This window comes from Leptosomus discolor, chromosome 1 (assembly GCF_034619465.1).
Source record: "Leptosomus discolor isolate bLepDis1 chromosome 1, bLepDis1.hap2, whole genome shotgun sequence".
Taxonomy (NCBI): domain Eukaryota; kingdom Metazoa; phylum Chordata; class Aves; order Leptosomiformes; family Leptosomidae; genus Leptosomus; species Leptosomus discolor.
This window is the reverse complement of record NC_141391.1, coordinates 19,950,759-20,087,434: the sequence shown is the minus strand read 5'-3', so window position 1 is coordinate 20,087,434 and position 136,676 is coordinate 19,950,759. Positions and strand designations below refer to the sequence as shown.

The 136,676-nt window shown below is 41.1% G+C and overlaps 3 protein-coding genes across 4 annotated transcripts in view; 2 read left to right on the top strand and 1 right to left on the bottom strand.

The window, feature by feature from the left end:
- The first annotated feature begins 28,048 nt into the window (after window positions 1–28,048).
- Window positions 28,049–103,236, top strand: XPO4 (exportin 4). Its single transcript, XM_086481814.1, has 23 exons — window positions 28,049–28,126; window positions 52,185–52,290; window positions 55,976–56,117; window positions 56,371–56,509; window positions 67,674–67,790; window positions 68,578–68,731; window positions 77,497–77,609; window positions 79,996–80,153; window positions 80,420–80,594; window positions 85,503–85,679; window positions 87,776–87,918; window positions 88,033–88,178; window positions 89,467–89,644; window positions 91,362–91,521; window positions 93,210–93,379; window positions 94,325–94,499; window positions 95,569–95,862; window positions 96,751–96,931; window positions 98,439–98,557; window positions 99,513–99,643; window positions 100,422–100,539; window positions 101,804–101,896; window positions 103,039–103,236. Exons 1-23 carry the CDS (start codon window positions 28,049–28,051, stop codon window positions 103,234–103,236), a joined length of 3,465 nt encoding a protein of 1,154 aa, XP_086337940.1.
- Window positions 103,237–122,305: 19,069 nt separating this feature from the next.
- EEF1AKMT1 (EEF1A lysine methyltransferase 1) lies at window positions 122,306–126,006 on the top strand. 2 transcript variants are annotated; one of them, XM_086481813.1, is made up of 4 exons: window positions 122,306–122,458; window positions 123,349–123,431; window positions 124,075–124,373; window positions 125,669–126,006. In XM_086481813.1, exons 1-4 carry the CDS (start codon window positions 122,309–122,311, stop codon window positions 125,794–125,796), a joined length of 660 nt encoding a protein of 219 aa, XP_086337939.1. In that variant the 5' UTR covers window positions 122,306–122,308; the 3' UTR covers window positions 125,797–126,006. The 2 variants fall into 2 exon arrangements, with proteins under 2 accessions (XP_086337939.1, XP_009959206.2); XM_009960904.2 differs by having other exon boundaries at window positions 122,309–122,458; window positions 124,093–124,373.
- A 7,376-nt stretch (window positions 126,007–133,382) lies between these two features.
- The window catches only part of IL17D (interleukin 17D), a 9,871-nt gene continuing 6,577 nt past the window's right edge, over window positions 133,383–136,676 (bottom strand). The window contains exon 3 of the mRNA XM_086481812.1: window positions 133,383–133,698. Coding sequence (XP_086337938.1) covers window positions 133,383–133,698 — 316 coding nt within the window. The remainder of the gene's footprint in view (window positions 133,699–136,676) is intronic.

Below are 136,676 nucleotides of genomic sequence, written 5' to 3'. Positions count from 1 at the left end.
GTCTCTAGAAGGCTCGTGTCCTTTGCAGACATTTCAGGGGTAAACAGAACCTTGGAGTAAATTTTATGAAATTTGGACAAGTAAACGAAGTGCCATATATTGGGACTGGCTCAAAGTATTCTTAGTTCTGCTGAACTTCCTGAAAAAACATCTCATACCTTCTGTAAAGAAGTTATATCAATTCAATGTTTGTATAAAAAAAAAATAGTCTCTTCCTTTAAAAAGACAAACAATAAAAAAACCTGATGCATTTATTCCTGACTAAAAGTAAGGAGTCTGTTAATTCTGAAATAGTGTTCTTGGTTAAGGCCATAGGTGATATTTGAGGTGTCACCTTAACTTCACAAACAAGGTTGGACCTGCTGCTGAATTTGGCAAGACAGGAATTTCATTCCTGGGTTTCAGCAAAGACAGGTGCACAGTAACACCACTTACTGTGTGTACAAAAGTATAAATAATTGCCTCAAAAATGTAAGTAATTGCTTTTTTCCAGAATGGAAACTTGATAATGTGAGGGTGCCAGTGGCACGGGAACCGAATGTGCCTCTGCAGCCTTTCATACCTGCGCTCCTCAGCGTGGCCAGATTTGCCAAGAAGCAGCAACAATTCTTGATAAGCAAATTATTCTTACTTGGATGCAAAAGAACTGGCAGTAGAAGTTACCACCAGGAACCTAGCTTGAATAACATGAAAGCTAAATGAGGGAGAGAAGCATTTGACTTTTAAATGGAAATGGAAGACCAAGGTTAACTATGCAGGAAGCAGGAGATAGCCTGGAACTTGATGGAAAATCAGTCTCGTAAGAAAATTCTGTTCTTTTCCCTGTAATTTTGGAGGTATGAAATAACTGCCTTAAAAGCTCTCCTAGAGAAACTGTAATGAGTTTAGAACATATAATTTGGTTCTATCCCAAAATGCAGAAACGCTGGCAGAAAATGGCAACTGTTACTAAAATTGTTATTGGAATTAAAAATATTAAATCTTTCCCACAGGAAATAATCTCAGGAATAGATAATGTAGAAATAGCAACCATTAAAACACACCAAAAAAAAGTGTAAAAATGTTTTTCCTGGCAAAGAAATCTGCTGCAGCAAGAACATGGAAGTTGTGCCTTCCTCTGTTTTCTGATCTGAGCAGTGAATGAGCAGTGAGCGGCCCTTGGTAAAAACGGAGTCCTGGGCTTGTTCTTCTCGAAATAAACTGAGGATCTGATCTGTAAAGCTTGGTCACCTTCTGCAAATGCAACAGTAGCTCTAAGCCCTGCAGAAGAAACTGGAGCCTGGTGACACGGACAATTGAAATGTAAATAAAGTGACCGAGGCCCTGACTTGTCTGCCCTGGTGGTTTGGAAGGTGCCTCTACTGCAGTCCCGTGAGATGAACAATACCTCTGCCAGCATCTGTTAGTTTTCAGATATGTGAAGAAAATGGGGCTCCATGAAGCAGGCCTTGTGTGATCTTTAAGTATTTCTTAAACTTCAGTGAGGCTCAAAATGTAGCAGGGTGTAAGGCACACCTCAGCTCCTACTTTTGGTCCTGGGATCCCCATGACCCAGCAAAGCCCCAGGCACTTGGGCCCCTTGGGTGTTGTAAGAAAAGGGGGAATTGGACGCATGAGGGGTACGTGTGGGCGAGGGGAAAGAGCTGATTGTGTTAGATCATGAGTGGGAGCCAGCAAAAAAGACTTTAAAGGTGGTCCAGCCTTGCTGCATGCTGCAGTTACCCCATGGGGGTACACGTGTTGAGAACATTTATGTCGGCTCCTCCTCTTTGTCTTTCTGACACTTTTTGGGAGCCCAGAGCACTCAATGCTCTCTTCAGAGAGTCCTGCTGGGCAGGAGGGAGCCTGAACACATGGTCACGTAGTGAGCCAGACCTGCAGCTTTGGGTCACGCTGTCCAGGGAAGAAAGAGGCTGCACTGCTGCCCAGCCCCCACACCGCCTCCATCCCTGGGCAGCTTTAAAGGAGAGCAGAGCAGAGCAATAGCTCGCTATAATGCTGCTGGTTTGTCCAGCCGTGCGCTGCACAGGAGCTCACCATGTGCCACAAGGTGCTTGCCACAGACGGTGTGTTTTTCCCCTAACCTCCTGACCGTGCATCTGAAGGCTGCATCCACTATCCCATAAATATGCTTGTTGTAAGTAATAGCTTTTCTTTTTTTTTCCCTACTTTTATGCTGTTGGGTAGCTACGGGTGGGTTTTTTTCTTTTCTTTTTTTCAGTGCAACAGCTGACTGCACAGCTCTGTTCCTTTCCAAAGGGAACACTGATAACTTTCTATGGCCAGAGGGGAAATTGGGCTAGAAAGGAGAAGGATCTGTGGGTCACTCAGTACCGTGGCAAGTCTGATGGGATGTCTTAGTAATACAAAGCCTGAAAATGAAATCACCACTCCTGAGGGCAGGATCTCAGCCTCTGGTTGGGGTAGCCTCATGGTCTGACGGGTTATTGTGCCTTTTTGACAATTGCTTTTCATAGCATTGGTCATTCTTGGCCTTAATAGCAACAGTAAGCCTGGCTCAATAACTGCCTGTGGCTTTCGTTGGTTTAATGACAACCTCAGAGTAGTTAATTTCACTAAAAAGATACCTGAACAATACAACCATCAAATGGGAAAGAAAGGAACACACATTTACTTTTTATTTTTCTAACTTTGCTACTGGGACCTTCTCACAAGTGCAAACGCCATTAGCACATTCTTACGAAAGGCTCAGTTGTCTAATACCTTGCAGGTACGTTCACCAGGTATTTTATGGTTTTAGCTCAACACTGGGGGACTAAGAGATTTTTTGGTTTGGTTTGGTTTTCTAGACATGAAATCTAACAGATAAGAAAGGTCAAAATTCAGGACTGATTTACAGGACAACAGCTTTAAAAGCATCTGCATAAAGTGTGGTTTAACCTGATCTTACGATGAAACTCCAACAGGAGTTTTTTTAAAAGGAGGAACTCGGTTGGAAACTGGGGAGATCACAGATACTGAAACCAAACAGGGAGTGACAGAAACAGCAGTGGGTACCAAGGCTGGCTTTACAGCTGCATTTGCTTTGGATGGGGCCAGGGGTGAATAAACAATAGGGCCATAGAAATGCTGGTTGGCCGGGACCTCTGGAGATCCGCAGTCTGATCTCCCACTCACCACAGGCCCACGGCCAGCACTGGGTCTGGCCAGGCAGCACTTTGTCCAGCAAAAGCCTCCGGGGATGGCACGTCCTCCCCCAAGCACGAGGGGGCTGAGGCTGAGCGGAGCAGGAGATGTCTGTCGCCAGCCAGTTCTGCTGCTCTCCAAGGCCTTCAGAGAAGCCTGGCAGGGGGGACTGTGTGGTTGTTGTTCTTCTTGGCATTGTGGCACTGCACAAAAGCCTCATATCATCATCGAGCATTGTACCATAGCTGTACGAATGTGTGGAGAGCCAGTGTCCAGCCAAAAGACCTTGAAAGAAAGTATGGCTAAAGAGCTACACAAAGGATTACGAAGCTGTTGAGATGTTGGTGCATGTATCATCTCAGCTGTCCCCAGCCTTTGCCTACCCCTGAACAGAGCTGTGCACAGCCAGAACACAAGTCTCACCTACAAGAGATCCTTTTCAGAAAATGTGCACCCCCAAAGCCATAGGTAAATGGGGTGACGGCCAGAGACCAGACACCATTTCACAGACAGAAGTGCCAGACAAATGGCAGAGCACTGGTAGGGCGGACGACGATCTGCTGTAAGCCTTGCGGGACACTCGTGGCATGTCATCAGGGGGAGTAATGCCTGTTCCGTATTCAACTTCTCAACGTATGCCTTGCCCGGCTGTGCAGCAGGACTGTAACACTGACACAAGTCAGCGCTCTGCCCCCCAAATGCTTAATAGAATCACCGTAGAATCATTCAGGTTGGAAAAGACCTTTGAGATCACCAAGTCCAACCATCAGCCCTACTCTACCAAGTACACCCTTAAACCATATCTCCAAACACCACATCTAAACGACCTTTAAACACTTTAAGGGATGGTGACTCAACCACCCCCTGGGCAGCCTATTCCAATGTCTGACAATCCTTCCAGTGAAAAAAATTTTTCCTAAGGTCTGGCCTAAACCTACTCTGGTGCAGCTTGAATCCGTTCCCTCTTGTTCTATCATTAATACCGGAGGAATTATCTAAATAGATGTATCTCCCAGAAGAAAGTCGTCTTTCCGTTCCCAGGGATCGGGTGGGGACAGGCCGTTTCCCTCAGGGAACTCTATTTGTGTCACTGAAGACCAAGTCACTGGGCAGAAAGAGGCGAATTCAAATCCATAGTGTTTTGTTTTTTTTTTTTCCCAAAGAAAACTCTTCTCATAGGAAAACATTGGTTTGACAAAATGGAAATATTTGGGGGGAACTTTCTGGTGCATTTACAATCATATTTCCAAAAAATTATGAAAATATTTTGTTTCCAAAAAAAATCAAAGCAAAAAATGTAATAAAAAGGCCAAGGGCTTCTATTGGATATAAAACATTATATTTAAAATTATAAGAATAAAAATGAACTGCTGTGACTAGGTAATTTTGATGTTTCCAAAACAGATTTTGGAAATATAATTTCTTGGAAATTTCCAACTGTGCTTCCAATTTGGACCTAAAGGACTTTTTTTTTAATGTTCTATTTCCCACATAAGAGGACCTGCCAATTTAAACTAGCTCTAAAAATAACAAAAGAGGTCAAACAAATCCAAGTAATACCTGGAATTAAAATGAACATAATTGACAACCTCATCTTGCATCTGATGTCATCAGTCTTCTTGCCCTCTTTTTAAATTTAATCCATATCCCAGCCAGGGCTGGGAATGGGGCTCATGGCAGAAACGGTACCGAGGCTGTGATACGCTGGGCCGGTGTCTGCACCAGCCTCGGTGGAGGGTGTCCCATGCTGGGGCGACAGTCCACTGCAGCGCAGTGGCAGCACCCTGCCTGACAGGGGGGTTAAGCCAAGCCTCTGGGCTTGCACCATAGCAGCCCACACCCGTGGTGGAGCCGATCGCTGGGAAGCATCACTTTGCAAAGGGCCAACATGAGACAAGCAAGAGCTCATTTACCCAGGCTCGTAGCTGAGGGATTTACATCGCTGTGCACACAGTTTGCTTTAGTTTATTGAAATGCTGTGGTTTGCTGGTTTGTAAGTATTTTTCTTTTATTATGATTCAGCTCAGGGTGATGGTGGTCACTGGAATCAGTGTCCTGAGCGGCTGCAGCAATGGAGGAACATTTTGTTATTGTTGTTTTCAGAATGAACTGTAGCCCAGATCTGCTTTGCAGCTTTCCCAATGGAAGGTAAAAGGCAACATAGGTGACAAGGCACAGTGATGTGAAAGCATTTCAGGGTTGTTTTAGGCATACTGACCTAAGGCCATGAGCAGACTGGAAGGAGTGAGCGTGTTGCAAGGGCATGACTTCTGTGCGGGCTATACCTGTTCTGACAGAAATGACCAGGGACCGATCACCGTGCCTGAAGCCAAGTGATACCAATGGGCTTGTGTCCACACTGACTGGGACTAGTGTCCCATCCCCCAGGGATGTTTTTCTGTCCCCACTATCTGGGACAGCCTAACACAGGGCCAGTGAGTAGCTGAGCAGAGCAGACGGTCACAGCCCAGGAGTTCTCGCTGTTACAGGAGGACACATTACGGAGGACACGCAGCCATCCACGGGTGATAGCCAAGCCCCTGTCTCCACTGTCACAGATGAGCGTGACACATGATGCCCGCAGGCAGCAGCGTTCTGGGGCTCCTCCATCCTTCCTACACCAACGGACGGTCACTATTTGACAGAGCGGCCTCCTGATGTTACTTGTCTAAAACAAAGCCCACTTAGTCATGGCAATCAAGAGCAATCCCTGCCACATGTAGCTCCCTAGCCAAAGCCAATTCCATATTACTAACAGTCTTGCACTTGGCCCTGGTAATTAATACAGTCACGACCTTGAAGCCTAATTACTCAAAGTGACAGGAAAATGAAGAACCTCAAGCAGGTTGGAGGCAACATTCTAGAGGCAGTCTGCTGAGCAGCTGTGACTGCAGCCCCTCTGTGCCTACAGTGCTTTACTCTTGTGTTTGGTCTCTACTAAATTTGGCCTACTTCAAAATCTCCTACACAGGGTCATAACTTTGTGGCAAGCTGCAAAATTATAATTGCTTGCTGTGGAGATCGCTGGGAGCAATTTTTAACAGCTGGTTCGGGAATCAGCTGATTTAATAAGTGGTTTTGCCAAAGCAGAGTAAACTGCTTCCAGCACATTCCTGCTTTGGTTCCTGCTCCACCTCAGCTGTAAGACACCTTGAGGTGACCTTACACTGCCCTAAGCAGCCTGGCCTGAATTCAGCATGGGAGGATGGACTAGAGACCTGCGGGGCCCCTTCCAACCCGGAAGAGTCTGCGGCTCTGGACCAAGGATGGCCAGGACCTGCTGGAGGCTCCCCTGGCCAAAGTGTGGAAGTATCAGCAGCAGAAAAAATAATCAGTAAATAAGATGGAAAACAGTTTATCAGGAAGGAAAAATCCTCTTTTCTAGCAGCTGAGAACCAGCAGGGAAAATGAAGCACAGCTGCACCCAGCGAGAAGAAGAAAATCTTGATGATTAGTGAGCATTGGAGTAACTTTGTGGTTCTGTGCTAAGGAAGAGCCGTGGTGTGGCACAGACAGGCCAGCCCCAGCGACAGCAGCTGGAGTTCAAGGGACAGGGAGGAAACTTTCCAAAACAGCTCGCAGATCTGTTTTTTTCCCCCTCTTTTCTAACACAATAAAATTCACTTTGCAGCTAAATGATTGAGTTAAATTAAATGGTTAACATCCTCACTCGTACAAAAAAACTTCCTCATCCCTTTATTATGAATATATGTTACTTTGCATTTCCTGAGTGTCAACACACATAATCAGGCTTGACTTACTTTTGCGAAATATCAATAAAATAACAGCTTCTACTGTCAGGCTTTGGCACAGTTCCCAGTTATTGAGCTACTTGAAACAACATTTGTCATTGCTAAAAACCATTTTTTTAACATGAAACAAGCCATAGAAGTTTAACTGCTGCCCTCTTTTGGGTAGGATAATTACTGCTCACACTGAATTATCTCAGCACTGGGACCACAGTGATGGAAATGATTTTGTACGCAGCATAATATTCTTTAATACCCCAAATTCCGCACGCTGTTTGTACCTTTCTTTACAATTAACAGTGGCTTGCTTATGAAGGAGTTCTGCAGTCAGTGATGGTTTCTGTGTCTCCTCATTCTTCTTCTAGAGTCCCTGTGGGCACTGAACAACTCCATGCTGCAGGGCACTGTGGATCACAAACTCATATTGTCAGCATGAGTTTTAATTGCCTACAGAATGCCAGGGAGAATAACGTGGGTTTATCCAGTCTCCGTAGCCTGATTTTCAGATGGCTTTCTCTTGCACTGGGAAGCCCAGGGTTAATATGTACTTATAGTAACATGAACATATTGTGCTTCTATTAAGATTCTTTCCCCTAGTGTCTGTACTTATTTTTAAAGCGAATAACAGTAGTTAAGTGATCACAAGGGGTATACCAGAATCTGTCGGAGCAGATACTGGTAAATGTCCCAAGACAAAAGCAATAGAAATGTAGAGGCAGAGAAGGATGTTTGAAGCCCAGTGAAAAGACATTAAAGAACACCTGTGCCTTTGCAAATCAGCTTCTAGTTTATTTTTAAATCCTGGGATATGTGTCAAAGGTGAAACATTTCCCTCTGAGTTCCTGAAGAGGGCATCTATAGCCGATCAGCCCCTGTGAGAAGAAGCAAGAGGCGGCCAGTATGGAATCAGTGGAGACTTTGGGGGAAAACGCCTGTCCCTGGGTGGCATGCTTCCCTTCCTCTTTCACAGGTTCAGAAAACGTGGTGTTGTGTGATCCCTTCAGTCTGCCTTTGACTCTGGCTTCACTTTTAACACTGAGGTTAAGCAGAGGAGGTGTAAAGGCTTGTCACTAGCATTATTTTCCCTTCCCCATCACAGCTCTCCCTAACAGGCTCTTGAGCAGTGGGTTAAAAAATGACTCTCACATGTCATATCTTTGAAAGGAGCTGAAACCCAGTTACTAAAAAGTGCATCTGATTTCTTAGTTGCCTCTTGCCTCATTTAGACAGCTCTGGCCACTCTCAGGTTGCTGTACAGCTGCCACAAAAGCCCCCCCCCTAAGTCCAAATCACATGAGGTCCCTGAATTCATGGGACAAAGGCGCTCAAACATCAAACCTTGACCCACTCCTTACAAGGTGCTGAGGGCCCTTCTTCAAGCTGATACCAGGTTGGCATAAAATGGGATTCTCAACCTAGACAAGGGAGTGCTTACCTGACTATCAGCATCCGTTTTGTTAGATGTGTTCTGTGTATCTCTAAGGCAGAGGGTGGCTAACTGTATCTTGCTCATTATGTTGCTGGAGTGGGGTGCAGGGTGAAGTTTCTGCTTCAGAGCAAGATTTTTCAGTTTCTTTCTTCTATATCTGAAGACAGATGCTACTGTGTAACATATACAAATTTATATAGGTTTCTTGCAAGAGATTTTTTGGTAATTGCATGTGGTTATCTTTTAAAAGAGAGTCTTATTAACTAGAAATAGAGTTGGTCCCTCTTAATATCACTATTTATACAAAATAAAACATCTTTAACATGTGAAATCAAGAGGGCTCCATGACACGACAGCCAGTGGTCTGGTGAGATGGACTGTCACAAGACAGGTAAGAGAAATTTCTGGTTCCAGGAGAGGCAGAGGTCCAACATGAGTCCCTCTCCCACCTCCAGCCAGTGGCCTACTGACTGTGCACTAAGTGAAAGCAGCTTCCTATTTTTTTCACAGGTGAGAAAGCTGGGCTTTGAATGACTACTGCCCACGAACAGATGCAGATCTCTGGCCGAAGGTACCAAATGGGTGACACAAGTGTTGGGTTTTTTCTCTGTAACAGACTTGGGTGTCCCAGGTGGCTCCATCAACAAAGGTTTGTATTTATTATAAGCCTCCAATAAAATATCCAGCTTGCCCTAAGAATTATTTATGGGACCTGGCTGTGTAATTTAAGGCAATAGAGAATAAGTGACACCACAAGTTCAGGCACTGATGTCCCTTTTGTTGATCTGCACTCAGCGATCTTTAAGGCTGAGGTCTGGGTGTCCTCAGCAACCACTGATGCTAATGAGAGCTAAGAGTACCTCATGATCTCACTAGATTAAGCACTAACCTCAATAACTGCTGATCTAAACGCTCCCACTCCAAGGAGAGGAAAAATGCTCTGGAAATTTAATTTAATGTCTCAGGATGGGCGTCCTGCATGGGCCTCATCCCCGCCACTGGACCGTCTCCTCACAGAATGCCTCAGCCACTGCCTTTGAGGGACTTGCTGATACAGTGCTAAAATCCTATGCTAAATCTGACCGCTTTAGGCATCATCCAGTTGTCACATAACTACAACAAAGTTAAGTATGTGAAGAATTTATGTTCATGCTGTTTATCACCTCACGAACTGGGCAGAGAGGGCTCGGCAGTTAGTCATTGTTGAGCCTAAGAGTAATCACGTCCCACAGGCTTGATACATTGGAAAACTACTTTGTAGCATAAACCATAATGATAATAATTCCCGGACCCTGTAACAGACACAAGCCAACCATGAGGCGGTAAGGCGCACGCAAGCTGCGGTTGGTAGGGGCCATCTTGTGGTAAGACGCTTGTATAGTCATTTTAAAATGGTCCATAAGGAGATGCTGTTAGGTTAAAAAGAATAATTTGAGCCTCCCCCGACCTTTCTGTGTTCCTGGTAGTATTTCAGGAACCCAGAAATGAAGATGACTGTGTGATTGCTGTCTCCAGTAAAGGCAGACTGGGCAAGGGCCTGCAGACATGGCCGAGTAACAGTCAGGCCCCAGCGACAGGCCGAGCTGGACTGCAAAGAAAAATGGATTTTATCTTTTTCAGTTAAACGTCAGAAACTTCTCAGTTTTAAATTTAATTGCCTGGCAGTTTTAAAAATGGTGTCCAAGAATATTTTTAAAAATAAATACCATAGTTCTGACAACTCCACAGAAATGCTAAAACAAAACCAGAATGTATATGTGAAATGCAGGCTGCCGCAGTGAGGGTCATCATCTTCATGCTGGAGCAGGGTATCGCAGGCTCTTCATATCAAGGAAGTGAAAATATTGGTGTCAGACCTGAACAACCTTTGAAACTGCAATGGAGATTCTCCACTGCTGCGTATTTTGGCCAAAGCACGATGACACGTGCAGCTTGGCTTCCTTTGAAGCTGAACCAAGGTAACTCTCACCTCAATAGGTGCTTAGAACAAAGTGATGCTGTTTTGTAAACAGCAGCAAACTGGTTGTCTTATGGAATTTTCCAAATATTAAAAAACATAAACAAAAAACTTCTCTTTTGCCTTTTGCTAATAAAGGCTTGAAGTTGAATTATATTGTGTATCACACTAATATATGGTTCTCACTGTTGCCTAGGCTGGATCATTACATACAGCTTAATTAATATTGATGTCTAACAAGTGGCATTTACATATCTGATTTTTAATACTCGGTTTTCAGAAAAGTATTCATTCACAGAGTTGACTACAAGGTAACCCTCTGCTTCAAATATCTGGCCACAGCAAAATATTTAAAGATTAGTTCCAGTACAAAAAAAGAAGGAAAAAGACATCCGGAAAGCGCATCTTACCTTCATGCCAGGAAACCGGATCAATCACTGCATTACTCTGGGGACTACTATTGCTTGATGAGTCAGCCCTACCCTGCTCTTTCCCAGTTTGGACCCCAGTTTAGGGATGATTGTCCCCAGTCAACTCCCTTCCCATCTGTGGTCATTTAACAGTTAGGGCAGACTGATATTGGGGAACGGCTCCCTTGCAGCAGGTGAGGAGTGTGCACAGGAGCATTGCTCAGCTCAGAGAGGAGGAGACAATTTCCCTTTTGCCTTTAGTTGTGCTAGAATGGCTGTTCTGACTCCCTCCACCATTGCAAACATATAGCACCCTGGGAGTAAGTGCAACAATGCCTTACACGGAAAGAAAACAGGAGGAAAGGAAGGATGGGATTCAAACACAGGCAGCTGGTGTTCTCTTAGGCGGCTTCAGGTAGTCCATGGACAAGTTCACTAGCAGTGTCTGGATATGGTCCTGAGTAAAACAGATCATGGAGGCTGAACTGTGATGTGGTTTCTGGAAGAGATTTCTCTAGTTGAGGATGTGGTTGATCAGCTGGGAAGCTTGCATGGCTGCTACCAGCACGGGAGGGAGCATTTTGTGAAAACTGCTTCATGAATAGGGAAAAGGTGGATCCCACCTCTCCCTGAACAGTTATAGCATTTCATGAGAAGCTGCCTCCAGCAATGACAGCTGTTGAAGGGATCCTTCCAGTCCTTGTGCTCCATTCTGCCTCTCCCTATTGCTCTTGCCGTTTCACAGCATTATAAGCGCAGCTGCCATCTCTCTGAACACCCTCTGTGAGAGCGGTGGCCAGTCCCATTTCATGAGCACTATCTTCACCAAAACATTTGGAATAGAGAAACTAGATGCACTCCCTCTAAATAAGGGTGGGTTTAGTTGCAGCAGCAGCTGAAAAAAATGAAATTGCTTATTCTCAAACAAAAGTTAATGCAGCTGCTGTTGTTATTGCAAGATTTCGACAATACTGAGAAAAGATGACTGATACACATAGCTATGTTGGAGTTGATACATTGGCCTCCAGTGCATTTCCTACCAATTTGGTAATAACCACTTCCTGGCTAATAAACACAGCCCCAGAATTTATTTACCTTAATCACCTTGGCCTTCCGCTTCAGAGTTCATCCTGCCCAAAACAATGCTATTGCATTTCTTTTTTTTTTTTTTTTGACACATCCTAATGTCAGAGCTACAGCTAGCAAGGGAACAGGATGGAGGACATTCCACTGCTGGATCACAGAGAAGGGAGCTACTGCTTGTGGCATTGCCTGTTGCCTGAACTGTTGAAATGTTCATGTGTTGGATCCTACAGACCTGCTATTGCCTGTCGTGATGTGTTTCTTCCCATTTTTCAGCATATTAGCACTGATGATACGCCTTTTACTAAGATTACTCTGTATGAGTTAGCCCTAAATGCAGCTGCTGACAGTGTGTTATACCTATGATAGCAAATAAAATAAGTTCTGTATTAACATCTTTGAAGAATGGAGAGGGTCGAAACAGTGGCAATAGAACAAAGCAAACAAACACGGCCATAATCTGACTCCTGTCACACTTATTGTCCCAACATCCTGACAGAAAACCTCCTCCAGCATTTTTTTCAACGTGTTAAGTCCTTTGAATACCCAACAGAAACAAACCAAACCTAACTCAGCGTAATACCTTCGTGTTACACATGTGGCATTTCTCCCTCCTGTATCCATACCAAAACCCATGTTTGGATGATACCATTTTCTCTCTTTAAGACAAGGTAAAGGACAAATTTTAGTCAGTATTTCTGCACAGAAAATGGTGCTTCCAAGCTTCAAAAACATCTGACCCCCTGCATTTTTCTGTGACACCCTGAAAACTTGACCCCTCTAGCCTCTTGAACAACTGGAGTCTGAGGGAAACCATCCTTTGAGTAAATCATCAATAATACTATCTTTGAGGCTGAAAGGAAACTGTTTACCTCAATAGTTCTAGTCATTTAGGCGGACTGTTTACTCTGATGCTTGCTTTCAAATGACACATTATCTAGAATTACTGAAAAATGTGCTGGCAGATGCTACAGCTAAGAACAATGTGAAGCAATCAGTCATTTGCACAGGGAAAAAATCTGCTTATGAAGATGAGAAATACAACAGATAATCTCTATTTTCTTAAATTAATATCCTAATTGGGAATATTTTCCTGATGGCAAATTATCAATAAATTATCCATTTGCTTTTTAAATTAAAATTTTAAAACAAACTGTCAGAGTGTTTACAAATGATGTGCAGAGATTCATTGTAAATTAGGATTTCTGCTTTCATTTCTCCAAAGCAGGACCCTTACCTACGATTTTTGATTGTACAGAACAATTACCCTCAATATTTAAATTTTTCATCGGTTGTTTGCTTACCATGTTGGGGGTTTTTTATTATTAAGGGTCAAGCTGCCTTTAAACTTGGTAATGTTTCATATATTAAATATAAACATGGTAATTTTTCATATATTAGATAATAAAGCATGCTTCTAAGTGTAATGCCCCCCAAATCCCCAATCCAACCCCTGAGGAGTCAATGCTGTCAATTCCATGGTATTTGGGGAACAAATTTTCAAAATGTGTAATGCACAAAACTTATCTCCGTTATAAGATTGTTACCGTTCTTTCCTCAAACAGTAACATTTTGGGCGGCAGGCTAGGCTACTTAATTAGGCTGCTGGGATGCCAAAGCCGTGATTTGACATTCAGCATCTGCACCTTATGAATACCTGCTTGGTGCTTGCTCTCTTTCCTTGTGGCATTGGCTTTTCAGCCCCATGTCACCCTCTTCCCAGGACCCTCTTTGTGTGACCAGGACTCTGAAGATTGGGGAATGAATTTTGCTGAAAAATAAACCAACAGAAATGCTTGATTTTGTTGTTGTTGTTCAGAAATTTTCCCCCAGCATGGGTCACTGCGCAGCCTCACAAATGCTTGTGCCAGAACAGTGCAGGATGCAGCAGAGAAGCAATGACAGGATCAAACCGTTGCTTGTTGGCTTTGTGTAGGTGAGGATTACACAGCTAATGGCAAATCCCCTGAAGCTGGGCTTGGCAGTGCTGCTGCTCCCCACCGCTCCTACGATGCCCCCTCGGTTGTGCTGGCATAATTGTGCAACTGGGCAGCAAATGTAGCACAGAGAGCTTAGGCCAAAAAATAACCCACCAAAACAGCGGCTGCTAATTTTGGTTGGGTTGATTTTCTGAACCACTTCAGTGCAAGGTGACACGGAGAGTTGTGCTGGCATGGAGAAAGGAACTGGGGGACGCTGGGAGGATGGGTCAGGACAGGCAGGGTGGGGGCGGCCTGAAGTCTCCCTCTTGCTGAAAAACATCAGTGTAACTGTAATGAGACTAGCTCTGTCACTGCAGGAAAATTCATGAGTACAGTCTGGCCTGTCATGAGTCATCATTCTCATGTCTTTCTTTTGGAACAGATCACACGTTGATGTCAGGTCATCAGCTTTCACCTCTGATCCTACCCTGTGCACAGGCTTCCGGAGGAATTATGCCTGGAATAGGTCCTGAGGTTTTGCGCATATGAGACCAGCGGCTCACCAAGAAAAAAGATCGTTTCACAAATCAAACATTAAGATTTTCTTTATTCACAAAAAGTTTGCAAGCAAACAGCAATTTTAACAGACCTAGTTTGGGAAGCTGTGTTTGCAGCAATTTTTGGCTGTTTACTACAAATGTTCCTTTGAGAAGTCAATGCTCAAGGCTGCTTATCTAAGAGATATGATGACTTATACCATAGTGTAATATTTCAATTTCTGAGTGGCTGACTAAATTATTGCTGGGCCATCTTGTCTAGCCCGTGCTTTTGCCAAGAAACGTTGGATCAGACAATCCTTGAGGTCCCTTCCAACCTGGTAGTCTATGATTCTATGATTCTAGTATGTATTTGCTTTTCTGGTTGATACAAATGTAATCACAAAATAAAACTTCTCTGTGATTAAATAAATCAAAGCCTTTATCTGAAGAAACAAATGTAACTTACTTCATCTGAATTTATCTGAATAATCGTGTGAATGTAACTTCACTGACAACATTATACACAGACAACTAATAAAATCATTGTTGAAATACTTTTTAATATGCATTCCTTTAATACTCTGCTAATTGGGAAAGTGGACAGGGAAGTCACAACATCATAAAGCTGTGATGGCCTCGAGGAGGTAAAGCACATTCTAACGGTGCCTTGGCTTGTAAAATCTTCATAGCCATACTGCTCAAAGCACTTGCCTTTAACCCCAGCCATTATGTGGATGTACCTCCTAAATCTGCTGTACTGCTAAAGGTTAAGGGGTTGGCCATGACTGTACCTCCTTTGTAAAATAACTCCAGGTTGGAACTTGAAAAGCATCGACCAATAAAACTTTTATATGTGTCTGACAAATTTCTTGAAATAATGCTTAAAGAGAGAATGCAAAAATGCCTAGAACGTACTAAGATGCGATGCTAACGTTTAACTAGCATGCTTTCTCTACAAGACAATCATGTTCCAGCAATCTCGTAGCGTTACTTAAAAATTGTGATAAAATGACGGAAAAGTGAGAAACAATTTATATTTATTTAGTCTTTCAGGAGACTGTTTAAGAAATTAAGTGGCCCTCAAATGAGAATTCAAATAATATGATAAGAAGGACCTGGTTAAAAATACAAAAACCTGAAAGAGATTTATGCTGTAACTGATAAAAATTAAGAACAGGTGCTTCAAGGTTGTGTATTAATTCCATTATTGTTTAACATATTACCATCTGGAAGGGGAAATATTAGATAAAAAGTCTGCAGATTGTACAATTAAATTAATTATTTTAAAAAACCAGGTGCAGGCCATGGTACTTAAGAGTGATTTAATAAGAACATATGAATGGACAACAGATATCAAATGAAAATTCAATAGTGACAAATACAATATAATAAACACTGGAGACAAAAATGTAAACTATCCATACACCTTCAAAGGGTCTAAATTTGATCAGCTCGAGAAGAGCACCTCTGCATGAACACAGGCAGCTTATTGAATACCTCAGGTAAACAGGCCGCTTAGCCATGACAGCACGTAAAATGTTACAATGGTCAGGGAATATATAATAATATTAAACAAATTTGCAGAATGACTTCATGTGGCGCCTTTCATCCAGTTCCACATCCTCTCTCAAATTTTTCATTTTTGATGGAGGTGAAAAGAGCAAAATGAGAGGGGGCACTTCTGAGGGAGTCTACATGCTGCACTAATAACAGGAAATGTATTTGCACATGGAGTTTGATATTGCACATTTCTAAGCCAGTTTCTGAGGACAAAAATTTAAGAAACACAAAAGGATTGACTATGTGCAAGGATAGAAAAAGTTCACAAGTGCTGTTGTATATTTCTACACCCAAAAGATAATACTAAACTGTCTCCTGTCTTTGGAAAGGATAGCTTATTCCAGGTCTATCTTCAGCCGTTAAAGATGGGGATGGCACACACTGAGGACACGTGAGTCCAAATCTGCCAATCGTTCATCTACTTCCACCTTCCTCTTCGGCATTTCATTCTCATCACCTACAGATATAAGGTACAGTATTAGATCTATATAAGGTGTAATCCAGAATGGGAATGCTTATGTACCTACGCATTTATTTTGAAGAACTAAAAAAACTACAGAGTCAAATCATTATTCTATTCCAGATTAAATTTTCTGGTGTCCAAAAAAATGTTCTTCCGTTGTCCCATAGAAAATTATTAGTTACACTAGAGATGCTTAAGATTGTTACAACGGAAACTATAGGAGGGAAAAGTAGAATGGATTGTATTGGAAAGAAAATGGGAGGAGAGGATCTTGACTGAAAGCTTCTAGCATCATAAAGAGCAACCCATTAATAACTTTCCTCCCATTTTCTTGTCAGCGGCATCTTACAGTAGCCATGAAGCAGGTCTAGTGTCTCAGAAGTGGAGTAAGCCTACCTTAGCTGGACCAATCAAAAGGCTGGACAGCACCTGCAATATAAATGGTAAGCAAGCAGTAGCAATCACCCAGGACTGTTTGGCAACTTCCAGAGGGAAACCTCTGACTGGAATAAGGTGAGATATCTATGGAAAGAACTGTGATCTTGCAATAGCTCCCTGGAAAACCAGAGAGAAGGTGGCAGACTTCCACCAGCCTCCCAGAACTAGAACACTAAGTCCGGGGGACCAAAGAAAAACTTAACCTAGGAAAAACAGCTTGAAAAATCCAGCCCCTAGTTCCACCATGCTGACATACCAGAGGTAGAGCGGCAGTAAAAGGACTTGCTGAACCATTTCTTCAGCTAAAGCCACAGAGTTGGCCACCGAAGTACCCACTTGCTACCCTGCCAGACCTTAAATCAGAGAAGCAAAGCAAGATCAGGGCTCTCAGCTGCTGGTGGAGGGGCTGGCTAGGCGGGGGTGTGTCTCAGAGAGCTCCCACTAGGAAGGGCTGGGTAAAGAAATGCAAGTTGGGTACATAAATGGGATGGGGGTATAACTTTGGAAAGAGTGGTTAATCTCAAAATTTTTATACAGCTGCTTGAGACTTCCAAGGCCCTCCTACAAGATGGAGAATAATGGAATTCCTGTTACAAATTTATTAGAAGGATTAGGAACTTCTCTATAGTTGTTTATATGAATTGCCCTACGCAGAGCTGATTCTAGCACTAAGACAATCTGCAGTGAAGTCCCTCAGGGGCTGCTGCTGAAAAATAGAGATGGTTTTTCTGCCACATGGACCACATTGCAAAGGGGCACATCGAAGGGTGGAAAGCCTATAAATAGACCCAATTTTAATACTTTTACAAATAGCTTGAGAAGAAAAAGTAGAGCATGTTAATGAACTCTGCAAATAGTATTCAGGCATATTCTGTAAAAGATTATTAAAAGTCCTGTAAAAGGAAAAACTAAATTACTTTGATGCACAGAATAATAGAAATGGCATGAAGTTTTTTACTCTAAGACTTCTGGGATTAACACTCTAAAATTCCTGCTGTAACGTATGTATGTGTATCAGGTGATTTGGGGACAACTAAGCCACTAAAAGGATGCAGATGTGAAACCAGTGGAGGCAATTTTACAACCTTGGTCTATGCCTTTCCAACAGAGCTGCAGAAAAAGCAATTCCCTTGTAAAACATAGTCTGGAGTATCACCATTCTGGTGGCCATTTTTTGAGATAAATCAATTTATGTTAGAACAGGAGAAGCACTATTTATGGGAAGAAACTTATTTATGGGAAGAAACTTATTTATGGGAAGAAACTTATTTATGGGAAGAAAACTCTTCTAATTCTATACGAACTCACGCAATGAACAATAAGGGCAACACAACTTTCTAAATACACTTAGAATCATAGAATCATCATAGAATGGTTTGGGTTGGAAGGGACCTCCAAGATCATCTAGTTCCAAGACGCCTGCCATGGCAGTGACACCTCCCACTAGACCAGGTTGCTCAAGGCTCCGTCCAGCCTGGCCTCGAACACTGCCAGGGAGGGAGTATCCACAGCTTCCTTAGGCAACCTGCTCCAGTGTCTCATCACCCTCAGGTGAAAAACTCCTTCCTTATATCTAGTTTAAACCTGTCCTCTCCCAGCTTTCAACCATTACCCCCTCATCCTATCACTAGACTTCCTGATAAAAAGTCCCTCCCCAGCCTTCTTGTAGGCCCCTTCAGGTACTGGAAGGCCACTGTAAGGTCTCCCCGGAGCCTTCTCTTCTCCAGGCTGAACAAGCCCAACTCTCTCAGCCTGTCCTCGTAGGAAAGGTGTTCCAACCCTCTGACCATCTTGGTAGCCCTCCTCTGGACTCACTCCAACAGCTCCACGTCTTTCTTGTGTTGGGGGCTCCAGAGCTGGACCCAGTCCTCCAGGTGGGGTCTCACAAGGGCAGAGTAGAGGGGCAGAATCACCTCCCCTGACCTTTTGATGCATCCCAGGATATGGTTGGCTTTTTGGGCTGCAAGCGCACGCTGTTGGCTCATGTTCCTCTCATCATCCATCAATAAACATGAGGAAGGAAGAAAATCTAACTGGGATAAAGAACAATATCTATTCCTGTGCCAGCAAGATAGCAGCAAGTAGAGTGAAAGTAATAAGCTGGAAGTCATAAGGATTTACAACTCTCAAAAGTCAACAGCTGTTCAGTAAGAGATGTGAGGACAAGAAGCTTAACTCACCTTAGACACTACTAGCTTATGCATGGCTGCACATGACTGCAATGTGAGAGGCTTAAACTTAGAACTGTAAGGCACTTCTGATTTATTATCTCACAGATCATATACAATATTTTTTTCCTGGTTGACTTAATTAGGCTGTCATAGATCTGGTCATACCAACTATCCAGATGGACTACTTTAATCACTTGTAAGGCTAGCAAATGTTTGGATTATCTGGTACAGCTGGAGCTGCTAAAGGATCTTTCTAATGTCTCAACACACCAGGAAAATTACAACGTTTTTCAATAAAACAGTCAAATCCACCTCAGACTAACATAAGAGAGTTCATTTCTAACAGTGCAGCGTTGCCGTGTGGTACAGGAGCCAGTAGCGAGGTGCAAAACAGAGGCAAGACTTCCATTGGTTCAAAACCACAGTGAGTGGTTATCCACTCTGGAAACGTGGCAGGTAAGAGTGATGCCCACAGTTCATACTAACTTGGAATCTCCTTCTGAGGCACACTGTTATGTTCCATCCATACAACTCAAGGAAAGGGAGAAAGAAGTCCTTAGAAAATCCTAGTTCATTCTGGGACTGCCAAAGCCAAAAAATCTCCTCATCCTTAGGATCAGTTCGGGTAAGCACTGTACTCCGCCATTTGGTTTCCAGGGAGCTTGTCCAAGCTATAGACCCAAGCTGAAGCAGCAGATCGGTTCTGTGTGATGACCACTCTGTTTGTGTACCCCCAGCTATTAGAGGATCTGGTGTGGCAGTCGCTTTCTACTGCTTGCCTCTTCTGTATATGGAACAGAAGTACAGAGAAACTAAACGAGTCCTGTTGCATATTCCTGCTGTGACTTCAGAAATTAACCACCTTTAGACAGCCTATGTCCAACTAACTACTGGACCTTTCCCTATTGTAATTGATTTCTTTACATAGCACACACCTATGGCAATTGTACAGAGGACAGGTCAGCTGAGTTATTAGCTTGCCTTCCCCCGACTGCCTTCAAAATAGGAAATGGATAGATGATGAACCAACTTGCGAGTTGGTCACAGAAAAGTGCAGGGGTCGTACTTCATGGTATTTCTGCAGCCAGGAGGAAAACTTTCTGGCAAAAGTTCTCAGCTTGTGTCAGAGCTGCTTAAGGGAAAAACTCCAAAGTAGTATAGCAGCGTTCCCAAATACTGCAAGTAAAACAAGTCCACGCATGCATGCGTGTGTGTTTTAAGTTGCAAAGGCTTCCTTGGCACCTTCTTCTGTGAGCTAGCACAGATGTTTCACCTGTCAGCTCCTCCAACCCCCACCCTTTTGTACCTACATAACACACAGAGCGAGTCAGACATCCAGATTAGGCCCATGAATTCCCTTAGTGCTAAGATGGTAAGTCTTACCTAAGAGTCTTGCTGAGGACTTCTACTTAGGTGCTCACTTTTTATGCTGGACCAATGAGAACTTGGCTGTGACTTGTAAGCCACCTCCTAAGCAAATGGCCTTGGCAATAAACTACTAGGAGTAGGAAGCCCTTTGCAGGCATCTTTAGAGAAGGGTCAGAACAGAATGATTTCAGAGGATAGACTAAAGCATCAGTACTGTAGCCTACACTAATCAAAAGAATGACTTAATCTTGAGAGGATGACACTTACATGAAACAAGTAAGTGTCTAGGGACAGTAGCCTAAAATACACCGATGCCACAATGATCCCTTTTGGGTTGGCAGGTTTGCCTTCACAACAGTCTTGAGATGAAAGAGGTAGTAAGCTGGCAATCTGAGTTGGCATTCTGTGTGCTTGGATGTAGATATCTGCTGCATGAAGATTTTTAAGTGTTTGTTACAGACAAGATGAAACAGGCTAGTTTAAGCTATCATCCTACCATTTAGTATACCAGTAAAGTATTCCCAAATAACCCAGAAGACCACGGTAGAGGAAGCACAGAGGCTGTGTGAAGGAAAGCATACATGTTTTCCAAATACTTAGTTTAAGTTATTGCTGATAAACTTCCAAGTGTGAATCATAAACAACACATTCTGGTCAACCAGTCATAAATCCTAAAGATAACTCTGAAGATCAAAATAGCTAAACTTAGCGACTGTTATGTTCAGCTCCCCCTTTCTTGTACACTGAAGTGCTAACTGACACAGTGGTAGCTAGACAAGCAGAGCCAGGAAGAAATGGAACATAAGCAGATACAAAAACAAACACAGCAGGTTTCCTGTAAAGCAATTCACTCGTTTTAAACAATGCTTAAACACTTACTGTTATAGCTTCAAATACAGGAATACGTGTCACAAGATGCCACAAGTCTAGATCTAGTAACTGTCTGCCTAGCCTACATTTTTTTTCTTCTACTGACATTTTGCCTCTCAGTCTCAATCATATCTACCCCAATGTAACGGCCTGCTTGTGAAAAGCCAGGTTGAGAGGTGCATGCCTCAATTCTTAGGCAGAATATTGGTTTAATAAATACTGAGTGTGACTCAGTCATCTCGTGTCTGACATCCTCCTGAATTCCCCTTCTGCAGGCTGCTGTTGTGGCAACTTGACTGCCGCTCTGGGTGTGCTGTGGCTGCTTCTGGCCACGTTCACTGCCCTGATATTGTCACAGGTACTGCACACACACAACTGCACAGCACCCCAATTCTCCATAACTGCATTCTTATCTCCTATATCTCTGTCTGTGTATCGGTGGTTGCTATGGTTTGTACCTTCCTTCCAGTAAGAACCAGTCTTACAATGTGGAGGTGGATCACTGAAATACCTAATATTTTACCTCTTCCCAGTTAACCTCACGACACATTCTGTTCCTAGTCAAACTCCATTCTTAACAAAACCGAGCACTTGAAATGGATTGAATGACTAATCTAGCTTTGCAACATTGCATACTGCTGCTTTTTAAGAACTAAACTGAAGAGCCAATGTCTACTTCAGAGTGTGAACAACCTGAAGTAACTCTTCTTCAGATACCAAATAAGTTTATTTTTAGTTATTCCAATGAAGCTCTCGCTGTCTTTACTTGCAGTTGTAGATCTTCAGTGCTGCTGAAAATCAAGTCAAGACCCATAAAATAAGACACACAGCAAAAATACGAAGCCTGGCTTAAGCCCCTCACCAGAGCAATGCAAGAATGGGCAGGCAAAGACAGGTACTTTCCCAGAACTCCCAGAATCTGCTTAATCATTTTCATTCACGTTGCACTTCCTCAATAAGAAAGGTAAGGTTCATACTACAGACAAGCTGCTTCTCTCACAGACCTCTGATTTAGAGCTGGATCTTAATTTATTAATGAAAAATACTTTGGGGAATAACAGGAAGACTACCATTCCCTGTGTCCTCAAGGAAAGCAGGAGTAAGGGAGAAATGGATGTTGATTGCAGAGATTTCAGCCAGAAGCAAAAGCTGTAAGGGGCCGGGGCATGCTCTGGAGGATGAGACATGTGCAGTCCAGTCACGCATGAGAGCTGTAAGGCAAAGGATTGTTCTGAGATCCTCCATGAACATTAAGATGAATTGTCATTAAGAAGGGAAATTCACAGGCTACATTTGCTTTATCAAATCAAGTATGTATAAACCTTCTCAGTTTATTAGTTCAAATGTGGCCAAACACAAACTGATTATCAGGTATGGGAAGAGACAATTTCCAATCAAAATTTTGCCCTTTCTCAAACTCTAAACCCATTTTCCAAAAATAAGTGGCTTTCTGCAAAAGCCTCAATTCAATCTTTCAACTTTATTTTTCCCTAGCCTTGTTCTCAGAAGCAACTACCATTTTAGCACAAGTTTACATATTCTCTAAGCTTGTAACAGATTCCTTGCATAGAAATTTATATCCCCAAAATTTTAATCTTTGCGTCAAACTTCAAAGGCAATGGAGAACTGAGTTCATAATAGGAAGCACTGACCAACAGCACTGGGCAGGGCTACCAGACTTGCTTATAATAATTTTGGCAGAAGCTTTTCCTCAAGAGGGGTACAGTGACTTCTGTTCCCGTGTAAGTTGACTGATGCCATTCGTATGGAAATCTAGCCAGGGTGTCTGAAGGAATTAAGCAGAATTGTTTGAAGTGACCCTGTCAAGTAGTTCACACTGGTGGGAGATCTGTGTCACAGCAGATGAGCATCACAGACTACCACAACTGCAACAGCTAGTACTGGAGTCACTACTCTGAACAGTCTTCTGGTAGGTGCTGGTGAAAAGCCAGCAACAAATCAGAAGGTACTGCAAGAATTTATTGCAGAATTTATTGCAGGATTTGTTGCAGAAATCCAGCCAATGAAGGTAGATATTAGGAAAAAGGTGTTTGGGATAGGAAGTAAACTGGACATCCTGGCCAGAGAAATGAGTTCTGCTGAAAAAATAAGTTCAGGCTATGTGTACATTCAACACATTTGGGAAACAGGAGGGAAACAGTCATTTCGCAAGAACACCAGGAAATCAAGAATAGGAAACAAATCAAAATGCAAGTCCTGACAGAAAAGGATGGTTTCAAAAGCTTCTACCTAACCAACAATGAAAGATTAATTCCTCCCAAGCTTGCCGCTTGCAAGCTTGCAATTGTCATTGCGCTTTCATACTAGTGATCCACTTCCCTGCTGACTTTGATTTCCTTATCTCATCTAATTTAGTGCTCAGTCACTTCTATTTCCTTACCTTAGACGTTGTTAGATGCTCCTGACTACATCAGATCTTTCCTAGTGTTTTGGCGTATGTGCACAGGACTGTCCGATTAACACATACTTAAAACAAAATGAAAAAACTAATCCATGAGCGTTTTACTACCAAATGTTGGCTCATTTTCCCTAACATCTTAATCTTTAGCCAAAACTAGCACTAGTTGGATGTTTTCAGCTGTGGAAGAAAGCAAGCTAGAGAAGGACTGATATAGCAGGAAGCACAGGCTCTGCTACAGACAACACTCTTTCTGGCAGTGAGTCCAAAATCTTTGAACTATTTTAAGAGCATTAACACCACAAAAGAGGGAAGCGTTAAGGAAGAATGTGATGCATCTTTTTTAGCCAACAGCAGAAATAGCTTCAGCATTCACTCTGACAAGACAAATGAACAATCAGCTTTTCTAAGGCTAGCCAAGAGAACATTGAGACTGTAATACAGGCCAGACAGAATGTGACTACTTGAACATGTTCATTTTTACTGCAGATTACTCCACTCAGTCCTTCCACTGGAAATGAGGGCAAGATGCACCTGACAATGATATGGTAAAATGCAAAATTTTGTCTGCATATATTGTATACTTTTGTGAAAAAAAGGGTGGATTTAATGAATGTGCTACTTTTGAGCTCAAATGTGCTCAAATAGACAGACAACTTCAGGGGGAGAAGGAAGAGACACAGACTGATCTACCACTATGCCTATTCAGGGAATAGACAGATGGATCCTAAGGTGTCAAACCTTACCCGAGATGGAATAACCACCACAGTAGTACAGACTGAGGACTGACTGAAAAAGAAATCTGGAAGTCTTGGTGGACCGTGTCATGAACAACAAGAGCAGGACCACTCCATGAGGGTGGATAAGCTGGGAAGCAAGGCTGACCACAGGACAGGCAGGGCAGTGCCCTCATCAACCAGGGTGCAGTTCCATAGGATTTGGCCATGGCTGAGTTGGTGACAGGTCTTCTTGAGAGTCCAAGACAAAGTGAGATAATGAGTCAGGTCCAGGGTCCAGACAGAAAGTCCAGCCACGAACAGCAGAAGAGAGTCAGAGACAAGGTCCACACAGGAGAAAGGGTTCGAGACAAGGCTATATATTACATAGGTCCAGCCAGGAAGGCCAACTGATAAGCCAAGACAACAGAAGGCAGGACTTGGCACAGGTAAACCTACAGTACTGCATGTGCTAAAGTGCCAGGTGAGGGTGTCAGGGCAACTAAGGCCCAGTCGTGCACTTTACTTGGCCCTGACAGATACCAAGCTAAGCATAAGTCTGCTAACACCACAGCAGTGAGCAAGGCTACCTTTATAAAGACATACTAGGATGTTTTTACAGGCATGAAGCCAGTAGATCAAGAGAATTATTAGTCCCCTTCACTCAGCATTTGTTAGATCATGTCTGGAAAACTAGATCACACTTTGGGCCCCCAAGTATGAGAAAGAAGTTGACAAATTGCAGTGAGTATGGCTGAGGGCAATCAAGACGGTGAGGAGGTGGGAACACATGCCCTGTGAGGAGAGGCTGAGGGAACTGTGTTCAGGCAGAAGGCTTGAAGCAGAATCCAAGAGCTTCCTTCCAGTACCCAAGATTGTCAACAAAATGGAGCGGAGCATAACTCTCTACTGGTGCACAGCAGCAGGATGAGAGGCAATATTCACATAGGGAGGCTCTGATTTAAGACGAAAAACCTCCACTGTGACAACAATCAAATATTGTCATAGGTTGCCCAGATAAGTTGTGCACTCTCTATTCTTGGAGGTTTTCAAGACCCTGCTGGACAAAGCCCTGAGCAACTTGATCAGAAGGTTGAAGAAGCAGAAAGTTGGTCTCAAGATCTCTTGAGCCCCCCGCAACCTGAACAATGCCATTCTATTTCTGTTGCTCCCACAGCTATTCAAGTGCGCTGCTGAACACACAAGACCACAGGAGAATGAAGGACCTTTGAGTATGCTGAAGAAGTTGTTGAAGAGTCTCATTTTGAATACAAGCTACAAGTACAGAAATCTCATCTGAAGTAGTCCTCTACTGAACACAGAATTATTTAAAATCGCTTTTTTCATACTCTTCAGAGTTTTTTTGACATTATCTCTTTGTACAAACTTCTTTAGCTCTTGCTATGTTGTTCTTTAGAGCAAGACTCATTGTACATTGCACCATTTGCCCAATAAACACACTTCAAGACTTAAGTGTGTTGTCACACTTTTGCCACCTTCAAACTCCTCCATCTAAGACTGTTGCTTCTATTTTACTTATCTCTGCTTTCAGTGCAGCCCTGCTGATCTCCCACATTCTTCAACTGTGAAGCTAAATGTTACCCTGAAATACATTTAATGTTTTAGCATGAATTACACTACTTCCTAGGTAAACCACAGAATCAATCTTTTACGGGGTTCTGTTGCTACTTCTAGTCTTTCTAGTAGTGAGCACTGCCATGCACCCTTCAGCATTGAAAGCTGTCATTTCTTTGTAGAAAAATACTTCTTTTGAATAGGAAGGAGGTATTTCTGGCTGACAAATGATTAGACAAGTAAGGATAAGGTTTAGGAGGTTAGATGAAGAAACTGAGTTCCTGGATTTGTACCTCTGAACTGACAGACATGAGTTTTGATTAATCTTGTTTTGGGATTTTAAGATATTACTGCCTATTGCTGCCTGCTCTGAAGCAGAATCTAAGAATAGAACATACATCTGTATCTCAGAATAAAGTGGGTTTAAGCATGTCTGTAGACTAAGGGAGCATAAGTGACATCTTTCTGTTAAGGTGTTTTTAGATACTGTTTTGTTATTGCTTAGTGCAAACAGGCTTCAAATATCACGTTTTCAGAGACGTTAACTATTCATGGTCTAACTTCAGCTCTGTTTTAGCATGTTCATAACCTGTAAGCATTTTGATGTTTGTGCATTCAGGGTAATGTAAAGCAATTGTGAAGTCCTATTAGTGTACGGGTGAACATATGAAGCTCTCACAATAGTCTGTACCCCAGGCCATTCCTGCTTGCAGTGCTCCACTGTTTCCTGAAATCTGACAAAGGACAGCTGTAGTGCTGAATTCCTCACAGTATTCTTTTCTTTCCTTCTCTCCACTCTTGATTTTTGAGATATGGACTTGGTGATCCATATGAGTCCCTTCCAACTCAGGATATTCTATGATTCCATTTCCCTGACCCTTTCTTTTGCCTTTAGCTATCACATTGCACCACCTGCAAGGAAACATCGCACCTTTACACTCGGTATACGTGAACAGTCTGTGAGCAGTCAAGTCTCCTCTCAGCCTGCTCAGTTATCTGCTAAGTTCCAAACTTTGCAGAAATTCAGACTAGAGGTCAGTTAATGTCTTCTCAAGGATGGGGGGTGAGAGAACTATGGTTGGAAACAACTGAGTGCTGTTAAGAGTGGTCTAGTGGGATCCAGGGAACTAAACAGCTGATGCTGCTCAGTGGTCACACTGTGAGGGACTCTGAAGGAGACCCAGCCCGGTCCTGTGCACAGAATACTCCTCGGCAGTTGTAGATCTTCCGATTTAGTTTCATCTCAAGGTATTAAAGCTCCAAGTTGCTCCAGTGTGCAAACTGGAGTGGAAACCATCAGATTTGTTTAAGAGGCAAACTCCTAAACCAAAATTAAATGCCAGTGAAGGCACAGTCCCACAGTCCTTTCACTCCTACAGGTACAACAATGCTCTCTCCAGCATATTCTTCAGAGGTGACGCTGTCTTGTAACTCACGTACAACAACATAAAGTGGGCTCCAGATGGAGTTAGGTGGGGAAAAAAAAAATCGGTTTAGATCAGTTCTAAACCTTGGCTGTTTTTTCTTTCTGCCGTAAAGCACTTCCGCTTGCAAAGACGCTGGCTGCCTCCTCCGTTCTCCACCACTCCCGAAGCTGTATTTTAAAAACTAATCCTTCACATCCCACTAAAAACCTCCAAGCGCCGCTAAGCACAAGGAACTGCAGGCAGCCAGTGCCCGCGGGCTCACGAACGCCCGAGGTCACCGGTACGCGCTAGGAAACGCGGCCGAACCGGGCAGCGCCTAAACGAGGCTCCCGCCCTGCCCTGCCCTGCCCTGCCGACGCCACGGCCTCAGCCACCCTTCCCTGACCCGGCCCGGGAGGCCTGGCAGCGCTCCTCCGCCCATATGCGGAGCGGCCGCAACCGCGAGCCCCGGCAGGTGCGGCGGCGGCCTCGAACCGGCCGCTACGGGCGGCGGCGGCGGCGGCGGGCCCCGCCCTGGGGCTCCGCAGGTCCTGCCGCGTGCGCCGAGTCGGGCCCGCCCCGGAGGCAGGCGGGTCGGCGGGCGGGTCGGCCGGCGGGCGGGAGGGAGGGAAGGAAGGGAGGGAGGAAGGTGCGCGGCGCGCAGGGTGGGGGCTGGCTCCGGCAGCCCCCCTGGCTGGTGGCCGGCTGTCACGCTGCGGCGGCGGCGCCGCTTCGCCTCCGCGCCGGGGCCGGGCCGCGCCCGGGATTGGCTGCGCGGCCGCCTCGTCCCAGAATGCAGCGCATGGCGCGTCATTGAAGAGAGACCATGATGGCGGCGGCCGCGGCGGCGGGGGGGGCCCCCGAGGTGATCGCCCAGCTGGAGAACGCGGCCAAAGTGCTGATGGTGAGGCGGCCGGCGGCAAGCGCCGCGCCCGGAGCGGCGCTTCGCGGTGGGGGTGCCCGCCCCGGTCCCGTTCCCCCCCCCCTCCCCACTGCCCGCGGAGCCTCCCGCCGCCCTCGCCCCTCAGGCGCGGGACTCGGGGCGCAGCCCGCCGGGGCGCGGCGTCTCCGCCGCCCCCTCCGCGCGTCCTCCCGCTCCCCGGCCGGCCTTACCCTCCGCGGGCGTCCGCCGCCGCCGCGCCGGCTCGTCCCTGTCACCCCGCAGCCGGGGTCGGCCCCCGCCGCGCCGGTCATCCATGTGCCGCCCGCTCTCCCCCGCCCCGGGCAGGCTGCCGGCTGCCGGCGCCCCGAGCTTCCCGCCCCGGTGGGGTGCCCCGTCCCCTCACGCCGCGAGCCCCCGCACCGCCATTGTCCGCCGCGGAAACCCAGGACGAAGTTGCCAGTGAGCAACTCTTCCCTCCCGGCGGCGGGGGCCGGGGCCCCGGGGCGCCTCCCGTGGCGGCGGCGGGCGGTCGTGCCCGGTCCCCGGCGCGATGGGGGCAATGAGGCACCGCCGGCAGCGTGGAGGCGACCTCCGAAGTGCCGCGAACGGCGGGCTGAGCGCCGCACCTTTCCAGAGTTTTCCTTTCGGTGGAGGAGCAGGGAGTAGCCGGAGGCTGACGGCGCTGCCGCCTTGAAGCGAAGCGCTTAGTGGTGCTTCCCTCCCTCATCTCTTTATTAGCAGTTAACTGGTGCGGAGCGCGAATGCGCTGTGTGCTGTTTTCCACGATCGCATGGAAAAGAAAGTCCATACGGCCAAGGTCAGAAATGCGATGGAGCTGACTATCTGCAGCGGCGACTGGTGCTAAAACATCCTGGTCACACATCCTTGTAGAAGTTTTTTGTTCATTTGAATGAGAAGCTGTGTGTTGGCCTGTGTTGTTTACAGGTTTTGCAGATCTAGAGATGTGTAGTTGGAAGCCTTCCCCACAAAACTTCTATTGCCAGAATGTGACTCCAACAGAAATAGAGTTTGTGAGTTGTTGATATAAAAGGGATTTCAAAAGAACTGAGCAAACAGTAGGAAAGTTTGCCTCACATCGATAACTGATTGATGGCCAGAGCCTGAACGATTGCGGTTTAGCTGAAGCGGCCAGACTGTAAAGCAACAGGCGATTTGCTTTACTCATGGGTGTCCTCATCAAAATACGTGTGTGTTACTCCTTGTGAAATCAAAGCCTGAAAAACGTTCACTGTGTTTCCAAACAGGAAAGTAGAGGTAGATAGCTTAGCAACAAGCCTGATGCTTTTAGAAAAAAAACTCCCCCAAGTATGCAAACAATGATGTGTTTTAAGCTTTGAGCTGCTTTTGCTTCATGCCTGCCTTTGCAAAATGTAACTGTGTAGATTATTGGACCTTCTTATAATCTTTGTGTATCTCTGTTTTAAAAATAACGCAGGCACTGTAATTACCAGAAGTGTTTGTCTGCGTAGGGGAAGTACGTAATAAGTATTATTATGAGACAGGACACGTGTGTGGAAGGAAGCTGGCAATTGGGTAGTTTTCAGTATCAAACTGATAGTGCGTGGGGTGGCATCTCCAAAGGTTTGCCTCTGTGCTAGAAACCTCGCCTTGGCATCGTTTCCCTAGTGTAGCTCTGCTATCATAGAGAGCGAAATGCAGCTTAATGCAGAGTTAAATTCAATATAAACCTTAATACAGTGAAAAGCTGCAAGCCCCTTGTGGTAGTGATTGTGCTTCTGTTGAAGAATAGGTACGAAACTTGCTGGTAAAAGCGTGTCTCGGTAAAAGCAAGCACATGGTGGTCAGGATCCTTACTGAATTTTTAGCTTCCTCTCTCCAGCCTCTGATGGTATGAAAGCTGACTTGTTGCGGTCATTAGCTTTTTCTTGTTCTTCTTCTTTCTTTTCCGCAGCTGCTCTTGGAAGTTTAATAGACGGCACTGAACTGACAGTTAGATGGCTCTTCCTGGGGAAGCCGGATAAAGCGGCGATATTTACTAAAGCTATCCGTGAGGCTAAGGACTCAGGATCAGGCTTTAAGCTGGGTTGGCTGTAGAAGAGCTGTGAGAACTGTTTAGGGTTATTACTTTGTGTTTCTTCTCAAAAATCATCAAGTCTTTGGAGCGACGGAGGAGAGGAATGCAGCTCCCTGGGTGTTTTACAAAGGTGGATGTGAGACCCCAGAGACTGAAAGGGTTATGTGCTCTGCTCCTGGCCTTTCTCACTAGCAACTATGGAAAAACAGGGGCTGAATTGTGTTTCAGGACTGCACCTGGACAGTGATGATCTTAGTTTGCTTTAGCCAGAGGACTACACTGTTTGGTAAAATCTGGTAAAAGGCCTGCTCCAGGATGAGGGTAGGAGGTAACTGTGTGTGGCAGTCTGGAGGCTTGAACTGATCAAACTGGCGGGATCACTTAGAAAGGTATTTATGTAAAAATCTGAGGACATGGGGAGGTGTGGTGAACCTGGTGCTAGTAATGAGGTGGTGAGTAGAGGCTGGCACCTTGCAGAGGAGCTGTACCTGAAGCGATGGGGAAGGGCAGAGCTGTAAATGGTCTGACAATTGTGAATGGTCTGACAAAGCAGGGAGTTGTGGAGGGATTCAGCGAGGTTTTCTTGTGGCAGCTGAGACAGTAGCAATCCTTGCAAACTACAGTTGGCTAGGGAGGCGTCAGAGGTGGTGCAGTGTACCTGAGGATGGAGCAGGGAGTAGTGGTGGTTTACGTGATACTTGTCTGGATTTCGGACTGAAATACTGAGCCTTGGGGAGAATAATGGACTACAGGATTTCAGATATGCTGATATAAAACCCTGAATGTGTTGATTTAACTTTCCTTGAAAGTAAGTATGGAATTACTGTGAGCTCTCTAAATCTTTGATAAGTATTTTAATGATTTTTTTTTTTTTAATTGCTCTGGGTTAGTAGAGTTTTCCTTCAGAAAACTACTTTTTATATGTCAGATAAGAGATATGTTAGTTCTGATCTCATAAATTGCTGATCTTTATGGACTTTACAAACCGTGGTGTGCAGCGTATGAAAACTGGAAAGATTCAAGCTGTTCTTTCACTGAGCTCCTCTACAGCTGTATGCAAATGCTTTTTCTTTGCTACTGGGAACACCTTTGAACAGGCTTTAGGTAGCCCAAGTCCAAAAGGCTTAGTTTGGAAAATGATTGAAATTTGAAGAGTTGTTATAAAAGAAAAAACTTGGGTTGTCATTAGCTGCCACATATGACTTCGAATGATGATCCTGTGACAGTTTTCTTTGGTGTAAGAGTATTTGCTATATGAACAAGTGTGTGCTTTTTGGGTTAATACCTTTCCAACAAAGCTAAATAGTGTTTACTTGAAGTAAGGTTCCCATAGTGCCTTGTAACTTAAAGCGTAACGTGCTGTGCGGTTGCTCAGTGCCCCAGGCTGGTGTGTACACCTTTGACCTGTGCGACTTTGGCTTGGTGAAGACCATAAACCAGCATGTGTATGAACTGAATGAATTTACTGCTCCTCTGTTTCCAGCTGGCATGGCATCCTCTCACCAAATTATATACAGTTCATATCTATTATGTTCTGTTTAGCTCAGGTGGTAATTAATGCTGAATATAATTAGTATCAGTTAAGCACTGTTTTAATAACTGTCTTCATGGATGAGAGAAGACACCGGTTGTATTATTAAGGAAAGAAATGTAAATGTCATCCCATAGGTGAAAGGATGACGTAGGAAGCACGCGTATGACTGTTTAGTTATTGCAGAGTTTATTAAAGCAGGTTGGATTTTTTTTAGCTTATGATGTTTTGTGACACCTAAATGTGAATTCACAGGTTATAGCTTGTTCCCCCTTCCCCCCTCCAAAAAGGGGTGCTCTGTTCCTACCTGCAGCTCCACTTTCTCCCTTGTGACCCTGTGCTGAACGTATTAATACTGCTGATATGACATAGGAATTAAACAAGGGAATGGGTTTCTGTCAGGTTAGCAAGACAAATTGGCTATCTGTGCAGCCATTTGGGTTGCAGAGCTAGCATGGGAGGGGCTGAAATTAGATTGTTGGACATGTACAGGGCTGGTCTGCCCCTATTAGCAGTGGTGAGCTGTCAGGTTGGGTCAAGTGTATCATATACCTGCACTGTACAATTTACTTGCTGACTCAGACTGTCTTGATATTAGAAATGTCAGACTTTTCTTAGAGATGCACAATGAAAAGACAACAGATTTCAAGTTTCGGAAAGGGAAATTCCAGCTGGAGAGAAGGCAAAAAAGAAAAAAAAAATCGCAGTATGTTTGTAAGCGTGGTTGGTGAAGGCAGTGGAGCAGGCTACCTGGAGAGGCTATGGGATCTCCCCTTTTTGGAGATATTTAAAACTTGACTGAAGATGGCCCTGAAAAACCTGATCTAACTTTGAGACGAGTTGTCTTTTGGGCAGGGGATTAAGCGAAGTGAGGTCCAGAGGTCCCTGTCATCCTAAGCTATTCTATGCAGTATGGGTCTCAGTGGCATTAACGGGTTCAAGAACATTTAAGCAAAGGCTTTTGCAGAATAATTCCCTTTAAAAGTTTCTAAATGTTCTCGTTTCACTGTGGTCTGTTTAGGGGGTGGTGGGGGATTCGCACATTACTATCGCCTTGGGGTACTACTTAGTTTGTGGCTTATCCTGCCTTTCTGAGGGAGGTTTCAGGCTACAGTTGGGTAGTACAGTGGTCATACAAACTCATCTTTCAGTTGCTGAAATAAGCTTAGAGAACAAGAGCGTAAGGGAGCACATTAGTATCCTTAAAATCCAAAACCAAATGGTTTATATCATCTACCCTGACAATTTGTATGGTTGTCTTTTTTTGACCTGTCTTTCTTGGAGCTCAGGGCCATGACAATCCTCCCTCTATGAGGAAGTTCAATTTCTCATTGCAAACTGTCTTCATGGCGGAGCAGCTTTTCAGGCTGTGAAGCATGACTGATAGTAAGGGTGAAAGGGAGAGCTGGACCAGCTCTGATTTGGTTGTGGCAGGTTACCTGTTGGAAGAAATCAGACAAAATGAATCATTCTAGTGCTGAGAAGATTTGTGAAGTCCTCCAAGTCATTGCTCATCAAAACAAGCTGGATGTGTGCTACATTGTGGCTGGATTAGACCAAATATCTGCTTAGCTGAGTTCTGTTTCCAGTGATGGACTCTAGCTGCTGACTTAGAGAAAGGCTATGAAAAATAAAGGTAATCCTTTCACTAGTATACACTTTACCTTATTTGAATTAGCAGTTTCAAGAGCTTGAGGTAGCATTGTTGTGTTTAGTGATTGTTGATCAACTTTTCTTCTGTGAATGTGTCCAGTTGTTTCTGGAATGCATTTATATTTTTTCTAATTTTTTCCAAAACTAAGGAGTTTTTATATTATACTTGTCAGGTAGTAATGACTTCACAGGTGGTTTTGGACAAAACCTCAATGTTATGTTATTTGAGAGAAGCCTGCTGTTTGATAATTTCATTCGTTCTTGAATGATGAGAAATACCCAATCATTGTTTTGATTTTTATTCTATGGTATCCTTTGTGGTTTTTGTAGCTCTCGATCATATTACATCCTCCAGTCATGCATTAGCTAAACTGAAGGGTCTCGTCAGTTCTTCATGTGGGAGATTCCCCATACATCTAATCATCCCTGTGCTTCTCTGTAGCTTTTTAGTTTTATGATACTGTTTTTGAGATGGACTGACCAGAACTGCATTCTTTTGTGATTGGATACTTGAGGATTTTAGATGGTTGTAGATTTTTTGTATTCTGTATTTCTTTCCTAATAGTACTTAACATTGTGCTTTTCTTTATTACTTCAGAGGACTATGCCCAAGCTGTCCAAATCTTTTTCTGGAGCAGTACTAAGTAACTTAGAGTCCATCTATGGACTTTGTATGTATAGTTTTTCCTCCTTTTGCTTAAGAACTGGTATGGTCAGTGCATTTTACAGGCACACGTTTCAGATTACAGCTTGGGAGATAAGCATGTGCAGTGTGTGGCATGCTAATGAAACTTTTACCTGGGAGCTGAGAACAAATGTGTGGGAAGAATACCCCAAGCACACAGTACTAAGGGTGAGGAGTCGAGAACAGGAATGTGAGGATTGATACAGATTCTGATATCTTTGAAAAGCAAACATAGCGTGTGATGAAATGAAGATCTGGTGAAATGGGATTCTTCATGCTTAGGGTTTATTTCCCCTGACTGTTTAATGGAGGGAGTATTTGTCTTTTTGAATCACGCTTCATGCTCATTTGGCCTGTCACTGTTGCATTGGCATATTTCTGTATTTTTTTCTGAGTTGTCAGTGAAAATACTGCGTGTCTGCTCCTAGATTCATCCACTGGGGAGCTTCATTAGTCCATAACTCCATCTGGATAATTATTCTTCAGGCACTACCTACTGCTGTCTTCCCTTTAACCTGCTTCCTAAGAGTCTTATCGTTGTTATGCTAATCTGTGTTCATTAGTTAACAGCTTTCCATATGGAGGGGTAGAAGAAATCTTCTTGATTATTAAGTTGAGCTGATGCTGTCACAAGCAGCTAAGTAAAATACTCCTTTTCATCAGTTTTTGACACTGTTTTGATGCTAAAAAGTCTGTCTGGATTAGGGATACACAAGATCTCCACTTCTGTGTCCTGGCCTGATGTAGGGATGAAATTCTGGATTTTGATGTTTCACCAGGGGAAAACGTATTCTTTGTATCTGTCTCCTTTTCTGCTTTCCTCAATTTCTCTGGAACAAAACAAGATGGAATGGATGCCTGTGTTGGGGCAGTGACTTGGTAGAGGGAATGCGTTAACATTTTGAGCAATTTTGATGCATAGCAGGGTGTATGAGTGGCATAAAACCACTAATGTGCTGGGAAATGTGGCATAGAAGGGAGGGTGTCAGATCTGAGCTGTTGATACAGGTCTGCAGTTCTTTTTTATCCCTTTAAAGTCTGTCTAAAACATCCTGTTGAATAGTGAGTAGTTGTTTGAACAGGGATTTTAAGAAATGGAGGGAAACTGGCAGGACATATTTTAGATAGTCCCTCTTCTTTCCCCTCATTGCCTTCCAAAAAGGAAAACCCCGAACTTTCCTACTTCTGAGACTTAATGATGAGTGGCAGCTGTACAGTGCTGCCTTTGTCTCTACCAAAATGTAGAGTAGTAGTACACCCACCTGAGTGGCTGCATAGTGAACTGGATTGGGAAGTGGATGCAGGGAGAAAAGGGTTTGTTAATTCAGGTAATTTTCACTGTATTGCATTACAAACAATTTTGTTACCTTGGCTAAGATGAAGAAGCTTGCTTATGCTCCTAAAAGAAACTTTAGTCAAATTATGCTGTTAAACCACTTGGGAAGTAGCAGATACAGTTCTCTTTTTCTTTGGTTCAACACAGATTTATTTATTTTTTAATGAAAAATACACTTACATTTATTTGGATTAATATAGATGCGAGTGAATGAAGTTTTATTGCTTTTTATTACTCTAGAAGTCAGATAAGTTTGTTTATTGGTGCCTACCAAATTCAAAATTTACAGAACTATAAAAGTGAATATGAAGAAAGGCTAAAGATATATCGTGATATATCATGGCTTGTGCTGAAGTTATGAATTTCAGTATTTATCGTCATGCAGTCCAGCTGTGTTCAGTGCAGCTGTGCAGAATGGTAGAGGGACAGCTGTAGTAGTGTTGAAAATATGCCTTATGTGCCTTATGTCAGGGTCTCTTAAAGGCTTTGTATAATTAATTTGTGGCTGTGAAATCAATAAAGTGCAGAAAGGTGTTTTGGCATGGAATTGTACTGTTTATGACGGTGGTCCCTGGGATTTCAAAAGCCTTGGCCAAGGGGAAGAACATCTGCAGTCCCAGGCTTGTAAGCATGACGCAGGCATGGGCTATGTTTTCACAGAAGCCTAAACCATCCTAACAGCAAGTGCCTGAGGAAAACCATTACTTGTCTTTTTGCTCAACTGAGTATCTGCTAGTTTAGTGAGCTTGACTGGCTTACAGAATGACCTGACAGTTGTCAAAGCCAGCATGAAATAATAGCATGTGTCGAGGAGAGTAGTTAGCGTGGTTGGAAGGAGAGGAGGAAGGTCTCAGTCACTGCATTGCTTCTCCAGGAACCACAGCCTTGAAGTTCTGGAGAGGCAGCCCCTATTCATAGAATCATAGAATGTATTGGGTTGGAAGGGACCTCTAGAGGTCGTCTAGTCCAACCCCCCTACAATAAGCAGGGACATCTCTAACTAGGTCAGGTTGCTCAGAGCCCCATCAAGCCTGACCTTGAATGTCTCCAGGGATGGGGCTTCCACTGCCTCTCTGGGCAACCTGTTCCAGTGATCCACCGCCTTCATTTTAAAGAACATTTTCCTAATGTCCAACCTAAATCTACACTTTTCTAGCTTAAAACCATTACCCCTCATCCTATCGCTACAAACCCTTGTGAACAGTTCTTCCCCTGCCGCCTTATAGGCCCCTTTCAGGTACTGGAAGGCCGCTATAAGGTCCCCCTGGAGTCTTCTCCATGCTGAACAACCTACTACTATCACTAGTTCACTACTATCAGCTTAGACTAGGATCCTGTTGTAATGAAGGAAAATAATGACACCAGCATCTTTCACAAATGTATTTCAGAATCTGTTCATGGGAAGAGCTGCAGGAAACTTACATGATATATGTCTTTTTGTGTGCTTTACTGAAGTACTCTGTTTTCCTGGTAAGAGAGGACTGTAATGCTTAGAGTGCTGGTGTTTTGAGGGGGTTGCTATAGTATGGCATTAAGGCTGTATTGGAGTGAGTGATACATTCCTTGACTAATATTTCCAGTTTTTTGGAAGTGAGTAACTTGATAGCTTTTAAGACACCAAAAGCTGGTTGAGCCATGTTCAATCAGGTCTTGAGGCTGCTTTGGAATTTGACTTTCTCGCATCACGAGTAAATATGCTGGCCGCTGAGGTTTTTGCTCCAGCAACAGGTGAAGGAGGGCAGTTAGCCTGTAGAATTCACAAAATGGGTTGCAGCACCGTTAACACAGAATCTGAAAATCCAGTAGCTGGGTGTACTCCAGAGGCTGGTGCATTGGCCTGTGCCACAGGGCATCTGTGGCTCTGGGACTTAAGCATTGCTTCCTACAGAGATCAATGGTGCACTTGGATGATAACCAACGTTGAGTTATACCATCCTTATTATTATGAAACAATATTCAACTAGTGTTAATTGTGGTACTAGTGATGATACACAAACAGTGTCAAAGCTAACACAACAGCAGAAACAGTTGTACAAACACAAGCACATCGGATCATTTACGCAACTTGTTAATTACTGTGGAACTGCCAATTTTCTGTCGCGTGGCAGCACAAAAGAAGTCATACCTCAGTGCACCGGCTGGCTGGGACAGGGGGAGCTTTCCCACGTTGGTGATGTGGGGGCAAGCATCATCCTTCTGGGGTCCTCTCTGGACTAGGATCTACACGTGTAGCTTCTCTGCCTTGGGCATGAAACGAGGGCAGGGTCCTCTTCTCTTTTTGCTGATTTTGTCTGGCTCTGCAAATAGGTGGTCTTCAAGGTTTTGGAACGAACTTCCCTAAAGTTGATCTGCCACAGCTTGGTCTTGTATTGGTGGTCTTGGTATCACATGGGCCCTTCAGTCAGTCCTCATTCGTCTTGCCATGACTTTACCCAGGCATCGTTGGCACTGGCGGACCCTGCCTGCCTGCTGTGGGATTCACCTTACAGCTCGGTTAGTTTCTCCTGTGTTATACACCTCATCTTAAAGCTACTTGTTACACATTTGTCACTGGTAGATTTCCTGAGGACTCCCCCACAGCATCTGTATGCATCTGTATACAGTAACTGGAGATCCCCAAATGGGAGGCCAGATCTGTGTATTTGTTGCAACATGGCTGCAGCCCTGGGGGGAGCAGGGGGAAAAATGTTCCCCCTTGCAGCTACAGATGCTGGTTTGATATTAGCTGCCTTAAAGCTGAATTTGCGTCTTGTTAAAGCAGTGGCTGAAAAGCGTTACTTTAAACTTCACTGGTCTTATGTGCAAACAGAGCTTTGTGTGTTTTCTGCACTGATCATAGTTTTGGTTGGGTTTTTAAAATTTTTTTTTATTTCATTAAGGTCTTAACTGTTCACATCTAGCTTAGCTTTATCAACTCTTCAGTCACTGACTTCTACTGTTTGCTTTGCTAATAATGTTGTTGCTATTTGACTTTTCTTTTAACCATTGTTTTTTGGTAGCTTCCCAGATGGCTACATCTTGCATCCTTATTGAGAAAATGTGCAAATAGGTTTACAAAGCATGTACACTCCTCCCTGGTGAAGAAAATATGAATAGCCCTTTCCTTACCTGTCAACAACAAAACCAAAAGCCCAACCCAAAACCCAAACATGCTTCTTCCTGAGAGAGTTAGGGAGGCTTAGCTGCAAAGCCTTTATTTTGTGATGTTGTTTTAAGTGGGATTAAGAACAGATATTGGGTAGCTTCAGGATAATGAATTGTTTAGCAGGGAATATATAAATATTAAATTCTAGTATCAAGAGAAATGACAATATTGTTTCTGGAGCTGTTCTCCTGTTCATGTTACACTAACATTCTGTAACAGTGTTGAGAATAAAATATATAATTATGACCACGTTTCTTCACAATCATTTTTCAGTAAGTATGTGGAGCCCTGTGACTGTCCAGAACGTGAGACTTAGCTAATTTATGCAGGTTTCTTAGAGTGAACTCAGGCACTTAACATTAAGGGAGTCTTAAAAATTGTCTCTTCTAAATAAAACCTGAAATTTTATGTACGTAGAATAAAAGAAAAAATTTTCTCTATTAAAAAAATGATTTTTAGAAGAGGATTTCTCAAAATAGGTATCGTGTGTCTGCTCCTCTGTGTATTGGAGGATGAATAGAGAGAGATGTAACTTCTTCAGTAATGTGGTTCAGGCTGTGTTTGCAAGAGCAGAGTAGTGAAGGTAAAAGTAAATGACATCCTACCTTCTCAAGTATGTACAATTCTAAATGTATTTTTGCCGTTTCCCAGTAATGGGCAAAATGTTAGGGAAAGGAGCTTTTTCTGCATATTTTCACTAACAGTTGGTAATTCTTCATTGATTTTGAGTGAAAGAAGTTATTCGCTTCACAAAATAAATTTCCATTTCACAATTTCTCTTGGCTTCCTTATCTTCCGGGCTGGCTTAGGTGATGAACTTCTTCCTCTGGCCTCTATGCTGTTGCTCTTTTTTTGGTAAACCTTGATTTCATGTTTCTGTAGCTACATTGCTGTTTGCTTACATGATTCAGGTATTGTATTTTATGTGTATTTTACTTGTGTCTGCCTGTAAATTTCCATTAATGCCCTAACAGTTAAAAACCATTAATAAAGGTAGGTGTTTTAGGCCATGCCGTTTTGAAAGTACACTAAGCCAAAGGAATGTTCCGTATCAGATTTAGATAAACTTCAAAAACTCCTTTATCTTGCTTTTAATCAACTCCTTCTAAATAACTATGATGGGACAAAATGGGTTTGAAATTTTAGCAAGATTGATGGAGGAGGAAGTGCTAAAACCTGAATTTTGGCAGGGAAGCTGGCTGCCCTGTGTGCTTGCCGTTCTTCATTAGCTTGGTGGGAGGAAATGCTTTTGTGATAGGAGGCAAAGCTTAAAACTCTCAGAAACCAAAACTGTCTCTGCTTAAATCATTCATGGAGTGAAAGACTTTTACGTTTATGGAGTAATGACTTTTTAACTTCTGTGTTGGGGTGGATGTGTGTGTGAGGTGGGGGGGGGGTTACCCATGTGGCGTCCTGTTACCCCTGTGATGTCCTACTCCATCTGCACATGCTTACTGTAGAAGGTTACATGCGAGCAAAAATAACGCCACCCTTGCAACAATGGGTGGTGGTTATGGCTGTTCTTTCAGCAAGCATAATTTGAAATTGGACAACGGAAAAAAATAGATACTATAAGACACTTCTTCGCTTACAGATGATATTAAAGTTTCTCTTGCAGGAGGAGAGCAGTTGCTGCCCATATTTGATGTACAGTGAGCCTGATAAATGGGTTATATATCATCTACATCTTAACTTGTGAACTTTGGAAAATGAGTATTGCCTTTACCAGCATTATTATGATCTGCTGTCTAGTAGAAGAGCAGTCACAATGGTTCTTTCTTAAAATTTTGTTTTGAAATTCAGTCACAATCCTGGCATTTTTTGTTAAGCTGTGCCTATACTGTCTTATAGGTACAGAAATGGGCAATACAGAGGTGAGCAACTTGAATCTTACAATCAAGTTGTGATTAGGATTTCAGGGGCTGTTGATGGGCTAGGGTCTTATCTCTTGCTGGAGAACCAGGACCTGTCATGGGAGTAGTCTGCCCTGCAGTGGAGATTGTGCTCTGTATTGATGCTGAGACGCCTCTCCTTCCCACCCTGTAGGATAACAGACTCAGGGCCTGAACTTGGAACCTATTTATCTTCCATGCCTCCTTGCGAGGTAAGGAGAGAAGCACCTGTAGTTGGTGGGAGCCAAGGGAAAAGTTCAGTTCGTTTCCACCAACCCTTCTCCTCCTTGCTGCAGGATGAGGACGCCAAGTTCACTCCAGCTTCAGGAGATGGTCAGAGGAAGGAAGAGGAGAGCAGGATATGAGGCTAGTGCAAGTGCAGCTGTAGAAAGGGCGCTGTATGACTTTTTGTCTCCTTTAGTAACATGTATTTTTAGGGTTCCTGTGCTACTGCACTGGTGTTGTGTCATTCCTGCTGAGGTCAAAGTAAGCTGATTTTATTTGTTAGCATTAAAAGTTTTTAAATATTTGGATCAGTTTTCCATAACTTTTCTGTGTAGTTATGATCTTTTTATTGTCTCCGTCCTTCTTTTCCATTTTGAGTCGTATCTGTTCTGACTCACTTGACTGAGCTTTCTCTGGTCTGCACAGGTTGCCTTCTTGTTGCTTTGTAGGATCTTACTGACTTCAAGGGACTCTGTGTGGATTTACCTATTGCCATTAGCCACGTGTTTTACAGAAATTACTTTGCTAAACAGAGCTGTGGGTCAGACCTTGCTTGTGCTTTGAAACATTAGAACAGTGAGTGTGGAGATTAGGGAATAAATAATGTTTAATTAAGGGTCTGAACTGTAACCTCATGTCAGCATTCATCCTCTGGCTGTCCACAGCCAGACTACCATAAGCTAAATATCCATTATAGGACGTTTATCAGATTTATCTGTTTTCAATGTGCTTAAACTGATGTCTTAACTGCAGTTATGGAGGATACAGTAACAAATAGGTATAAAGTGCACACATAATTTTCTGAAGCATTTTGTCTTTACCGCTGTGTTACGCTATATCCTGGTTTTCATTGCCTAAACTTACAGAAGTGAAAGACTATTCAAATTTACACTGAATACTCTTGAAACCAATTTGAAACATTTTCTTGACCCCGAGATTGTAAAGACAGCATTAAGATTTAAAAAGGAAACCAGATTTTGATGGTAGTGTGTATAAGGTCTGTGATAATTCTGTGTGCTGCTTTCGTGATTACTTTGTGCGGAGCTCTGAGTTTGGTCCAGCACTGACAAGTTTTAACTTGTAACTCTTGGGACATGTAGAATTCAGTAATTTTTCCAAATTCTGCTGGAGCAATCCTCTGTGGGGTGGATGGAGTCTGGGCCAATCCTGTTCACCTAATGCTTCTGGAAGGTTGACATGAGTCAATGTACTGTTAGTTTAGTTGACTTTGTGGATTTTCTCGTTGAGCAATGGTCACAGTGGTCAGAAAAGAGAAAGTCCTAAATGAATCCTGTGAGGAGGCCGACAACAGTCAGAGCTGGTAGTGGATGAACAGCTCACTGTGTGGTACATAGACCAGCTACAGACATCCATTTGTCAGTGTCCTATCACAGCTGAGGGCTATACCTTCATTGTCCTCTATTATTTTCTCTTGCGGATATATCATCCTGCTTCCTTAAACAAAGACTCCACTCTGCCTTGCTCCCTTCTGCCTTTCAAGTCCTACCCACTCTTCTTCAAGCAGCAGGTCTTGGGTATCTATTTTGACACTGGGAAGCAGACATGAACAGTTGAAACGGTTCCTCTGCAGACTGGTTACCACAAATCATGTATCTGAAATGTATCGTGCACATAAATGAATGGTAATTTCAGTGGAGAGCTTGTAATAGTCTATATTTGAGGGTCAAACTGTTAGTAGAGAAGTAAAATCTTGTTAGTTTTTGTTGCTTATCTCGGAAAGGAAGTCTTATCTCAGAAAATGTTTTGATATTGATGGTAGTGATTTACTTTGGCTCTCTAGTCAATTAATGCGTGTGTATATATAGTATCTTACAGAATAGTTTGGGTTGGAAGAGACCTTTAGAGGTCATCTAGTCCACCCCTCCTGCAGTGAGCAGGGACATCTTTAGCTAGATCAGGTTGCTCAGAGCCACGTCCAACCTGAGCTTGAATGTTTCTAGGGATGGGGCTTCTACCACCTCTCTGGGCAACCTGTTCCAGTGCTTCACCACCCTCATTGTAAAAAATGTCTGTCTTATATCCAGTCTAAATCTGCCCTCTTAGTTTCAAACCATTGCTCCTTGTCCTATTGCAACAGGCCCTGCCAAAGAGATTGGCCCCCCTCTTTCTTGTAGGCCCCCTTTAAGTACTGGGAGGCCGCTCTAAGATCTCCCTGGAGCCTTCTCTTCTCCAGGATGAACAACCCCAACTTTTGCAGCCTGTCCTCATAGGGGAGGTGCTAGAGTCCTCTGATCATTTTTATATAATACCATTTCAAAACAGAGAATAGATCTTATCACAAACCACAACTTGTCTCCTGTTTTACTTGCAAAAGACTTAAGAAAGTACTTCAGATCCAAAATACAAAGCAAAATCTGATATGAAGGAAAAACAAGTCTCTCTTCCCTATTGTTAAGTCTCTGCATGAAAGCAAGACATGAATGAGTAGACATGTAGGAGGTTATTCCTACAGCTGTCATGGATTTGTTCCAAATATATACTGAAAAATACTGGGCACTCTGGGGTTTAAATAATTCAAATGATAATCACTTCTGGGAAAGTTTTGTTTGTTTGGGTTTGTTGGGTTTTTTTTTTTAAATCAAACAAAATATTTGCTCAGAAATTTGTAAATTTCTACCCTACTGTGTGTATTGCAAGTCTGATCAGAAGCCATCTGTTGCATCTTTCTTACCAATCTTCAGAAATAATCTTGGGTATCTTCTTAGTTGGAAGATGGGTTACTGGTGTAATTTAAATTATTATTCCAAAAAGCAAGTGCAAAGGAAGTAGCTGAAACATAGCTGAAGTTGTTTATTATGCTAGCTAGGTTTTCTGTAGTAACTTAGCTATTACTCAAGGCTGTGGTAGTCGTGTAAGGACAGATCTGAATTGGACAGCAGGAGCTGCTATGGATACCAGTTGTCTAAACTGCCTTCTGGCCTGGTGCCCGAGGTGGGAATGTCTGATCCACTTGCGAAGCAGTTGCTGAATGCTGTAGAGCTGAGTGAGCATCTTCATGTAGTCTGAATTGTTGACTAGTGGCACCTGCTTCATGAATGGATCAGACATCCCTGTGTTGTTAGTTATCTGTGTCTGTCAGAGAAGTGGGGTGAATAGCTGAGGAAGAAAGTGGCTAATCATCCAGTTCTCTGTGTCTGACCCCTGTATTTGGTCTCTTTGATTAGCTATTTTAATAAGGGAAGTGACAGTTATTGAATGTGCTGTGACATACTGTAGGAAAAATAAAACGCTTGAAAGGTGTTACTGATAAAACCGGGATGGAAACTCGTTATGGCTTGACTCCCCAGAAGTCTTGGGGTATGTTGCTTGATGTGACTTTGGTAAAGTTAAGCTTGGAAACTCCTTATTGTGAGAATCTGATTCTTTTGTATAAGTCGCCTATATAGTAGAACTGTGCTGGGGAGTAATTCTTTTAAGGTGGTTTTTTTAATTTAAGATACAGAAATCTGTTTTTTTTAGGGAGTTTTGAGCATCTTATAGAAGAGCACAGTAAGTTAAATTTCACAACTTTTGATTATTTAGGTGTGTTCTAGCTACAACAATTGCTTACATGGATAGAGTGATATATATAGCTGTCCTAAATGCAGTAAGTGCGCTAGTTAAAAATTACTGCTTGCCCTTTTGTTTGATTATTTTTTTCCCCTTTTTTTCTCTTTCTATTTTTGCCTGTACTCCTCAGCTACATTATCACTATCACATGGTGTTCCCCTGCACATGCTTCTCAGGTTCACTCATGATCTTTCTCCTTTCCATATGCCTCACTGTTACTTGGCTTCCCTGCCTGCTGGGACGTGTTGGCAAGCCATCTGGGCTTCCTTTATTCCTCGCTTCTCTGAGCGTATCTTGCCTGATGGTGGCTGTCAGCAAGGTCCAGATCCAGTGGTGCCATTGCAGTCTGTGGTGGCTTTTGCTTATCCTCGTATATTGGTACAGATTCAGTTTCTTATTCTTGTCTCTGTTAGGCTTCCAGGCTCTCTGCAGCACAGAGTGTAGACAGCATTCTGAAGAGCAACTAACATGCTTAATTGGTTTTTCCTAAGTCAGTAATGGCCCACAGACCAGAGTTCGGGAACAGTTTTATTTTGACTGCAAGGAAGGCGAGATTCCCCTGCGTATTTGGGGAAGCTCGGTTTGGAGAGTTTCTGGTGAATTTTATGAAGTCACACTTAAGTAGAAATCTTGGATTTTTGTTTCTACCCTGGTCAAGTTTGTAATGTACTTTACTTGCAGACATAAACATTGCCTTTGGCAAGAAAGTTCCTTCTTGGCTTTAGTAGTAGCAGGTACAAGCCATTCGATCTTTTTTTTTTTTTTTTTAAACCCAAGAAAATTCTCTTAGTGGGCATGTTTGCCTTTCCATTATCCTACTAGTGTTGAGGCTGTACTGTTCATAGGGGACCATTTTTGTAGATGGGAATACTGTGGGTGTCAGCTTAAAACACTCTGGTGCACACTCTCTGTGTTCTCTCAAGCAGCAAAGTCTGGAGGAGTGTGTGACTGTTCTTTGTGACATGCTAATTTGCAGATTTCCCCCAGTGTAATTGTAGAAAGAAGCTGAATTCGGTTGTATTCAGTGCTGTCTTGCCACAGCAAAAGTCTGTGAAAAATCAGAATTTGTCTCTAGCAAACTTTTCTGTCTGAACACTGTTCATCCCATCTTTAATTGTATTTTTACATGATCACGGGCAGGATTTTTTCTTAGGAAAAGTATGATGCAGAGATAACAGTGCAAACTGGTTAACTAAATCATACTTCAATAAAAGACTATTCCATTATTGATTTTAATAGTGGAATTGTCACTTGAATGTTAGAGTTTGTTCTTTTTAAGATACTGTCACTGTCCACAAGTGACCAATAAGTAGTATTCTCTGGCATCTAAAATCATTAAGAAAAGATGTCACTTATAATATATGATCAAAAATGTTGTATTTTGTGTGTCTATGATGATCAACATGAAATTGCCTGAACAGAATCATTTGAGGGGAGTGGGGGAGATTTCATACTTTTTAAAAAAAAAAAAAAGGCAAAAAGTGTTTTCAGAAATAAGGGGAAGGAGCTAAAAAAGCAGACACCACTTTAAATGTGGATGTGGTGTTACTTCTTCAGCCTGTTATTGGCAAATACATGGTGACTTCAGCTTTAGTCTTATGAAGAGAGCATCCGATATTTGCAGCTCATTTGCTGACTTTCTCATGTCTCTGTTACCTTTGTTGCTTGGCACTTTCCATCCTGACAAGTCATAATTATAGAAATATTTTTTTAAAGGTGTGTTACTGAGGTAAGAAATATGAAGCACATGGTTCTGAACACGTATGTGTAGCTTCAGATCCTCTGTCTGCATCTAACTACTTCTATTTAAAGCAAAACAAAACCCCCAAGCCCCTTATTTTTACTCCTTATTTTTTCTACGTGTACCTTCCAGATGTTTTCAAGTCATGTGTGTATTTTCCAAATGACAGTTGGTCTAACCCATTCTCATATCTACTTCTTTCCTATTCTGAGTGTCACTATTTTAAATTATATATTAAATTATTTGTATTTTTTATTTGTGTTAAATCAGTTTCTGGCTAGGTCATGTGTGCCAGATTTTTAGCCCTTGTAATTGTTCCCAGTTGTGCTGTCCTTTCTTGTAGAATCAGTGAATAGTATTGTATAATTTAAATTGGTGGTATACCATCAAAGGAGGAGCAGAAAAAAAGGTTATTGAAGTTAGAAATGAGAAATCTGTGTTAACTAAAGAAGAAACAAAGATGGGTTGTTTTGGAGAGGAAAAAAGTGGCAATATATAAACTTGTGGAATTAAATGGTACCCTGTATCAGGTGCTCTTCTTTATCTTCCCGTGGTACAAAAACATGGTTGCAGGCACAAAAGGATGGTTTCAGGCAGTAAGAATGGGAAAGCTAGTTAAAAACCTACCAGTACTGTCTTGCTGTTGAGGAGCCCATGCTGTTTGGAGGGTTTAAATATTGTTAATTTGTTGCATTTGTGACTTCTGCATTTTTCAGGTCAGTGGATTGCTTATACCAGAGGTAAACAGTTGTTATGAGCAAACAATGTTGACATACCTCCTGTTCCGTTAGTGGGGAGAGGGGCGATGGGGCTTCGTCTGCAATACGATTTCTTCTAACATTCTCATAGTGGTAAGAAGGGGGAGGAGGAGGGTTTAAAGGGAGAGTGCTGACCTCAAACTAATTGAAGAGAAACTTCTATTTCTGATGGAAAGCTGAATCCAGTTTTGTTATTATTGAGTTCCACACTGAAAGAAAAGGTAATTGCATGCAAATTATGTTTAGGTTTTTGTAAAGTATCTAGTCTGATAGTCAAGGAAGGCAAAACCTGATTTGGGATTAGTTTTACCTGACAGTTCCTGTTCTTCCAAAATAGTTGTCTCATTGCTGCAACACCAATGTAAGCTAAGATAGGTTATCTCCTGAGAGTGGTCTGATTTTAGTGGTTTTTTGTAATATACAAAAAGTGAAACCCCAAATGTAGGGTGATAATGTGAGTCTGTGAAAGGAAACTATTAAGAGTCTAATCAAGGATATAAGAGCCTAATCGCGCTCTCTTCCTACCTTTGAAGATCACTGCCCAACATTGAAATGCTTGCCTGCATCTGAGATGCAGACTGAGGGACTTGCTCTTTGCAGAACAGCTTTTTATGTACAGAAGGAGCTGTAGCCATTCCCTGTGCATTCAGTTTTTGTAAAGAAAGTTGAAGCATGCTTACACTACACCAGAAAAACATCTCTGTACCTATGATTCGGACAGCTTTTCTGTTTGGCTGATCTGTGCCAATACATTTCTTCAAACTGCACCTGTATCCCAAAATACTAGGAAGATGCTGACTGCTGAGGACTGAGTCACATACTTACTGTGATAGGGAGAACTTCAGTCTCCATCTCTTTTCTTCTTTTTTTCCTCAGTCCTCTTTTTCTGACTGTGAGGTGTTAAAGGAGTTTTCTACTTTGGACTTCACATGTTCTGTTTCCTCCTGAGGTTTAGTGTTTCTGTTCTTTTCAAAAAGATTTTTTTCCCACTGATGCATTTACTGTTGATGGCTTGAGGAGAATCATCACAATTATTTGTGTTCTTCTAAGAAGGAGAGTGAGAAGGGAAGCAAAAGACTTTGGCTTTCCCATGCTTTTTCCCTGAGCAGAAAAGGCATAGTAAAGTTTTTTTTTACAAGCACGCAGAGGAAGTGTGGGATTTCTGTAAGCACGTGCAGGATTTAGATCTTCTAACATATGCTTATTTGCTTTGTTACAATTTTGTCATCAAATACCTTACTAATCCTCCCCACACCTTTTTTTTTTTTTTTTTGTTCAGACTAGTTGATAGCAGGACTTGATGAAGTAACAAACTATGTTTCTTTTTTTTTCTTTTTTATAAAATGGTTGACATGAAAGGGAAGGGGTTACATTACTTTCTTAGTAGTTTTCTAGGCTTTCAGATAAGTTTCATGGTCCTGAAAGATTAGTGCTAGTCTGCCAGAGTATTTCTAGTCTTGTCTGTTTTCAAGTTCTCTTTGCCTCGTGTTTGAATAATTGCCATTTGAGCCAGTAGTCACACTGGATCCGATCAGTAGGTACTGCAGGTGCTGTTCCTGTTCTGTATTCAGCCTTGGTAGCTGAAGAGTTGTAATTTTATTTATAATACTGTGTCATATGGGAATTCGGTTCTTCTGGGCCAGTGTCTTGCTATGCTAAAACCAGAAGGATCGTGATTGTCCTGGAGAACTTTTAAAGGTAACTTGTAAGACAAAAGAGAGAGCAGATGGGCGTTGGCAGTAGCATCAGACAGTCCAGAAAGGGAAATGGTATACCTGGAAATAGTTTCAGTATGCCAAAAGAGCCTGGTCATTACCACGCTGGTTTTCTCTTCCCTGTAAGCTGGATGGTAAAGTGTGGAGGAGACAATCAGCAAGAAAACAGTGAACGTGTAGTATTTTGGGGGGACCTTCTCAGCACAATGGGTACTTGGGGTATGTTTCTGACCCTGTTGTGCCAAGGGGATGCTGGGCACCAGCTTCCAGGGCTCTCGGGCTCACCTGAGCCAGCGTTTTTGTAATGTGGAATTTGTACACAGAATATGTGTATGCTGGGCTTTCCTTTACAGGCTTTAATTAGGTGGGCTTTACTCTCAGTGCACCGCTACCTACTGCCTGAATGCCGCCAAGTCAGTAGACTGAGCTTTGAGCTCCCTCTGGAGGCTCTAGTACAGTTTAAAGCTTACCTGCTGCCCTTGGCTGTTCTGGACAGTTTTGAGAGTCTAAGTGCATAATGTATTGTTAAATTATTGTGATTTTTAAAATTAATACAGGAATATGATGTGCTGTGTGCCTTTCCAAGGTGCCAAAGGTCTTCCATAATCAGACTTCAGAGATGTAGAAGACTTAATGTAAAGTTAGAGATCTCTTTTCTAGTTATTATAAGCATAAGGGTGTGTTTTCCATAAAACTTTAAGTTTTTTTAACCGTGCCATAATTTGTTGCTTATGTCCTTGAAAGCGTTACAGAACACTGAAAATAGTATGATCTTTATTTGACAAACTCAAATATGCTTTGTTAATGCAAAAGTAGTTCAAGATCAGGTAGCCCTGATTTGCTGCTCTTGCTCTAAGAATGTGAATATTAACGACCCCAGACTTGCAAAACGTTATGCTTTGTCACACCCAAAGGATTCTTCCTAATGTGTCTGTGATTAGTGAGGCTTCACAAGACTGCAGAGCTGTGAGCTGCAAGGTCAGTACTGCTGAAAGGGCAAGGTCATGACACTCCTTTTCTCCCCATTGTTGCACTGGCTGTGGCACTTGACTGACTTCTTGATGCTTATTAAAGTAACAAAAGAGTGTTCATGCCCCCTGCCCCCTGCCCATTTTTTTTTTGAGGGCTAGTTGGTAGAAGGGATAATGCAAGACCGTGCAGGTGAGAACAAGAAAGGAGTGGGACCTCTCCTTTTGGTAGCAGAGAGTTATTAAAATAAGTCACTTGTCTGAAAAACTTTGATTCTTAGATCTCACAGAACTTCATTGACCAAAGCTGTGTGTTCCTTGAGACTTCAGAGTATTCCCATGGCATTGCACAGCAACAGAGGCTGAAGATTAAATGCGCTTTAAATGGTAATTTGTGCTGAAAAAAGCAGCTTCTCACCAGACATAGTGTCCTATACTGTGCTGGCACAGGCTGGAGAACTGATCCAGGTGAAAATAACCTGCCTTTGGTGGGGTGTTTTTCAGTGATCACTTCCCCAGTCTGGTTCTCTGTGTGTTCACACAAATGCCCATACAACAGAGGAAAAAAAGTGGGGACTGCTTTTTTTGTTTGGTTTTGTTTATTTGTGATAGCACTGATGGAACTGCATGTCAAGCTGTTTCTGTGTAGGTCATTCCTGCATTTTTGATAACCTGCTCCAAATACTCTTCTGGCATTCAGTACAGTTGGCTGTGTTGCAGTGAGTGTAGCTGGAGTCCTCACAGAGTACTGTCCTTCAGACTGCAGAAGGCACAAGTGGTTGGGAAGAGCTCCTGCTGATGCCTGGCTGCATGCAGGAGAGTTGAGGCTTTATCACAGAAGTGTCACATTGCCCCAGTTGGGTGAGGCTGCTTCTTTACAAGTTTGTTCTGCTTAAAAAGTTCTTAAAGTTTGGGTTTCTCCATTGGGGTGGAGTTCACTGAAGCTCAGTGTCCTGGAAGGACTCAAATACTGCTATGGGGCTTACTTCTGTCTCAGTGGTTCAGCAGTGCATAATGCCCCAAATATCCAAAAGCTTTTCTGTGCGTGTAGCTGCCTGCCACCAGCTGACTTAGCCCTTGAGATGCTGCTCCAAGGATGTGGAAGATAGCCGTGAACTGAAGGCACGCTGCCGTCTACGTGTGTGCCCAGCCTAACTCAAACTGCTGCCTGCCCAGAAGGGGACATGGACAAACACTGTGGTCTTGTCCCCAGAGCTGGTATGGTTCAGCTGTCCTACATACATTCATATCACTGTCCAGGGAGGTCCTGCTCCCAAACTGGTGGTAGAGCAGAGCACATTTGTGAAGGGACAGAACATTTATTCTGCATCCATGAGGCTTTTTTGCAGCTGCCTTCCTCCACTGCTTATTTTACTCCCCTCACAGGCATTCATCATTTCTGCACAAGAACAGTGGTGAGAGTCAGTAATTTGCTGTGTAAGAAAGAGCACAACTGTTTGTTAGAACCCTCTTGATCCAAGGATCAGCAACTTGCTTTCACTTGCTTCGTTTACTCAGATTAGTGAGTTTTAATCTGTGGCATTACTTACTCATATTTGAATCTTCTGTCATCTTGTGTTTTGCCAAGGGTGAAGGAATTAAATCAGATTTGATATGTTTTATTTACTGGAAATAAATAAATTATATTTAAGTTGAAACCCTTGGTCTTTATGCGAAGGTCTTCGTGCTTTTTTTCCTAAACCAAAAGATATATGGCGCACACATTCTCCTCAGATTTCTAGGGACAGGACTGGATTTGGAGCCTGGAAGTTCAGCTGAAGTTCCATAACCTACACTGTCACCTTGACCTGGCTCTGCAGTTCGGATGCAAGCTTTCTATGCGTGCACGTGCCTTTCTCAAAGGCATGTCGGTTCAGCTTGCGCTGCCTGGTGGTACCAATCCCCTGTAAGAGTATTTTGTGCAGACGTTTTCTGCAGGCTTGTTTTTACCTTGTGGGGCAGCTGGGGATATCTTGGGGTTGCTCGGTGACGTGAGGCTGCAATGCAGGCAGTTAGCTCTCATCTGTGCTCCGTAGGCAGTGCCCCACCTTGCAATGGTCCAGGTTACTGTGTAGTTTCAGGCTTGACATGTAGTTGATTTTCAGGTGAAAGCCACCATGGAGCTGGCTTTCAGCCGTAGTGGAGCAGCAGGCATTACCTGAGCAGCCAAGGTGCCCGGTGGTGTAAGGGGGTGGGTATATAAAGGGATGGGCCATCCCCAAATGGGCTGACCTGTCTCTTCAATTAGAGCCTTCATTCACTCTTTAGGATGCCAACTTTAACGTTAAACACTAGAGGGTAGTATGTTACTGCCACTACTGCAGTTCAGAACATAGCCACAGTAATTTTTTTAATCCCTTGAATTTGTTATACAATTCAGTATTTTAAAACAAGTGTAGAACTAAAGAAAAACTAGTGCTTTGCTTCCATGACTGTGAGTGTGTGTAGCAGCATTTAGTGGTGTGCAACGATATTTTTGGTTTGAGTAGAAAAAGGATTGGGTTGAATTTAGATCCAACTTTTATCTTTCTTCAGAAGCGTCATTAGGAACACAATACTTAGAATTATTCACTCTCTGCCTGATGTCTCAATGTTCACACATATGAGCACATGATATAAATACACAGTGGTATATAATAAGAGGCAGTGACTGAGAAAGAGCAGGCAGTTTTACCAAGAGATACTTGGTTTTGATGTTTAACAAGGCAAATATTTGTAAGTTCACGATATTGCTCATGTATTTACAATCAGGATGGGGTTTCAGTGCTTAAATAACTTCTTTTTTTTTTCCTCTTTTCATTCAGGCACCACCTTCCATGGTCAATAATGAACAACGTCAACATGCTGAGCACATATTCTTATCATTTAGAAAATCAAAATCACCATTTGCTGTTTGCAAACATATTTTGGGTAAGTTTTAGTAAAAGAAGTTAAGCATGTACCTGTGTTTATGACTGGAACTGAGCTGTTCTGCAGCTATGAATACAAACATCAGTTTTGATTTGATGAGGGGGTATGTTTTGGTGGAGGGTGAAGCCTATTGCTGCCCTTGGTGGTTTTGTTTCTGGCAGCTTTAAAGGTGTAAGGTGTAACTTCATGTAGCTAAGTTCCTAAACTGATTTAGTAGATTCAGGGTTCCTCTGCGACATGGTTATTGTAATACTGTCTAATCTGTGGAGCTTGTAGAACTGCCTGTAGTGTGATTGCTTGGCTTGATGCTTCCCACAACAATGCAATTTTATAAGTTTTTGCCAGATTTTGCACTGGTGCTGAAATTTTCCATGGTGAGAATTTATTTCAGGTTGAATATCTTAGTAAGTTGCCGTTAACAGCCCAACTGTTGTGTTTAAAAACAACAAAAAAAAAGTAGTTAGAAAAATTTCTGTCCACTTGGTAGAAGCAATAGAGTATTGACTCAAAGTTTGGTGGGATTACACCTCTGGAGAAAGGAACGATATAGGTAGGTGTCACCTCTTATCAGAAATTTCTTGGATTTTAATGGAAATGCTGAAATGTAGTTGTGTTACAAGTCTTTAAAAATAAATTTGTTTTTACAGGCACTATAGAGACTTTAATATTAGAGTTTGGCAGCTAAATAATCTCAAAATTGCAGAAGCAGTAAACATGTAAGATTCCTGCTCAGCACCACTGTACTGACCAGATGTGAGTGCTGGGAGGAGGTGAGGGGGAACTTTCAGTGAAAGCTGACTCTTAAACCTGCTGAGGAAAACCTGGAAATTTGTGGAAAAGAACACGTGCCAAAACCCACAAAAAGCAACTTTTCTTAGAAAGAATTTCTGGAATTAGCAGCGAAATATTAGAATTATGTTATTTTCTTACTTAATTCATTTCACAGTATGTTTTTTTAGCAGTTATTTTTAAATTTACTGGACTAGAGACTTACAATTCATTAATATTGTGATGTCAGTATTGCAGCAGGCCTGCTACTGTGTGGTTAAATTACACTATGATACATAGAGCAGCGTAGTTCCTTTCCTACACCCACTCCCCAAGCAAAATTTTTTTTTTCTACAAATGAGTTTCTTCTGGTTTTATTATGTTACAGTAGTACTTCATCCTCTCCTGAAGACTGTAATCACACATTTTGCTTTATGGGATGGCAAAATAGATGCTTTTTATTTTCACATTGATTTTTAGAGAATTTTAAGTGGACAAAAGAACATACTTAAGTAGTCTTTGTTTGCAGACCATTTTGGTCTCTTATAGGTGATATATTTGTCACTAATCAGAAACAAAAATTGAAAATTCATTAAATCACATCTTCCTCTCAAAGAAGAGAGCTTGGTTTAGTATTAGTAATGAACTACCACTCTCTTTTTCTCTTTTTTTTTTTTTTTTTAATTTAGTTTTTTTTTCTCTGAAATGTGGCTGGTTGGAAGGAATGTAGTCCTGTGTTTAACACCTTTTGGATGCCTGGAAATATTACATCCTTAAACTGTTCATATGGTACCACCATTGAGAAACCAGCATGTTTCTGCATGGGGTAGGTTTTTCCTGGCAGCGGAGGTAGTTGTGATGCTGAGACCTGGAGCTCAGAGACTTTTACCAAAACTTTGTGCTGCTTGAGTAAGTGTTTGTACAGTCTGGACAGAAAGAACAGCTGGTGAAGACTTGGGAGTTGAGAAGGGAGAGGCAGGGAGTATGGAATCAGGAACCAGGGAAGGGAAACAAGCTGTTCATGGCAAAGAATAAAAGAGTTGAAGTGTACTGAAGGGCTATGTGCAGGTAAGAATGGCCAGGAACCAGAGGATCAGAGTAGATGGCTTTAGAAAGAAACAAAAAAAGATGATCAAGACAAAAGTTGGAATAGAGGTGGAGAGAGATAACAAGGGTGTTGATGGCAAGAGTGTACGAGTGATACAGGGAGAGCAATGGAGATGATGAGTATAAGGAAAAGGGAGACAGCCACTGCCATGTAGTTTCTTTAAAAACCTGGAATTGAACCTAGGAAGCATGAGGCTGTACGTTCTTCTGCTGTAAGCTTACAGCTGTTAAAGGTACTGGCAAAACCTCATCCTGCCTTTCCTTAGTAACTTCACGTAGAGGATAATGGTGCTCTGACTAGTTAGTCACAAGCTTACGCTGAGTGCTGGAGGTCGGTGCTGTTGCTCTTAGTGATTGCAGTTGTGCATCTGTGGTACTTGACTCAAAGGAGAAATTCCATCCTCTTCTTTTCTAATAGCATTATCTTTTTGTGTGAGCTTTGTGTGGCTTGAAAAGCCAAAGACTCAGAAGTTAACAAATGTGAGAATTAGAATTCCCATGCAGAAATAATTTGGCTGATTTTTTTGTATGCTTTAGACATACACATTAATCTTTTAAGTGGTTACTTTAGTTTTCCAAATTAAGCTAAGTAGATTTAAAGGTGGTTTATTTTGATTTAAGCATGTTTACTTGTGTAGGGTTTAGATTTGGAGCCTGATTAAATTAAAAACATTTTAGCAAATTGGCTGCTGTCTTGGATATAGAACATGCATGTAAAGCAAACGTATATTATAAACTTCTGTGTATATAATCAGGGGAAGAAGGTTTGTTTTGTAGACATTTAAAGCCCATCGTCTCATGACTGAGGTTTTCTCAAACCAACCCAGTTTTTCCAGTCCTGGCAGGCTGCCCACTGTAGCTCAAACTCTGTTATTTCCCCATTTCATATTCCATGCTTTTGCAATATTGTGGCTACAACCTTTCTGAATGTTCTTTCTATGTTTTCTGCAGAGCCTAGAATGTTTTGAAACTGGTTACTGAGATACTACCTGCAATTTCTAAGTTAAAATTTTTAAAAGCAAAGGAACAACGACAACCAAAGTCTCTGTGGCTTTCTATTGTCGTATAAATTAAATTTGGATTCTGGGATTTCTCTTTAAATCATACTGTATGGTCACCCAAACTGTTAGCTTTTTCCATAACATCTTTTTCTGGTTTCTTTAGTGCTTCTATAATCAAAGCAATCAGATAATAAGGTCTAATGTTTCTTACGCTCTGGTTGGAAGTTACATTTTGATTATTTCAAGATAAATACGGAAGCTTGAACATGATGTAGAAAACCTTAAATACACCAGTCTGTAAAACTTCGCTTTGATAATTAAACATAAATATTATTTTTAGATGTAAGTGGACTTGATCCTCATTATCATCCATAAAATAAATGCAATTTTATGCACCGTTGGTTCCAAAGGCAAGCGCAAGAATGATAAAGGAGTCTTCAGTTCTGGCATGCCTGTCAAATTAATCGTATCTTAATATTTTGGGACTAAATCCATCATCTTTCTTATTTTATTTCACAGTTGTGTTAGCATTTTTGTTCCCGATCTTTGGCCCAGTCTCTTTGCCCAGCCAACTTTTCTTCCCCTGAGTGACTGACTCGAGTAATATTGGACAATTTGATAATTGGGTTGTTGATTAATTTCCCCCCCCCCTTTTGAGTTGTAAATTCTTTGTCTGTTTTCACAGCAACAAAATTCCATTTAATAATAAATAATAGTACATTCTATTATTTTTTTTTTGTTGGAAATACTTACAATCTAAATACATGTATATCTTCTGATACTCAAGTTGCCTTTGTTTTTCCCCACAGAAACTAGTAAAGTGGACTATGTCCTCTTTCAAGCTGCTACAGCAATAATGGAAGCAGTTGTAAGAGAATGGATTCTCTTGGAAAAAACTAGCATCGAGTCACTGCGAACATTCCTTCTAACCTATGTCTTACAAAGGCCTAAGTAAGTATAGAAAAAATATCTCTGAATGTGTAGGATTCTGTGTAAAGTCTGGGTCATCCTTTTGTTTTGGTAGAGGTGGAAGACCATTTAAACAATAATTTATCTTCCCTTCTTGATAGTTTACTTCTGTAGAGTTGTCAGCTTGTCCTTACGAATTCAGACAAAATGGTTGAAAAAGAAATGTATTTAAAATTTTATTTAGCACTGATGTTCAGAATTATTTGCAAATATATTTTTACAATGTTGTTTACAGCCTTCAAAAGTACGTTCGGGAGCAGATTCTATTAGCAGTAGCGGTGATAGTGAAACGGGGATCATTAGACAAATCAATCGACTGCAAAAGCATTTTTCATGAAGTCAGCCAGTTGATCAGCAGCGGTAACCCCACTGTGGTAAGTTGGTTTTTTTTTCTTCAAAATTTAAGCAATCTGTATCAGCAGCATAAGTTATGTACTTAGTAACTCTAAAGTCTTGTATACTTCTCTTATCTGAAAATTAAAATTAGAAATTGATAGCTAGTTGAGCAATCATTTTTCAAGTTGGAGATTTTTGAATAAGAATAGTTTGGGACTACGAGTAGCATGTGTAGTTCTTTGGTACACAACTACACCCTATTTTTTAGGGAATAGATTTCTCTGAGTAGCTGCGTTAAGTACCACGAGGATTTTTTTGTTTCTCTGGGTTTCTTTAATAAAACAGCACGATCTAGAATGGATTTTCCATTAGCTGGCAGGTCCTTTATACACTCTGTTCCCCTTCCATCTGTGTAGTACTGCACCCTCCTGTGGCTCAGCTGTCGGAATAGGCTACCGAGGAAGAGGCATAGACCTCTGCTGTTCTCTGGGAGACGGGTAGGTGGAGAAAAAGGGGTGTGAGGAAGTAAAACGTGGAATGGAAATACAAAACTTACTCTAGATTTAATGTCATACTACTAGGGGTAAGTGTTACCTTCCATACTGATCTCAAAGTGGAAACAAGGTGTCCAATATCTATCTATGCATTTAGTGAAATTCCGTTTGCTATGCCAGGAGATAAGTTTAGAATAGGTCATAATAGAAGCATGTAACTAGAGATTAAAGAGAGGTGATTTTTCTCCTACCAAATGAGAATTGACTGGTATGTAGATTCCATGCTGAAACTTTAACTGAAGCTTTTCTCAAAAAAAAAAAAACCCTTGAGGGAACTGGCTCGTAACGCTGCTGAGCGTTTAAAGCAGCAGTTGTACTAGATGTGAGTGGGAAATGTTTAACTCTGAAAATTCGATCAAAGTACGCTAGAAGTAATGCAGCTCATGTCATGGTCCTAAAAATAGTGTGTCACCTCTGAGCACAAGTGATATGCCTCCGGGGTATGGAAATTTCAGTTACACTTGTAAACCCTCATTTCATAGTTACTTACCTTAAGGAGAACATTTAGCCTTTTGGTTGTGCATGATTTGGATAGAAATGGGTATTTGTTTAGAACAAAGCTGAGTTCCTGCTTTTTTCCAGGAAACATAGCCTTGTTATTAAAATTGAATTACAACTGAGATTTTCAAATTTTAGACATAGCAGTGTGTATGCTCATGTGGTTTATGTGATCTTTCCAGAAAGATACAAAGGTGGAGTAAATAGAAATTGCACATTGACAGAGAAGTCCTCTTTGAACTGCCTCTTGCACAATCTTCTGCAGTTTTCTGTGCATGCGCTAATATTCGGACACGCTACACTGACCACAGCATACAACAAGCTAAGACTGCCTGCTCTAAGTATATCATTTCGGGCTTACTGCAGGACAGAGCATGTTCCAGAGGAGCTGTGGCTGGGGGAAGGGGCGATATTCATGCCCCTCTTCTCCAAGTTGTTCTTGCTGCCACTGTACAGAGACCAAGTTTGGCTCAGTTTTTCATTTCCCTTTATCTGCCTCTCTCCACAAGTATTACTTGTGCCAAAGTATTTGTGCTCAAGTTGCAAGAATGGTAGTGAAAATTTCTTGACTATATAATGATGTGTTCTATTCCGGTATGCTGATGTGACTTACTAGCAAAACATGACGTGATGCTGCTGGAACAACTTTTCTCTAAGGCGCAGTATACATTTGGCAAGCTGGTTATAAACGCATGCTCCCGTGTATGTATGAAGTTTTATATTATAAAATAGTTCTCCTTCGTAAAAATGTTCTTGTAGTCTTCTGAGACTTTGCTGCAAGAGAAACTCTGGTACTGGCACAGCTTCATGTGACCTGGGACTTGGCATTTGCAATAATCAGCAGTAATAAAATTGTGTGTTAGCGCAGTACCTGCCACAGCTGAGCTCTGAGTGGGTTCAGGGCACACTTCTTGTATAAATATATAATAACTTTGAAAGGTTGTATGAAATAATTCATACAATGAATTATCCACTTATCTTTTCAAATATGGGTGAGTATTTTTTTTTTCATTAGTGTCCCTGTAGCGTTCAGCCATGCCCGTCAGGCCGTGTGGAACCACAGCGGTGCAGCTGCCGTGTGCAGTCAGCGCTTCAAGGTGCGGTATGGATCTGAGGGAATGGTACTGATTTCGAGATCCAGGGTGCGCCATCAGGACAGTGCCATGCAGTGTCACAGGTGTTTCTGCACTTCACTGGACACATGTTTATATTAGTTATTTATAACACAGGCCTCTATCCAAGTCAGGGAGGAGCCTAGGATATGGGTGTTGGGAGACACCAGCAGATGTCTTCCAGCCCTCTGTGCTTCCCTGACTCCTTCCACTTTTTAAATACATCCTTCCTGTGGTATGATGTGCGCTCTTGCCTCCAGCCTTGTACCCTCAAGTTTCAGAAGTCTGTCATAACTTTGTGACTCCTGATTCTCTGTTGAGTCTCTTAGTCACTTGCTGTATCCTTCCCAGACTTCTGCTCCATGTTTTTTCTGACCTACTGCCTACCCAGTTGTGTCCTCCTACCTAAGGTTCAGTCCAGCAGCTGAGAAATAACATATGGAGTCAGCAGCAGATCACTTCATCATCTTCAGCAGTTTGTAACTGAGAGAAAGTTGTTTTTAAAACAAGTGAAGTAGTTTCTTGCTTTCTTTCTCTTCTCTGCTGGCTCTGAAGCTTCCTGGCCCTTTGTCTCACAAGCATAAAGTAGGTACTTAATCTTTTCCATTCCCTGCAACCCTCCACCCAGTTCCTGTCAGACATCTGTGCTAGTTTTGTGTTTATTCCTGCTCCATGAAACCTTTGGGACTTTTCAGTAACATCTTGGCAGGGTCAAGTCCTGAAGGCTGGTGTAATAAAAGGACAGCAGTGAATGTACACACTACTGTGTCTTTTGCATGTGTCCTGTTGCAGGACTTGATATGCTTAATACCTGAACTTCTCGAGTATTAGTTAAAAATACCTTTAGAAAAGGGTATATTTTGAGGATGGAACCTAAAGGTATGTTGAGTAATGTGGCAAACTGACGTGGGAACAAGACTGATGGACGAACTCTTGAGAATGAAAAAATGAAAAGGAGATTGGAAGGAAGAGGAGGAGAGGAATAAGAGTGATAAGAGGAAGAAAGTGGGCAGGAGATGAAAAAGATGGCTTTTGTATTGAGTAATCTCTTAGTAGTGGAACACAGTGTACATGTTAAGGATATAACAGGGCACTAAGGAGAGGTTATAATGCTACAGGGATGGGAAAGATGCATGCTTGGAGCCAGGGTTTGAACCTGGAGCACTGGCTCCTGCTGCCGCTTCTCTGCCATATGGACCTTTATGAATCTCATGGAAGAAACCTGTGTCTGAAAAGGGAAAGCAAACTATAGAGGGTCTGGCTGTTATTTTATAAATGAGTGTAGGTAGTAATCCTCTGGGAGGACAAGGATTGCCTTTGGAGTTCCTGGTTTTGTTTTGCCTGGCTCCACATGTAACATCAATACAAGCCATCGTTCCCTTCATGAAGGAGAGTCAGTAATCTCCCTCCAACAGCAATTTCAGAATCTCTCTTCAAAATCTTAATCTCTGAGGGACAAAGCTTCTGGCAGTAGACACAGTATCATGGGCCAATCTTAAAATGCTAAATACATGTTTTCTATCACTGATTTCAACATTTTGGAGAATTGTATGGGCCAAGTTCTTGACTATAAACGCCTTCAGTTTCTTGGCCTTTTCTTTTTGTATTGTTAGAATATTCTGCTTTTGCATAGCTGAAGGATTTCGTTTGTCCTTCATCCCTGCCAGTAGGACAGGAATCCTGGCAGGAAAGGTGACTGATTCCCAGGACGAGGAACTGGTTTGCCTGTGAACACAATCAGATGGACTTTGTTTAAAACTGGACTAGGATGTGGGTCACCTCGATTTCTTCCAGAATATAGGTAGGCAGATGCAGAGGGGTCTGACTGCTGTAGACCTGACACGGGACTGGGAAGCCACAGAAGCTGTGTTTAAGATCTACAATGCATGCAGTAGGTTGTATTCTAATATAAAGCTCCATACCTGAAGTCTAAATTTTTCTGTGTATGCAAGAAGACTTGTCAAGACTTACTGGAAGAGCTCTGGGATCCTAACAATTCCTACTCTGTTAAAATCTCTTGTTGGTCTGTTTCCCAATGTTCATGGTTGGGCTAGAGAGGAGATTCAGAAGCTTCAGGTTACCTAAAACTGCTGACGAATGTGCTGTGAATGGATTTCATGTGAACAGCGGGAAATATTAATAAGCAGAGCTCCAGGCATTCATCTCAATTGAAATTAATCTATCAATAATAGTGGTTGCAAAGATAGCTAGTTACATTTATTTAGCATTTGTAGTTCTTATTTCTGTTCTTTAAGAAGGATTTTACTTCTGGATCCTTGTCTAGCTGTTGCTGTCTCACGTGGTAGGGTAGGAGTTGACTTTTACATTTTGACAAAAACGTAAATTTCCCCCCCTCTACCCTCAGCTGTATCTTCTGGTCTAATAAAATGATTACCTTGTCCTGTGAACCATACTGTCCTTGAGACATGTTGAGTATAAAAACCAGATGGTAAACCAGGATATTTAAGCTGTTTCCTTCATGCTGACAAGTGCTCTATAAAGGCCTAAATTAGTGTGTTAAAGATTGGTTTGGGAATTTTAGGGATCCAGAAACTACTCCAAATATGAGGTTAAAACTTGGTAATAGAAATGTAAAAGAACTTTTAAAACGTAAGTATTTTTTAGTAGTTTTATTAACCAGGGTGCCTTTTAAAGTTTTCCAATTTTTCTTTCTAAAGAAAGCCTGCTTCCGTAAAGAGATGCAGTGCAGCAAGGCTCCATGTTAGTTGCTTAATAACTTTAATATTAGAAATTGATAGCTCCCAGTATTATCACTTACAGTAGAGCTACAGTTTCAAAGACAGGGCTGGGAAGTGAGGAGATACGATCCAGGAGAGAGATGCGTTCCCACTCTTCTATGTATGGCATCCAGGACACTTTTTTTCCTCAGTTCTGGTGTCTCATGAGATGTGCAGGTGTGTAGGCCCTCACCTGTAGACCTTGGACTCACTGGGAAGGAAGAAATTATGCCTTTTAGCATGTTACCCTTGTATTTCTTTTATTACTGCAGTGACACACAAATAAACAGGCTTGAGGCGAGAAGTTTATTGGCCCTAGCTTCTTGGTATTTAGTCACAGAATGGTGGGGGCTGGAAGGGACCTCTGGAGATTGTCTAGTCCAACCCCCCTGCTAAAGCAGGTTCACCTAGAGCAGTCCCTCTTCCTCTTGGAGGTACTGCCCTTCTGAAGGTATGCATTCAGTAATAAACTGGATCTGTGCAACCAGCCTTCTCCCTCCTAACCTCTCTTTTTTTTTTTTTTTCTTTAAGCAGATCTGCTGTGGAGCACAGCCAGGTAATGCAGCTCATTGGGCATATCTGACAGTATGGCAGGCAGAGGCAGGCAAGAAGGACCAGGAATGAATACTGGGAAAAGCGGGGGGAGAGGGGACACCTGCCTGCCAAAGCGCACTTGACAGGATGATATATATAAAGCTGGGTGATACTGATGGCAAGCTGCATGGCTAGTCTTACTATTCATTATTTTGAATTTAATTGGAAGTCTTGGATTTGTTCGTTAAACCACTGCAGGAGTGGAGATTCACTGGTGCCTTTCAGACAAGAACCTGGAAAAGGATCTGTAACCTCTAGATAAATAGTTTTCAGTTTTTCCACTTTTTTGATTACTTTTTTTTTTCTCTTCCCCATGATTTCTCCTTCACAACTTCTCCTGTCCCCAGAGAAACAAAGAAAAGCATGTTTTGCACCCTATGCTCCAGCAAACTCTGCCCGGACCTCTTCCGTTATTAGTAGAGGCTGCTACTTCTCTCTTTGGCCAAAGCCTGCATGCTTCACATGCCACAAGATCATCTTCCTGTGGCCCCCAGTGATTCGTGGAGGAATGGGTTTTCTCTTTCTCAGCTCAGCCTTGGGGGTTTCCCTTGCTTGGTTTGCCTGTTCCCCCCAAGGAAGGGAAGCAGGGTCTTGCCCGTTGTGCCGCTGTAGGGTGTGGTGTGTTAACCTGGTGCTGCTCATCTGTCTTTGCACGGTGGCGGAGGGGGAATGGGAGGAAAGGGGTGCGCTGCCCAGCCAGTCCCTTACTGCTGACAGCACAAAAGTGCAGCTGTGAGTCCTATTCCTATCACCCTGTCCCTGCTCTACAGCTTTTTTCCACCAGTTGGCTCATTTGGGAAGGAACAAACAGATAAAATCTAGTGGGTTCTTCCTGGTGCTTGCTTGTATTTCTTCAGAATATATTCTGATTTGCTTTGGTTGGTAACTACTACTTTGGTCCCTGGGTTTTCCTCCTGCCCCCGTTGCAATACTCAGAAGTTGGAAAGCTGGATTGGCCCCGATTACTCTGTGTACATAACGGTGTTTCTTTTGGTCCTGCGGCCATCCTGCTAACCTTTCCATTTGGAGTTACAGTTTACATTCTGGGGATTTAGGTACTCTGAAAATGTTAGCAAATACAGCTGTGCCTATTCAAGGACGTTAGGGAAGAAGTATGTAACCACCTTTATAAAGGAAGCCTTGCTTGAAACAATTTATTTGCTAAAATTGCTTTTGACACATTCTCGCTACAGAATTTTACCACCTAAGAAGCAGCACAGCAAATTCTACATCTGATAGATTTACTCTTTGATTCTTCCTGCTCTTGTGAAAGTTAAAATTACCCGGTTTAGGGATATTATTAAATGCTTCTTGTGGCTTCCCTTTGGTTTGAGTAACAGAGTTTACGTTATACGGATGGAGACAAAAAATCCTTTAAATGTGTATTCAGGCTGGTAGCGATCTAACGTAACAGGGTAGATGTTATGATTTGCTCTGTTCAGGTGAGACCTTTATTCTTTTAAATATACTTACTAATTTTTCTGTAGGTGTAAATGACACTTGCAGAAGGCAGGGGGGTGTTGCTTGATAGTTTAGGTTTTGTAGTAAAATGAATGATTTAATGAAGCCTCTGACAACCTAGCTGTATATCTGCTCTGAATTTCAGAAAAGAGGAAATATTTTGGGTGTTGTAGATCATTCTGCTTTGTCTGTTGGCTTTTCTGCCTCAGAGCTGGTGTACCACATGTCCATTTTTTCCTAAGCTGTATTTGAACTCTTCTTCCTTTCAGATGCTTTGTAACCTAACTACCCTCAAATGAAGCAGTTCACTTATTCCATGGGCAGTCCAGGCACAAGTGTGAAATCCCTTCAAATATTATGGCTTTAACTTTTGTTATAGGGGACATTCCATTTGGAGGCATAAGTTTCATTTACCTTCTGCATCTGAGTTTTATGAATGATGTTTACTGTTAAAATGGTGCATGGTCTTTCTGCAGTGTCTGTGTTTTATTGGAAAAATTTAAAAAGAAAGCCACTAAAACGATGTTACTACTGGGTGTCTGATTGCTAAGTTAATCTCTTATCACAAGTCCCATTGATCTTCTGTTTGAGCAGCTGAGAGTCTATTTTATGTATAGCGATCTTTCATAAAGTTTATTCCTGGTAATAAAGCTAACTGGGGTGAGTGCCAAGCTATTCTCAGAGGCAGTCCGCCCTCAACAAGAGAAGTATTTTACTTTGTTAGATGGGGTTATTGTTTGGGTATGTACTTGTGGCAGAACTAGTGAAATTGCTAGTGAATGAGTCAAAGTAGGTTCAGAGGTGTACTCTTACTAGTATGAAGTTAATGGCATTACTGTGCAGTAGACATTCAGATCCGACTTTTAATATGTTGCCCAGTGTCACATGCATTTTCTACTTATACTGTATGGTATTACTAAATTGGATTGTTAATCTCTTCTGTGGTGTGGCAAAAACCTTAAAAATGCGCTACAAAACAACAAAAAAAATCCCTCCACCCTAGAACTTTACATGTATTAAGTGCGTTCAGTTTTATTATGTGTAAGAGGAAGTAATTTTATTTCACAGAGCACAATGGTATTGGTTTATCTGAAATTATGTTGTTTCAGATTTTTTTGTAATCTTTCTTCTAATAGCCTGCATTTGTGTTGAGGTACTTAGTGTCTTCACACCAAATATAATGTAAATTTAAAAAATTTATTTCAAAATATTAGTAGTTAAACTTCAGTAAAGTTACCTTTCATAAAGTAAAATTTGAGTGAAGTGTACTTAAGCTTTATTCCAGAGTTTCTGAAGTATTACTGTGTATTCAGAAGAGTTCAACAGATGGTAGGCACATGTTCTTTTAAGCTAATTAGTTTATATAGAACATTAGTCAATATTCATATGAAAATGGCCATCTTACTGATATGCACAGCAGTATATGGATTCCTATAGTCTTATGGCAGTTTTGGGAAGCAGTGGTGGTTTTGTATGCAGCTCTGTGCAAATGCTTGACATTGCAAGGGCTGGTTACAAGTGTAGATCTGTTCCTCTGCTCTTGCCTGTACGCTAAACTCCTGGGGGTTGGCACATACCTTCTAGGAAACCAATCTCCTCTCAGCCTGTTGTTGCAGTAAATTTTAAGTTACTGGCCAATATCTTGTCTTTGGTCTTCTCCTGCTCTGGTGACCTGGATGTATGGGAATACTTAACAATTCCTCATGGATGCAGGGGGTAAACGTAGATGCAGATAGGGCCAGGAGGGCATGGATGTGCCCATAAAGCACACAGTGCCCCTGGGATGGTGAGGGAGTGGGGCAAGATTTGCACCCCAGGTATTGAAATACCACAGTGAAGGAGTTGGTGGGATGCTGGGAATTCAGTGGGAGGGAGGAGAGCAGAGGGGATGCGGTGTGCCCTGGTGTTCGCTGTGAGCTGGGCTGAAATAGCTCTTACTGAAATCAGGGGGGCAGGTCACTGCTCAGGCTGCTTTATCAAGGCTGTTGTTTAGCCAGGCTGTTGTGCCATTGTCGTCATTAATACCACTTGGTATCCTGGTATGTTGTAGAGCCTCAAACTATATAGATTTGTAACTGCAACTAATTATGTCCTTACATCAGGGCTTTTCTGAGCTGAAAAGTATCAGTTTGTCAGTAATTCAAGCATGAAATAAAAGCATGCATTTTAAAGTGTTTAAAGAGCCTCGTGAGACTTCTGCATCTCCTGGCGCATAACGAAATTGAGCAGTGATCTCTGGCAACTTTGCATTATTCCTTTAAAAACATGTATTATCTGAAGTGCTGTTCTAGAGCCAAACTTCGGGGTGTTTTTTTTTCTTTTAGTTGCCTTTTTTTTTAACCCAGATTAATTCTTTTCATCTGGAACTTTTAATGTTGGATTTAAACCTCAGTGTTAGCCTACACTATTTTTTTTTATGTTGGACGAGATTGGGTTTCCTCTAAATAAAAAACACTTATTGTGTAAATAGCTTACACAGAAATTTAGAAATAAAATACTGAAATGTTTGAGCTAATTAGAAGTATTTCTAAGTCTAGTATAGAACTGACAAAATTGCACTTTTGCTGGAGCAGTTTGAAGTGTGCTGCTGTTTTTCACTGGCTAAACATTGCTTTTATCATAGATGACGTGTGACTGGTGATTGTAGATGAAAAATAGATCACCTGAAATATAGTTGTTTGTTTGAAATGAGAAAGCTTGGATTCAGCAACTGATCAGCAATATGCTGGTCCACTGCACAGCTTTATTATGTAGTAGAAGAGAAAACCCATATGTTACCACGAAGCCACTATGTTCGATCTGTCTGGGACTTATTTAGCAAGTAAGAATGTTAATTTAGTGTATACTGGCTAAGATAACTAGTTGTCTGGGGGGTCAAGGTACTGACTTCAGAGGCATTTCTGAACAAAGATGTTGCAGTTGGTGGGTGGATGGCACTGGTCTCAGCTGTTGTATGAGCTTGCATAAATAGTATCATCTCCACTTTAATCTTTCGGGTGTTCAGAGGTAGTGTGCATATTTCTGTTTAACCCCTGGACACTTGCTGGCATGCATGACCCTTTAACAATTCCTATCCCTCTGTCCATCCCTGGCACCTTGGCTCCAAACAGTCTGCGAGGATAGCCAGTAATTTTGAGGTTTTTTGTTAAGAACATCTCTTTAACAAGAAGTGTTTTCATTTTGTCGGTGTACAGTTTCTATTGTACTTTTTACAGTAGTGTAGGGCACACTTCTGAAGTACTACTTGCATCTCCACTGTACAATATTTGCTCTCCTTTTTGTCTAATGATCAGTTCAAAAAAATGTATTAAAACTGGTGATGATGGTTACTGGACTTTGGCATCAGGAAAAAAAGCTTTTTTTATTTCAAAAAACAGCAACAAAGGCTGGAGCAGTGTGTTTCATAAAGGAAAGCTGGCTTTTAAGTTGTGTTTTAGCATAAGCATTTGATTTACCTTACCTTAAATTTTGAGAATGAAAAAGACACTTAAACCTTCAGTTTTCATGGATCTGTCTCTCTAAAATTAACATGCCTTTTTCTCACCAATTTTTATATCACTTCAGAGACACCATTCTAATAGAGTAGTTTCAAGGGTTATTTCGGAGGCTTGTGGATGTTGTGCTTTGGAGGGAAGTATCCACAAGCTTTCAAACACCGAAGCTTTCTGTGTATTCCTCTCCTTTTTTTTTGGTGGGGGGAGAGGGAATAGATATTAGTAGATGGTGAATTGCAGGTGTTGCTTTTGACTAGCTTTTATCACTTTCGGTGGTCTAAACATGGGCAAGCACCAACACGGTAAGTGTAGCAAATGCAAAGAAAGGCCAAAAAAAACTTCAGTGTGACCTGAACTATTAGATCAATAGAAATAAGTGGAAACTGAATCTTCCCTGAAACTAATACCTGTAAAGCACTGTGCACAGGGAGAGAAAGTAAACAGCACGGCTGGGAAATGGATTGCAATAAGTTTGTTTCAGTTTTGTAGTGATGATTGCGCAGGTGCTAGCTCTTATCTTGCTCAGACACGTGAATTTCTTTTGTAAGGATGGAGGAGCCTTGATGATTGCAGAGATGATTTACCCAAGGATTTATACTCCTGAAAGTTTAACTTGTTCTAGTTTGTGTTAGAAGAAACTGAAGTAATAGTCACAGAAAAATGCTAATAAAAAAAATCTAAGGACAATGTAGGTGGTATTACGTTATTGGACATCTTTTAGTTATACTATTCCCCCTTATTTTTTTTATAGCAAACTTTGGCCTGTTCCATTTTAACGGCGTTGTTGAGCGAGTTCTCAAGTTCAAGTAAAACCAGCAACATTGGACTAAGCATGGAGTTCCATGGTAACTGTAAACGTATATTTCAGGTAAACTAGTTCTGTATCAATATATGCTACCTGTCTTTCTAAAATTTAAACATTGAGAAGCAGAAGTACTTTCTTGTGCCAGGTGCATTCAGGTACAGTGCGTGCCTAACAGCATTTAATAGGACAAATATTATGTTATAAATGCAGATACTGGCTACTTCAGGAAAGTTGATAATGTATTTTTAAAAAACTTGTATCAAAAAGGTGCAATCCCTTTTTGCCCATTTTATGAACGTAGAGCTACAGATCTTTATGTGGTTGGACTCTTTTAATTCCTTGGCTACCAATTGCAAACAAAACGAATACTCTGTGGAACAATGATAGTCTTAAATATAGCTTTGGTTTAAAGCCAAGGAGAGCTATGTATTTAAAAATATTATTGCAGATGGTGTAGTCTGGTTGTCTCAAATGTATTGTTTGGCCAGGCAGAAATGTTTTTGTGAAGGCATTGCTTTAAACTGAATGTTGTGGAACAACTTACCAACTTTTTTTCATGCCAAAGACCAACCCTCTCCTCCACCAGTTGTTAAAAACATATTGTTAAGTTTTTCTTTTAATGACTAGCATTTATGACAATTTTTTTTTTCTTATTCTTTACAAGCAAAATCTATTAATTTTGGCAAAAGGTGGGGGTGTTCTGACTGACAACTTCAGAATATTTTCTGTATTTTAATGAAAAATAGGGTGAAACCAGAAAATTCTCTTGTAAAAAGTGTTTCTTTTTAATCAACATTTTAATTAATGACTGAGAGACTCTATTAATGTATTGTATTCGTACTGACTGTAGGAGGACGATCTGCGGCAGATCTTCATGCTCACAGTAGAGGTCCTTCAGGAATTCAGCAGACGTGAAAACCTCAATGCTCAGATGTCTTCAGTGTTTCAGCGTTATCTTGCACTAGCCAATCAGGTCTTAAGCTGGAACTTCCTTCCTCCAAATTATATCCTTTCAGTGTCAGGCCCTTCATTTCAGCTGACTTGGGTCTCTTCTACTGGATAAGTGAAGTCTTTGTAAGGAGAGAAAAATGTAAAACTTAAAAGCCTTATTTACTTCTTGATTTATGTTTTCTTCCATTAGTGCTCTTGGTCACCCCATGCTTGCTAACAGATGCTTACATACAGAAGCTGCTGTCATTCTTCATTACAGTTTTAAAGTGTTTTATACAAAAGTCAAAACTAGTTCAGCAGAGCAGCCCCCAGTTACAGGTTGATGGTTTATCTAGTTGGTGCAGGGGAGAGGAGAAGCATAATATGCTGCTTTTAGTGCAGAACCAAGTGGCAAATGGTGAAGAGGTTGAACCTCTGTTTAATTTTTATGTGGAGAATTGATCTGTACTACTCTTCTTCCTCAGAGAAGAGGAGGGTGCAGGTAAATGCCCCATCATCTAGGAAGGTGCGTGCTCAACCAACTCCCCATAAAAGATCATGGTCATATACCAGAACAGGTAATAGGTTCTCTTCAGTCTGAAGAAAAACTATTTGCTAGTTGAGAGGAGAAATGGCATCTCCTTTTTACACAGGTGCCATTGCTTCTGTTTTGACATCTTTGTGATGTGCTAATTATCAAAGTCCAGAGAAAAGTGGAGATAGAAAGTAGAGGAGGAAATGGGAATGAGAAAGAGTCTTAGTGAGGGAGAGAAGTAAAAAGATACAAAAATGCTCAGATGAAAAAAAGGGGCTAGAAGACTATTGTAGAAATAATCAATCACATTTTCCATTTCATACAGAGTTAAGATTGCACTTGCAGTAAAACATTGCAATGCCTCTTCTAATAGCTAGGCTGTCTTTAAGATGCTCAGCAAACTTTCCAAGACCCAAATTTTTAAGCTGGTTTATAAATTTTTTTTTCTTAAAACCTTTTCAAATTGCTACTAAGTTACACATAGTGCAGGAATCTTGATGTTGCCTTCAAATCCACTTCAAAGGATTTTATTTGCTTTCCTGGTCTGATAGCCGGAAGGTGTTATCAGTGTGTTTCTGTTGTCTTTGATTCTGTTCATTGTGCATCAAGCAGCAAAAATGAAATTTATTTGAAACTGGATATTCCTTGGTTCACAACTATAAAGCAGAAGACCAGTTATATTGTCTTTATGGAAGGTGCCATGGATTAAAAGTAAATATTCCACTCCTATTAAGCACTGAACTGATTTGGCAGGGGTCCAGAGAGGCATTTAGTGCATGCGCCTATGGGACTGAGACTGGAGTCAAATTATTGCATCTTATAAAAAGTTTTGGAAGAGGATTTGGGATTTGTAAGGATTCAGATAATGTGTGGACACTTTTTTATTTTTTCCTCCTAACCTGTAGTCTTAAATAGAAAGGAGATGCTCTTGTGTCATGCAGTGGTGGTTCCCTCTGAAATTCAGTCTTTGTCTGTGCAAACCTCTGATGTAGTCCTAAATACCGATCTTGTTACAGTTTGAAAGTGAAGGCTGTAGTTCTTCATGAGCACTTTATCCTAGGCTAAGGTTTACACAGGTGGAGCTAGATACTTACAAAGACGTGGAGCCTTGGGAGTTCGAGCTTTCATGTATACCTCTATATAATATGAAGTGATTCAGTCTATAGGTGCTAGTAAATAAGTGTTAATTGAAATAGCTAAACAAGCTGTACTGCTGCTTAAGGTTAACAGTGTTTTCTACTACTTGGCCTACTTTAGATACTACAGCTGTTAAATTCTGGCCACTTGTAGAGATTGGCTGGACCTTTAGTCTGAACCATCACAAGTGCTCTTACATGGTTCTGTTTCGAATCTTGTTTCTCCTCTACTTGATACCGTCTTTTTACCATTTTCTACCATTAGACATTTCATTTTGCTGTAAGAATTCCAGCACCAGCTTGGGTCTCCCTCCTCTGTGTAGCAACCTGTTTAAACAGAAGTTGGAATGGCTTTAATCATCCTTGACAAATGCAGGTCTTGGCTGATGAAGATTCAGAAACTGTTGGGGTTTACAGCACCATTTTGATTGTATTGTTGCATAAATGTCTCTTCCTTAAGAAGACTGGTTTAAAAGTAACTGTTGATTGTTAGGACACGGGTAGTGAAACTGTCTGCAGTTTATAAATAGATAGCACTTTACATAAGAACTTAAGAATTGCTGTGTTGATCGATCAGTTAGTATCCTTTTGGTATCCTCTTTCCAAATCTTGACAGTACATATGCAGAAGCAATGGGTATAAATTTAATACTGGAAGCATGCAGTAAAATGATCCATTGTGTCAACAGATACATCTTTTTTTTCCTTTAGCTGGTATTTCCCCAGCAAGATAGTATTGATTCTCGGTATTCCCTGCAGCATAACAGTAATTTGCAGTATTTGTACATAATCTTAAGGAAGATTCTTATATCTCCAAAAAAAGGAAGTAGCATAGATGTGCATTAACTCTACAGTGACCATTGACAAGAGGCATGTTATTTAAATCACCAAGTTGGGAGTGAGAACTGCATCAAAACATGGGACTTCTCAAGAGTTCTTGTGCTGTTATAGGATAACTTAGTACATGCTGCATTGTTAAGCGCAGTCTTGGACAGCGCTGCCACCAGTCATAAGAGAAGAGTTGTAGTATGTCTGTGTTGTCTATTGCTGGCATGAAAAATGCGTTCTGGAGCAACCACCTCATTGGAGCAATGAAAGAAGAGAGGCTGGGACCTACCTACTTTCAAGTTGGAGCTCAGTATTTTTCGGGTGTCTTGGGATGTGCCTGCAATAGGAAGGGCAGGTGACCTAGGAGGCCTCCTTTCAGTCATGTGCAGTTTCTTCCATTTCATTTTCGAACACACAGGCAATCATCTGTTGTTATTTTTATCTGCTACCTCAAGGTATTAGTTCACCTAGTGTTTGCAGATGCTTCAGAGGTTCTTGGCAGTACTGTTGGAAATGACAATAACATAGGATTCCTATTTTGTACTAAGAACATATGGTAGTCTGTTGTGGCATGTTGGCTTCTATAGAGTTTCTTTTTTCAGTGCTGTTACAGCATGGCTAAATATTGTTTACTCAGATGGAGCTAGTTTTAACTTCATCTTTTCTTAAATGGATGTTATGGCTAATTGAGGAAGCGCAGGTGATCAGGACTAAGAGGTACAGCCCTCTGTTAAGAGAGCCTTACAAGGATCTCACTCCTAGTACATTGTGAGTGTCCAAAGTCTCCAATTAAGAAGCTGAATATGCCTGACACATGTCCTGTGGACTCAGGATGTAAATATATCTTATATTCTTTTATCTCCAGAGAGGTTTCTCGCTTCTTGACTTTGGGATTTATCTGTTCTTGGCAGCCACATTCTAATGGCCTTTGGATGAATGTCCTCAAATGCAAAACTTCTTAAGCAGGACGTAAGATTTTTGTCCAGCTGTCTCCCATCTATAAAAAGACCTATGTTATCTGTCATTAGGAACTGTCATGGAACTACTTAGCCCTTAGTCATTAACATATGGATTATAGTATGTGAATAAAGAGGAACTTGAGCTTTAGTCCTTGTTTTGGATTTGGTGCCTCTACTTGCTTGGAGGCAAGCTGGCAAATTTTCAAGTGAATGTAGAATAGAGGATTGGATTTAAAGTGCAGGTTATGTAAATCTAATGAGAGGCACTCCACTAATGTGCATCGCTGCCATTCCATTGAAATTAATGGTGCCATGGCAATTGTATGAACTGACTGAAGCTTTTGTCTGATTTTTTTTTTTTTTTTTTTTTCCTTCAAGTGTGTGAGTTCCTCGGCCACACAGTTAAAGGAACAAAGCTCTTCATATCTCAGTTTTTGAAAATGTCTTTTAAACCTCAAGCCAGAATGAGACACCTTTCTGGGAGATCCTGTGAACCATATAGTTCTGCAGACTTTCAGGATTTGAACTCAGTCCAACACAGATTGGTAGCATCTGTTACATATAATAGAAGAGCATGAAAAACACACAGAATGCTCCAGAAAGCTTCAGGTTTGTTTTGAGGGGTGATTCAAGGTGGCATTGCTGCTGAAAAAGCATCCTGCCCTAGCACCTCACATAAGCATGATACTGAGCAGGGAACCACCTAGTTGAAAACTTTTGTTTAGCAGGTTGAGGTCCCCAGTTTGGTTTGTTGCGCAGCTACAGAAATGATTGAACTGTACCAAGGAGCAACAACACAGATTTCCTACAGCAGCAGGGCTGCTTTCCTTAGGCCTTGTGTTTGTTAGCAGCCTGGGATTGTCCTGAATTTACTGCAGCAGTCTGTCTTTGAAAGATGAAGGGTTGGGGTACTATCCTGGCTGTTCTTTGGGATATAAAGAAAAATTCAGTGTAACTAAAATGGCTGTATATAAGAAAGTGCAAAAGACAGCCGGATTTTACTTTTATCAGACTTATCGCTCTTAGGTGAAAACTGACCTCACCTTGAAATCCCTGATGTTTAGAAATTATTTCTAGGGTACTATGTGTTTTCTTGACAATCCTTTCTAGCAGTTTTTTAAGACAAAGTTGGGCAAAACCAAGAAAATTGACAGATCTCCTGAATTTGGTCGCAATTCCATTAAACATGTTTGTCTTGATGGTGAACTTCTTAACAATTAGTGTTTCATCATTTGTGGTTTCCTGAATGAATTCTGAAATCACTTTGCAATGTAAGAGCATCTTAAAAGCGGTAGTATCAGAAGAGGAAGAGAGACCAACAATGACCCTTTTTAGGAAAGGGAACTGATAAAATATATTGGGTTTTTTTCTTCTGCCGCTCTCTTGCCCTAGTGGTTTCCAGTTTTGCAGTGATTTGTCATCAGCTTCTAGATGGCAGCCAGTATATAGTGGAAAGGCGTGACTCGAGCTGCATCTGCATGGCAGTCACTTCTGCATAGGTGCTTTAAGTGTAAGTTAGGCTTAAAGCGATTAGCTTGAATACTGTTAGCTGTGTAACCACAGCAGCAAAATGTAGCAGGAGTTGCAGAATCCACTTGGGTGTCAACATGAGACTTGGTACTGGCATGGCCACACCGCTAGCAGCTCCGGAACTGGCCAGTTTTAAAATTAGCTTGGGTCTTCCTACGCTTCCTATGCCTGTTGCTGCAATCTGAGTCCAGCGTCTCCAACAGAAAGGAGTTGTTTCATTCTTCTGACAGTTAAGAATACTTGTGTTTAATAATTAAATATTTAAGCGAACGTTCCTTCTCCTGGATGCTGGATGTGTTTGCTGAGAGCATAAGCTATATAAAGATTTGTGAAGCGTTTCTCCATAGGGGGCAGCAAGCCTCTGCACCAGTTTTAGACAGTTGCTCCTAGACTCATCCCATGTGCTTGGCTGACTAGCTAGCAAGCCAGAGGAGGTCTTAAATAGCCAAATAAAATCAGTATGTTAGCATTACAATGCTGGATGGCGGATTTCCAAGAAGTTACCTTTCCAATGCAGTTTTTTATTTGTAAAATACAAGTCTAAGACTGACACAAAGCTCTCCAGAAATGTTCCAAACAACAAGGTAAAGTCATTATAAAACAACTTCTAAGAAAGATATTTGGGCCTTAGCACACCAGTTTTCCCTCCATTTCTGAGTCGTTCTTTGCACCTGTGGACAAATTTGTGAGTGGGGGTCTGGCAGAAGAAATCGCAGCTTTGACTTTTGAGTTCCTAATGTGGAAGGGCAAGCCTTGCTTCTCTTAGGAAAAAGACTGTGAGGTCCATTTTTAGATACTGGAATTTGTGGGAAGTCCTGAAGTGAAATGTTTTAATCCCTCATGGCTGCCTTAGGATATGAAGTATTTTGATGCTTGTCTTTTGCCCATTGATCCCTTCCTGGGACAGAGGCAAAGAGTGGGAGGAAAACTACATATTTGTTTATCATCTATTTTATTTGTTTTTCATATGTCCACCAAAAAGCATATAAAACTTCAATTTTTTTTTCCAAATCACAATTTTAAAATTTACAAATTTATAACTTTAAAAAGATTACTCTTATTTTTCCAGCTCATTAAGCAAAACTAAGCATAGAGCTAATGTCTACATACATAAATATAGGCTAAGATGAAAGAAAATTTGTCTTGGACATTATGGTCTTCTCTTCGTCCTCTTTAGGCACTAATTAGTGAGCTGTATCATACACAAAGGCACCTAGTTATAGTCTTACACTTTTCAGTAGAGCTTGGTACATCTTATTGAATAGTCCATTCCAATTCAAGCAGAAGTTTCTAGTGTTTGTAGGAATCAGTGTCCAAAGTCTTGTGAACTGGGGGAAACATTGCTATGCTTCTGGTAGCTGTTTCCTAGCTTGGATTTCTGTATCATTCAAAGTGAACTGTAATGCGAGTTACTCATTCTTTCTTAGATTTGAGAATGTTGCAAACACTTGTATCTATTACCAGAAATAGTTTACAATTGTTTTTCACTTAAAAAACAAACGAACAAACAAACCCCAAACTCTCCAGGATGTCATAGTAGACTGATCTATGCTTATTGTGAGTTTATGTTAAGGCTTGAGCGCTTACAACGGTGTTGTGCTAGTTCTGTACTTTTTGTTTCCTCATAAGTATTGAGAAGTAAATTATTTTTTTTATGATGAAGACTGTCTTTGTCCTGTGTACACCCATGTACTGGGTAATTAGTGCCATTTTTTAAGATTTGGCATAACCGGACTGCTGCTAATAAGGCTGAACCACAGCACAAAGTAAGTTGAAGTATTTCATGGTGGCAAGCATCTCCACAGCCAACTTACCCTAGTGTTTGCGTACATCTAGTACGTAATGGAGAATGGCTGTAAGATCTCCATGGTAGGTGCAGGCATAATTTGTGTTGTTCAGTGAACAGATATTTTACCCACAAATCTGCTATTGTCAGATGTGTCATCAGTCCATTAGCGTGAGAAACAGTACTAAAAATAACAGGATAAGGCTGCTAAATACTGAGGCTTGTTAAAATAGTGACAGCAAACTAGCCCTTCTTTCATTCCACATGAAAAGTGTTATGTAGCTAGTCCCCTCTGTACACTCAACCTAATAAAGAGCAAAATGATTTTCAGAGACCGATAATGTATCTATGATCATCTTCTGACATTGATGTAGTTCCAAGCCAATTTTTTATTGGAAAGTTACAGCAAAAGACACTCTCGTCAATAAAGAATTTAAAAATAAAGGTTTTCCTAAAACATTCCAAATGAAAAGGAAAAAAAGCATAGCTTAATTTGCCAGAAAAAAATAGTTTTAATTTGTAATACTACTCCTGATAAAGGATGTTTGCATGTGATAATTTGCCCATGTTTATTTTTTTTTCATCTGGGAGCACCGAAGCATTTTTGATCACTTAAATGACATCCATCTTCAGATGGAAGTAAAATAGACAATTCTGTAATTTTTAGTTTTTGCTCGTCTGAAATAATGCAGATCTGTTATGGTTCAACACACATTGATAATTTTGAAAATGGTGAAACTGGTTTTGTTTTGCACTAATGTGAAAATCCCTGATTGTTCTTATGCATTATAACGTGCTGACAACAGTTCTGGACACGTACCGCCAGTGAAGGTCCACTTGATGCTGTGCTGTGGAAAAACTCACTTTTTTGGAATGTGGTTCTGCACAGAGTTGTTAGGAATTTCTGGTTTTGGCAGAACTCAGAAGGCAAGTGTAAATAAACTAAAGTCGTGCATCCTGCCTTGTGCCACAGTTCTTCACATTAAGCTAAATGTTTGCTTTATGTATTGTTTTCTTAAACAAAACCCATCAAAAGTTGGATGATACCATTGTGAAATTTATTTTCTTCTAGACACCTAAGTACTTTTTGATACATGTTCTTTATAATACCTGATGACTCACAGTACAAAAGTTAATGCAGTTCGTTACCAATAAGTAAGCTTGCTGTTACTTATTCCGATGGTTGGGTTAGAAAAGGATCAGAGAGGATAATGAAGGGTTTAAAAAAGATGTAGTAAAATGTAAGTTGCAGAGTTAAAGCAGTTCTACTGCTGCTTGGATTGGGGGGTGTTACAGAAGGAAGCACTCTCAAAAATCTTTGATAAGCATTCTTCTGCATGATCAGACTGACAGAGAGTGTAACCTGCTTGTTTATATGTTTCTTGCTCGTCTGTTTTTCTGTACTAGAGCACCTGCAGAATTTTGTAAATTGAGTTATGCGAAAACACATGATAAGAACAGAAACAAGTGCAGCAAAATCGTGCTTTGCGGTGTGCGTGCTTTTAATGCGCGTCGCTTACAGACATGTGTTTAATATGACGATGCCTTGCGGTGCCTTGTGCTTTTGTTCTTCCCAGCGTGATTAAAAAATGTAGATTAATGCAGGGCTAACATGTCTGCATTCTGTGACGCGTATTTGGCTATTTAGAAAAATAGGATATAGATTTCAATGCGCTATCTTTAGCTATCGTAAGGCCTTTTTAAAAGCTGCCAGGAAAATTTTTTAGAAAATTATTTCCTATTTTGCATAAATTTTAACACCTGTTAATTGCGGTTGCTTTTTTCCCTTCTCGCTGTGTCACATTAGACACCCTGGTTATCAAAGTGATCGTATCACTATGGTATGTCTCATAATTATGATCAAACTGTTATCTAACATTCCTGGAGCATTCTTTTTTTCAATACTTAATACCTTTTATTCCTTGGCCTCATGCATGAATTATGCTGTGTATGTGAAGAGGCTTAAAGTTTGTTTCCATTACATTCTTTCTGAATGGATCCTGTTGTATCTAGGATTTTTTTAAAGCCAAGTAGGAATGTTATTGTTGACCTTGACACCAGATAACTGGGCAGACATTATATAGCTATGTTTGAATCCTCACAAAATGTGATGCTAAAGCCAACAGAATCCTGGCGTGAGACCCTCCTGGACAGCAGAGTTATGGAGCTTTTCTTTACAGTAAGTTTCTTTCTTCAACTTTCATAGTCCAGACCACAAGGAAAGCAGCTCCTTCCTGTTCTAAAACTGTATTGTTGGACTCTCCTTTTGCATCAGGTAGGACTGATTCTGTTGACTTCAGCTTGCTTATCAAAGCAGACAGAAGTATTGTGTTTTTCCTAGTTTACCGAATATGTATTTTTGCCTATATATTTATTGTTTTAAACTGATTACCATTAACAAAAGAAAAAGGTGTGTAGTTATCTAGACATGTACTCATCAAACGAAACCAAGCGCGATGAGTAGTAGTAGAGTATGTATTTTAGATAAGGTGTAACGGCTCTCACAAAAGATCAAATGAACAGTATGTGTTTGCTGATCTTAAAGTGTTTGCTCAATGAACAGCTGAAAATAAGTAATGTAGTTGCAGTTTTCTAGCAAGTTTCAGCATACAGAATTCTGCATCTTTCCTCAGCACAAAGTAAATCCAAACAAGTTAAAGTAGATTAAGTTAGGAGGGGAAGAGGTAGAGTTAGGAGAAGGGAGTGTAGTACTCAATTTCTGTAACTTAAAAACCCCATGATACTCAAACTGGGTAAAACTAGTATTGTTTTCTTTCTACAACTGTTGAGAGACTTAGCTAGGAGTTACTGCAGCAGCAACATATATTGGCTTATAAATTCGTTTACTATGCTGTCTTATCTCGTTACGTCTCTTGGGACCTGAGAATTCATCATTCTCAGGCTATTTTCATTTTTGCAAAGCAGAGAAATAATGTGCTCAAAACTTGGACAAAGTCGTTATTAGACAAAGTAAGTGTAACTCTCCTGTGCTTCTTGAGAGTTGTCTGATACGTGTTTAGCTACGTGTCCTTAGTTATAGGATTTTTTTGAGAAATTAGATTTTTAAAAAATATTTTTTTGACTGCAAGTTTATCTGTTCCAGCAGTTTTGAAAAGGTGAAAAAATCACTGGCAGAACTCTTAGCGGCTACACACAATCTGAACAGCTGTCTAGACTACCCAGACAGTTGCTACTGTCAGCTGTGAACCTCCACATGCAAATATCTTTTTGGCTTACATATTAACCCTTCCTCGTTTAATAGTATGAAGTTGTTGGAGTTGGATACCTATTTCTTTGGTTGGCTTACAATTACTTACTCATGATAAAAATAATGTTTTGAATAACATGCAGAATTGTTTTAATACACTTGCATTTTACTTAATCATAACCAAAACTCGCCTGTATTTGATTATTGTTGGATGTGTGCTAGCCAGGGCAGTATGCTGGCAGTTTTGGTTTTAGATTCCTGATTTGCAATGGTTGAGGCTTCTAGTATTAGTTTGCTATTTGAAGTAATGTAAGTGAATGGTAGTAATTTATATTCATTTATCTGATCTGAGAAATTTTAATAACCTTGCAAAAGTTGGCAGGACTGCCATGTTAAAGAGGGAGCCTTCAGTTCTAATCTCAGCCTAGTGTGGGATGTATATTAGGAGGGGTATTTCTGTTGCAGGGTTTGTTTCTCCTTCTAGTTTGATCTCTCAGAGATTAACTGTGCAGCTAATCCAACTAGTTATGAGTTGGGGGAAGTTGCAACTATAACGCCACAGAGAAATGGTTAGTGTTTTAACTGTACTTTTATGTGTAACTTTGCTGAAATGATTTAACTAGATTTGCTTCTGGGTGAAAAAGCTACCCTGTATTTATTTATTCAGTAAATCTTATGTGAAAAAATAGGAGGCATGAGCTGAAGAAAATTCTTTAAATCTGCACTTGACAACTAAAATAAATATATGAGAATATGATGACTGAAATATTAAGATTTGAATCTAGAAAGTCTCACCAACAGAAGTAATGACATAACAGTTCACAGAAATGCGGGAAGATTACTGTTGGCCTTGTATAATGAACGGGTGCTGCCAAGGAAGTGATGCATTCGTTTTTGTATGTCTTCAGTGTTTACCTCTGCTAAAGCAGCATCTATATAATCTTGATTGAACTTGTTGACTAACTTTAGCAAGACTCCGTAGCCTAGGCATAGTTAGCATAATAGAGATGACTGTCATTATTGCTGTTTTTAGAAGGAGCAGTATGTCTGACTGGCTGGCATCTGTTTCTCTCTTTAAGACGTAACAGCCAGTAGACAGTTCAATTTTCAACATGTAGGTGAGACTTAACTAAATGTTAGTTTCAGGGAGTTAATTCAAGGCTTGCGATTTTGAGAGCTGAGTCACGATCTTGACATTTACTGTGGTTTAGAGAGTTGTAGAAACCCTTGCAGTTCAGACTGAATGGAAGTTATAGTAAGCTTTTTTTGGTATGTGCTCTTTTGGATTGAGAGCCATGTGACTGTTGTAAGAACACCCTATTTTCCGTGTATTATTAACTATCTCACTTCCTGAAAGGTACATCGAAAAATCAGAGAAGATACAGATATGGCCCAAGATTCCTTACAGTGCCTCGCACAGCTGGCATCTTTGCATGGGCCAGTCTTTCCCGATGAAGGCTCACAAGTTGATTACCTGGCACACTTCATTGAGGGATTACTGAATACTATCAATGGGTATGTATGCCTGCTCTCTAAATTTAGATGGCATCTTTTAATCTTTAGTTTGGAGCGTAGCATATCTGCGTGGAGAACTGGTATGGCTTGCTTATTTCTGGGTGTAATTTCTGCTTACTTTTGGGTTACTGAAATTAAGAAAAGGCAGTTTAAAGTAGGTGGCGCTTAAGTAATGTGAAGTAGGTTGAAAACATATCAACAAAATCAATTCACTTTTAGCATTTTTCGTAATAGTAAAAAAACTTAACTGCTCTTTCTACCTATAGAATTGAAATAGAAGACTCTGAAGCAGTGGGAATTTCCAGTATTATCAGCAACCTGATAACTGTATTTCCTCGCAATATTTTAACTGCCATTCCAAATGAACTTTTCTCTTCATTTGTTAACTGCCTTGCACACCTCACTTGTTCTTTTGGAAGAAGTGCTGCCTTGGAAGAAGTGGTAAGTATCTGCTCTCAAAGAGTAGGTAGCCTTTTTTTGTTTCTCTCTATCTGTGATAAGCATAAGTGACGTGCGAATTTGGCTGGTTTATTAATAACTGTTGTGAATTCAGTGGTTTTGTTCTAGATATTTCTGAAATCGGGTCTGAGAGGTTTTTCTTTTTATTTCAAACAACATAACGAACAGACTTACACACAATGTGCATCTTTCAGACTGTTTTGATTTAAAGCACTTGTCTCGTATTTTCTTTTTAAAAAGAATGGATTAATTTAAAAATATTAAAGTCTTTAAATATTGCTGACTTGCTTTTGTAGGACTTCTCTGAAAACTGTTGTAGATAATGAAAGAGCTAAAGTCCTGAAAGCTTAAAATGACTACATGAACATATGGACAAATTGAAACTTAACTTCTGTCAAGAGTTCTGAGTTAGGAACTTCTGTTTTAAGTGAATGTAGCTGTTAAGATCTGTTGTTAACCCTGTACTTATAAACTGTTCAAATCATTCCTTCATTGCTGACACGGTTCAGATGATAATTCTGTGTACGAATCTAGCACAGGAATTCAGAGGATTTTTTTTCTGTTTGTTTACTTTCAAACTTTGGTTGTAACATTACAGAGCAGTTGGGATACTCTTAAGTCTTCTGCTTCTAAAAATTGCATTACAAATAAAACCTTCTAAGGAGACCTGGTTTAAGGAGAAAAGCCCAGAAGAATTAAGGCGAATAACCTTCACTCAAGCTATTTGTGTAGTAGCTACTGATTTTTAACATGAGACTACCAAGAGATCAGCCACTATTGCCCCATTATCATCAAAGAGTATGAATTCTTACTGGGCTTAATTACCTGAGTTTGAAAACAGTTATAGGAGTATTTAGTTATAAAGTGGGTGGATGTGTTTCTTTACCAGAGATCACAGGCGTATTAGTTAGCATTCATTGCCGAGCACTAGATCGTGTCTTTGCTGCAAGGTTAAAATGCATTACGTTTGGCCCAGCACGCACTTCAACTTTCAAGTGTGTTCTTGTCTTAATCAAAAAATTGGTGATTAAATTTAGAATCTAAAATGCAGCTACTTTCAAAACTTGCCCTGCTTTTCAGATTTTGTGGCTGCCCCCTCCCTGGCAGTGTTCAAGGCCAGGCTGGATGGGGCTTTGAGCAACCTGGTCTGGTGGAAGGTGACCCTGCCCATGGAAGGGGGTTGGAACTGGATGGTCTTTCAGGTCCCTTCCAACCCAAACCATTCGATGGCTCTAAGATTGTATTTTCTAGTAGAACATTGAACGTATGTTCTGGTGCTCACCAACACAGTTAGGAATGTTCCTGAAGCCTTAATAGAAAAGATTCAGCAAACCCATAGGCACCTGTCATTTAAAGGGACCAAGGGGATGCTGTTTCCTCAATTAGCCTCTTGTTACGTGACAGCTAGAGTATGCAACCATGTTTAATGAAAACCATGCTCAACACAACACCGTTCAAAACACTTCATCTCTCAGCAAAAGTGTAAGGTAGCTTGTGCCACTATTTGGTACAAAGTTTGTTTTGGAAATGACTGGCCAGTTATGCCTTGTAAACTGTTGCTGCCTACACTTACATAATTACATAGTTTTTGCTGAAGAAAGGCTTTTCAGTATTAAACTTAAATATTCTCAGATTTGTCAACATCAGAAAGAGATAATGCAAGATTTTTTTGTTTTAAGAGAGAATTTTCTCCGTCCTGTAATCATAGAATCATTTTGTAGAAAGAAACATTATACTTTCACCCCTTCCATTCTGTCATAGCTCTTAGAGATATCTCAGCTTCATGCTGTTTCTCTGATTTCCAGGATGATAAAGAATTCTGTGGTGATGGAACTTCAAAAAAATAATTCTTACACCTTAACAGTGTGTCAGCAATAAGGCATGCTGCCGAGACTTTTCAGTTATTGCTGACTTAATCCAGGTGGTATAATGGTACTGTGTGCCGTGCCTGTAGAAATACTACTTTGCATCCCTGAAAACAATCTTTTGGTTTAGGAATGTTCCAGACATGGTTAATGTGTTCCCCAAGCTTCTTGCATAGGCTGGTTGTAGTGACACCTGTGAGCTCTTGTACTGTCCATAATTAAGAGCTTTTGATAGATAAACTACTCTGTATGTTTGGCTCAGTGAGTCCTCAGATAATATTTCTGGAACTTTTCAGAAATCCGAAGTGCAGCAGAATGCAGGCAGGAGTATTCCTTAAGTTTTGCTGATGGGAAAAGCTGTTTCCCCATATTTCTGCCACTTCATATGCTAGTGGAATATCTCATGTGAGCATTGAAGAAACCCGGTCGGGCACAGGGAATCTACTTAGCTGAAGACTTGCTATGGAAACTGTCAGAGTTTGGGAGGTCCTAAATCTTACTATGCAAACAACTCAAAGCAGCTAATACTGATTTTCAACTAGGGGGGGAAAACTCACAATCCAAACTTCATGTTCAAATTCTGTTTTACATTTAACCTGCCTGTTGGGGTTGAGGAGATTGGCTGAAGGAAGTTGAAACATTTGCCTGAACAGGTACGCTGGTGGAGGGCAGTAAGCTTCGGCAATGCTGCGCGTTAGTTTATAGTGCAAGTTGGACGAGTAATCTCTTCCTTTATAATAGCACTGGGTCTGAGAGAGATTCTTGTCCACAGCTGTTCTCCGCTTTGCTCAGCACTTGGTGCTTCCACAGAAGTAGAAACCAAATAGTTCATCTGAATTAGTGAAGAGTACGAACAGGATATTGGGTGGAAAGTCAAATAGATAATATAGCGAAGGCTTCTTTTTCTCAAAACGAATCTTAATGCGGTTTCTGTTTCGTGATTTTTTTAAAAATATCATGTGATGGGAGAGATCATTCTGAATTTGGTCCCCTCTGCTGTGCTTCCAACTCTTTCCAGCTTCTTGCTGCTTGACAAATTTTAGAAGTGTTCTTTCTTCAAAGGGTCAGCAGACTGTGAAGGAAGAAGTACTGATTTTCTTTCTTTAAGTTTCCCATACTAGAGAAATTAAGCATCTTTGCTTTGACTTTACTGATTGTATCTTGCCTCTCCTGAAGATCTGAGTTCTGAACCGGACTCTTCCATTGCTCCTGTTGAATCCAGCAGAATGATTCAGCTCCCCAGTCTACAGCACGTCACTTGCTTTAACTGTATGCGACACCTTCGGTAGCCCAACTGTAGCTAATCTGAAATAAGGATTGGGAATTTTTTTATTGTTCCTTTGTGACCAAATTTGTCCTGTATGGATAAACTCTTTCTGCTATTTGGGCGCATACTTAATGGAGGCACTTACTAATCCTAGCTTGCTTATGAGAATACCATAAGTTAAAAAACTTTTTTTTTTTTTTTTTTGCATGGCATTGACTTCTGTATTACCTTCTCAAATAAATGAATTGGCTAATTTGAGTTCTTCTGTTGTTCAGAAAAACACGTCTGCTTATTGGTTTATGCTCTTATAAATAATTGAAATTATATGTAAGTTATATGTGTAAATGTATTACACATATATCAAAATATTTCCCGATTGAATGTCTGTGAATTCATGTGTCCTTTAGCCAAGTTTTAAAAAGACATGTGGTGGTGTCCATCCTAAATTTGTGGCTTATGTTAGTGTTGAATACAATTTTGCTTCTCTCCATGTCATCTTCAGCTTTTGTTTTCCCACTTGCATCGATGTGTCCCATATTTTAACTCCTGTAAATATGACCACTTTGCAATTACAAAATGATGCTGTGCAGCGATCTTGAAATGCTTCCAACGTGATATCAGTTTTCACTCTTAATCAGTCATCCAGCCAATGTTTTCTTTTCCTTGTCTTGTTCATCCAGCCGTGTTTGTAACTCCACTGAAAGTCAGGAATTCTTCTGTCTGGAGCATGATTAAGGCCTTAATATCTCTTTATTTCATCAAGGAATCATTTTATTAAGCTCTGCTATCTCAAAAGTAACTTTTGTGAGTGATCCTGTTGGTTAAAACTTGAGAAGACTTCTTAGAGGAAAGAAATATCCTACTTTAGCGGCATGTTTATCCATATAGTCACAGTTATTTGAAGTTGGACCTATTTATTGAAGTTTAATTTTTGTATCAAATCAGGTTGATAGGTTCATTAAAAATACTTTTAAAAAGAAATGGCATCTTTGCTATTTGGGTTCTTCAGTTTGCCTGTAACCCAGGACTTTGTTTTTCAGATACGTTGTTTCCTTTCGTAGCTTATATACTATGTAGAAACACATGAATAACCAAAACCATGAAGCATCAGTTAAAATGCACTAAGAAATTGAAGGTGCAGGCTTATTCTGTGGAATTATGCCTTTTTTTTGTTTGTTCATAGAGTGAGTTGTGTATCATCATCAAACCTGTCTACCTGTAGCAAGGTTTCTTGAACACATGCAAATAGTACAATGGAACAGGGAATCGTCATCTTTTCTCTCTTTATTTCAGAAATAGTGGAATATGTATAAATGTATATGCACATGTTCTATATGTGTCTATTTAGTTAAAAAGAAATGGCTCAATTCTTTATTGTTACTGGTAAGAGCTGAGATGATTGGTTGGCATCTTTGGGGTAAAAGCTCAGTAGCTCCCATATTTAGTTAATTGTGCATTAAAGGCTTAATTGAAGACTGTTTTGGGTTTGAACAGAGATGAAGAGAAATAGCTAATCACTTTGACAGTTTTTTAAAGCCTAGCAAGCATGAAAGCTGCACTGACCTTTCCGATGTGTTGCTTCAGGTCATTCCGATGTTTTCTTGGCTATACTTAGATGGGGTTTGTGACTGATTTTTTTTTTTTTTAAATTGTTTCAACATTAGAGGAACATCTGTTAAATAATAATGAGTAGAAATAGGTTCATCTGGTTTAGTTTAGGATTAAGATTTTTTTATTTGTTTCTTTCATCTCTTACAGCTTGACAAAGATGACATGGTGTATATGGAAGCATATGATAAATTGCTGGAATCTTGGCTTACTTTGGTACAAGATGACAAACATTTCCATAAAGGTTTCTTTACCCAACATGCTGTTCAGGTCTTTAATTCCTACATTCAGTGCCATCTAGCTGCTCCTGATGGTACAAGGAATTTGGTAAGCCCTCGTTGTAGTAGTTCTTGATGATGTTATATATTAACTAGTCCATGTCTTTTAGTATGTACTATATTATGTGGCTCAAGGGAGTTATAGAATTATTATTTGTGACTTTGGAAATGAAGAATTTGCTGAATCTGTTACTTGGTGGTCATTTTCCAGTCTGTTCCTTGCATTCTGAAGAGGAAATAAAGGAATACAAGGTTGGAAATCGCTTTAAAAAATAGCAAAAAAATAAACCTGTTACTCAAATCAACATGCATCTTGCTGTTCTTCCCACAGATGCAAACTGGAAGCCTTTTATATGGTTGTTGCCTCCCATACATTATCTTCAAAGTATACTTTTGAAGTACAATTGACATGCATAAATACTGAAAAAAAATGCAGAATGGCTGTGCTCAGACTAGAAGAAACTTGCAATATTATGCAGTTCTTTTGGGTAAAATGAATTCCCAATTAAATTTTTGAGGTGACTGTTCTAGACAAAACCTAGAAGTACCGCAAGTATATCTTGAACCATTAAGAAAGCAGATTAGTCTCTTGCCAGGAGTCTGCATCTTAGTGAAATAGATTCTCATACAGCAAGTTGGAGGTAGATGTTGGATTAATTAATTATCACACAGATTCAATTCAATAACTGTATAAAATCTCTCTTTAATTTGATGCTATGCAACTGTCTCTGAGATACCTCATTCTGAAAAGCACCATATAAAACCTAATTCTATCTCAATATGTAACAGATGGTAATAACAGTGCCAAAAAAGAGAGAAATATTTCACCAGAGAACGTTGAATTCATGTCAGGCGGTCTTGACATAACTTGTGTACACAGGTTAATTCATGTCATTCTGTGAGATAAGTCGCTTATCCCACGGGTAACCTTTTAAAAGCCACAGCTGGCATTTTAGAATGCTTCTTGTTCAATATCAAAGCAGTAACAGGAACTTTCAGTCTCTGCTTTGAGAGCAGAGGCTCACCCTTCAGTAAACAGCTGCAACTTTGAAGTTGCCAAAAGAGAATAATTTGCTGGGTTACATAAAGATGTGTTAAAAGCACTTTGGATAAGGAGTTGTGTGTGGATTCAGTTTTCCAGAGCCTTTATAGAAACAAAGCAGACTGATAGCTTTCTCTGTCACTTGTACTTTACTTCTAGTTGTGTAAATTTTATGATTCTTTGTGAGATTTTTAAAAACATTTTTGACATCAGTACTTAGTTTCTACATATCACATTTCATCTCTTCATCTGATTATTATTTAAGTAGTTTTATAATGCAGCCAAGGTAAGCTTTGAGAAATCAAAGAGTGCAACTTCTGCATCAGCAAGAAAGAAAATAGATGATGGTGATTATTAGTCTTCTGTTTTCTTGAGGTTATAGCATTTACTTTTTAACAACTGTTCCCCGTCAAACAATGGGTTATGGAAAATCTTTAATGAAAAGATGATTTTCATTTTATCATGAAAAATACTACCTATTATGTGATTTTATGTAGTATCTCAGACAACTGAGAACAGTATCTTTGACTAGCAAATAGGGGAAAGCATGGAAGTTCCTGTGTTTAAAGTGGTTCTTGGTCTGCTATATTTGTGGTTTGAAATGCAAATGTACTTCAGCAATCATCAGACCACTGGGTTTGCAGACCATCTCTATGAGCCAGAGTCATTCAGTACCTCATATCGTACTTCCAGCAGTGGATGCTCGACAAAGCTGATTGATGTATCCTGGGGCATAAAGAAGCTGTTTTGCTGTTGTTCAGCCTGTGCTGGACAACTGGGACAACGTCCCTAACTCTTATCCATGACCCTTTACACAAACAGTGAATCTTTTGACTTGAGAGCACTATTAGAAATGGTAGCAAATACACAATTAACTGGATGTGGCATTTTGCCACTGTGAAATGCTGGTTTCAAAACAATATGAAGCCATGTTTGCTCCTCTGTTTAACTCTTCTGTGTGTAATTTTGTACAAGTCTGTTGTTCATCCATGCAAAACACCTTGAAAGAAAAAGCGAAAACAATGTAGAAAATTGTGGTGGTGATAGAATTTAGTAAGCGTAATACTAACTAGTTGCTTCTAATTTTGTTGAAATAACCAAAGACTGCCAATGGCGTGGCCTCTCGGGAAGAAGAAGAAATAAGTGAACTGCAGGAGGATGACAGAGACCAGTTCTGTGACCAGTTGGCCAGTGTAGGCATGCTGGGGAGAATTGCTGCAGAGCACTGTATACCTCTTCTTACAAGGTACAGGAAAAAAAAAAGTCACGAATGTAAATCGATACCATCACATATGAAAAGCCCAATTTTGCTGAAACAATTTAAAAACAGTGAAGCTATTTTATTGTTATTTGTCCACAGTTTATTAGAAGACCGAGTGACAAGGCTCCATGGTCAGTTGCAAAGACATCAGCAGCAGTTACTTGCCTCACCGGCATCAGGCTCAATTGACAATAAAGTGCTTGATGACCTGTACGAGGATATTCATTGGCTTATTTTAGTCACAGGTTAGTGAAGAGCTTTAAGTAGTACTTTTTCTGGTATTCTTATTGCAGCTGGAACACCTCAGGAAAAAAAATAAATCCCTATATATTAACTACTCTTAACTGACCATAAATTTTATCCCTTATGATGCTTTCATCCTACATACACTATTCACAAAGTCTTTGTTTTACTTCCACCTGCCTTGAGTAACATGAACATTGTCTTTAAAAGATTGATAAAATCTTTACATGAGGTAATGTCCTCTGGAAATTCCCGCAGCTAATTTTGTTACTGATTTTTTTTGAGATGTGTTATCAGTCAACCTATTCAAGAAATTAGTCCGTTCATGATATCAGTTGTACTGTCTGGGGGCATGTGACTTTATAAGGGAATCAGCGTGAGATCAGGATAATGATATTGCTCAGTGGTGGCAAAGAATCAAGTAAGTTCCAGAATATCTCAGTGCTGATAATCCATGTCCTGCCATTTTGTTTTGTTTCAGGGAACTTGAATTTAGAACCTTTTCAGTTTTGAGTTTTAGATGAAACTATCTTACGTCTGTTTGCAAAACCTAATGACAACTAAGGCAGTGTCTGTACTTTTAGGATAAAGGTATACTTTATGAAATATTCTGAGGGATCTTTTTGAACATTTGATATTTTAGTCGCCCTCAGATGTTGACATGAATGTGTTTATAATATTTTTGGTTTACTCTGAGGTGGAGTTTGTAGCTCACAGATGGTTATGAGATTAGACATTGAAAACTATGACTAAAGCTGGAATTAATATTAAGTATCTGGACACCAGTGTATTGTATAAACCCCCATGTTTCACCTGATCTGCAGTTGCTATGCAATGAAAACGTTATAGCACATGTACTTGCTGTCTGAAAGCTTCTGACAGATTTGAAATGTTATCAGAACGGAAGCCCCCAGTGAGATGGACTCGGTGGGGAAGCTGTAAAATCAAGGCTTTTTTTATCACATAACAGAAGAAGAAAAAAGTGACAACAGAATCTGGTTTTGGGGTTCCCCCCCAATAGCTGAATTGACTGTAGTACTTTTTAAATGTTTTATAACTTGGTGGTTTCTTTTCCAGTCTTTGTTTCTTGTCACTTCAGGTTATCCTCTACTGAATGGCTTTAAGGATTCTAAAGTTAACTTACATGTATCTAAACAATGTCAGTCAGGGTTTGTACGAACATTTGATGTGGTGTGATGTCTTGAGTTAAGCCGATGGATTCCTTAATCAAAAAGCGATAAGTTAACCTAGGGTAGAAAGTTGTGATCACTCTTTCTTTTTTAATGTAAGGCTACCTCTTGGCTAATGATACTCAGGGAGAGACTCCGCTAATACCTCCAGAAGTAATGGAATATTCCATTAAACATTCAGCTGAGGTTGACATCAATACAACACTTCAGATTCTGGGATCTCCAGGAGAAAAGGCCTCTTCCATCCCAGGGTACAACAGAACTGATTCTGTAATTAGGTAAGGATGCATCTCATGCTATTAAGTACGTTAAATGTTTTTTCAGAGGAAAAAAAGTGAGAATGTGAGTGGACTGCTGTGAATTTGAAAAGTACAAAAGAATATGTGAACACTGAACACTGGAAAAGAAATGTCTCTCTTAACTGGTATTAAAGTAAGAGCAAAGAATGGTTTTATAACAGACATATTAAAGCGATGCTGTAAAAGAGATGAAGAAAAGACAGAAAAGATGAAAGTGGGATTTTTTTCGGGTAAAGAAAGGCAGGGTAAATACAGATGATATTTCAAGTCAAGGTGATCCAGGGGAAAGACTGAGAAGAAAAATGAGAGTAAGGCATCAAACGGGTAGAACTGAGTCAAGAGGGGAAGGCTGAAATGACTAGGCTGACCTAATAGTCTTAACAGAACATGAGCCAAAGTCTTGGAAATAAACAGAAATGGTTTTATATCTCTACTGAAAGCCCATCTTTGATCTATTTGTTACAGAAAATCCTTAAAATTATTTAAATTACTAAAAACTTGGTAGATCAAAATCTTCAGCTAATATAATATATAGTCTGTAATTCATTCAGCACATGTACAACTTAAATAAATGCTTTCCAGAGCATGAGTGAGCGTGTCTACTTTGGACAGGAGTTACTGCCCAAGCTTGGCAGTAGCAGCAAAATTGCTCCTCAGTGTGGGAGGAATTGTTGTTGCTTATGTACACGTATCGCTATTAGCCTGTAAAAGGAGCAGGAGAGGGGATTTCTGTTCTCTCTTTGCAAGAAGGCTGATGCCCACAAAGGACTCCTCAACTGGAACCCTCATGCTTCAGAAGATTGCATTCCGCTTTTCACACAGAAGATTCTTCACCCAAGATTAGTTGTTGTGTACTTAACATTTTCTTCTTCTGGAAGAGGCTAGAAAAATTGGATCTTCTCATTAGCAATGATGTGCTTAGTATTTAGCAGTTTGAATACTGCTTGCTGATACTATTGGCAGCTTCAAGAAGTGGCGACCAAACAGGATTTCTTGATGCAGTGTCTCAGTGGTAATGGGGAAAAAAAAAATCCGATCTAAATAAGGAGAGATTTGAGGCTCTATGGCAATAGCTCTGAAATGTCTTCAAGAAATAGGCCACTGTCAGCTCCTAAATTCCTTGTGCACTTTCACATTCTTACGAAATTTGTTCAATGTACTACAAAAGCTAATATTTAATGTAGCTTTTTGGGCATATAAATGCAATCACCTGGTGATCTGCTATTTCAGACTTCCTCTGCAGTAATGAAAAAGAGATAAATAACTGGTCATGGCTGTATTTGTTCTTTAGTACACATCATGCTGCAAAAGCTGCACAATTGGGACCCACTCGGTCGCTAAGCTTGATGGTACAAGGAAGGGAGAATCAATTTTTTTTATAAAAGCTTTTCAAGCACTCTGAGTATTAGTCCATTTGTCTTCATTCCCTTGATATCAGAATGCTTGTGAGGATTCTTTGTTGCAGTATTTTTGATGTCAAGACAATCGCCTTATCTTTTAATACATATTCTGACTTTTTGGAGGATATCTGCCAGTCTAGCCTGTTTCTCCTTGTGTTTAAAGAAACAAATTCAGGTTCTTTTTACTTCATTAGAGTTGAACTACTTTGTGTTATCCTGTTCCTTCTGTCATATTTCATGAGAAATTAAAGTGTTTGGTTCTCCAGAACCATCCTTGTTGTATTTTAAATCCGCAGGTTGTTATCTGCTATTTTAAGAGTGTCAGAAGTAGAATCCAGAGCAATAAGGGCAAATCTGACACACCTCCTGAGCCCCCAGATGGGCAAAGATATTGTATGGTTCCTCAAGCGTTGGGCGAAGACTTATCTCCTAGTAGATGAAAAGCTGTATGATCAGGTAAGGATGTAACTTTTATGAAGCAATTGGTGAGTATTAGCAATAATATTATCCTGTGAATGCAGATGTGAGCATAGCTGGTTTAAAGTGCAATGATAAAGCATTTTTAATGTTAAATGGGTTGTGGTTTATTTTGGAATTTATTTGAAAGTTGAAGTTTTCTTCAGTTTTTTAATTAGAAATGTAAGTCGTTAGGGGACCTTCTTGCACATTTTGGTGCACATGTGATTTTAAAAAATTTTTATTTTATTTTAATATTATTTTTTTAGCCATTGCCATAGCAGAATAGCGTAGGGCGTGCTCAGGCTGCATAGTGGGTAAAGCTCGCTGACTACAGCCATTTTATAAGCTACTTCTCACTATCCATCAGATCTTACAGTTCACCCCTAATACAGTGGTTGCCCTTGATGGATGATTTAGTGAGTAACGTGGTCGTGATTCCGAGTTAGACATTTAACACCATCACAGGGTGGTATCCATTAGCTAATGTCATGCTACTTTCTCTCCTCTCCCCATTCTCATATGTCCTCACCGTATAGATCATGATTTCAATGGTGCGCTCTTTGTAAAGGGCAACTTCTTACTGTGTTTGAACAGCACTAATCATGATGAGACCTTGATCCTGATTTTGCTTATCAAACTAACTGTAATCCAGCTAGCTGACGGGGGCCACTCCTGCTGAGGAGGTCCTGTTGGCTCTAACTTTTGAGAAGGAAGACGCCTTCTCCTCCTCTTTATTTCCACTATTGAAGCAACTAAGAATACTAACGCTTCAGGAGGCCCCTCCTTAACAAAATAGGTGTATCGTAGACCTGTAAATATTTGGAATCATATTATTCAGCTTGTACTTACAACAGAGCTAAGAATTTGCAAAGGTACCAGTTGGGGAAGAATTGGAGAGCGTGTAAGGAGGAGATCCACGAAAGAAACGATAAAATAGAGTATATAGGAAATCACACGTTTAGTTTGTGTTGACATGTGAAAGTGATTGAAACCTCTATTTGAACCTTATGCTCCGTCATGTATCTATAAGGGGATTTAAAGCTAGAAATGTTAGTGGTGTGCTGACAGAGGAAGCCCCTGCACAAGTATTAGAAAATTCTTGGATTTCACTCTAGAGAAACTTATTTTAAAGATAGAACAGGCAATTTCAAGGAAGCATATTTTAATGTGCCGGGACCAGGATGTGACGTCTTTCCTAGAAGATACACAGATTGGAGGAACAATCTGCAGAAAGCAGATGCAGAAAAATTGTGATGAAAATAAGTTTTTACAAGACTCGTTCTAGATCAACAGCTAGGTTTATTTCTAATAATTTTTATCACTGAATTTTGAGGGATTTCATCATAAATTCATGGAAGCACTTTTGGGAGATGATTTTGGGATCTTTCTTTTAATTTTTAAAGCTTTTGAACTTTCGTTAACATTAAAAGCTAGACATACTCAAACCTGATTTTCTAATAAGGTTGAAACTTCTCTTTGTTTTTAGGTGTTGTGCTTAAAATTGCAAGATAAATTTGGCAAAGATTTTTCTATTACAGGTATTCTTTGCCTTTGTCTATGTAACATTTGTGTATTTTAAGTAGGGAAGAAGTGACAGCCTGAAAAGAATTTGCTGACAATGATTACCATACACTTTGGGGTTCTGGCTTCTGTAAAACTCACTCATTTTAATGCTTTTCTTATAGATAAGTCTGCCATTTAGTACAGCATTTGGTGCTGATACAGAGGGTTCCCAGTGGATTGTGGGTTACCTTTTAGAAAAAGTGATCAGTAACCTGGCAGTGTGGAGTTCAGAGCAGGACCTTGCAAATGATACTGTACAACTGCTAGTAACATTAGTGGAAAGGAGAGAGCGGTAAGTTGCAATATCTCTGGAAGTAAAAAAATTTCTTTTGCTTCCTTTAAATTTTTTTGGCCAACGTAATTCAGATATAGGGCACTTCATGTCTCTGTAAGTCAAATTACTTTAGTAACATACTGTAAATGAAAAAAAAATTATCTGAGAAAGTGAGGAGTGAGACCTGTGTTTGACAAAACATAACCTAATTGTTATTGTTGCTTAGAAGTGCACTCTCCTTCCCTAACCTTCGTGCCTCACTCTTAAAACGGTGAGAAAGGAAAACTCTCCTGGTCTCCACTCTTATTGCAAGGATTTTTGCGTCGTTGTTTATTTTTGTTGAACAAGCTCTTCTGGATTAAGAGTTCAGATACTGGCTAAGCCAGTATAAAATGTGGTTTGTAAACATATAAAAAAAAAATTATAAAAAATCCAGGATTTGGCGGATTGAGACAAATTTAAAAGTTTTCTTTGGTATTACAAACTGTGAAGCAGGAAATTCTTGAGTGTTTTGTGACTTGACATGCAATGATACATGCAATCATTCATTCACAGTCTGCTGAAAGACTGAAGATTGAGGATTTAAACACCTGAGGAATTTTGTTTTTTTAATAAATTAAACCCCACAGGAGCTAGTTTTGGAATAAACTGCTTATTTTATCATGACATAATGAGACTAAGCTTTTAATCCACGCAACATGTGCATTAACTCTGTGTGTGTATGTGTGTAAAACTAAAGCACTTCCCTGCTTTCCTCCCATATGAATTGAGCTATTTTCAGAGTATATAACTTAGACATCTTAGAGGTGAGGCATTAATAAGACATAAGTCAAAAGGCGATTTAGCCTTAGAATAAAGGAATTTTAAAAAAATAAAAATCTTCTGACAACCGCTAGCAACTTGATGTGCTCTGTTCATACAGTTTTGTGAAGTCTTTAATTAAACTGTTTTTCCCTCTTTTAGGGCAAACTTAGTTATTCAGTGTGAAAACTGGTGGAATTTAGCTAAACAGTTTGCAAGGCGAAGCCCTCCTCTTCACTATTTGTCCAGTTCTGTGCAGAGAACACTAATGAAAGCTTTAGTTTTAGGAGGTTTTGCTCACATGGATACAGAAACAAAGCAACAATACTGGACAGAGGTAAGCTATTTTGATGCTTCTGTTACCTCCATTTTAGCAAGTAATAGAAACAAGTTTAGGAAATTTGATGGTGACTCAAAAACAACTCATACAGAATCTTTTGATTTTGAGCATCTACTATTGATTTTTTTTTTTTTTTTTAATTATTCTCTCTTTGAAGGGCAATAGTTGTATGGCAGCCATGGGCTGCCAAAAATTCTTATCTAAAACATCACAACCTAAACAGAAACAACTAATAATTACCTGGAATATTTGTGAAGCAGCCAGTATAGCAGTACACTTGAAAGGCTGTTATAAAAGGTTAAGAATTTCCCTTGGAACTGTGTTGTTTCTTCCTTTAATTTGGTGGCGTTATGAGTTACTCGCTTGATAATGACAGTAAGTAAAAAGCTAATGTGGAACATAATGAAGAGCCTTGACCAGCTTTTTGTGCCCTGGCTCCTTTAAAGCTCATGTATCTAATACCAGAAAAGCTGGTGCTAGAAAGTAGCAGAAACGTGATCAGGAAGCACTATGTGAGTTGGTAAAGCATTGGCCTTCTGAGAGAAACTTGCTTTCATTAGCAAAGCTATGAAATTAGCAATTGAAGGTAAGACTAATGCACTGGAAGTAATTGGGAAAAGCATTTAACTATGGATTACAAAAGAGATTGCACTATTGAGAGCTGTAACATGACAAAGATAATTGTGAACATGAAGCTGAATGCTTTCAGTGATGAACTGTAACAAATGTTTCCCCTAATACTGAATTTGGAAGAGCACCAAATAGTGTGAGCCAGAGAAAGTCACTGTCATTTGTTTAAGCACTACAAAATAACATAAAATATTTACGGAGGTGCTCATTTTGAAACCAGCCTGCAGGTGGTGATGGACAATGAGAATCGCTAATGACTACCACTTCAGCTTATGTTAAGGTGACAGATACCATAATTGAGCCGTTGGAAACTGGAACTGATTGATTCTCGTACTGCCATGCCAAAAGCAACCCAGGAGCTTGCTAAATTGCAAAACCCTTGCATCTCATATAGTAGTACGCTTATCTTAATGTGACTTTTCTAAAAAATTTCAAGGTTCTTCAGCCACTTCAGCAGCGATTCTTGAATGTGATAAACCAAGAAAACTTTCAACAGATCTGTCAGGAGGAGGAAGTGAAACAGGAAATCACTGCAACGTTAGAAGCACTCTGTGGCATTGCTGAGGCTACCCAGATTGATAACGTAGCAATTCTCTTCAATTTCCTAATGGACTTCCTTAATAATTGCATTGGATTAATGGAAGTATACAAAAACACACCAGAGACTGTTAATCTCATAATAGAAGTCTTTGTTGAAGTTGCACATAAACAAATTTGCTACCTTGGAGAGGTAAATATAACCAGAAGGGGAAGGAGGGGAAGAGCATGTGTATGTGCGTGCATGTGTGTACATGTGTATACAGTGCTATCCATTAATCAAAACAAAGTGCAGTGATTTTTAGGTTCTATAGAGAAAGAAATGCTACATGGTCACATCTGTTAGAGGAATTCCTTTGTTTAAAAACATACACTTGCAAAGATTAAAAGCAGGACATCTAGACTGCTCTTACACCAACAAACTTAACCACAGTTCATCACTAGTCTAACTCTATGTGTGGGTGGCAAGAGTGCAGACCTTGCTGAGTACTTTTTTTAACCAGATCAAACTTTCTGAAGGCTAATCTAGGAGAATTGCAGCACTGTTTCACGTGACAAGTACCATAGAGACACTTCCTTGGTCCTGAGCAAGGCATTAATAGACACCAAGGAGTTATCAGGTAAAATGAGTCAGTGCAGTACCCTTACATCTTTGCACTGTTGGCTAATTTTGCTTTTGCATCTAGAAATGTTCCTGCCTGTTCCACACTGGGTGTGCACAAACACTGCACTCCAGACTTCAATAGCTGAAGTGAGTGCCCAAGGGATTTCGTTGGTGGTCTAGTTTGTGAGGTTAGCGAGATGTGTCCCAAGCCACTCTCATTTTTTAAACTTTTTTTTTTTTTGCTTAAGATTGAGGAATTGATAAAAGCAATGTTCTGCTGTTTCAATCTGCAGAACACCAATATATGGCTGTAAGTGTTCATACTGTTTAAGGTGTGGCTGTTTCCTTGATTTGTGTGTAGTTGTTACAAAAAGTGGTTATATAACTGAGATTAGAATCTTGAGGTATCATCAACCACATAATGCCATCTTAAAACGAAGTGTGTCACTTGCTTTCTTACTATCTAACGTTTTACAGGCCAAAGCCATGAACTTGTATGAGGCCTGCCTAACTCTGCTCCAGGTGTATTCCAAGAATAATCTAGGTCGACAACGGATAGATGTAACAGCAGAAGAAGACCAGTACCAGGATCTCCTCCTTATTATGGAGCTTCTCACCAATCTTCTATCAAAAGAATTCATAGATTTCAGTGATACAGGTATGAAGGAATTGGTAATTGCTGAACCATAACTTGTGTTCTAACCTGTAAAAACCATTGTGGGGCATGCATTCAATCCAGGTGAAGTGAAAACTGAAGTTTAGGCTTGATTAGGTCAGGATACGGAAATCACTATTTTATGTGCCAGTAGCAAAGGCAGGACTTTTCACAGTACTTTAGCATCTGAAGTTATTCTTGCTCTCATAAAATAAATAGGGCATGTATGAAACAGCTTGATATCTGAAAGTTGCAAGTCTGAACATGGAGTAGCAGCAGTTTTATAACAAAAAAAAAACATAGAGAAGCTGGAATAGTAAATTACAGCAACAGGGCAGATGGATTATCTTCTTAGTACAAGATCCAACTTTTGTGAAATGCTGAACTCATTAAAATTCTGTCACATTTGAGGGTTTTCTGTGTTCCTCATTCACAGAACATGCTTTATGGTATGTGGATGTAGTTAAGGGTTCTTTTTTGTATCCCAGCCTGTTACTTTCTTCTGTATATTTGCCACTTGAAATGGCAGTAGTCCTGAATATGATCTGCCAGTTCTAGCTTACCTGTGCTGCATTGCTTTCAAATAAGCTGAAACACATTTGCATGCTTCAGATCTTACCATGTCCTATACAGTTTGCACAGAAAACATGCTCCGTAACAAGCTGAATCTGCCCAGGTTGTTTTGATGTTGTTCATTGTTTTTCTGAGGTACATCTGGAAAGAGAGAACCTTGTACTCCAAAATTCCCTGCATCAGTCTAGTTTTCTGTCGTGCATTCACCACACAAATACAGAACCAGATTTAGACTTTGTCCATTGAATGGACAACTCATGCCACGTAACATATTCTCCTTGAGGTCAGACACTGGATGTTAGTTGCATGGAAAACATTGTAAAATACTTACTGTGAAGCTAAGGAATGTGAATATTACCTAAATGTAATGCCCAGAGATCAAATGTATGGAAAATTGTCTCCATACTATTGCTGGCTCAATGCAGGAATTGTAAAAGTAAGGTCACTGCCAGTTGATGGGAAATGTAGGTCTTGCCTGTAACTAGAGAAAACTTGACAATGTCTAAACTATTTTGTGCATTAACTCTCCCATTTGTTTTTCTCCTTGTGTTTATAAAATATATATTAAAAGTATAAACATGCAGTAATGTTTGCTCACTATCCATTTATGTGTGCAGGCCTGAAGCAGCCATCACTAGAAGCAAATGCAATGTTCTGTAATGGAAGGGAGCCCTCAGAGTATCTGAAGTGTTCTGTTTTAGCATGCCATCTGGTACATGTGATTATGAAATGCTTAGTCCTAATGAATATAAATATAGAGTGATGTGGCAGCCTCCCCTCACTTAAGTTTCTATTTTAATACAGTGCCTCATGTTTTTGTTTGGGGAGAGGGGAATAGTCCTATTTTTAAAAATGTCTTTATTATAAAGAAATGGGACTCTTCTTTCAGTATGTTTAATCCTCCTTTTATACAAAACATTTTTTGTCTTTTCTGCAGATGAAGTATTTAGAGGACATGAGCCTGGGCAAGCTACAAATAGATCTGTATCAGCAGCAGATGTTGTCTTATATGGGGTTAATCTAGTTCTGCCTCTAATGTCCCAGGATCTGCTGAAGGTAAGTATATTTTTAGACATAGCTTCTAGAATATGAAAGCTTTACAGTAATGAATTCCCTGAATTCATTCTTATGTGCATTCCACCTCCATGAGTTGAGTTTTCTAGGCTTTTTAAAGTGTAAATAACTATTCCGTAGTTCTAGATACTATCTGAAAATAAATATTGTAAGCTGAGAAAATGTATATTTGAAGGGCCTAAACAAAACTTTTTTCTTCTAAAAGTGACTCTGTGCAGGTCAACAATTAGCTAAACCTGAAACGTGGCTTGTGGAGTCCTTTTTCTGATAGTGTCAGAAATGTGATAGGAAGCATAAATGGTGATATTAGTAAAATAAACAGGTGAAAAAGAATTTTAAAAAATAAATCTGGGAGCAAGTAGTAACTATTTTCACGGTACCGCTGGCTTTCGTATCATAGACATCAGCAGCTTGTCAGTAGAACAGTAAAATACGAAACAATGGAATGGCAGTATTTCGTGGGGTTGTGCTGTGTTAATGTTTTACTTCGAATCAGGGGAACATTTCTGAAGTGTGTCTTGGTTGTCCCCTCTTAAGGTGCTTTCTCATCTGGTAGTGCTTGCTGAGCATGAGAGCTGCATTCATCTTAGGTGACACTGAGTCAAAGGATGTACCCTCTATTGTGCTCCAAATGCTCATGAGGCTTTTATCCCACAGGACTAGACTTGCTCATGTCTGAAGTAAAACTCCTTGAATTGGTATAGAGCAGATACCAGCCTCCCACCACCAACTGTTTAGCTTTACCTTTCTTTATTGTACCGCAGTGTCTGCTAATAAAGTTGTAGCCATTCTAACGACTCTGAAGGTGACTACTAAATTTGTCTTTTCTTCTTCAGTGAAAAGCGTCAGTCCTGTCTCTTTGTACAGATGGAAGTTATGTCAGAATAGAGTTATGTGATTGATTGATTCTAAAACTACCGTGTTTTTCTTTTGACAGTTTCCATCCCTGTGTAATCAATATTACAAATTAATCACTTTCATCTGTGAGATATTCCCTGAGAAAATTCCACAACTACCAGAGGACCTCTTTAAGAGCCTAATGTACTCACTGGAGTTAGGGATGTCATCGTATCCTTTATAAACCTTGGGAGTGTTTAAAAATCTGCGTTGCTTTTGTAAGGACCTGTTAAAAATAGGATCTTTTTTTTCTTTGCATTTTTTTCCCCTTTTATCAATATCTGTATCTATAATTATGTATTGGTAATGGACTCTTACTGTCTGCTGTCTGGTCACTGAGAGTTTCACTGTAGTGACTACTGAGATTCTAGTATTAGCTGAATTGCCTCTGACTTGTGCTGCCTGAATGCAGCCTTTAAGTGGTTTAGCATGTAAGTTTTTTCTGGCAGCCATTCCTGCCTCCTCCATTACTTCATTTCAGAGTGTGTAACTTCATAAGCCTTCAGCTGGTATCCCAAAGCCATTCCTGAATTAGTTTCTCAGCTGGTAATACAAAACATTGCTGCTGTTCTACTGGGCTGGCTCCAGAGCATTTCCTGTCAGGGTGCCAATGGGCTCTCCCTCTCATAATGGCAGTACCATTTTCACTAATCTGCGGCACGTGTCAGAAACAGATGAGCTTGACCATAAGGGACTCTTTCTGAAAATGTTATGTCAGAGAGGGTTATGTTACCTTAGGGCACGTAGCTAATAAAAGACGGCAACAAAATTGGAATTCTTTTTTTCCCCTTTTTCTATTTTTTCAATTTAATGTTTTTATTAACAGCTTTATACTAAAAAGAAATCTTGGAACATACAAGCATTTAAAATATTTTCTAGTGACACAACTGGGACGTTTTACCACAATTTAATTGAAATCCTACTTAGATTCTTTAACACCCATTATCAGAATGAGCTCAGAGGTTTGCCAGCTCTGTCTGGAGGCTGTAACACCGTTAGCAGAACAGTGTGCAAAAGCACAAGAAACAGATTCAACCCTTTTTCTAGCAACAAGGCACTTTCTTAAGGTAAGGCACCTGCGTTTCGTGTTACTTTGGTGTTTTGCATACAGGTAGCGTCAAGAGGCCAAACAGCGATCACATCTGACCGGGTTGATCAGGATCACATATACAGTAAGAAACAGCCTGTTACCTAAAAACCGGCAGTTTAAGAAGAAAGAGAGCCATGAAGGACTGGAGACATTGGACTAGAGTACAAAGGAGGATGGAGGTGTGGAGGGAGGCAGTTACTAATTGCCAGTCAACAAAGGACCTGAGCCTTTCAGAACGCAATTTATATTTATCCATGCTCTGCACACGAACTCTAGAATGAACGTGATTGACAATTTCAGCAGTTCCATTTACCGTGAAAGCTGTGAAATAGGAAGCTTCCAGAATTGTGTGAACTGGAAGCTGGACAGAGTACTAGAACAAGAGGCAGAAAAAAGAGCATAGTTGGGAACTAGGAAGGAAATGCTGTCATTTATTCAGTGTATCCAATGAATTAGGAGTTTTCATATTCCAGTATCGTATTTAGTAACTTCCTTTTAGAACCATCCACTCTATCTCATTGAATTTTGGAGTGAGCTGGTAGCAACCAGGTTCCTGCTAACTGGGAACAAAGTAATTGTGAAATTTGTGTGCTTGTTTTCCGATTTTGTAAAGACTTCAGTTTTCCTTAAGACGTCTTTTCTTAGCAAACTGACATTCAGACTTCTGGGGATTGCTCATTAAAAGCATACATCAGCCAAGCTGAGAGAATGAGAAACACCTTAAATAATTTTATCTTCATATTTCTTCCAAGTTCACATAGCTTTCTGCCTTTTCTCTGAATTTCCACTTCAGATTAGAATACCGTTCTTATTAATCTGTTCCCTGTTTGGCTTTCTGTGAGCTGTAGGAGTCTCCAAAACTTGAGGAAAAAGTTCCCTGTTTTATTCTGGAAGAGCAAAGACTTTTTTTGTTATTTCTCTGGCATATCTGCAGCTTTTGGAGAAAAATGTAAGAGATGCCATTTCTCCTGAAGAACACATGTAGATCAACACCAGGTTTCAGTGCTTTGAGATGTGAATTTGTGCTGTTAAGTCAAGACTCAACTTCTAAAAGAACTTGGCTTTCCAATTACTGATACCTAGATTAAAAAAAAAAAAAGGCAACAAAACACACAACAACCTTGGATGTTTGTAAATACATGTTCATTATCATTATCAGAAGTGAAGATGAAGTTCAGCAGCAAATGTTAGTAAAGTAGAAAGTTAACGCTTCCGTAACTGCTTCTGTTTTGTGATTTCAGATGGTCTTTGATATGCTGGTACTTCAGAAGCACAATACAGAAATGACGACTGCAGCAGGTGAAGCATTCTACACGTTAGTGTGTTTGCATCAGGTATGGCACTTGGACACTTACACCCTGAAAACCGGTCATTTGTTGAAGGAGAGTGGTTAGTCTGACAAATCACAGCATCGTTTGGGTTGTAAGAGGCCCTCAGGAGGTCTGTAGTCCAGCCTCTTGCTCAAAGTGGGGTCAACACTGAATTCAGATCAGGTTGCTCAGAACTTTTTCCAACTGTGTCTTGAAAACCTCCAAGATGGATATTCCAAAGCCTCTCTGAGCAGCCTGTTGAATGCTTTATTCTCCTTATAATTCAGGTGCTCTCAGCACCCGCTGAAGAGTCCTGGTGGCCTACCCCACCGGACTCATTCAAGTTCATCAATATCCTTCTTATGTTAAGGAGTTCAAAACTGGACACAGGATTCCACATCTAATCTAACAAGTGCTGGGTAAAGACAACTAATAAATTTCAGCCTTTTGTCTGTTATTGCTAAATCACCTGCTCCATTCAGCAGCAGGACCCACTTTTTCCCTGTTCCTTCTTTTACTGTTAATGTACTGGTAGAAGCTGCTGCTGTTGTCCTTGATGTCCCTTGCCAAATTCAGTTTTAGCTGAACTTGACTTCTCTGTCATTGGCTCCTGTGTCCTTCACCCTTGCTTCCAGAGCTCAGTGGTGACTCTGGACTTGCTCCAGGTGCCCCTTGGCAGTGTCCTTTTAGTCATGTTTAACATGTTTCTTTGTCTTCTGGTTCTGTCCGAGTAAGTAGGAAGCTCTTAGAGAGGAGTCTAAGCTCTGCCTCAGGGAAAGGGAATCTAGAAAAGGGAGAACCTGTGGGAGGGGATGGTTGGTACGGCACGCTGAACACTGTGAAGTGCGATTTGCAGGAATAAGCCTATGAAGGGTGTGCCTTGAAGTTTTCCTCTCTCTCTGCACTGCAAAGCACTGTACTAGCTCTAAAGGCTTCTTCAGCCTTACTAAGAAACCTGGTCTGATTGAAGGGCTTTGTCTGGTAGGTGAAAGGCTGCGAGTTGCTTCTGGTACGCTCGTCAGTGACACTGGAGAGAACAGGTGGAGAGGTACTGACAGTGTTCTGTCACAGCCTTGGTTCTGGATTTTGTCCTGATGAGAGAAGTTGTGTATATTGTACGGTGGGTTTGGTTTTTTAAGTTAATAAGATTCTCCTTTATTTAACAGGCTGAATATTCAGAACTAGTTGAAACTTTACTATCAACTCAACAAGATCCAGTAATTTACCAGCGGTTAGCAGATGCCTTCAACAAGCTTACTGCAAGCAGCACTCCTCCTACACTGGACCGTAAGCAGAAGATGGCCTTCTTAAAAAGTTTAGAAGAATTTATGGCAAATGTTGGTGGACTTCTCTGTGTAAAATAAACAACAAAACTCTATGCCTAATTTAGACCCTTTCTGCAAAATGCACTGAGAAATGCTGAATGCTGACTAGATCTTGTACCTGTCTCTGGGTTCTTTGCAGCCATCTCGGATTCTAGAGAGCCTGGAAGTTTGAACGTAACACAGTGGAATAGGAGAGGTCAACTTTGAATCAGCTTCTGCTATTATGTATTAGCTGCAATCTGTCATACTTGCGTGTCGGAGAGAACGAATAGAAAATTTGAATTGAAATTTTTTCCATATATGTGCAAACAGATATGGGCACAATGAAAAATAAATGCAGTGCCTTTCCCCCCCGCACTGGTTTAAAATATGAGTGGCCAGATAAAAGTACAGATTTCTTTTCTACCCAAAATCATGTTAGAGTGTGATGCAGATACATTTAAAGCTCTAAACAGTTTAGCTGATTTTAAGCTTTATTTTTCCTCTCTTGAAGTTTGAGTTTGTGTTCCAATGGGGAAGAAAAACCAAATGGTATTTTAACTTGTGTTTAGTTCTGTTTTTCTACATCAACCTGACATTGCATGTTTAATGCAGTGCCGGATTTTACATTATGTTCTGCTGCCTAAAGTTCCGAAAAAGAAGGTGTATATTTTTGTTCCCCTAAAATGAACTTTAGGAACTGTAGCCATTTCATTGCCTTAACTTAAAAGAGAAAAAAAGCTCGTATACTTTAGATAAGAAATTTAAGGCAAGATTTGACTCTTCAGAGTTGGTTTAGGATGTTGGCATTAAGCTGCTGTGTACCTGTTGCAGCCCTCCATGTTGATGTGTCATTTTGGAATGAGTGTCTAACACAAGGTTCATGTGTAGTTTTACTTTCAGTATCTGTCCTGATTCATAGCTGGGTTGCACGCAACTGCAATGTATTTCTACACTGAACTCTTTGCTTAAGCAATAACAACTCAAAGTGTAAGTTACTGGCAAACTTTTTAAAGTTGGGGCATTAGCTAAAGCAATTATGCTAGAACAGGGGTGTCAGACCCTTTAACTCAAGGGCCATATTTGTTTGGCCGGAGTCGCGAAAGGTAATTGGGATGTGTAGTGCTGTAAGGGATTTTTGGTTTTGCTGAATCTAGCTCCACTTCTGCAGAGCCCTCCCAGCTGCTCTGCTCTTGCTCGGTTTTTTTGTATCAAGCACTTTAGCTATTACAACAGCAGAATATAGTGCCCTGAGTGTAGTGGACCAACAAGGGAGAGCAGCACACCGATACAAAAGCAAGGCCTGCTTTGTCTCCAGTCATAAGCCAGAGAAAACTGAAGCAAGCACAAATGCTGCATGTCTAGTAAAATTGATTTTTTGTGGAAATACATGGAGGCAGAAGTGGGCCCTTTTGTTTAAGACCTCTGCTAGGTTATGCTGTTGAATATTTCCCATGTGTTTTTAAAATTTCTATAAAATGTACAGTATACACCTTTACATGGCTATGTATAGCGTCGTGTTTGCAACTCTGTGCCATTCTTCAGCTGTTCATCTCAAAATCAGTCACAATAGCCAGAATTTTTAAAAGACATAAATCTGTAATAATGTGCTATAAGTGATCTAAGGCTTTTCTTGTTTTTTAGTTAAATCCATACCTGTCTCAAGCATGGATCCACAAGGCAAAAAATGCCATCTCTTCATTATACTTTTCTTCTTTTAATTTATGAGAAAACTGGGCTAGGGCAGATTTACACATTAAAAAGTGACCATAAAACTTGTTAGATAATGTACCTTCCCAGCTAGCATTTTATTACTAACATAATTTGTGTAGTATTTTAGAACAGGGGTATTGCTCTCGATTTTTTTTCTAGAAAGTCTAGTGCTTTTCTTTAAAAGGTTTCTTGATTGTGCACTTGGCACAAAAGATAATGAGCCTGGCAGATCCTTCTTTTCTGATGGCTGATTTTTAAAATTTGTCTGGGTTTTGCTATGTTTTTGAAACTGCTTCTGGAGTTTCTCTGAGTTTGTACATCAGATAGGGCAGCAGCTCTGAAACCTCATTTTTTTTCAGATGAAGGGCATTAAAGCCTGGGAACATGAGCGGCAGTAGGAGCTGCTAGTTTGTCATGATGTGCTTTATGTCAAATACCTAGACCAAAGTCTTCGAAGAGATCATAGCAAATACTTCAGATCTTTTTGGATCTGACTGAATAACGGATATTCTGAGTCACCATTTCTTTTGTAACTAGCTCTTGTCACTATCACTTTTTTAATCATAAAGCTGGCTCGCTATTTAAAAATATTTATTAACTTAAAATTTAAAATCCTCGTGCGTATTGTGATTGATGAATGGGAGCACAAATTGAGTTAGTATTCAGGACAAAGTATTGTGCCTACCCATTACTTTTCTTACCAGGCCCACTGTGTTGTAACAAGCGGAGGCACACAGCGTCTTTTGACCATCAAGACTTGCTGAAGACTGAACGCTTACTTTCAAAGACTGGTTTTGAAGGTTGCTTAAAACTTTCCTTTGCCCTTCATTTAAAAATAATAATGTATGTTAAAGAGAAACTGTCCTAGTAAGGGTTTTTTTGGGTAATTTTCCTGTTTGGTGTTAGGCCAGGCAACATTCTTCCTTTCTTGTTTCTTAATTTTTCTTTGGTCCTCATATATTCAACAGGGATCTTTCCATGCCATTTTATGTTTCTTTGAAAGCAAATGCTAAGGTGTCTCTGCTTAGTGACATCCATGAAATTGTTGCAAAAGGTTCTGGGAATGAGTTTTATTAATTCATACTCCTGCTGGCTAGGTGGCTGCTTCTGCCTAAACTGTTCAGTTTCTATATCCCTTCAAAAAAAAAAAAAAGGAGGAAAGAAAAAAATCCTTCAGTGATCTTCTGTACATCCAGTTGCTGTAAATCTGGATGCAAAAGCTCATTCAAGTCCACAGGAAGGACTCATAGACCATTTTTAGTGAACATTGAGGCTTGGCTCCACATCAGTGTTCTGAAACTTACAGCATCACTGCATTGATTTTCTGTTCACTGTGCAAAGAGAATAATGGTTCTACAAATGCCCCTGGTTTTTGAAGGGGAAAAAAAAAGGCAACTCAAACTGAATTACAAATGCTGCAGGACATAATTGTAACAAATATATTTGTCTAGACTTTTTTTTGCTAAAACAGATTATTGCTCCAGTGTTCTCATTCTGAGACTAGAAGTCAAGTAGTTTCTTTCCCATTTTGCCAGCTCCTTCCCCATTGTAATAGCTAGTTCTAATGCTGGTGGCATAGCAATTTTCTGTTGTTCACCCTATAATTTTCAGTGCTAGTAAGCATGACCATCTGGTTGGGTCATGAAATTCAAAAACTTCTTGAGAAAGCACAGCTACCCATGAACAGGGAGAAGTGAACTACTACTACATGAAACTTCCACTTCTGTGTGCATTTATGCCTTAATTGTCTTCACTGAATTACCACCGGAATCTGCTACTTACTGCCCAGAGGTTTGTGTTTCACTGTTTAGTGATAAAGGGCTCACCGTTTTCCTCAGGAATGAGAAACTTGTTTTCTCAGCCATGTCCAAATCCTACTAGTTGAAAGCGAGGGGTTTGAGTTAGTCATCTCTTTGATAGCGTGTAGCACTCGCTAAAGCCCCAGTGTTTACCTGGGTAAATCCCTTTATATATCTAAGCCATGTAGTTCTAGAAAACAAGCTTGCTCAGAGCAGTCAGGTGTCCATTTAAAATCTACTTCTTTAAAAAGTAAAGCAAATTTGAATTTGTAAAACTATTCAAAAAATACAAATTGCAGCATTTCTCTTGTAAAACACTTCAAGTAATTTCAGTTTTGGTTAAATAATTTCATAGAAGGGGTGTTTTTTATGGAAGTAGCTTGATGAATATAAGCGCAGGAGTAGGAGCCAGGCTCCTCTAATTTTGTATCATTTTTTCCACTGGATCCTCTGTGGCCATTGGCAAGTTGCTAGAACTGTGTTGTTGTTAAAATGGTGATAATACCTACCTACCTCACAGGGATGTTGTGAGGATTAGCTTATGCCTATAAAATGCATTGAGGATCTGAGATGCTATGTAAATATTAAATATTCTAATTTTAGTTTTGTGAGGTGTAAGATTTACTGTAATGAAAACAGAAGATTTTCATAATTATAAAGGCCAGTAGAGGCAGCAGTGGCACAGCGTTCCCCAAGACTCGTCTACTGCAGTATGGTAATGCTGGCAGTAAATTGTAGTGATTTCAGTTGCAGCCAATTGAAACGGTGGCTTCTTAAATAAGATAAGATTCCCCACCAGTGTGCCTCGGTTCTGGTCTACACAGTGAGAGGACAGTTGTTCGTTATTCAGGCTTTGGTGCCTCTGCTTGTGGCAGGTGCCACTTGTGGTGTCAGGGGGTTTTGTTTGCTTTTGGGTTTTTTATGCTTTTCTGCAAGGAACAACCACCACACATTTCTCCGGTATCTGTTCCAGTCACTCTGTATAACCAAAGCCTAATGATAACAATTACAATTTAAAGAACCAGTCCCATCCACCCTTTAAATTTGCTTTTAATATGAGTAGGCTGTGCCCTCTTTGCAGTAAAGGAGATTAATGCTTTCTACCGCCAGTCATGAAGCAAATCATGAAGTGGTTTGCTCTAGAGCCTTAAGCTCTTACCTGACTTACAAAACCCTTTTTTCACTGCGAGATTTCTTGGGGCCCTAGCAACTGAGAAATAAGATATCCCTGCCTTTCCCTTCTTGGTGAATTAAAGTAGATTCTGCTTTTCCATTTCTTCCCTTTCCCTGTCCTGCTTTTCCTGTCCTTTTAAGCCATTCTTATAAAAGATTTGGAAGACCCTTCCAGCCTCAAGGGAAAGAACCTACCTGTGTGATTTTCCAGTCTATTACAGCTTGATACTTGAAGTTGATAAAATGCTTCCTAATAGCATTCCCCAGCACATTTCAGTCTCCCACTGAACCATTCTAGAGTTTATAATTAGGAAAAAAATATTATCCTCTTTCATTTGTTCCCTTTGTGCAAAATAAGGAACCTCCATGCAGTGAACATGCAGTTTTAAGGCAATAAATGCTCATACTGCTGTTGGTCAAGTGTGTAAATATGTTAAATGTATAATTCAGTACTATGTTGAGTTTATATATTAAAAATGCAGGGATTGAAGTGCTAGTTGATTTCAAGTATTGTTTTACCTGTACAGTTGAAGAAATGAAGTTGCATAGAAATATTTCACCATTTGTTGCAATAAGACTTGGGAAATGGCTGTGTTATCAAGCCTTATCACAACTGAATTTTCAATTTTGAAGTAAACACTCTGTGTATTTTTAAGATCCATTAGCAGGAGGAGGATAAAATTGTTTTCCACTAAAGACTTTTATTATTTTGTTTTGGCCGTGTGTGATTTGTGTGTATTCTTGTTTAATATTTTTCAAAAATCTCACCTGTGTTTGAAATAGCATTTGTTACACCTCCTTATGGTAGAAACAAAAGTAGGATCATAATGAAACCTCAGGCTACACGTTGTGCTCTTTGCCTACTGTGAACACACAGTAATTCAGTCAAAAGTTGATGGGTAACTGTAATTCACATTGGCACGTAAGGCACAAGTTTGCCCATCAACAGAAAAAAAAAAGTGATTAGGTGTGCGACAGGAGTATCTCACACTGGCCTACAGTTACCAGAAGTGGCTGTGAATATATAATCAGATTAATCTTTTCCCCCATTCTCCGAAAAAAATTTAATGGTGACTTTTCTCTTCACTATTACTGGTGTGTTTGTCTACCCAGGAGGAATGCTGATTTCTGGGTCTTGAGTTTTTTTGGTGTAGATTTAATCTAAACAGTTTCTGAAGATAACTGGCACGGAGATGTTCTCCAAGCTTGTAATCTGTTCCCATGTAAGCGACATCTAACAGTATGTTACAGGCAGCGTTTCCTAATGTGCTATAATACAATTACTTTTGGATAAACAGCAGCTGTTTTCTATTGTTCCCCTCTTACTTTCATGCACTTGCATCTTTTTTTTTTTTCTAAAAAAAAAAAAAGCTTCACAAATCCTGAAAGTAAAACTACGCAACAACTGTGGTGGTGACAGCTTGCTATACATCTAGCTGTATGTATCACTAGAATTTTACTGGTTTCAGAAGTAAAATTATTGCAGTTGTATATTTATATTGGCCTGGTTTAGTTCAGTGAATGTTTTGGTGAAGGACAGAAGCATTTAAGGTAACTGAGGAAATCCCTGAAAGCAGCCAGTAGGATTAACAGCAGCGTATCCAAGAGCCTTTCCTGTAGAAAATGGAACTATTCTGCTTTACCTTAAATATGAGGTCTGGAATAAACTTGAATGATTTGGGTACAAAGCCTTTATTCACACTTGTTTGTGTAAGTGTATGCAAAACCCATCAATTTTGCCTTTATGAAACTTACATTTGCTTCAGGCGTGAGTGATGGAGGTAGCGGTGGGTTCTTCCGTTCACCGATTTGCCATGTATTGGAAGCAGAAAGGTAGGAAAGCTCAGCCTTCCCAGGGGACTTTGGCAGGACAACCGAGGAGGAGGTCGTACATGAACTGGAAGAGGGGAGGAGGAGAAGAAGGTTAAAAGTTTGTAACCTTGTGTGGAGAAAAAAAAAATCCAGCTAATCTGTAAGAAGAAAAAGAAATCCGTAATACAAGTGTTGTCCCATAACTTCATAATCCATGTTATCCTGACAAGGATTAGTGAAAGCCTGCCATGTCATCAACACATTTTTTGGGGAAAAGAGAAACTGCTATTTTGGAATTGTATGAATTGGCATACTGTTGGTGTGAGTTGTGTTAATTAAATTATAACATCTTCAATTTGGGAAGCATTCTAGACAAATCTATATCTCCGAAAAGAACACTGAAGTTACCCGCTGTGACTGACTCATTACTAGTTTTTTTCCTGTCTGTATTTGAATCTCGTGGAACAACTGTTTTCACCTTAACGTCTATCCGATGCTACCGGGTTTGATTTTTCTGACACACTCTTGCCTTCCAAGTTAGAGTAAGGCAGAGCTTTGGGTGTGATGTACTTCCCTTTTTCTTCCCCTCTGTGTCTGGCCTACTGCTATGGTTGCGAAGGCGTGAATGTTCGATTTGCTTTAACTTACTGCTTTGGATGATGCCGTTTAGGTTTGTGGCATATTCAGACGGCTTCCAGTCTCTGTATTGGTGCTGACTGATGGAAAATCATCACTAGACTCCAACACAAGTAATGATTTGAATGCTTCCTTCATAACTTGATTTAGTAAGTTGTCAGGACATTTGCTTTAATTTTAGAACTGCACCGATGCATCTAATAGTCTCTTGTTCATTCAAATGATTGTTGTAACTCAGAAAGCAAACAAACAAAAAACCAAACTCAAAGCCAAAACCCCACCACCACACTGTGGAGTCTTTAGGAAGATCACTGATGTCCTCACACAAGACCAACTCTACTTTGGGAAGGCTGACGTTCTTCTGCCACTTTAAGGAAAGACTGTTCTGCTGAAGTACCTTTTGCCTGCTTTTAGGCTGTTATGCACTTTCATGATTTCTTGACAAACTACTGTTAAAAATGTACTGTAAAATGGGGATTTTGGTAAGCGCACATGTATTTAAACCATTCACTCAGCCTCAGGAAAGCTGGAAAAATCGGATACCTTGTTTTGTATCTTGGTTAAAATGTTTGTTACGTACATCCCTTAAGATGGCCAGATAACGTCTAGATCCTGTAACTGTTCAACTACCAGTGTAGTCTGTAAAAGGAGGACAGTGTAACTTTACTCTAGGGACTGAGAAAATGGTGTCCTCTTGTTTTTCTTAGAGGTATATATAGTCTAAATTGGAGTTTCAAAAGCAAAAAATGGTGATAAACCCCACTTACTGTTCAGGAAAAAAAGTATGTTTTCTTTCTTAAACACTAGCTTATTTCTATTTTCTTCCTTCTCCTTAAAAAGTGTGTGTGAAATAAGTGGAGAGGTATGTGTAGGAAAAACTGTAAAATGTGCTGCTGTACATAATGTTTGCTATTTGACTGCATTTTCTGTTCCACTTTAATTTTACTGGTTTTGCTAAATATATTTTATATATTTTCTTTCCTGCTTCTTGTGATGGCAGAGTGATTACATCTTTGGGGGTAAAAAGCAGAAACAACCATGAGAAGGCTCTGGCCAGAAAATTCCATCGAGTTTGTACGTTAGCTTGTATCTCAGGGCACTTTTTGAAAGAGCAGCATAGATCAGGGGCAACACCGCGTAGTAAAATCAATGGGGATATTAAAATGTACAAAGGTATAGATACTGGTAATTCTGTTTCAGGGTGGTTTTTTTAATTACTTGTAAAATCCATTTAAAATGGCAATACCACTAGGTGGTATTGAGTGAGTAGTGGTCACGTAAGTAGAGTGGTTTTTAGTCGAAGTCTGAGCCCTCTCTGTGGCCCCTGAATTGCTTCCAAGGGATCCACAAAGCCTGGCAAAGTAGAGAGAAGTCACTGTGATCATGTGTCCCTGTAATGTTTCTAAGAAGATCTGCATCGCCAATAAAGAGCTGGGAATCCATAAAGTGTTTGAGGATGAGAACTTCCTGCTGTACTGGAATTCAGAGCAACTGCAAGATTTTAAGAGGCTGACTGGTGGTCTGTCTTACGGCGTGACCCAAGGTCTTGGGAAGCTGCAGTGCATCTGGCCCACAGAGCTACCCCACGGGGCTCTAACGCAATTTTTATCCTGCATCTGTAGGAGAAGAGCTCGGTGTTGAAAGAACAAGTGTAGTGAGCCTCTCTTACAAAGATGAGATGTTGCAAGTTGTTCTGCAAGAAGAATATTTCTGCTTCTATTATTTTCCATTCTTCAGAAGTAGGATTATGTTGACATGAACTAGAAGGAATCCCTGTATGGTTGTAACACGGTGTGCTTTACGACTGAACGTGCAGTTGGTTTGCCAGCCCTAAGAATGTTGAGATTTTGGGGGGGGGGAGCTAATAAATTTTTTAGACTTAATAGCAACAACAGAGATTCTACTGGATTTTAATAATCTATTTTCATGTTAGTTAAAACTGATTATACTTTTTCATATGGCTATGGCTTGTGCTACAGCGAGAGGACTGAAAAGTATAGACTTCCATTAGTAAAAAAAATAAAATACAGTGGGCTATAAAATAAAAATAACAACTCAAACACCAAAAGCCAATGAGTTTACTTGTTACAACGTATGAGTAACAAGTTGCTATTACTTTCCAGGGTAGAATTGTGTGTTTTATTTCATGCTCTGTTCCTGATCTGGTCCAATATGAAGTGCTAGCAAGTATGTTGGTAAAGTAGCAGTGGTCTGTGTGGCCAGGGTTGTGTTAGAGACCCTGGTGTCACTCACGGCCGTGTGACATGGGTCTGTCAGTGAAAGGATGGGGGGAAAGCTTAACTAGAAATACCTTTCTGTAAAAAGATTAGGGCACAATAAAGCCTAATTATTAGTAGGAAATTTCTTGCAGGGTGCACTTTACAGGTGTTCCCATATTTGTGCCGCCTTTTCCTCACATCCCAAAGAAATGCATTGCAAGGTTTAACCAGTTTTCCTTCCTACAGGGTCCCTCCAGCTCCTCCTGAGGTTTCCCTCTAGAACCATCTCAGAACAGGGATTCAGGCGAGGTCTTGAGCTGTTTGCTGCCAAATTGTGTCTGATTTATAACCTGAACAATGTCGCTGTGCCCACCCCCTGAGCCCCCACACAGCCATGTTGCCCTCAGGTGATCTCTGTAACCCTCCTGGTGAGGAGGAATAGCTCATCATGGCTATAGCTCATCTTGCTCTGGGAAATCTGGACTGACAGTATGTGTCTGCCCAGTCTCCTCTATCCTTTCAGTATCAGCCCCGTGCAGAACATTTTTCACGTAAAATGCTTTACAAATATGCATGAAATAGGAAAATTACTTAAGTGTTTTTTCTTTGTAGAATCTAAACCAGATTTCTTACTGCACTCAGTAATATTATGCAGGTGTCAGATAACTGTCACTTTGCAGCAATGCAGGGAAAAGGGGTTGGTTGATTTGTTTTAAATCACAGCAGTGGTGGTAACGTGACTGGATATGGGTGCACTTCACATAAGACAGTCTTTGTGCTGGGATGAAGACCTTTTTTGGTAAGACCTTTCAAAGACAAAGGGGATAACGTGCTGAATGCCAGATCCGGACTACTTGGAAGTCTTCTAAAACCAAATGGAAATGCCCACAGTCCTCTACTGTCATGCAAAGCCTTGTTCTAAATAGAAGAGAGAAGTAAAAAATAGGGGGATCTGAAGGAAAACTTGGCCTAGCCCCGCATGCTGTGGGGGCAAGAAGATTTGATTCTCTGCTGCCTATGTAAGCTGCGCTGCAAAAATGTTTCATCAGAATTCAGTATTTCTGTCTTTCACAGAAATAGTTCTGCTCTGCTTGTAGGTGCCCAGTGCTGAGCCTGGGCCTTTCCGTTCAACCACAGCAAAGTGTTGCAGCAGATAAATATTCAACAGGTTGTAGGTAAAATAGCAGTTTCTGATTCAAGTCATTGCTGATAGGAACGTCTAGCTCTGGAGAATGTGAGGAGAGTCTGCTGTTGCGTTAACAATAAATAATCTGACAGGCAACCTTCTATGAGCTGGTTTATAGGAGAGTCACCGAACAATAGAAAGACAATGTTATGAAAAGGCTTTTTACAAATGACCAAACTTTATAAAGAAGGAATGAAAAAAACAGCGGGAGGAAGTTCTTCAGTTTTTGTTTTGGGGCAATATGAAGTGACAAGTGACAGATAAGCACGTGGTGCCTGCACAACATGAGAAAGGGAGATGAGAAGTTTCTATGCCCAAAGGGAAAGATTTAGTGAATTAACTGAAATACGGAAGGTACTTTAAAACTTGCTGTCTTTTGAAGCTATCTAAGAAGAAGCTCGACTTCTATCTGTGTGCAAAAAAGGGAGCTTGTTCCAACCTGGTAATGCTTAATTCAAAGGGAAAGACTGGGCAGGAGAGCCAGATCAAGAAAAACAGTCTGGGGAGCTAGGCTGGTGTTAAAGTCAAAAAGCTCTTCAGCACTTGGCATCTAAGTTGAGATATACCCATGATTTCTAAGTCTAACATAAAACTACAGAATGGTTTGGGTTGGAAGGGATCTTTAAAGGCCATCTAGTCCAACCCCCCTGCAGTGAGCAGGGACATCTTTAGCTAGATCAGGCTGCTCAGAGCCCCGTCCCGCCTGAACCTGAATGTTTCCAGGGATGGGGCTTCTACCACCTCTCTGGGCAACCTGTGCCAGTGTTTCGCCACCCTCATTATAGAAAATGTCTTCCTAATATCTAATCTAAATCTCCCCTCTTTCAGTTTGAAACCGTTAGCCCTCATCCTACCACTGCACTCCCTGACAAAGAGTCCCGCCCCACCTTTCCTGTAGGCCCCCTTTAAGTACTGGGAGCCCGCGATAAGGTCTCCCCAGAGCCTTCTCTTCTCCAGGCTGAACAACCCCAACTCTCTCAGCCTGTCCTCACCTCAGGGCAGGTGCTCCAGCCCGCTGAGCATTTTCCTCTTCTAGACCCACTCGAGCAGGTCCGTGTCTGTCCTGTGCTGAGGACTCCACAGCCGGCCTACCTGCGGATGTCTAACTCCAGGTGTACCCTAGCTAAAGTTTCTGTACCTGTTGAAATAACTGCTTCGGCCCAGGCGCGCTTCCCCGGGCCCGGCCCCGCAGGAAGAGGGGGCGGAAGGACGCGGGAACCGGCGGCAGTAGGTGGGGCTCGCGAGGGGCCCGCGCCGGCGGCAGCGCGGAGGCGGTCCCCGGCGGTGGCTCCGCACGGGCCGTAGGTTTTCACGAAGCTCGTACTGCAGCTGGTCACCTCTCTGCAGATCGCTTTAAAGCCACCCAGCCACCGCAGCAGTGACAGCCAAGCGAAGGCAGCGCCTCCGCAGCAGCCTCAGCTGGCTGCGCCGCGGGCCAGGCGCCTCCGGCCCCGGCTCCGACGAGACGTCCGCGCAGAGCGTGTCAGGGGGCGCTCCGCAGGCGGCCACCGGTACCCGCGCACGACACCGCCTCGGCCCGGGCGCTCCCTCAGCGGCGGCCGGCGGGAGGGCGGGCAGTGCCTGGCCTGGCCTGGCCCCGCCCCGCCCCGCCCCGCCCCGCCCGCGGCCGCCGGTGCAGCGGGGGCGGGGTGAGAGAGATTCGCGTGCGCGGAGGGATCCGGCGGCCGGTGAGTGGGAAGAGGAGGCGCGCTCGGGTTAGGAAGTAGTGCGTGGAAAGACCGCGTGCCCGTCCGCCCGCCCACCGCCCGCTTTTCCCCCTGTGAGGGCGGCCGGCGCTGCCCTTTCCGCGGGAGCCGGAGCCGGGACCAGGGCTGAGGCCTGCTCTGCCCCCGGCCCGGGTCTCCCGCAGCGGCGGGGCCCCTCCCCGCGGGGCGGCTCTTAGCGCGCCACGGACTGGGGAGACGGGGGTGGCACGCGGCCGCTGGGGCGGGGACGCGCCGCTGCCGGCTGGGAAGGGGCTGCCGGGGCGGCAGGTGACCGCCAGCCGCGCTGGGGCGGCGGGGAGGGCTGCGCTGGGTCCCCGGCTGCGCTGGGTCCCCGGCTGCGCTGGGTCCCCGGCTGCGCTGGGTCCCCGGCTGCGCTGGGTCCCCGGCTGCGCTGGGTCCCCGGCTGCGCTGGGTCCCCGGCTGCGCTGGGTCCCCGGCTGCGCTGGGTCCCCGGCTGCGCTGGGTCCCCGGCTGCGCTGGGTCCCCGGCTGCGCTGGGTCCCCGGCTGCGCTGGGTCCCCGGCTGCGCTGGGGCGGGGGGAGGGCCGGGGGGCGGCGGGGGTTCGCCGCTGCGGGAGCCTGCGTTCCCGGGTAGCTCCTGGCAGCGGGAGAAGCCGCGGGCTGTGCGGTTGAAGCAATTAAACACGAGGGAACGGGGAAAAAGGGCCCTTTTCAGAAGCTGTCAGTGTGTCGTCCACGTGTAGGAGGGTAAGCGGCGCCGAGTCCAGCCTGCTCTCCCTCTGTGTTTGTTAAAAAGGATGCGAATTGGGCTAGCGTACTTTTCTTCAAATAGCCCTCTGGCCTCCAGACCTTATTTTTTGAGTCCAATGCAGTTTCTAGGTATTTAGTAATCCTCTGAGAGCTTCTTTTCTGTAAACTGTCCTCTGCCACTTTGAAGCACTGTGGAACTTCATCACTGAGGGATTCTGTAGCTCGGCAGCACCTTGTGTCAAGAAGCAGTTCCTTTTGATTATTATTATTTTTTTAATCAGGGGTCTTGCAGCCCATACTTGTTGCCTTCTAGTTCTTGCCTTGGAAAATGGTAGTTGATCTCTGCCCACGGTGTTCATGCCGCTCGTGATTACAGGCCCTGTCATACCCCTTCTCAGTTACTTCTTTCTCGCACTCATTCCCCTGCAAAAGCTATTCTAGTCTTTGCATGTCTCACTACCCTTCTTGAACCTTTTCTAGTATTTTCTGATTTTTCCTGACATAAAGGGACCAGAACTGCTGTTTAGTTTTGTTGCGTATGTGCTCTATGAGCCTAGAGCTCTTGGCAGATCCTTTTTAATTTCTTTGTAAATTCTGCTTAATGATGTTCTCATCAGACACTCAGGCAGGAGACTTTGCGATTATGATATGTGATTCTCCAAAGTCATCATATGAGTGTTTGATGGCAGGCAGAAAAAACACATGAAGTGTTAGAATTTTTTAGGAAAAGAAATAGACTGTAACAGAAAACATCATAAAATGACAGCATAAATGTGTGATCACCCATATCTTAGATATCGTGTAGAGTTCTAGCCTCCTCATCTCAAAAAAAGGATATATTGGAAGCATTAACAAGGATAAGCAAATGCACAGAAAGACTTTCCTCAGTCAGTCAATGGAGTGGACCAAGACCCTCCAGGCTAGAAAAGAGCCAACTTGCAGAGTGAGGGAAGGGGGATGATTTACAGGTGTCTGTGGAATGATGAGGAGAGAGTGTGTAAGGGCTCAGCCGTTTGCTTTCTCTTCCGATACATGAAGTATTTGCAACATGTGAAGCTAATAGCCATGTTCACAGCAAGAAAAGGTAGTTATTCATAAATAAAACTTCTTACCAGCCAACATTATAGATTAAAAACTTTGTGTGAATTTAAGGGATACTGGGCAAGTGTCTCCAAGAGAGCAGTGTTCACAGAATAAATTGTTTCAGATGCAGAAACAGCTCCCTTAGTGGAAAATGGTTAAAGTCTGGGATGAGAGTGGGGAGGTACCACATATACTTGTCTTATCTCGCTCCTTCTGAGACAGCTGCTTTTGGCCACCTTCAGGATAGAAGAATGACCAGTATAAACCCTTGATCTGAACGAGTATAGCTTTTCTCTTGAACCATTTGCCGTGGACATTAACAAAAAGTTCTCCCGACTTAATCCTGAAAGGGAGCTGTTCTCAGATCTGTGGCATGTGAGCTGCTCCTGGTCCGCAAATCCTGCCTTGTCCCTCTTTCCCTACTCCACAAAACCATTAGTACGTAAGAAAACTGTTTCAGGTTTTTGTGCAGGTTTGTCAGTTCTGTGTTTCTGACGTCCCCCGGCTTGGCCATCCTGTTCAGAGGCCATTCTGTTTCATGGCATCTGGGCGCCAAAAACTCGAGGATTTGAGTTTTTCCTAGTTGTCTGCAGGGGAACAAGCAGGCTGCCTGTGCTCAAGGATAAACTCTCAGATGTTTTCATTTGTATTAGAAGGCTCTGCAAAACAGAGGTGGGTATGGCCTAGTATTCCTCAGTTTCTTCTGGCTAGACTGTGCTAACTAGCAGGATTTGTTTGTCTAAATTACTGTAGGCTGATGTATGTCATACACTTCGTCCTGTCTGTTGTTCCTGTGAAAGTGCATTTGGTGATATTCCCAGTATCTTGTCAAATCATTGACAATCAACTCTTTTTAGGATTTAAAGATCTGCGAAATTGTTTCCAGGAGGAGAGATTGTTTTTCTGGGCTTTTACTATGGTTAGGACAGACTCCGTCAGCACCTTTGTGTGGGTTAGTGTGGCCACCCCTCTGATCGTTGTCTGGGGACATTGGAGTTGGATCCCCGTACGCATCAAGGAGCTGAAGCTTCAGCAGAGTGTGGTACCTCCCTGGTTTTAAGGTAGTAGGGCACATGTCCAGCCTTTCAGTAGCTTTCCAGTCCCTCTGACTGGGACTTGTTCACCTCCAGGCAGGTGGTTGCAGCCCCTTCCAGATGATGCTCATTACGGTTGCACACCATTGTCCCCATCCTGCCCCAAGACTTTCAGGGTTGTTTCTGGACTTAAGAGCAGTGAACTTTTTGGGAGGGGTACAGAGGGGCTTTCAAACAGTAGAAATTTCTCCCTTGAAGCCAAAGGAATTTACAAGTCTTGTCCACATAAACTCATTTACTTTAATAGTTTTCTGATAAGCATGAAAATCTTCATGCTAATGAGCTAAGTCAGTATATGTAGACAATATATCATGTTCAGAAAAATATCGTGAATTTTGAAGGTGTTCTTAATAGATGTACATGATATTTCTACCATATGCTCTGAGTTACCTTACCTTGCAACCTCACAGTTAATTACTGCTTGGTTCCTAAGGCTTAAATTTGCAAACTGAAAGGAAGACTATTAAAAGCCAACTAAAAATTTCTAGAAGATGTCTGTGGCTCTATGTTTTTTTATCTACTGAAACAGTGGATAATGCTTCATCAGCAATTTTATCTGTGAGGGTTTCATTTCATGGGCATGGATTTAGTCCTTGCAAATGCCGATGTGGGCTTGCTGAACATAAAATCAAAATTTCAGCTTTTGACTTAAGAACTGAGAGTTTGCATCTGTTTCAGTTTCTTAGTCAAAGCATAGATGTGTACCTTGCCTAGGGGATAATAGCAAACCAGATTACTACATGTATGATGCACTTAATAAAAAAGTTGTGAGATGAGGAGTGTTTTAAACATCTAACATCTGTCCTAACGAAAAATGTACTCGTATAGGGCCGAAAATGGGTTGTAGCATTGTATACTGTTAGAGCATTGTTGCTAGAAACGATATTGTCTGTGTACACTTGGAGTCATTTTTTTGTAGTAAACACTTGAATTAAATACATAATAGTATAAATAATTTTAAAGCATTTATGTTTTATTCTACAAAAAACTTGGGGCAAAATTAGCAATTTTGGTTTTACTAGGTAGCTTGAGTCTGGAGTTCCCTTCTTGCATCAGGCTAATATCATAGAATCATAGAATCTTTTTGGTTGGAAAAGACTGTTAAGATCATAAAGTCCAACCATTAACCTAACACTACCAAGCCCACCGCTAAACCATGTCCCTAAGCACCACATCTGTATGTCTTTTGAACACCTCCAGGGATGGTGACCCCACCACCTCCCTGGGCAGCCTGTTCCAATGCCTGACAACCCTTTCAGTAAAGAAATTCTTGCTAATATCCAGCCTGAACCTCCCCTGGCACAACTTGAGGCCATTTCCTCTTGTCTTGTCATTAGTTACTTGGGAGAAGAGACCAACACCTCACTACAACTGCCTTTTAGGTAGCTGTAGAGAGCAATAAGGTCTCCTCTCAGTCTCCTCTTCACTAAGGTAAACAATCCCAGTTCCCTCAGCTGCTCCTCATAAGACATCTTTTCCAGACCCCTCACCAGCTTCGCTGCCCTTCTCTGGACCCGCTCCAGCAACTCAGTGTCTTTACTGTGGCACCCAAAATTGCACACAGTATTTGAGGTGAGGCCTCACCAGTGCCAAGTACAGGGGCACGATCACCTCCCTACTCCTGCTGGCCACACCATTGCTGATACAGGCCAGGATGCTGTTGGCCTTCTTGGCCACCTGAGCACACTGCCGGCTCATGTTCAGCCAGCTGTCAACCAACACCCCCAGGTCCTTTTCTGCCAGGCAGCTTTCCAGCCACTCCTCCCCAAGCCTGTAGCGCTGCCTGGGGTTGTTGTGACCCAAGTGCAGGACCCGGCACTTGGCCTTGTTGAACCTCAGTTGATCTCAGCCCATCGATCCAGCTTGTCCAGATCCCTCTGCAGAGCCTTCCTACCCTTGAGCAGATCAATGCTCTCACTTAATTTCATGTCATCTGCAAACTTACTGAGAGACCACTCAATCCCCTCATCCAGCTCAAGCTTTATCAAGATATTAAACAAGACCAACCCCAAAACTGAGCTCTGGGGAACACCGCTTGTGACTGGCTGCCAGCTGGGTTTAACTCCAGTTACCATGACTCTCTGGGCTCAGCCATCCAGCCAGTTTCTAACCCAGTGAAGAGTGCACCTGTCTAAGCGATGAGCTGCCAGCTTGTCCAATAGGATGCTGTGGGAGATGGTGTCAAATGGCTTGCTGAAGTCCAGGTAGATAACATCCACAGCTTTTCCCTCATCCACCAGGCTGGTCACCTGATCATAGAAGGAGATGAGGTTGGTCAAACAGGACCTGCCTTTCATGAACCCATGCTGGCTGGGCCTGATTGCCTGGATATCCTGCACTTGCCATGTGAGCACACCCAAGATGAACTGCACCATAATCTTGCCCGGTACCGAGGTCAGGCTGACAGGCCCTGTAGTTCCCCAGATCCTCCTTCCAGCCCTTCTTGTAGTTGTCCGTCACATTGGCAGCCTCCAGTCAGCTGGGACCTCTCCTGTTAACCAGGATTGCTGATAAATGATGGAGAGTGGCTTGGCAAGTTCCTCTTGGGTCTTTAGGCTCTGAACAATGCCCTATATGGCCAGCCTGGCCCAAGAAGCCAGCAAGTCAATAAACAGTACTGTGGAAAAGCCAAGTGCTTTGCTCTTATCCCATGTAAGTGAATACCGTGCCAGTGGAATGGCAGAGTATTTATCCTAGTGAATACTGGCGAGTTACCTCACAGTGGCAGGTTAATGGTACCATTTTCCCAGCAAGTAGCGGAAGCTGTGTTTTAGGAAATGTCTCAAAAGCTCTGCTAGGGCAAGCAGCATGGAGGGAAGGATGGAAGGGGAGGAGACCGTGAATTCTGGAGTTCTCGCTGTAATGCAGGGAACACAGAGAAGAAAAAAGCTGAGCAGCTAAACTTCAAATTGTACTCAACTTTTGAAGTTGCATGTAGTTCACATGGCGGTTCTCTCATGACTTCTGCATGAAGGCCATGCACGCCTGTTTCCAAGTTCTGTTACAGTCATTACTCCTGTACTGATTCTTAGGTCAGATGCAGAGAAAATGGGTTTCTTGAGAGAAGAATCTTTTCAAGTTTTTTCTGGTACTTACTTTTCACATGCTGGGTTCCTGTTTTCGTCCCCTTCATTCCACGAGGTGGCATTGTTTGTTCTGGGAAGGACTCAAAACGCTTCAGCTCTCCCTTTGGGCAGGCAGGTGCTGCTGCTCAGCTGCCCGGGTGAGCAGGGTGCAGTGGTCCTGTGCAGCGAGTTCGCTGAAAATGGCTGTAGTTTTCCATTAGTATATACCGTGTCTTTTTCATATGAGTTATGTCCATGTCCTTGCACACAAAATACACAGATTTTTGGTCGTGTAGTGTTATCTTAGAAAAACATCTTGAGCTTCTTGCCTGCTTTTGTTTGTACAAGGTTTCTGGCATTCCGAGGAATGGTTTTATGGCATGGAAGTTAAAGCCAGGAGATGCTGATCCTAGAATGCTAGTTTACTTCATTTTGAGTCAGAATTGTGTGACTTTTGAACACGGGAAGGAATGACCAGTAGCTATCATTATTTCTAGGAGGGAAGGGAATAATTTCTATAAGATTTGCCAAAGCCATTAAAGGTTTTTGTCGGCCAGCTGATACAAAATAAAGGTGCACGGGTTCAGGAGATCAAGAACTGTAATGACCACTTCCCTGTAAGAACACAAGCCAAATCTGTGTTGTGTAGAAAGGGAACAGTGTTGCTGCTGTTCCTGAATTCTCTCTGGAGACATGTTACTTCTGGCCAGCCTCTCACAGGTTTAAGAGCTCCTAAGCAGAGGGAGTATGTTTCCTCTTGTTAGGAGGTTTGCCTAGTTAGCTGTTAGACTAAGTCTGCTTTGTCTGGAGGTTGTTTTACCTCAGGAGAAGACTCTGCTGTTATTAAAAGCATTCACCATTGAAAAGGGTTAATTTAATTAATATTTTTTTTCTCTCTGGTTGACGTCTAGAAAAATGGATGATGATGATGATGACATTCCCCAGCTTTCATCCCATACGTTGGCTGCCCTCCAGGAGTTCTATTTGGAACAGCAGCAGAGAGAGGGCATGAAGACCTCCCAGGGGTTTAATCAATATTCCATTGGCTCCATAGAAGAAGACTGGGTAAGAAACTATAAACTGCAGTGAACAAAGCAATTAGAGGAGCAGCCTTTACTGAGTTTCTTTGGTGGATGGATAATGAAATGAAATTAAAAAGGGGAACACTCAAGATGTTCTTCAAGTAGCAAAATCAAACTATTCATGAACAGTAACACTGTAGGGATATTTCCTTTAATATTAAATCTGGGTATAGTTGTCTGTTCTACATGGGGGGGGGTGTACAACCTGAAGTTACATGGAGAGGGAATAAAGCTGCCAACAGAAGGAGCTGTCCCTTCTGGAAGTTTTAACTCCAGCCTGGCATGTGAAGGTAGTAAAGACTCTTCCCCAAGTTTGAGACAGGGTGTAACAAGATCATCTGATCTTTCCTTTCACAGTGTATTTCCTCTGTGTTTTATTTCTTTGGTTTTGTGGATGGCTGCTCTGCTGCTTTTTTTTCTTCTGACAGACTGATCTTTGATTTGTCTCTGGGTTGGTAGGTTTTTTTTTTTACTCTTTCTGATCTCTTCTGATTTAGTACTTTTATCCTTTATTTCCTTCTATACTGTCACTTTTCAGGTTCCTTTTTTCTCTTCTGCTAAAGTAACTCAGTTTAAGAGCACATAAATATTGTGCATCTGCACAGTCTCATCAGTAATTTTGCATTACTTGGTTTTCCTGATCCTGCGGTAAATGCTTTGGAAACAGGCAGTGTAAGCTACCTGCTGCATGTTGCTGGACTGCAGAAGTAAAAAGATTGTCAGGAAAATAGTGACCTTTCCAGCTTTACAGTTTGTGAACTGAGAAGTTGCTATAGATTTTGGTTTCTGTCAAGTATGACTCACCACAGCTAACTGTACATAGCACAGTCAGAAGATTTGACGTTGTTTGTAATCGTGTGTTATCCTTCTCAGCAACTGAGCCAGTTTTGGTACAGTGATGAAACTGCATCGTGCCTGGCTAATGAAGCGGTTATGGCTGCTGGAAAAGGTGGCAGGTAGGTCTTAATAATTACGTTACAGATTTAACATGTCTTTTCTGTAAATATTTTGTTTCTGCTATATAGACAGAGCAGGCAGTTTAATTCGTTAACTCATTGTACTTCATCTTTGTTCAGTTGAGATGCTGCAGAAATACTTTGCTGTTACTTATTTAACTAGTTGTGCATACTGATCTTACCATTTAGCATTTCATTGAATGTTGTTGGCTCTGCCTTGTGAAAGTTCACTGTGAATCTTTTTTTTTTTGAGAAATACAAAGAGCTCCAGAGCATATTAATGACTTGTAATTTTTTTGTCTGTTTTCATACAACGTTTCTGTAGAAAAGATGGATAAACTTGGTTTTCTTCCTGTTTCTGTAAGGAGTTGGTTTTAATTTTAAGTTTTCAAGTATATTTCCTTGTTGTTCTGAAATAAGACTTTCTCTGTAGTTAAGCTTACGGTCTTTGTGCAGCATGGAGATTGAATAGGTAATGGCTTTAATACTGAAAACTCTGTTATTAAAGTCATTATTTGTAACAATGGAGGAAGAATAGCTTACACTTTTGGGACTAATGTTTAAAATGTTTTCCCAAAGCAGCCCTGAGGACTGCTGTAAGGGTTTTTTTGTTGTTGTTTCCCTTTTAAGTTAATATTCTAAGTTACTGCTTCTTTTTCAGGATAGCATGTGTTAGTGCACCAAGCGTGTACCAGAAACTGAAAGAACAGGATGGTGAAGATTTTTCAGTGTGTATACTGGAGTATGACAGAAGGTTTTCTGTATATGGAGAAGAATTTATCTTCTATGATTACAACCACCCTTTGAACTTGCCTGAAAATCTCCTGCCACACAGTTTTGACATCGTAATAGCAGATCCACCCTATCTGTCTGAGGAATGTCTTCAAAAAACTGCAGAGACCATCAAATACTTAACAAAAGGGAAGATTCTGCTTTGCACAGGTATAATTAATAAAATTATTAGGTCACCGTCAAGCATCTTTTTCTGTCTTTCAAAAGACAAACTTACTAAAGTGAGAAAAATACTAACTCAATAATACTAATTTATCATTAATTCAAGGAGGAATATGTATCCTAAGCTTTTTATTGGAATACTTCAGTTCAACCTTCATTTTAAACTGAAGGCATGTAGTTTTTAATAGTTGAAGTCAGTACTTTTTTCATATGGCATTACAAGATTTACTAAATTTTTGAAGAATTATAAGGTCATCCTGCAAAGTTCCAGAAATATTTTTTTTTTCTTGTAAAAGGGTCGCTCTCTGTAATTGCAATAATTAAAATCTGGGTATGACAAGCATAGGTGCAACTTATTGTTAATGTCTTATTTAATAAGCTTACGAATTTGTGATTTTTTAAATGTGTCAGTAGCTGCAAGATTTCAGCTGCCACCTACTACTTAGCATCTAAGTGAGCTAAGTAGAAATATGACAAATAGGTTGTAATGGCCTTTGCTGAGTAAAGTGGAATAATTTTAGCCAAGTCTTGAAAAGAAAAACAAAGTCAACTTCATGAAGATGCACTTGCTGGTTTAAGGATGAGAATCTGCCTTAGTCATGGCGTTTCTTAAACTGTAATCTTATTACAAGACTCTTAAGACATCCAGGAAACTTTTGCAAGACAAAGGACAAAACGCCTCTCTATATACAATTCGAGGGAAGTCAACCAAGGAGCCAAAATAAAGAAAAAAAAAAAAATATGGCCATAGAAAGCCTACTTTTTGTTTAATTGCACGCATGGCAGTCATGCACAAGGATGGTTTTCAGAATTTTTTCCCCTAAAATGGATAGGTCATCCTTCAGTTTACAATGTTTGAGAAGTACTGCTCAAGGAAGTGATTTCTCACGTGTAGCTGTAAGTATCACACTGCAGTTTATTTAAGTGGAAGAGTATATGTAATCCATTTGCATTTCCCAGGGCTCCCTACCATGTAATTTCTTTGGCATGTAGCAAGAAGATTGAGTTCAAGTTTCTGTTTTCTGTAAAAGGGGCACTGATCTTACCCTCTACCTATTTTTATGAAACTTTGTGGACATTCATTTGCAGACATCCATTCTTTCATTTATTTTATATTTCCCAGTAGATTCAGTTGTTAAAGAGGACTGACAGTGTAGCTGCATTAAGCCTTGCTGCCTTAAAAAAAGCAGGCTCTCTGTATATGCATTTGGGAGGAGCTATTAGAAAAGCCCAAACGTTCTGTTACTGTTTTTCTCATCGAATACTAATTATTTTTGCTGCAGGTGCAATCATGGAGGAACAGGCAGCAAAGCATCTTGGTGTGAAGATATGCAAGTTTATTCCAAAACACTCACGAAATTTAGCCAATGAATTTCGATGTTACGTGAACTATGCTTCTGGGCTGGACTGATTCTCCTAAGAAGATCCACAGTTTTTTCAGTGAAGCTCCCTTCTGTTTTTTATTAGTGACTCCACATTTCTCAATGCTGAAATACTCAGCTCCAAGTACTGTTTACTGGGCTAGCTTTAATCAACACGGTGTGAGAGCCTCTCACTTTTAAATGTGTAAGCATTTGCCGTTATTGTGTTTTGTATCTTATCTGTTAGATAAATGGGGACCAAACAATGCAGGTGCTGGATAATGGGAACTTCTCTGTTAGAGTTTCATTCTAACTGGTAGTTTTTACCTTTCAAGGACTCTTCAGTGACCTCTCTGAAGTGATTTTAGCTGGTTGGCTTATAACAACACCTAGGTGCTTGCCTCACAGACATCAGACTTGGTAGCTAGTGGATGGTTGAAAGAGTGTGAACAGTGGTCTCCTTTCAGTCTTCAGAGATGCTCCCTTAGTAAAAGGATTGAGAGATGTTTGTTCTGAACATGTCATGTGTTCTCAGATTCATTATCCAGCAGGCTGATGTTTTTATAAAGGATAACTAGAATAGAAAATACGTCTCCTTCTGGGGAGGCCTCTCCAGTTGCTTTTAATAATAATCAGACCTACCTACCAGCTGCCAAGTGAGATAAGACCTACTATGTGCTATTGTTGCCAGACTGGCTTTTTAAAAACTTGTGGTTATTATTTCACCTTTTCTCTAAAGCCTTGTCACAAACCCAGACTTTCTTTTTGTAAAAGATAAGATCTATTTTGTCATCACTTACCACCATATAAACTTGTGTATGTATGTATGCTGTACTAGAGAAGAGGTAATGTAAGTTGTTAAATGTCTCTTTGCAGAAGTATGGTGCATTTATTGTGCCATGTTTATGTGTTGGCGCAACAGAAAGTCATGAGCTTTTAAAAACCCCACACAAATAGGCTGTTTGTTTACTAGTTAAGGTGGTATAAACCTGATGTCTCCTTGCAAAAAGCACAATAAGGATTTCCCCATTAGAAAGAGCTTCACTTTCATCAAGACTCCTATACATTAGTCAGGCCAAATCACCTGGAATACAAAGTAATTACTAAATAAAAATGCAACACATCAGCCAGCCCTTGCATTAGTGCTTCAGACTATGTTTATGAGTTCTCCCTTGGAGGTGCTGTTGGTTACGAGATGCTTCTGTAGTAATGTGACCTATCCATGTTAGTCCCTTAAATCTGGATCTGATTAAATATAGTGCCTGCTTTGTAGTAGATTTCTGTATCAAGCAGGTAGGTCAGGTCTGTAGTTAGAAGAAAAGTCCTTTTTTTCTGGTTGCCCAGTTCCATCTTTGCCTCCCATTCCACAGACAGCAGCGGAGCAGTAGAACAGAAGCATCTTAGAAATCATTGAGTCTTACAAGGCCGTTGTGGTATAACAGAATGTATTGATAAACTCCCGCTGTTTCCAACAGGGAAATTTCATAGTTTATATACAAGGTTTGGGCTATATTTCAGTCAATATAGATGCTACATTAGAAAATCTTTGCTTTGGGATAGCAGAGGTTTTTTTGCTGACTGGGAATTTTTAAAGCAAATTTTGACTAACCTTTTGACTACACTACTAATGTATTTTTGGGTGAAAGCTGGTTCACAAATTCCAAGGCACTCAACAGTTTTATCAGCTATAAATGTCCTACACAAAACATAAACACTTGTCTTTATATGCCACACTTACATACTGGGACCATGTAAAAGGCTAACAGAAATACTCCATCTACCAAATGAAGCACCTGAAATGAAGTATTAAGAAATTTATTTTGTGTCAGGGATAAACCTAATTAAGCTTGTGAGACAAGACTTTTAATAAGGTCGAGATAATACTCATGTTTCTGTGCATTGCTGCTCTTTGGATGCAGATTTTCCCATCTGGTGGAGTAAACAGATGAGCAGGAATAATGTACATAGAATATAATCCTCTTTCGGTGCTCAGAGAATCATGTTTCTGGTTCATAAATACCATCCAAGCCAGTGCTGTTCTCTTCCCCGTCTTCCAAGAGAGCTGTTCTTTTCCTAAGGCTTTGCCCTCCTCACATTTTGGATCTGCTGCTTCCTTCCCGCCTCTCCCCCCATACAGCGTTCCTGAGTTTCATGATACCAGTTTTCTTTCTGTTTCACGGGCCTTGGTTTCTGTCAGACCGGTAATGGGAATTGTTAAAACGAGGTAAGTGCAGCAGAGAAGAGAATGGAGACTGGGATCTTCAGAGTCCCTGTGAGCCCATGGCTGACACAGGTTTGCCTTTCAAGCCAGAAGCCATCCTTGCTGCCAAGCCCAATAAAGCCAGAATCCCGCCTGAAAATGGCTGTCCACAGGTGACCCACAGCTGGGTTTATCTGTTTTCCAGGAGGCGATGCCATTACTTTCATGCAGCGAGTTTCAAAATAAAGCAAACCAGAATGTTAAATGCATAGGTATTGGCACAAATCTATACTTCACAATTGTAAACTGTTTTATGTGTATTACCACCACGTCTTGCACACCAAGCAGATGGAGACAATGAAGTAACTCCTGAAACTATTTTTATCTATGTAGAGGCTTAAAGTGGGACAGCTATGATTGCCAGAAGGGATGATGTTCTTCCCCCGCCAACCACTTAAATTAGAAAGTGCTGTTCAAATACAAGCCTCACCTATGTTGCTGCTTTGCTTCCACTGTCTGCTTCGTTCTGGTAAAAGTGTATTGTTGGGTGCTCTGTATCAGAACTAAAAAGACAACTTTGCTAACTTCATCAGAGACCTTTCTTAAAAAAAGGAAAGTAAACCATTCAGTTGTGCCAAGAAATTCAGTTCACCAAGAAAATAACGGCTACTTTGCACATGTAGGTCAGATGGCTTTGAAAAGAGGCACTGTGAAGATGAAAATGTGGGTACATGTAAATCTGTGTAGATGCACTCAACAGAGCAGCCCGTTGTCCACCGGCTTCCCTCTTAAAAGCCTGGTGAGCATAGGCAGCTGCTCAAGCAGAGCTTGACTAGTGGCATTCACAGCCTTCAGCAATGGCAGGAGGTAAGCTGTTTGTGTCATGCTTGTGTCCAAGGAAGTAGCTGTGTTTCTGAGAAGGCTACCAGTCACAATTTGTAGTGAATTTGTACTTTGTGCCATCGCAGCAATTTACAAGTATTATGTGACAGTAAAATCTCTTCTTTTTTCTGTAATAGGATTATGAAAAAAACCTTCAGTGTCAAGTAGAGATTGGCTCTCTTTACTAGGGATGTCTTGTGGATGGGCTTTCTGTTGGGACAGACTGTGGTGAAGTGGTATCACCGTGCTACTTTTCCAGTGGCATTTATGACTGCAGTCATATGTGCTACAGCCTCATGGCTGCAGTAACAGGTACTGTGCAGCAGCAGGACATCTCAGTCCCCTGCTGTCGGTGTGAATGTGACACTTGGCAGAGGAAACCTGGGGTCTTGTGCACAGGCCAATGGCTGTAGATTGAAGAGAATATACTGCAGCTCACCCCAGGTAACAAATATTTCTGGAAATGCTGTTGCATGAAGTCCAAGGCACTGCTTCCACTAAGATCCAGTCTGCACTTCCCATTAAAAACGGTGCTGCTTTCAGCTCCATGTTGCCCAGTTAGCCCATCTCTGTCCCACACAATCGACTTCACCCCTCTGCCCACGCCCCTCTGTACCAGAGCAAGCGGGAACTATCTCTGACGGTTGCTTCTGTCACTCTCCCTTGGTTACCTGCCCCGCACAGCCCCAGTGCCATGCAGCCAGGTGGGAAACACGGCAGCTGGGTTCGGGTTGCTGAATCCCCTCGTCAGCCGGTGTCAGAGCTGTGCTGCTGCTCTGGGTCTGCTCGGGGTCTGCAGCCTCCTTAGACGGGAGCACGGCAAAAACAAGTGGTAGCTCATGCACTACTTGGCAAAACATGCAGGACTGACTAGATCTCCCTCATGTGCCTCAGTCAAGGTGGTTATGGCTGTTCTCTAACCCCAGCGAGATTAAGGGTGTTTGTACTTTCTGAGCACATCACAGCCTTCTGCCCTTTTCTCCTTGCTGCTTTCAGGTCCACGTTCCCCCCCCTGCGATTTCATGTTTACTTGCAGCTGTAGACTGCTGCCTATTCAGCCAAACACCTTCATGTAATGACTGGCTAGTAAAGCACAACTAGCATCTCGGGCTGTCCTCAGCCTTCCTGAATGATGCAGATTTTCCAACCTATCTTAAGTGATACTACAGAGAAGAAAATAATCTCTTTTCCAAGGATATTGTTCTGTGTTTTGTGGCTCCTAATGCATTCCAGGGACAACTCATTGAAGGAATAGATTTTCCTGGCACAACAAAAATTTTCTCAAATCAGCTGCAGCTGCCAGATAGTTTCAGCTTTGAATTGTTTGCATTTACTGGGCCTGGAGTTGGTTCAATGAGGCATTTCATGTCTGCCTTTTGTCAACAGTTTGTGAAGCCTTGAAGCAACTCCAATGAACCCTCCCTCCCCACATGCAAATGAAAGGCAAGGCTGCAGCAGCTGGAACCAGAGGGCTAGAAGCTGGAAAATGTCACACCACAGTTCAAGTGAAACCAATATAAATCCATAATGTGATGATCTCTTTAAAAAAAAAAAAAAATCCAAACAAACACAAACTACATTTAGTACTCAACCTTTTCCACATGAGTAATGTGGAGAGGGTTTATATATGGAAGGACATTTCGAAGGTTAACAAATGTTTGTGTAGCTAATAATTCTTGATGTTAAGTATTAACGAACAGTTGTTCACTAACAAATTATTATCAAACAGTTGCTCATGTTAAAACATAAGCACAGCTTTTAAGAGACACCTAACTGGAAAGCTGGATCGGGAAGCAAATTGGCTCAGCTAAAAAGTCTGCCACAGAAGAAGGTGAGGATTAAAAAGGAAAATGGGCTTCTGAGTAAGATGAGGTTGCTTGTAACCAGGAAGCTTTCTGCACTTGCAGTATGATGAACAGGAGGTCGCCAACATACATAATCTATTGATCCAGTGGGATTTTGCAGTTCCCTAGTACTTTCCTTTCAGTCATCCAATTCCTGAAGCTACATGTAAGCTAAAGCATCTGTTCTGGATTGGCAAAACTGATAATGTTCCATTTACCTGGTCTTAGCCTGTGACTCCCAAGAATTCCCAGAACATGCTCATTACTTGAAAAACCTCAAAATGACTCCATAATTTATGTCTGCAGGACAACAGAGTTGCAAGAAATACTGAGATTTTTTTCTTTCTCCACATCATGCAAATAAATCCATGTGCTCTAGTAACTAATTTGTTGCAGACAATTTTGTATAACAAAAGTGTGTGGGCAGACAGATGAGTTTTGCTGGAGGGTAGTGTTTAGCCAGAGCTTTAGCTGGTAGCCCTTCTGGGCTGGGTGATTTGGCATTTTTTTTGTTGCTGTTTGGGTTTTTACTTCCTTTTACTGTGAAGACTTTGCTTTCTATGTTGAAGTTTCTATGTCCAACTTCACCCTGTCTGAATTGTGCGTGTGGAGAAAACCCCCACAATTTAATAGTGAAACCGTAAGAAGTTAGACTGCTGAAGCATCATCTAATGCAGTATTTCTCCAGTTTTGTGGGTCTGCTTCCCTTCTGAGCCCCTCTGCCTTTGATTACCCTCTCCCTCTTAGAGGGTGAGAAGTTCTTCCACATTAGGAGGAAGGAAAAGTGGATGTAATTGCTGCGAGTATTTACATTCTCCAGGGAGCAGGTAACTACCTTTAATTGCTGGCAGCAGCTAGGCAATTAGCTGTTCTCTGAGTAGTGTAAACACTTTATGACCTTCTTTGAACTTTCCTTTGAGAATACCATTGAGACAGAAGCATCCCAATTTGAGGAAACACAGATCCAAAGACAAGTAGAACTGTGGAAAATCCTCTCCACAAGAAACACAGTTATAAACTTCAATCTGACGTTGTGATGGGAATCTTGTATTGGTTTCTGGAGTTCTTAAAGTTGGTTTAGGCTTTGTAAGAAGCTATACAGATTGCAGTATAAAAATACTGTTACCCTAGACTGAGTCATAAAGAGCACAGTCAATAATTATGCACCAAGACAAGGAGTTGTCATATGATTTTCATTCTCTAACTTGTTAATTCTGGTTAGCTCATAGTCTTTCCATTCTTCATCCAGTGACACTCCAAAGGAGCATATGTATGTATGCGCGGGGACTTCCTCCGCTATGAATTAAGCCAAATTTTGAGATTCTTGATGCAGCAAATACATTGCTGCATATGGTGTTTATTCTTTTTTTGTAACAATATTGCAGTTACGATCCTTCAACTGTAGAAAAATACTCTCTGCTGTGCCTTTAGAGATTTATCAACTTTGGTGATTGTGGCCCTTTGAGGAGTCATGTTCATGCAAGGCACGCCTGTGATTCTCATTTGCTAGACTCAACCTTCAATCTCTTGTTCTGGAAATGCAAGTTTTTGTGTATCTATGGTTTCTGGTTAGGGCTTGCCATCAAGTTCCTGTAAGCTGCAAAGATGGAAGACTGCTCTTCCACAAACTAACATCTTTTGCAGGTGATTGTCTGCTACATGTAGCATAGGGAAAAATGAGTAACGCTAATTGTAGAAATCAGTTGGATTTAACAAGTTTGGACTGGCTGGGACTCACCTCAATGACCTCTGTAGCATCTTGAAGTTAAGACCTAGCCTGTTTACTCATCTGCAGTGTACCTGAAATGAAGCCGATCCTTCGTACTTATTTTTTTTTAATGGGGAATCACCTCTCCTAACATGAAAAAGGTTTTGGCCTTCCAACTGTACAGAATGCAGTTTTGTCACAAGAAACAGTTACGTGGTTAATGATGAATGAAATCAAATACAGAATTCTTGGGACCCAATCTGTGTTTTTTCTAATTGATATTGTCTGTGTAATGAGACTTAGTCCCCGTCAGAAAAGTCCACTGCAGTTTTACAATATTCTGGCATGCTTTTTCTCACCTTCTGTACCCTTAGCAATTTGGTAAGTTTAAAAATAGCAAATTCATAGAATATTGTTTCATGAATGGCTCAAACTCAGCAAAGGTTTTCTTGCTGTAGTGTGTAACTAGCCAAAGATGTAACTAGCCAAAGATGTAACAGCCAAGATTACTGCTTGGAGCTGTGCATATTTTGCATATTGGAGCAATACAAAGGAAGGCTCTCCCAGCCTGAGAAACGATCCTTTTAACTGCTGATTTGGCACACGTGTGGCAGCTATGTGATTTTTATATAGGAGTATTTAAAAGTAGAATATAAGAGATTCCTTAAAAATATCTACAACCAGTAGTCTGCTATAGTAATAGCTAGCATGTCTTACAGTTGCATCACCTTCTAAAATTTACTGAGAATAAGCAAGGATAAAATGTTCTGCTCTAAGAAAAAAAAAAAAAAAGCTACCCTGGAATTTTCAACAAATACTTACATGAACTAAAGTTCTTAATATGAATTGTCTTCTCTAATGATCTGAGTGACTGAACAAAACCTTCCATCTTATAACTGAATTAACAGTAAGTAGAAAAAGAGGGTAAATCAATGTGTTTGTTTCCTGAGGTGGTGAAATGATGATGGGAAGCCCATACTGTAACAGGACTCTATATATTCTTCATTCTGATGACGGCTTGTTCTGGCTTACCAGCAGCTTCATTTCTTGCTTATCTATGCTGGAATTGACGCTTTCGGCCTCTTTTTCTTGCTCAGGTACACAAGTGCAGCCCACTGGGATAGTGACGTAATCTTCTGTGTAGATGTAACGGCCCCCAGCACATGAGGACGTGCGACGGAGGATGACTGTTGGCATGTACACAGGGGTGCTGCGGAAGTGAAAATTTTCCTCTCCAAAGATCCCCATGAGGCAGCCTTTGCACAGACAATATGCTTCAGGAATGTATTTAGGATATCTTGTGGGATCATACGAAATTCTACAGGGAAGCAAATAATAAAGATTCATTAGTATCTCTAAAAATACATATATTCATCTGGAAAACATTATTATAATGTGATTTGACCATAAACATTTATATAATGTTTTTGTTTTCTTTGCCAGGAAAAATAGCTGTAGCTGTTGCTATCTGGCTTCTTATTTGTAAAGCGTAAAGAAAAACATGAACAAATCATAGAACTGATCAGGTCCTACGGTGCACATGGAGTATGAAGTGACTGGCTTTCTAAAATGTGAGATTCAGGGGTTTAAGCTGAGTTAAGTTTTGCATTTTGGACTGAATGGGTAAATAGAGCATTAAAAAGGACACTTGGGCATTTTCAAACTTTTAATCTGCCTTGAGTTCTTAAAAAATAGATACAAATCCTTGTTAACATTATTATTGTTGAAGCTATGACATGATGTTTTAAAATTTTATAATTTAAATAGAATTAAATTGTACTATTATTTCCACAATAGTTTTTGCTCCCTAGTATACTTGGGGTTATAAAGGTGCCTTCCTCTTAAAAGCAGAACCCTCTATTTCTTTCTCTCACTCACTTCCACTGTCTCTTCCTCTAACCAACGAAAAGTAATATTTGCATGCCCACACTAAGATAAACTGCAAAGTTAGTGGGGTTTTTTTTCTGCCCTCTCCTGTTACACTTTGAAGTAAAGCATTGGCCCAAAGCTTCAAGAGTATAGCCTTTATCTTTTGTCATCTTACTGTTTGCTGTTTGACCCTTCCTTTTTGCTTATTAATACTCTGTTTCTGGAAATTCCTGATTAGCAGGAGCTGGAAAGCTTGTAACCCAAGTACAGCTTCGACCAACAAAGTCCAAGTTCCAGCATTCCTCTCTGGATGTTGTTGGACACAGAAACAAACAGATACTGTGGTCTCAAGTCATACAGGTCCTGGCTGACCTACAGCTATTGTTTTAAGCAAAGGGAGTAAAAGCTGATAAAGTCTGCTTGTTTTTTGAAATAAATGACTTAAGTACACAGCGGAGTACAGGCAGTTGAGTGTGTAGCCATGCTGCTTATTGTGGTGGTGATGTATTTGTTGCTTTGTTCTTCACCTGCTTTTCCTGCTTATACTGGAAGTAATTGCTGGGCATGGCTGTAACTTGTACATTATTACAACTGCGTGTCATTATTCTAGAAAAGATGTTTGTGTCTCCAGAAAAAGAGGATTTTAAACTATGTTTAACTCTTCTGTCAGCTGTTCTCTGTACCTTTAAGCTTCCTCCTGATCACCTTCTGCTCTCACACTTACAAAACTAGCCCTGCTTCAGCATGGTTGCACTGTCCAGCTGTAGTGGGATGACTGCGCTCCTTGGCTGAAGAAGCGTTCAGCCCAGAAGCACCGCCAGCCTCTCCGTGCTCCTCCCCCAGAGCCCACGCCCCCTTTGGGAGGATGCTGACCCCCCAAGTATGTTATCAGAAACACTTACCCCCTGTCAGGTAACAGAAAACCCTTTTCTGCTCTTTCCCCCTGCTCTTATGTTCACACAGTAGACCGTTAGACCTACACACGGTGCACAGCAGAAGAATCGAACAGGCTGGCAGACAGCATGAGGACACATTGGGAGGTGACCTAATCCAAATGCCTCCATGAGGCAAGCTCAGATGTATTTGCCCATGTTTGTCCAGCCTGTTCTTAAAAACCTCCAAAGGAGGTCCCCAGCCTGCCCAGAGGCTCTGCTGCAGTTATTTCACTGCCTCTTTGCTTGCTAAGTTTCCCTAACAGTGAAGCAAAGCATTTTTTTTCTTGCGAACTAAATCAATGATTTCCTGTGTTTGGATGGGAAATTACAGCAGCTGAGGCTAAAAAAGTGAGTAACAGTCAAAGATTTGATACCAGAGAGAATGTTCAAGCCTGTACTCTTTACTGTGATGTGAAGTGCTGCAAAACCAAAACAAAACAAAAGTAAAAATTCTTGCACTGTGTTTTAAGGCACCCTCTACTTGGGATCAGTAGATCTACTGATCCCACACAGTAGACAAAATGGGGCAACTACATAAGAAAAATTAATAAATTAAATACCTGTCATCAATATAATTATTTATGGGATGATACAAACTACTGAGTATACAATGCCCCCTTCCCACAGCAGTTTCAAAATAACTGATTTTGAAAACTGCAGTAGATTTAAAGTGATTCCTAAATTGCGTTTCCCAGTGTTTGTACCACTTCCTTGGGTACCAGAGCGTCAGCCTTTTGTCTTTTCAGGCAGTGTCTGAGATGAGAAGGGGTTTCAGCTGTGGAAGAGGCAGCATAAGTCTGCCTCGAGTTGTGACTGCACAGTCAATTCTGGTCAACAAAATCTGCGCTTGCTGAAACAGGCAGCCTGGCTCTCCCTCGCCTCCGCCCCTGGGTTGATGCTGCTGTTCTGGTCATAGGATTGATCAGGGAATTCATTCAACTGAAGAGTAACTTCATCAAAAACTGGATTTTGGTCCTTCAACTGGATTTGGTCCTCAGCTGTCTTGTCACATACACACAAACAAGCCAGCATGAACAAGCAGCTGTAGATGGGGGCAGGAGGGAGCTGCCCTTTTCAGAAGTATCACCAGTTTATCAGGTAAAAACACATCTAGGATCCCAGCCTTAGCCAAACACAAACCTGACTAGCCTGTCATCAAAGAAAAGAGACTTTTTTTTTTTACAGAAAAATCTGAACAGTTCTCTCACAGCCAGACATCTGTGATGTCACAGATATTTTTTGCAAAGCTTCTCTGTCCCATTTATACATGCTTACTTTCCCCAGGAAATACCTTCATGTTACAGGATCTCACACCAATGTGAAATAAAATGTCTGGTAGCCAGCAGAAGGGAAGAGAGTGGAATACAGGCTTTTCTACTGTGACACATTCCCATTTCAAACTTATGTGAATAATTTCAGTGGTGGATTGTTAAACATGCCATATGTCAAGTCATTGGTATTTCCTCTACTGTATTATCTCTAGCACCTGGTT

Coding starts and splice junctions, on each gene's coding strand:
- XPO4 (XM_086481814.1), top strand. CDS start 28,049: ATGATGGCGGCGGCCGCGGCGGCGGGGGGGGCCCCCGAGGTGATCGCC. Junction 94,500..95,568: donor AGCAACAATACTGGACAGAG/GTAAGCTATTTT, acceptor AAAAATTTCAAG/GTTCTTCAGCCACTTCAGCA. Junction 96,932..98,438: donor CATAGATTTCAGTGATACAG/GTATGAAGGAAT, acceptor TCTTTTCTGCAG/ATGAAGTATTTAGAGGACAT.
- EEF1AKMT1 (XM_086481813.1), top strand. CDS start 122,309: ATGGATGATGATGATGATGACATTCCCCAGCTTTCATCCCATACGTTG. Junction 122,459..123,348: donor GCTCCATAGAAGAAGACTGG/GTAAGAAACTAT, acceptor TATCCTTCTCAG/CAACTGAGCCAGTTTTGGTA. Junction 123,432..124,074: donor GCTGCTGGAAAAGGTGGCAG/GTAGGTCTTAAT, acceptor TAATATTCTAAG/TTACTGCTTCTTTTTCAGGA.